This window comes from Gymnoscopelus microlampas (assembly GCF_963454915.1).
Source record: "Gymnoscopelus microlampas genome assembly, chromosome: 16".
NCBI lineage: Eukaryota > Metazoa > Chordata > Actinopteri > Myctophiformes > Myctophidae > Gymnoscopelus > Gymnoscopelus microlampas.
The window spans coordinates 11450981-11595159 of record NC_139953.1 but is presented as its reverse complement, the minus strand read 5'-3'; the positions used below and the strand labels follow the sequence as shown (position 1 = coordinate 11595159).

Here is a 144179-nt window from a genome sequence, read left to right as displayed (position 1 = left end):
GTTGGGCCAAAACCTTTTGTGTTTGAGGCCAACATATGTGTGTAGAATCGTATTGATCGCCAGGCCCGGATTAATGCATGAGCTCACAGGGCTTCGGGCCTAGGGCCCAACACTCCGGGGGGTTCGGGGCCACCTTGGGCACAAAACCTCTGGCAGCGCTGTGAGGTCCATGCCCGGGGTTAGAGAACCACTGTTCTAAAACACTGATCTAAATCCGAAGAGTTTTCTGAAAAACGTATGTTGCTATATAATATGTATATATTATTTTGTGTTATTATGCTATATAATATGTATATACTACATAGGATAGCTAAAATCTAAAATGACACAGACACCTTCCCGGTTTTAATGGGTTAATCCGGCCCCGTTGACAGCTTTAAAAAAAAAAAACCTTTGTAAATGGTGCATTTATATAGCACCGTTCGCCAAAGCGCTTTACGATGTGAATATTACATTCACCCGTTCACACACACACATTCACAAACGGCGGAGGAAGCCATGCAAGGCACCAAACTGCTCACCATGGGTGCAGTTAGGGGTCAAGTAATCCTCTCAAGACAGATTTTCAATTTGCAATGAAAATGTGTCAGCATGATCGCTGGATAGAAGCTGTCCTATTCCAAGATGGCTTCTTTACCTCCTGAGCCACTCCTGCCCAGAAGGTATAACCATTTCTTGCTTTTGCTTAACAATTAAGCCTCGTTAGTGTTCATACACTATCATATGCAGCAAAAATTGCCAATCTACAAGCAGGTGTATAGAAGAAATGGCTATTTCCCTAAATTTAAATATTTTAGCTAAAAAGCATTATTTTAAACTTTGGCTATTCAAAAATAGCAGATCTACAAGCTCATAGCGCGGCACCGAGTGCCGCACTATGAGCTTGTAGATCTGCTATTTTTGATTTTTTTTTGAAAATGTGTGCAAATCTTTGAATATATATTGTTTTAAAGCAAACATTTTTAACTTGAATCTTTACTTCTGGGGGTCCCTGGAACAAAATATTTTGAGATGGGGTCCGCGGCCAAATACATATAATGTTGAGGGTCCTTCACATGAAAAAGTTTGAGAACCACTGATATAGAAACATACGTTTTTTCAGAATACTGTTGGGATTTAGAAGACATTTCTAGAATCGGCTTCAGGTCTTAATGGTTAATGTCGAACAGTGACTTCACGTTCAATGCACATCGTAGAGGTGTTTGTATTTATTCATAATGTATGTTATTTTGCATAGTAATGCCTGTTCAGATACACCGATAGATCGTCAGACAGACAGGTATACATATAGCTAGAGAGAACTTCACTGATCTTGAAAGAAATGCAGGTGTTCCCAGCAGCGCTGCGGTAAGAATAAAAACACAGATGCAGTAGAAAGGGGCATCGTGTCAGCCAGGTGGTAGCACACGTTGGAGGGGAACACACGGGTTGATTCAAACGATGGCCGGTGTCGTCTAAGGGATGTGTGGAAAGTTCACCACAACCAATACATTACCCATTCAAAGGTTCAAGGTTTGGGTTTCAATTATTCATTCATTTAAAAGGAGTCTGACAGTACATTATGAAGATATAGTCAAGATAAATGTGTGTGAATGTGTGTGTGTGTGTGTGTGTGTGTGTGTGTGTGTGTGTGTGTGTGTGTGTGTGTGTGTGTGTGTGTGTGTGTGTGTGTGTGTGTGTGTGTGTGTGTGTGTGTGTGCGCGCGCACATGCTCATTTACAGTAGCACCCATGGGTTTGAGCTTGTGTGCACATGTGTGTGTGTATGTGTACGTGTATGTGCGTGTGCTCATGTACAGCAGCCATGAGTTTGAGCTTGTGTGCGTGCGTGCGTGCGTGTGTGCGTGCGTGCGTGTGTGTGCGTGCGTGCGCGCGCGTGCGTGACGTGTGTGCATGCACCAACATTCCTGTGTGCAGCTATATGTGTCAAAGGGAAGCCCAGCCAAAGAGCGACTAGAACTAAAGGGGGTAAAACTGTTTCTCATTAAGCAACTGCAATCCAGTCTAAATTGAAAGAAAAACAGATAAGTCATCCTGATAAATGGATAGAGGGAACGAGAACACAATGATTAATGGCAAAGATAAAGGACGCGTACAGAGCAGAGCGCCTCTCATTGCTCATCCACTGATCCAAGTTAGAAGAATGTATTGACAGGTACAGCCAATAGCCTTGGACTATGTGCCAGAATGTTTGTGATACTTACAGAAGACGTGTGTGTCCCCTGAGTAAACAACAGTGACATAATGCCTGATTTATACGCATTTGCGCGCCGGTGTTGCACGCCAAAAATAGCCGATATACAAACTCACAACGCGTTGTGAGCTTGTAGATCGGGCTATTATTTTTTTTAACTAACTCAGGCTTTCCTCGACCCGATGGGCAAAGTGCCAGGAGTCTACAAGAGAAATGAAGTAGCTGTTGAAGATAATTACATCAATTAACTTTACATTCTGACTTTATCTAGCTCCCTCTGGGACCAAATTAGAAAGCTTCAATTAATCTTGTCCGTTTTTTTCCAGTCATAATATTAGGTTGACTTTCAAAAACTTTGCTGTATTCTGTATTTCGTCCAAGATACACTGCTTTATTATTTAGACACACTTTTACACAAAGTTTCAAATGTCAAAGAATATACCACAGCGTCCCAGACAGTGAAAATTACTGTGAGGGGGGGGGGGGGGTTGTCCGTGGAAAAAAAGTCTTTAATGACCTACACAGCTGAAGCCTATAAGCATTCATTTAACTCAAGAGGGCAAACATGTACCCTAAATGTCATTGATTCAACATACATCCTTCTTACATATTATATATACAAGTATATGTGTGTGTGTGTGTGTGTGTGTGTGTGTGTGTGTGTGTGTGTGTGTGTGTGTGTGTGTGTGTGTGTGTGTGTGTGTGTGTGTGTGTGTGTGTGTGTGTGTGTGTGTGTGTGTGTGTCTGTGTGTATATTTATTCAAACGTTTATTTCAGATGCGTTAAAACCTGACCAATACAAATGGAATCAGACTCTGTGTGCAAGGGCCTTCAGTGACCATGAAATCACTGGAAAGAATACTGTTGCAACATCTTGTGAGTATAACTAAAGACAAATTTGACCCACGGCTGTCAGTTTGCTTATAAGAAAGGTTGCGGTACAGAGGATGCGGTTGTCACACTGGTCCACTTCATTACAAAACACCTAGATACTGTAAGTCTAATAAGAATCATGCAAGGGTGCTGTTCTTAGACTTCTCTTCAGCCTTCAATACAATACAGTCTGATATTCTGGTGTCAAAGATGGTACAGTTGGAACTGAATCCATACTTAATTCACTGGTATGCTTCCTTCCTTACCAACAGAGTACAGAGGGTGAAAGTGAACAAAACCCTCTCCTCAGCATTAACCACTAATGCTGGTGCTCCCCAGGGTTGTGTAAGCTCAGCTGTACTGTTCACCCTTTATACTGACAGCTGTAGTACTGAGGAATGTCTGTCTGAATGTCGCACTGACAAACCAGACCAATACATTCTAAAGTTCTCTGATGATACAGTTTCTCTTCTGGATAGTTCCAGTGATCCTGGACTGCACCAACACAGAGTAAATAAGGTGGTGGAGTGGAGTGATAACAACGCTCTTATCATTAACACAAAAAAAGACAGAAGAGATTGTTTTTGGTGCCCCACTAGAGATACACAGATCCCCCATTACTATTCATAGTGAACAGATCAACCAGGTATGTTCGTATACATACCAGAGTAGTAATAGACCACCTTTGTCATGGAAAGACTAGATTGAATCAGTGGGTAAGAAGACAAAACAAAGAGTCTATTTCCTTCGCCGTCTGAGATCTTTTGGTGCTAGTAGACAGATTCTTCTTTTGTTTTTCACTTCTGTTATTATGAGTGTCCTGCAGTACTGTAGTACCACCTGGTATGGATGTCCGTCTGTAGCTTTAAAGTCACAACTGCTGCAGCAAGTGAACATTTGTTCAAAGATTGTTGGACAACCACTTCAGAGGCTCTATACATCTACGTATGATAACAGTATGATAAGGCTGGCAAGGAATATCACTTCAATACACTAGCCATGCTTTGTATGGAGAATATACAGTAGGTTGCTGCCTTCAGGAAGGAGATACAGTGTTCCTACATACAATAAGGTCAAACTGAAGAGGTCCTTTGTCCATCAGACGACATTGAGGCTTAATCAGGAGTTATAGGCCAGAGGTAGGCTGAGTGGTGGACATTGCTCTTGTTTTTGCATGTCTTTATGTATGTATTTTGTATTTTGTTGTTTTCTTGTGTCATGTCAAATGTGTGTACTGTTATATGTTGCATACATGGCTGTTTGGGTCGCAAGACAAATTTCAGTGCAAACTGACAATAAAGTATTATCGTATCGTAGTGTCCTGGTACCTGCTGTACAGGATTCATATATCCTTTGATAATGGAAGTGATTGCACTATATATGAAATTATGTACTGTGTGTATTTCTGTATATATATATATATATATATTTTTTTTTTTTTTTTTTTTTTTTTTTTTTGAGGAATTAGCATCACCACCACATAATACTGTACTGTGTTCTCCATTGCTGCTGTATTTGCTGTATTTTTTATTCCAATGAAGACAAAGCAGACAAAGTCTCTATTTTATATAGTAAAATGATTGTGTGTGCTGTTTACAAAACGAATACTGTGTGTATTATTATGTGTACTGTATACGGAATGAATACTGTATGTACCGTATACATACAGTATGAATCTAGTTCACAACCTTCGCAATTCTTTCATGAGCTTGTATTTTTTGCCATACTATTTGTCGTACAAAAAAGTAGTGGTTAACGGGTCGGGTACCACAATGCCTCAAGCCCAAATTTGTTTCTGTATTACCAGTGCGCTCTGACTAACAATAAATAACAACAAATGAAATATTAGCTCACGTTTTACAATATTTTTGAGTGCGACCGTCGTTGTATTTATTTGTTTAACAGGCGCTTGACGAACAACAGAAGCTACGGTCGCTTGCGGCGTCCATGCACACTTCAACAGTAAAGTCATGACAGATGATGACGCGCTGTGCTGCAGTGTTGTTTAACCATTACGACTGCTAGAAAACAAGGCTCACATTAAGCTGCTTTATAGATTTTTCTCACCCAAACTGAGATGCTATTATTGTTGTTATTGGGAGAAAGTGATATCATTTGCAAACCCAATTTATGCTCAAATGTCCAGCCTTTAAAAAGACGGCGCGGCTTTTTTAAGTGACTGTTTACAGTTTACTTAATTTTACGAGGCTGTTTGAGCCTCTATTATCTTGTATGAATAAGAGGCAAATTAAAACCCTAACAGTTCACATAAAAGGATTAAACTTGACTTGTCGGTTCCAATGGCAATACATGCGTATTTGTACAAGAAAGAGAAGGTCACCGAGTTGAGTAGTTCTGACAAATATAGGCCTACCTCTAAATAAATTACAGGCTAATGTTACAAGCTAAAGACCAGACATGGGAATTATGTTCAATGACATTACCAGAGCATTCTAGATGCTGAGACAGTGTCCAGGGTACCAAATCAGAGAATAGGCCAAATATTTGTACCATTTAAAAGGATATGAATGAACTTTATATTAATAGCCTTAACCACATGAACCCTAAGCATCTCCTATTCTGGGGGCTAACCATTCGGCAAAAACAGCTTATCTGCAAGCTCCCAACGCCTTGTGGGGCAATGTGCTGTGAGCTTGTAGATCGGCTATTTATATATAATAAAACAGGAGCAGCCCTCGTACAGAGACCTGGGGGACTCTGGTCAACTAAGTAGAGGGTTTAAATGGTTAAAAATGACATCACTAAGTTAACCCATTGATACCTGGAACGCATCTGTGTCACATTAGATTTCTTTGGCTATTCAAAAATAGCAGATATACAAGCTCATAGCGCGGCACCGAGTGCCGCGCTATGAGCTTGTAGATCTGCTATTTTTGAAAAATCGTGAAAATATTTTTTTATATATTTTTTTCCGATTTTTTTTTTTAGGATTTCGATTTTTTTAGACGTGGCCTCAGGTCTCAATGGGTTAAGGTCGAATGTCGTTTCAAGAGACTGTCTCACAGATGACCTTAGCAGGGAACAAACTGGCTCCCACTGAGGCACACACAGGACCGCATGCTAACGTGTTCCAACTGTATTCAAATTTGTTTCTACACTTTTCTGACACAAACTGTTCCTCCGATGACATTTAAGAGAACAGCAGATGAGAAACAGGAAAAGACTGGAAGGGAAGTTGTGGAAATGTTTGGAACAAACAGCGGACAGAGCGAAAGAGAAAAACAGCCCCCTGGAGTAAAAAGAGAAAAAAAAAGACTTAGGAGCTAACATGACAACGATAATGCGTCAGCTGTTTCAGAAAACACAACTCCTGTAGTGAGTTCACTGGGTTGGTCTCTTCTTTAACACAGAGGCTCTCAAACATTTTCAGGCCTATATAGGACCCCCAAGTTGGGCTGCCAGCAGACCCCCATTTGAAAAGAGTTTGTGTTCCCCATATGAGAAGATTTTAACATCATTTTTAAATTGAACATCTAGAAGCTAACATCGCACCACTATGCGAAGTGTTGCAAGCTTGCATCGGCCAATTGTGAATAGCCGGAAAATAAAATGGGGCTTAAAGGAGTATTCACCCTAAAATGACTTATTGTCTATCAATTACACACCCCATGAAGCCTTGAATTCATGGAGATGTTTTTGTCGCATTCCTAGGCCAATAATTCGGTCAGTAGGAGACTCAATGGTGGAGACTCCACCGGTCATAAAATTATTGGCTTAGGAATGCAACAAAAACAAAAAAATCTCCATGAATTCATGGCTTCATGGGGAGTGCAATTGATAGAAAATAAGTAGTGTTTTGGGTGAAATGCTCCTTTAAACGGTTCCTCATTTTGCTGGGGATCCCCATGGAACCACCCCAAAGTGCACCAGTGCGGTACATTTCTGGCCCGCATGGGGAGGGGAAATTGCTTTTACGTCTTCACCCAGCACATGGCTGCTCAGATGGCACTGATGAGCGCACAGGAGGGAGCCGTCTTCGTCAGGGACACTTCTCACATGTAGACTGAGAGAGCAGGTGGGGTCGGACCCAAACTAAATATTCACCTATTAAAGTTTGTAAACTGCCATGTGAGTATGAGTAAACAAACCTTAACCTACATGGACTGATACACTGTAATGTCCCAGGTGTTCATTTAAGTCAAAGTGTTCATTTAACCAAATGGACCTTAAAGGACAACTTTGTTTTTTTTTACAACCAAGGTTTATATTTTAGCTTGTAATTAAAGTAAATAAAAGATGAGTGTCATTTTTTTTTCATTTACTGCTTTCTATAGTTTTGGCAATTTTCGTGATATTTTTTTTACAGTGGGCGGGGGCATTCTGTCCAGTGGCTAAATATGCCTTTTTTACACAATAAAAAAGGTCCTGTGGTCTTTGATGGCCAGTTGTGAGTTATTGGGGGCTAGAAGAGCTACTGTAAATAATAATAAAGAAAACACCGGGTTATTGTGTAAAAAAAATACATATTTAGCCACCGGACAGAATGCCCCCGCCCACTGTAAAGAATATCGCGAAAATTGCTAAAACTATAGAAAGCAGTAAATTTAAAAAAAATGTACACTCATATTTTATTTACTTTAATTACAATCTAAAACATAAACCTTGGTTGTAAAAAACTAAAGTTCTCCTTTAAGGGCCTTATTGGTTACATTTGTACAGTGGTCACCTATTCACATACGCACCGGAGTCTCTGAAAGGTACCCACCATAACCCACCATAACCTTAGGTTGTGAAAGGTTGGGGGTGTGGCTATGCCTTGGGGGTGTGTTTTAAGTTTTTCATTTTAGGTGGACAGTAGGTGGCAGAAGAGAGCAGAGGAAAGCAATTACTCTACTTGCAGTTTATTTCTTAAAAGCAGAAGTCATTAGAGAACTTATGAATGCAGACAATTTATCATTTAATTAATAAAACAAACTTATGTACTAGAGTATTTCCAATTTCCAGTACTTTTACTTTATTTTATACATAGGCTATTTGAAAATAGCTGATCTACAAGCTCACAATTTTCACAATGCTATTTTGAAACATTTTACACAACAGTGTATTTTCAAACATTTTACAGTGGTGTAAAGTAACAAATTACATTTACTCAAGTACTGTACATAAGTAAAGATTTTAGGTATTTTTACTTTACTAGATTATTTCCAATTTTCAGTACATTTACTTCTACTCCACTATACATCTCAGAGGCAAATATTGTTCTTTTACTCCACTACAATTATTTGAAAACTCAGTTGTTACTTTGTAGATTTTGATTATTACAAAACATACATTAACCACTTCAGCCTTATATAAACGTTGGCTATTTAAAAATAGCCATGTGATGCGTTGTGAGCTTATAGATCTGGATATATTTTGATAACCTGTGAAACGGGACATTCTACATGTATTTTAAGTGGTATATGTGGTGGCTTTTACTTTAAGTAAAATATCTGAGTACTTCTTCCACCACTGAAGAACAACAATTAAAGAACAGAGGATAAGCCAGTGTTTTTCTCATTCTTTTTTTTTTCTCTCTCAGTCATAGGAGACAGCTGTTGCGACCAGTGTTGCCAGAGTTTGCGAGAGAAATAAGCAAACAGGCCTATGAAAACAAGCCCAAAAGAGATTGATTATTATAGGCAACATGAGCACATTAAACCTATATGCACCTCAAGTTCTCAAATAAAAAGCAGCCAGCTTCTACAGATATTTACAAGCAACTTTACAGAAAAACAGGTTGCTTATAATAAGCAAACATGGCAACGCTGGTCGCGACCCCTTCCTTTCATTCAGTGAGAGAGGATCATGGTTAACATATGCTAATAGACAGTCAGTGGCTTCAAGCTTGGCCATTGTTGTCACAAAACAAGTTTGGCCACCTTCACACACAGTTAGGTAGGCTACAGTCAGCAGGGAGAGGGGGTTGGGGGAGAATTTATCTTTTTTGAAATCATGTTCTCAGTGGTGGAAAAAATGCTCACATTAGGTCAAGCACCCCTCTCTCTCTGACTTCAGTATTAACTGGGCATGTGGTTAAAGCTGATGTCCAGTGATTTTACGGCCCGGGTTTGAATCCCAGGCTATGAGCTTGCAAATTCCATGCGGAATGTCCAGTTTTTTAAAAGTACTGGCATCAAAATATTTTCAAACATTTTACACAACAGTGTATTTTCAAACATTTTACTGTGGTGTAACAAATTACATTACACAAGTACTGTACATAAGTAAAGATTTTTTTTATTTTTATTTTTTACTTTACTGGAGTATTTCCCTCTCTTTCTCTCTACGTGTTATGCAGAAAGTCCTCTTTCACACGTTATGTCAAAATGTAGAATAGCAGATCTACAAGCTCACAACGTGTAGCTTAGTTCTGCTATTTTTAAATAGACAACGTTTATATAAGGTTAATGGTTAATGTATGTTTTGTAATAATAATCAAAATCTACAAAGTAACTAAAGTTTTCAAACACTTGCATATCGTGTGTGTGTGTGTGTGTGTGTGTGTGTGTGTGTGTGTGTGTGTGTGTGTGTGTGTGTGTGTGTGTGTGTGTGTGTGTGTGTGTGTGTCTGACTGTGCAGCGTGTGGGCACAGACAGACAGACAGTAGGGGGGAGGTAGGTAGCAGGTAGCAAAACCGGTTATGTTAATGATATACTGTGTAGCCTACACTACAGTATTCCAAATAAGCTGAGGAACTCTGCTATCAGGTTCTGCTCCCCCCTACAGTACCTCTGTTCCCACCAGTCTGTGGAACCACACGTTACTGCCGGACCCCCGGCAGTAACTCTGTTGTCTCGGACCTCCTGTCGAAGACCCCTGATTTAAGTCTCTCTCTCTCTCTCTCTCTCTCTCTCTCTCTCTCTCTCTCTCTCTCTCTCTCTCTCTCTCTCTCTCTCTCTCTCTCTCTCTCTCTCTCTCTCTCTCTCTCTCTCTCTCTCTCTCTCTCTCTCTCTCTCTCTCTCTCTCTCTCTCTCTCTCTCTCTCTCTCTCTCTCTCTCTCTCTCTCTCTCTCTCTCTAGCCAATGACAACAGCAGTTGTAGCAATGCAACGTGCTGTGAGCTTGTAGATCTGCCATTTTCACTATTCTGAGTTTGTTGAATATTGCCCCTGAATACACTTACAAAAATACAAGTAAAATTAACACTGAAACTAATTTTAAAAACTCAACTAAAACTAGGCCTTTTCACAAACTAAAAACGAAACTAGCAAATCCACTTAAAAATCTAACAAAAACAAACTGCAAAATAAAAGTGTGCTTGTGTGTGGGGGGGAGAGCACAACTCCTGAGTCCATTGTGATGACGTGAAGCCAAGATGGCCAAGATGTTAAACCAGTTAATTTGCATGTCATTGCATGTCGTTGACAGACAGTCTGATAGAAACAAACTGCTGCTGAGGAGAAGAACAGTGTTCCTCTCCTCTCCTCTCCTCTCCTCTCAAAGTGGGGTCCGGGGACCCCCAGGGGTCCTTGAGGGAGTTCCAGGGGGTCACCAGCTAAATGATAGATTAGGCACCAAATGGACCCTTATGGGTCTGTAACTCTGAGAGTGTACAAATGGAACCAAATGGACCCGTTTGATTTTACATTATAAATTGCGGTCCAAGTGATAGAAATGCCATTAAATGGGGGTCTGTAGCCCTAATGCATGTCAAACTGGGGGTCCTTGAAATTAAAATGGTTTAGAATCACTGCTAGAGACGTAAAGAATCTTCTCTTATGGGGGTCCCTGGCATATCTTTTGAAATGGGGGTCCGCGGGCTAATAAGTGTCAATTTGGGGGTCCTTGACATGAAAAAGTTTGAGAACCACTGCTCTATATCTCCTCTCCTCTCTCCCCCCCTTGCACTTTGGCTAATTAATATTGACTGTTGTAAGTGAAAAGGTTAAGAAATGTTCAAAAAGTTTACTTTATTGTTTCAGTTTTTGAGAGGCTGCAGCCAGTGTGTCCAGTTCAGATTTATGTTGTTCCTGTAAGGACAATTATTGTTCCAATTCCAAATATGGAATCTGTAGCAGCAAAATACTTAAAAAGATAAAAACTGTTTTCTATTGTTCCATTAAATTGGATTCAGTTCTAAAAGGCTAAAAACTGTACACGTCTTTTTTTTTTTAGGGGGGGGGGGGGCACGGGGAAAGTAATATAAAGTAATATGTAATATATTACTCTTGATTCCAAGTAATAAGTAACATAATAGTATTACTTTTCAAAGGAGTAATAAGTAATACGTAACATATTACTCTCCTAAGTAATAGCCCAACACTGATTATAAAACTATAAAATATACATTAACCACTTTAGCCCTATATCATACCACGGCCATTAGAAAATAGACGATCTACAAGCTCGTAGATCGGCTACTTTCAAACATTTTAGTACTTTTACTTTTGGTACTTTAAGTATATTTTGATGCCAATACTTTTGTACTTTTACTCAATTAACATTTTGAACACAGACCTTACTTACTTTTTAAAAATACATTTTGATACCAAGCGCCACCTCGTGGCTGAATGGCCACACTACACTTTCTAATCATTTCAATGGGAGGCGCTAAGAATCTGTGGGCGTCAACTTTGAAAGGTACCTAAAGAAACCTTTGAAAACCTCTGATGTCCAATAGGTGGCCGTTTGAAGATCGTGCATGAATGAACAGGTGACCACTGTATATTCTCTCTGCCTAGCCTACTGTAGAGAGTATACAAATGCAAAAGAGTTACAAAGAAGTTGGAAGGAGTAACACATTGTTACATTTAGATACTCCTCAGTTACAAATGTGTAAATTAGCACTTATATACAGTCCATCTGCTTTTGCCATCGTTGTACTTTACATACGTCATACGGTACTGCTTCTGTTTTTTTCCTTTTGTACATGACTATTTTGACAATGACTGATTATGGAAATCAGAAACAAAACTTCCCCGTATACCCTCTAAAAAGGTCAAGTGCCTCGCAGCAGACATTCCAGGGGTGAGGCCTTGCAGCCCGTGTTGCCAGATTCTGTGAGAGAAAGAAGCAACCAGGTCTAGGAAAACCAGCCCAAAAGAAGCAACTATGGGCCACATGAGCACTTTAAAGACGGGGTGCCGTGAATTTCAGTGACCCCCCCCCCCCTAAAACATAATCATCAGGTATTATGGTTATACTAGGAGGAAGATTTCTTTAAAAAAAAAGTGTACAGAAAGTGTTAAAATTATGTTTTTATGTGGACACGCCTCCAGTTCATTAAGTATACCTGGTTCTCACCTTAGCACCTCCTCCACCACCTTAGCACCACCCACCTGTCCTAGTCCCTCCTCCTCCTCGTGCCCACACCTGTTGTGTTATGATAATGAGGGGGAGGGTATATTTTTTACTGTGTCACTAAAGGGCTGTTTCTCTATTGGCACGTTAGGTTTCAGCCTCCAGGAAGAAACTCAAAATAGTCAGAGAAGACATAAAACACCATAAAAACACCACCAGGGGGCTTAATGAAGTTCTATCAACCTCATGGACACATGAAAAACAGAAAAAGCGCAAAACCATGGCACCACCTCTTTAACATATACATCAGCTATTTGAAAATAGATCTACAAGATCTACAAGCTCAAGATCTACAAGATCTACAAGATCTACAAGCTCAAGATCTACAAGATCTACAAGATCTACAAGCTCAAGATCTACAAGCTCAAGATCTACAAGCTCAAGATCTACAAGATCTACAAGCTCAAGATCTACAAGATCTACAAGATCTACAAGCTCAAGATCTACAAGATCTACAAGCTCACAACGCGTCGCATCGTGATTTTCAAATACAATCTTGCGGGGAAATTATAATAAGTAGATCTGGCAACCCCTGCTTGCGGCCCATCCACGTGATGATGATGAGTCACGTAACAGAGTTATACGTCTGAGGAGGTGATCCAGCGTGTGTGTGACGAGGCGGCAAAAATGGCTTTTCATTTGTCAGCCGCGCGCGCGGGCGTCGCTCCAACGTCCGCCCACGAGAAGATCTCAGATCGTACGAAGATGATCCACGTGCGGTGCAAAAATACCTATCATCTAATTCCATCGCGCTCGTCTCGTCTGCGTGTCTCCCATGCCCCACAGCTGTGGAAAATAAAGATAAAGGGGCTCTCATTTCTCAGCGCCGCCCGGTGCAAGTTTAACCCTTCAAGACCGGGAGAAGCATATGTGTCATTTTTTAGATTTGACCTAAAAAAAAGCATTATTTTACACTTCGGCTATTCAAAAATAGCAGATATACAAGCTCATAGCGCGGCACCGAGTGCCGCGCTACGAGCTTGTATATCTGCTATTTTTTGCGAAATCGTGAAAATGGGTGCAAATCTTTGAATATATACTTTTTTAAAGGCAACATTTGAAACTCAAATCTTTGCTTCTGGGGGGGGGTCCCCGGAACTAAATATTTTGAGATGGGGGGTCCACGGCCAAATACATTTTGGGGGTCCTTGACATGAAAAAGATTGAAAACCACTGACATAGCAAAAAAAAACGTTTAGGATTTTGAAGACATTTTGTAGAATCGGAACCTCAGGCCTTAATGGGTTAAACAGCGGTTACAGTAGGCATGCCGACACTGATGGAGTGGTTGGAGGCAGCAGCAGCACACGCTAAGCATGGTCTGGGGGTCAGCATGAGAAGCAAAGTGCAAAACAATAGGAGCCACTGTACACACACACACACACACACACACAGGCCCCCCTGGCCACTGCATTTATCTTGCTACTATCCTTCATCAGTACCAGACAGACAGACAGACAGACAGACGGATCTTTGTTGACCCCCTGTGGTGTTTGATACTCCACAAACTTAAACACATAAACACACAGAGACCGGACTGCCTTTCGCTGTCTTTTTACTTGTATGCCGTCTTCATAATCACATAACACCTGTGTCCTTTTAATCACATACACTTGTCTTGATCGCATGCACCTGGTACATGTTCTACAAATACCATGGGTGGCACTGGACACTACGCCCCCCGTCCGTGGGGAAATTCCGGTGTCAACTGTCAGCAGCAACATAAAGCGTGAGACACAGGATAATCGTCGTTGTCGGGGGCAGAACCCGTCCTATATCTCCATTATTCTAACGTTTTGTGTTTTTTTACGTAAATTAACCCATTAAGACCTGAAGCCGATTCTACATGTCTCCTAAATCCCAACAGTACTCTGAAAAACGTATGTTTCTATATCAGCGGTGCTCAATCTTTTTCATGTCAAGGACCCCCAAAATTATTATATGTATTTGGCCGCGGACCCCCCCATCTCAAAACATTTTGTGCCAGGGACCCCCCAGAAGCAAAGATTTGAGTTAAAAAAGTTCGCTTTAAAAGAATATAAATCTATATATTCAAAGATTTGCACACATTTTCAAGATAAAAAAAATAAATAGCAGATCTACAAGCTCGTAGCACGGCACTCGGTGCCGCGCTACGAGCTTGTATATCTGCTATTTTTGAATAGCCAATGTGTAAAATTATGCTTTTTTAGCTCAAATCAAAAAATGATGATGCTACAGACAAAAGCAGCAGATCTGCAAGCTCGAAACGCGGCGCAAAGCAACGCGTTTTAAGCTTGTAGATCTGCTACTTTTGAATAAAAAAAAAAATCTTCGGTTTCCACCCGAAAGAGAGATAAGAATAAAAAATAAAAATAAAAAATTATAGAAAAAAAAAAATAGCCATCTGCTCTGTGTTAACATAATGTATGTTTGAACATACATTATCCATCTACATCTACTGCCTATGAATGGATATCAACACACCATAAACAGTGGGATAGGAGACGGAGTGTCAGCCTACAACAGTGAGTATCTGGATAATATACATATACAGTCCATCAACAGTGAATATAATGAGGATATAATATATACAGTCTATCAACAGTGAATATAATGAGAATATAACGTATACAGTCTGTCAACAGCAAAACGGAAAACGTCTCTCCCTTAGCGGTCATCTGTCATGGCTCTGTGGTGTAACATCCCAGTCCATGATGTGTGAATGTGCCAGAGTTAAGCCATTAAGACCAGGAAGGCATCTGTGTCATTTTAAGATGTCTTTGGCTAATCAAAAATGGCAGATCTACAAGCTCATAGCGCGATTTTGAAAAATCGTCAACATTTTTGCAAATCTTTGAATATATATATTTTTAAAGGGAACATTTTTTTTACTCAAATCTTTGCTGCTACAAATGTCTTCTAAATCCTAACAGTTTTTCTTTTAAAAAAACGTATGTTGCTATAATCAGGTTCTCAAACTTTTTTCTTGTCAAGGACCACCCAAAATTATGTGTATTTGCCCCTCCCCCATCTCAAAATATTTTGTTCCAGGGACCACCAGAAGCAAAGATTTTAGTTAAAAAAAATATATATACAGGAGTATACTGTATATTCAAAGATTTGCACACATTTTCAAGATTTTTTTCCCCCAAAAATATGAGCTTGTAGATCTACTATTTTTGAATAGCCCAAAAATTACACGCAGATGCATTCCCGGTCTGAATGGGTTAAGCAGTTCTCTGATGACACCATCATCATCAGCTGCGTAAAAGGTGACGACACAAGGGAGCGCGACGACACGGTGAGGGACTTTGTGAGTTGGAGTTGAGGTGAACTGTCTTTTTATCTAATCTTCAACTGCCGTGTTGCCTTTTGCCACTGAATTTCCCCCCTCAGGTATCAATAAAAAGGCCTTATCTTATCCCGCTATAGGCTTGGTTTGTGTGGAGTCTGATGGCTACTTACACGAAGGACTGTCCAAGTTCTAAGTTCCCTTTGTTCTATATGTTCCCCGTTTAACCCTAAGGCAGGGGTCTTCAACAGGGTGTCCGGGACCCCTAGGGGGTCCTCAGAGTTACTACAGGGGGTCCGCCCTATCTTTGTGTGATATGATTTTTTTTTTACCTTAACCACTTGAACCCTAGCATCCCTTTTCTGAGGAGAACTTTAGCCAAAAATAGCAGATCTACAAGCTCACAAGTGGAAAAAAGAGCAGACCAAGTAAACAAAAAAGGTTTAATCTGAAACACAATTTTAGTCCTTGGCCTGAAAACGTTGAAGACCCCTCCCTTAAGGTAAGTGGCGAACATAGAACCTGGGGAACATAGAACTTGGGGAATATAGGGATGACCCCCCTTTTTTTTGCGCTGCTGCTGTGAGTCTGTGGCTGAATGTGCTCCTCATCCCCACTAGCACGTCATAGAGTGGACGAGAGGCGTTCATCAGGATAACCAGCTACCCCCTCATCCTCCCCTCTGTATCCACCTCCAGATTGCCCAGTTTAACAGCAACTACAAGGCTAGCCCGAACACGAACACACACCACGGTAAAGAAGATGACACTGGAACATCTGCAGCAGCCTGTTGCAGATGCTTTTAAGGACCTGAATCTCCTCAACAAGAACAGCTTAATCTGTCCCTTCCTGTAGAGGGCCTCAGAGCACATATTTGTATATTTGTCTTTGAAAAGTAGTGGTGTTAAAGTAATACGTTTCCAAAAAAACAAATACTAAAAGTATATATACTCAAAAAATGTACGTAAGCACAGTACTGAAGTAGATTCGTTGCTGTCTACCACTGGAATTATGATATGAACATTTTTGTTATCTGCTGACTGCTAGTAACAATTTATTTTTTATTACAACTTACAATTTAGGCATTTAGCAGACACGTAATGTGGAATGCCCTACCAACAGTCATAAAAAAGTGTGACTCCTTACTCTCCTTCAAAACCGCTCTAAAAGAGCACCCACAGGTGGCTGCAATTTGAAACTGGCCCCCGTAAAAAGTCTAAGCTTATCACCGGAAATGACCCCCCAACCCCCAACTGTTGAGCGTACATATCTTTCTTTTTCATTACTACTCGTATGATGTTTTGCATATTATTGTATATTATTCTTTGTCTTTAAATGTCTCGATGAATTGACTACACAGGACCTCAACGCAAACAAGCCCTGGGCTTATTGGGTTATCCTTTCAGCATTCTTTTGTATAAATCTGTGCCTGCTTTGCAAACTGTTAATAAAGTATTCAATCAATCAGAAAAATACAGAGTGACTTACAGTACGCAAGGTAGACGCGATGTAATACATCAAATGTATAGAAATAGTAATCTAGGATCATAGGTAAACCAAGAACCAATAATCAGTCGACTCTAAACAGTATAATAGCAAAAACAATCTATAACCACTGATATGCTATAAACATTTTAATTTCAGCTGGTTTTTAAATGAAACTCAAGAGTTTTGCAATGTAGGCTACAACAGACAAACCACTGTTTTGAGACATTGCTAATATTTCACAACCGACAACTTTGTCAGAATCACAATCCATTTTTGGCCAAGTGTGTGACTGTGTGCACACACACACATGAATTTGATGCCGTCATATTCGGGGAGCAGCACAAAAGGGCAGCAGTAGTTAAGTTCAGACAGTAAACAACACATCATTAATTTAACTCTGAGAGTGTAAAACAAGCATGCCGAAAAAACAAGGAGACTTTTACAATGGTTAAATCCAGGGTTCGATAAAAAAACAAAAACAGGGGGAGGTTGGGGTTTCTTAATAACCACTACAGCCCTACAGTATATACATATAGCCTACTGTACTTGAAATGTGTCGCATCACGACATGTGAGCTTATAGAGGAGCTACAGCATTCACACAATTTCATTTATTTAAAAAGAAATTGAGATTTTTTTTTCCCAAAATAGGGGCGCCAGGGTCAGTGTGGTCAACATACTTTATTTATAGTTAAATTGTGATATCATCAAACAGAAATATCGAGACAAATATATAATACTGTACATGTTTTAAATCAGAAATATCAGACCGATATATAATACTGTTGTACATGTTTTAAATCAGTCTGACCAGAAGCAGGGATAAAACTGGCAATACATTTTTTGTATCATCAGATGGTTCCTCTGCCATGTGGCTCATAGGTCAGGGGCCTGCCTCCTGTTTCTGTAGCATGAGGCGGCTTGATGTACCAGTACACCCCCTGGACATGATGTTCTGCTGATCAAAATGAAGATGGGGAATCACCAGAGGGGGGGATCCCCCCCAGTACATTATATTGAACACATCTGTAACTGGCAAAGAAACAGTAGAATTGGAGCTTCTACAAAGTGACCAGGCTGGCACACATGCTGGGTAAACTGTATTAAAAGTACAAAGGTATTGGCATCAAAATATGCTTGTAGATCTGCTATTTTTTGCTAACATTGATGTATAAAACAGGTCTTAATTGGTTGATGTATGTTTTGTACGAATAATCTTAATCTGAAAAGTAACTATTAAACAAAAACGTTTTTAAAATAATTGTAGTGGAGTAAAAAGTACAATATTTGCCTCTGAGATAAGTAGTAAAAATGATATATAAAAAATGTAAATACTCAAGTACCGTATCATTGTACTTAAGTACAATACTTGAATAAACGTACTTAGTTATTTTACAGCACTTGGAGAGAGACCTGTGTGCCAAACACACCTCCCAGTTTACGAGTGTGACAGCAGTGACGCACTTTAAATCCCATCCTGACGACTAGCAGAAACATTTATACATTACGTTTAAGGAAAAGAAACACTTATGATGTCTCTCCCTTAAAAGTATTTGGACGTCGCAGAGAATTCGCCATCGATCGGCGACTCGTGGTTACGTAACAGCCGGCGGGCGGGGCAGCAGAGATGTTTTATCGTGATGTCTACAGCGTGCACGTGGTGGAGAGCGCAAGGGGACGATTTATGGACTTGAGTATTTGATCGCAACGGCCCTTCCTTTCCAGTGACGTTTAAATGTCTGGCTACGTCACTCCCCCCAACACACACAGGCACATGGACGGAGTAGACAGACCAGACAGACAGACAGACAGACAGACAGACAGACAGGGATATGCACGTTACACAGACACGCATGGCAGAACATCCTCTGGACCACTTAAGCCCTATTATGGCGCAAGCAGTCAATCTTACGATACATGTTGATGCATGCGAGCTTGTAGATGTGTTTTTGAAAATTGCTTTTGAATTGTTTGAGGGTTTTTTCTCTCTTTTATTTTACATTTTCATCTACATGTATAACGCAATCTCACGATGTGTTGCTCTGTGAGGCTGGACTGTATACTACGTGCTGCTATTCTGGTCTAGCCTGGATCCAGACCATAGACCCCGCCCACTGGACTGCCTTCTCTTGAAGCTTAATGCAGCTTCAGTCTGATAATCAGGCTAATTTTAGTCATTGTTTAACCCATTGAGACCTGGAACGCATCGGTGTCACTTTTTGATTTGAGCTAAAAAGCATTATTTTACTCAAAAATCGAGAACATTTTTTTCAAATCATTGAATATATATTTTTTAACTCAACATTTTTTACTCAAATCTTTGCTGCTGGGGGTCCCTGGAACAACATATTTTGAGATGGGGGTCCGTGGCCAAATACATATCACTTTGGGGGTCCTTGACATGAAAACGTTTGAGAACCACTGATATAGAAACACACGTTTTTCAAAAAACTGTTAGGATTTTGTAGAATTGGAAAAAATGACCCCCCCCCCCAAATAAAATATTTTCTTTCCTGTGAAAATGTATTAATTTATTGTTATTGTTTTACATTTTTCTTTTTTTAGTTGCCTAGAACGCCAGGTTGACAGTGGTCCAGTCCACAGACAGACACGCAAGCAGACGTTCCTCACAGTCCCATCTCTCCCTGACCCGTGTGTGTGTGTGTGTGTGTGTGTGTGTGTGTGTGTGTGTGTGTGTGTGTGTGTGTGTGTGTGTGTGTGTGTGTGTGTGTGTGTGTGTGTGTGTGTGTGTGTGTTTGTATTGCTATACTTGCGAGGACCAAGTATAGTAGAATTTGAAGAAATGTACATTGTGAGGACAGTTTTCCTGGTCCTCACAAGACAAATGGTTGTTTTATAGTTAAAAAAAAACATTTTTAGAGATACGTTTACAATTAGAAAAACATTCAGGTCAGGATTAGACATTTAGAGGTTAGGTTTAGGGATTGGAATTATAGTTAAACATGATTTATATACTTAGTTGCATGCCAGTGTCATGCACCGAAAAACAGCCGATCTATAAGCTCACAACGCGTCGCAGCGCGACGCGTTGTGAGCTTATAGATCTGCTGTTTTTCGGCTTTAGGCTTACGGTTAAAAATGGCAAAATAATATATATGTTTTTAAATGACATTCATAAAATGGCTGTCCTAAAGCGTTGATGTCCTCACAAGTATAGTAATACAAACGTGTGTGTGTGTGTGTGTGTGTGTGTGTGTGTGTGTGTGCGTGCGTGCGTGCGTGTGTGTGTGCGTGTGTGTGTGTGTGTGGGCGTGCACGGCGTGTATAGGTTGCAGTGCACTGCATTATGCGCTCCAGACAGGAATCACTGGCACTCCAGCACTAGTGGCTGTTTGGATCGTGACGCGCTGTTTCTCCTGAATGATCACCTCCCTGGGAGACACTGCCTTTATTCCAGACGCGGTCGCCCCGAGGTGAAATGCGGTAGTGGAAAAATAGACCCCCGCTTCCACCTCCCCCTCCTCCTCCTCCTCCTCCTCCTCTATCTGCTACGCCTGCCAGTGGTGGAAGAAGTTCTTTTACTCTGAGTAAAAGTGTCAATACCACAATGTAGAATTTGTTGCCGTCGTAAAGAATCCTCTCATCTCCAAAGGTAGCAGATACGCACTTGAGCGCGTAGATCTGCTACTTTTGGTGTTTTGTAATCCTGAAAAATAACACGTTTTGGACATAATGAGGTTTCCAGAGATGAATTACCCTTTTACCTGGGTTAAAGTACAAAACTATTGGCTGCAAAATGTACTTTAAAGTGACAAAAGTAGAAGTTATTTTGTATTAATAATAAAAAGTAACCAGTAACTACCGTTTTCAAATAATTGTAGTGGAGTAAAAAAGTGCAGTAATTGCCTCTGAGATGTAGTAGAAGTATATTGACAAATGGAAATACTCGAGTAAAGTAAAACATGCTCTGAAAGACAAGTTGTACTGAACTACACAGTACAGTAGAGACACTTTCCACCACTGACCGGCTGCCTGCCTGTCCCAATGTATTCTGGTCAAAGAGCACAGAGGAGAGAGAAAGAGAGACAGACAGAGACAGAGAGAGAGAGACATATAGAGAGAGAGAAAGAGAGAGAGAGAGAGAGGGGGGAGGGGGGTCTGGGCGAAGGTGGGAAGTGATGGCGGAAATAATGACGATGTTTAACACACTACTCTCTCACCCTGAAACACACACCCTCTCCACACACACACACACACACACACACACACACACACACACACACACACACACACACACACACACACACACACACACACACACACACACACACACACACACACACACACACACACACACACACACACACACACACACACACACACACACACACACACACAGAGTGGTGGACAAAACACTCTAGTAGTAGATACTCCTGGTCAAACATTACTAAGTGAAAGTTGCTCTGTCAAATTCGTATTTGAGTTAAAGTACACAAACACAATGCAATAGCAGCACGCGCACACACACACACACACACACACACACACACACACACACACACACACACACACACACACACACACACACACACACACACACACACACACACACACACACACACACACACACACACACACACACACACACAGTACAACCCCATCCACCCACGCCCCTCCCCTACTTTCCCTACACTGCGAGATGCTTTGAAGAGCTATGACGACCCCTGATGGTTCCTTGAAAAATCATGGGACTGATAGCAAGATGCAGACTAGTCATACATCTGCTGTCGGGCAGAAACGTCTTATCTTCATATTTGAACTTTGTGTTTTTTTTGTAAAATTAACGTCCTACTTGATCAAACTACTCACACAGTCACACAAAAGCAACAAAAGTAGCAGATCTACAAGCTCGAAACGCGGCGCGAAGCGACGCGTTTCGAGCTTGTAGATCTGCTACTTGTGGCATATTTTTTACCTTCATCTGTGATACCACCAGACACCTTTTAGACTCCATAAAGATAACAATCTACTCTGCAAAGTATAATCTGTTAAAACCAACATTAAAGGAGCATTTCGCCCCTGGAAGAACTTACAGTCACTCAATGTTAATAATATTTGTAGTATAGATAACAGTAGCCAAATTTGAAATGTGCGCACCCTATGGCCAGAACAATATAGAAGTCTGTGTGTTTGACTGGGGTTTGACGGGACCGCTGCATTACTACAATGACCATAAGGCTTTGGGGCACTGCCCTTCCTTGTGGGGAGGGGAGGCTGCGTGGGGGTGGGGTCTACAATGTAGTCAGGAAATAAGGCGAGATAAGGAGACTACGAGTCAAATGACTCGTAGTCTTTGAGGATATGGATAAAAATCCCAAAATACAGATAAAACACAAAAAACACACCAGGATCATGTTTATGGGTCCTAGACCTAGATAAAAATAGGGGTTTGATGCAAAATCGGCGAAATGTCCCTTTAAGAACAATTAGTGCTCTTTTATAGAAGGTCCTTGAGGGAGTTCAAGGGGTCCCCCACTGCAGCATGAGGAACAGTTTAAAAACACTTTAGCCCCATTTTATTGTTCGGCTATTCAAAAAAAGAATTGCTGATCTAAAAGTTGACCAGGCTCACATGATCATCATGACACGTTGGGAGCTTATAAGTACTGTAGATCTGCTATTTTTGAAAAGAAAAAAAGTTGACAAATCTTGGCAAATCCATTTCTTATGGGGGTCCCTGGCACAAAACATTTTCAAATGGGGATCCGTGGGCCCAATACAATTTGGGGGTCCTTGACATGGAAATGTTTGAGAACCACTAACATAAAGGAAGCCATAGCTTCATTTGGTCGGCAGTTTAGAGCTGTGTTCACAATGCTCAAAGTGGGGTCCGGGGACCACCAGGGGTCCTTGAGGCGTTAAGCGTCTGTATCGCCGAGAGTGTCCAAATGGAGCCAAATGGACACTCTCGGACTTAGGATTTTATAGTGTTAGACTGGGGGTCCCAAAGATACGGTAGAAAACGGTATGGGTCCGAACCGTGGTCTAAAAATGCATAGCAAACTGGGGGGTCCATGAAATTAAAGGACGACTTCACCCATTTTCAACCTCACGGTAATATGGCACCATTTTTGTCTACTTGGTCTGTCTCTCAGAGGAGGGCTGTGGACAGTTCAGAAACCCACCTACCAGTGACATCATTGGTAGGCAGGTTTGGTCATTTCAAATAAGATTTTGTTTTATCGTATTAACGCAACAACAAGGGCTTCTATCATGGCACGCTAACTGCCTAGGAATAGAAAGCCTGCCGTTTCTATTAGCTTAGGATTCCCCATCGGTGATGTCACTGGTAGGCAGGTTTCTGAATTGTCCACAGCCCTCCTCTGAGACACAGACAGTGAACAGTAGACCAACACGGGTTGAAAATGGGTTCAGTGGTCCTTTAACCCATTAAATCCTGGGACGCGTCGTTGTCATTTTAGATTTCTTTGGCTATTAAAAAACAGCAGATCTACAAGCTTATCTGCTATTTTTGAAAAATCGTGAAAATGCGTGCAAATCATTGAATACATATACATTTATTAACGCGAACATTAACTAAAATCTTTATTTCTGGGTAGTCCCTGGAATGACATATTTTGATATGGGGGTCCGCGGCCAAATATAATTTTGGGGGTCCTTGACATGAAAAAAGTGTTTAAAACTGTTAGGATTTAGAAGACATGTTTTAGAATCCCCAGTATATTTGAGTAAAAAAAAAAAAAAAAACACAAAAATAGCAGATCTACAAGCTCATGGCGCGGCACTCGGTGCCGCGCCATGAGCTTGTAGATCTGCTATTTTTGAATAGCCCCAAAGAAATCTAAAATGATATAGGTCCCCGGATTGAATGGGCTAAAAAGACGTTTGAGAACCACTGGTTCACAAGATAAGTGTCTCTCTCCACCACAGCAAAGCAGCCTCTCCACATGTTCCTTCGACGATTGTGATGACTTCATGTTGCAACATCAGACAGAGCCGCTTTTCCTCAGATGTTTGTGACTCCAGGGCCCGAAACGGAGAACAAGCATCTGTGCACGTCAATGACATCACCGCCTGCGCCAAAGCCCCGCTTTCATTGGTAGCAGATTACTCTTTTTTTTAAAAATATATTTCTGCCATTTAAAAAACGGAGGATCTTTTTTTTTTATCATAAACTTTACAGCGAGCTGAAGCCAAAGCGGCCTCAGATGCTTATCGGGTGTCTGATGATGAATAGCTGACCAGACTGGCTGTTGCAGGGATCAAACCTGTGACATTTTGGGGTACGGGACACACTGCTGTATCCACCCAGTGGTGGAAAAAGCACTCACATGTTTTACTTAAGTAAAAGTATCAATACTACAAAGCACTCCGTTACAAGTAAAAGTCCGGAATTCAAAATTTACCTGAGTAAAAGTACAAAGCTATTGGTATCAAAATGTACTTAAAGTACCAAAAGTAAAAGTACTAAAATATTTGAAAATAGCAGATCAACAAGCTCACATGCGACGCGTTGTGAGCTTGTAGATCGGCTATTTTCAAATAGCCTAGGTATAAAATAGGGCTAAAGTGGTTAATGTATGTTTTAATAATGTAATCATTTATATCTGCAAAGTAACTAGTAACTAAAGTTTTCAAATAATTGTAGTGGAGTAAAAGTACAATATTTGCCTCTGAGATGTAGTGGAGTAGAAGTAAAAGTATAGACAATTGGAAATACTCCAGTAAAGTAAAAGTAACTCAAAATTGTACTTAAGTACAGTACTTGAGTAAATGTACTTAGTTACTTTACACCACTGGTATCCACTGCCTAGTTAACTTTTTTCATCCGCGTTAGTGAAATGATTGTAGAATAAAATATGGTGCACCCTTTACAGAACAGAAACGAGCCACATTCCTCCTCGACTCTTCTATAGTAGTGTTCACTTCACTCCGGCGATCCCCCGGGGTCCTTGAGGGGGTTCCAGGGGCTCCCCAGCTAAACGAGGAATGTTATTAAAACACTCAAGCCCTATTCGAAAAAATAGCTGATCTACAAGCTCACCACGCGTCACACGGTGACCTGTTGTGAGCTTGTAAAATCAGCTAATAGGCTCTATGCACAGCAGCCATATTGGAAAGAAATTGGGCCTCTTCTTACTCCCCTCAACAGGTGTTACCAATGATACTAATGAAGGCTCTGTTCCATTCTGGTCAGGGTGCTGATATTGTGCATTTTTGCTCACTGGAAACACTCCATTTTGGTTCCCAAATGGCCCCTTATGGTGGATGTGTAACTCTTACGGGTCCATTTGGTTCCATGTGTACACTCTCAGAGTTATGGGGTCCGGGTCCTTGAAAATAAGACAACCACTATGCCACACTAAATGGAACAGAGCCTTAATTAGTATCATTGGTAACACCTATGAAGGAAGTATTCATTCCCAATATGGCTGCTGTGCATAGAGCCTATTTTGAAAAATTAGCTGATTAGATAGCTGTTGACAAAGCTTTGTTTATGCCCTGGCGCAAACTGTTTTCAAATGGGGGTCTGTGGGAAAAAAAATGCATCGAAATGTGGGGGTCCTCGATATGAGCAACTGACTCAGACCCCCAGACATCTGCGATCAGGAGACATCATGACAGATACAGGGGAGACAGTTCTTCCAAGGAGCCCGTCACCCATTTTCAACCGTGTATCTTCATAATGTTCCTCACTGATGCTCATTGTAAAAGATGGCGCCATTTCTGTCTACACACTCTCGCGTCTCATTGGAGGGCTGTGGACGGTTCAGAAACCTGCCTGCCAATGCTGGGGATTCCAAGCCAATCGAAACTACAGCCTCTCTCTTCCTGGAAAGTTAGCATGTTGAAATAGAAGCCATTGTCCTTGCCTTAATCCATTAAAGGAGAATTTCACCCCGGGAAGAACTTGCAGTCACTCAATGTTAATAATATTTGTAGTAGATAACAGTAGCAGCATTTGAAAGTTTCACCCTATGGCCAGAAAGATATAGAAGTCTATGTGTTTGACTGGGGTTTGACTAGACTGCTGCATAAAACACAGATAAAACACAAAAAACACACCAGGATCATGTTTATGGGTCCTAGACCTAGATAAAAATAGGGGTTTGATGCAAAATCGGCGAAATGTCCCTTTAAGACCGGGAAAGAATCTGTCATTTTTCAGATTTTTTTGGCTATTGAAAAATAGCAGATATACAAGCTCATAGCGTGGCACCGAGTGCCGTGCTATGAGCTTGTAGATCTGCTATTTTTGCAAAATGCTATAGGGTTCACGTAGTTAAGAGACTTTTTTGGGAGGGAAATACGTGTGTGCGCTGATTGCGCTTCCCTCCGTGCATATGAATTAAAGTGCTCTGGGGTCGAGATCGTTCAGTTCACTAGCTTTCCCTGTTAGATTGGGGTTTAAAAGACTCAGGTACAGAACAAAAAGATTCATAAGACCTAACATCTCATCCACAACAGACATCGAGTATCGAGTCGTATTCTCACCACAATCCAAATATACTTAACCCATTAAGACCTGGAACGCATCTGTGTCGCGTCTTTTTTTGATTCTAGCTAAAAAGCATTATTTTACACTTTGGCTATTCAAAAATAGCAGATATACAAGCTCGTAGCGCGGCACCGAGTGCCGCGCTACGAGCTTGTAGATCTGCTATTTTTGAGAAATCGTTAAAAAAAAAAAGTGCAAATCTTTGATTTTTTTTTTTAAGCAAACATTTGTAACGCAAATCTTTGCTTCTGGGGGGTCCCTGGAACACAATATTTTGAGATGGGGGGACTTGGCCAAATACATATTTTGGGGTTCCTTGACATGAACATTTTTGAGAACCCCATAGTAACAAGTTTTTTCAAAAAACATCAACTTTGGCTTTTTTTTTGCAATAAAACTCTTGATAATAACGGCACGCATGGCCGGGTCCAAAGCAGTAGCAGAAGCATTTATTTTGGATGGGTGGACCTCACAGTCCTTGGAGTCCACTCGCAGTAACACACCCGCCAGACATGACTCATTAAGTGCTCCCTGTGTGCTTTGCCACGTTGCCGTGGTTTCAGGGGAAACCAGTACGCGGAGAATAGCTTTACTATCAATTAAAACAGTTAAAACGTCTGGCCTTCTATGCAGTCTTTACGGGCCAGATGAAATCCTTATCAAGAGTGATTGAACCAGGAAGGTCAGTGTATTGCTTAAGAAGGCCACATGAAACGAAAAATATGTTTATTCACACTCCTAGAGCATAGCCGTGGTCACCGTTATAATTAACCATAGACTACAAAGAATGTGAAGAAAAAAATGGATCTAATTGTCTATTTATTTTGTCCAAAGTCCCTAAAAGTCCCAATCCCAATCACCTCCTTGGAGACAATGTTGAGCTGCTACTCTGATTCAAGAGGACAGCCAGACGGCGCTTCACAAACGTTCTTTTTAAAACTTAAACAGTACACTATGTATCTGAAAACCTTTGAGGTGAGATTTCGACAATGCAGTGAGAAATAGGCAGTGCAGTAAGCCATTAAGACCGGGAAAGAGTCTGTGCCTTTTTTAGATTTCTTTGGGCTACTCAAAAATAGCAGATAATAGCTTGTAGATAGCTTGTAGATCTTCTATTTTTGAAAAATCGTGAAAATTTGTGCAAATCTTTGAATATATATATTTTTAAAGTGAACATTTTTAACTGAGATCTTTGCTTTTGGGGGATTCTACAAATGTCTTCTAAATCCTAACAGTTTTTTGGAAAAAAAAAAATGTGCTCAAACTTTTTCATGTCAAGGGCCACCCAAAATGATATGAATTTTGGCATCTCAAAAATATATTGTTCCAGAGTTAAAAATGTTCGCTTTAGAAAAATATATATTCAAAGATTTGCACACATTTTCACGATTCAAAAAAATATTTAAAAAATAGCAGGTCTACAAGCTCATAGCGCGGCACTCGGTGCCGCGCTATGAGCTTGTAGATCTGCTATAGCCCAAAGAAATCTTAAAATGACACAGATGCGTTAATTCCGGTCTTAGAGGGTGTTAAACATGCTTCAGTATACTGCCTCGCTCTCTGCCTCGCGATGCGCGGGACACAAGGCAGTAACTGCATTTAGAGCACCATCGATCCCACGGCCTGAGTTGATGGGACGGTTGGCTGAGACTATGGTTGGCTGAGACACAATTAGCATCCTTTCCACAGCAAACCTCAGCTTGACTGCTGATGTGTCATGCATTGAAAATAGACAATCTACAAGGTCACACTAAACGTGTTGTGGTGCCGACGCGTTGTGCTTGAAGATCTATTTTCAGAGCGTGAAACCGCACGCAATCTTTTTTTCCCCCCCACACACTATATATTAGTTCAGGATTTGCCTTAAGTTAGGTAATACAAGAAAACGTAATGAAATATTAAAATAATTGATTTTCGATACATTCAAAAAACTGCAGGGTTTCTGCAGACAGACAGACAGTGATGGGCATTAGGCCTGTCAAAAAAAATCGATTCATGAATAAATCGAATTGAAGTGTATGATTCAACTTTTCATGGTTTATATTATATTAAAATGTTCTAGTATATTTAAAGCAAAGTGATTTGGGGTAGAAAATCGCAATAAATCGCAGAATCGAGTATCAATTAATCGCAGAATCGAAATTTTAATCGAATCGGCACCCTAGAAAATCGCAATAAATCGCAGAATCGAATCGAATATCAATTAATCGCAGAATCGCAATTTTAATCGAATCGGCACCCTAGGAATCGATTTTGAATCGAATCGTGAGGTAAGTGAATCGTGACACCCCTAATGGGCATTATAAATGAATGAAAAAAATCTATGTTCTGTAAAACACTTTACAGAATATTGAATTAAGCGCTCACTCGGTCATGACAAATGGTATCGGTGCACACCTCATTTTCTATGTGTCAGTTTGAACTGTTATTTGGGGCCCATGGGTGTCAGGGGATCCAGGATCTCTAGCCGTTCCCCCGTCCCGACCTCTGTGACACAGAGCGAGGAATCAGACATGTTATATCAGAATGCTCTCCATCTTAAAGTGAGCATTACCGAGCACCGATTAAGGAGATATGGTTATTCCCGTATCTTTTCCACACACATACCTATCACCATAAGGTTTTGGACAGCTGTTAGTTCATTGAGATAAGGACAATCTCTGAATGCTTTGATCAAGACATACCGAGTCTCTTTTCTTAGCATTCTCTACATTCCTCGAGCTCCACTCCCTCTCTCAAACATACACACACAGACACTCCCGCGCACGCACGCACGCGCACACACACACACACACACACACACACACACACACACACACACACACACACACACACACACACACACACACACACACACACACACACACACACACACACACACACACACACACACACACACACACACACACACACACACACACACACACACAGTGGTGGACAAAGTACTCACATTTTCTACTTAAGTAAAAGTATCAGTACTGCAACGTAGAAATACTCTGTTACAAGTAAAAGTCCGGAATTCAAAATGTGCTTGAGTAAAAAGTACAAAAGTATTGGAATCAAAATGTACTTAAAAGTACCAAAAGCATAAGTACTCATTATGCAGAATGTCCTATTTCAAGTTTTCAAATGTAAACACATCTTTTGAAAACAGCAGATCTACAAGCTCACAATGCGTCGCATAGCGACGCATTGTGAGCTTGTAGATCGGCTATTTTCAAATGGCCGAAATGTATATAGGGCTGTAATCAGAATCAGAATCTACAAAGTAACTAGTAACTAAGTTTTCAAATAATTGTAGCGGAGTAAAAGTACAATATTTGACTCTGAGATGTAGTGGAGTAGAAGTAAAAGTACTGAAAATTGGAAATACTCCAATAAAGTTCCAATAAAATTCCTCAAAAATGTACTTACAGTAAGTACAGTACAGTACAGTAAGTAAATGTACTTAGTTACTTTACACCACTGCACACACACACACACACACACACACACACACACACACACACACACACACACACACACACACACACACACACACACACACACACACACACACACAGACACACACACGCGCGCGCGCACGCACACAGTCCTCTGCCACGTGGCCGTATCAAACCGTATCCACCGCCAGGTGCCAGTTGAGGTGGGCCGCCTTTGCGAGGCCTGTCAGCCCCCTTGGCTGAGGAATTGCTGCTGAAATAATATTTAATTGTTTTCATACATTTCATTTGGACCAAGCTGTCACCTTCAGTTCAAAGCTGGATACATACACTATAGATTATCACCCAGGCATACATTTCTTTGCCCACGGTTGGATACCAGTGACAGCGTCAAATACGCAAGGAGAACGGTGAGCAGGTAATTAGTGAGAATTAAACCCGGATAGGGTTGATTAGACCCCGACACAACGCAGAGGGGTCTTTATCACCCTGAACGATGCAATGGGCCTGGTCTATAAAGCGAACATTTTTAACCCCCAGAATCTTTGCTTCTATGGGGGTCCCTGAAACAACATATTTTGATGGGGGTCCGCGGCTATAAACACATCATTTTGGGGGTCCTTGACATGAAAAAGTTTGAGAACCACCGATATAGAAACATTACGCTTTTCAGAAAACTGTTGGGATTTAGAACTCATTTTGTAGAATCGGCCTCAGGTCTTAACCCATTGATACCTGGAACGCATCTGTGTCACTTTAGATGTCTTTGGCTATTCAAAAATAGCAAATCTACAAGCTCATAGCGCGGCACCGAGTGCCGCGCTATGAGCTTGTAGATCTGCTATTTTTGGAAAATCTTGAAAAAAAAATGTTTAGATTTTTTTTCCAAAAACTGTTTTTTTTTTTTTATTAAGAATCGCCTCATGTCTTAAAGGGTTAATGGGTTAAGATCCTCAAAGGAACAGTGCCCATGTACCTGTCTAAGTACTGAGTGATGGCCATGGCCAGAACACCAGAGGGGGCTCGATCGACTCCCTATACCAAAACTCAAAACTAACCTAAAAGAATGGCTGACCTCAAAATACAACTGGGCTTAGAAGAAAACTTTAGAACACCTTGGTAGACGTAGCATTCTCTGCCTCCGCCCCCCCCCCATCCCCTTTTTTCTGTCAATATAGCTTTTGCTGTTACTGGAGCTTTTAGTGATAAGTATTCATAATAATAATAGCTTGAATTTATATAGCGCCTTTCATAAACCCAAGGACGCTTTACATCAAAAACAATGAACAACCAACAAACAAACAAACCACCAAACAAAACTACAAACAACTATTTGCCATACGTCTGAGAGAAGTGGTGTCTTTTCAAGGCAGCCGTAACTCTTTGAGACCGGGAACGCATCTGTGTCTCATTTTTAGACGTATTTGGGCTATTCAAAAATAGCAGATATACAAGCTCATAGCGCTGCACTCGGTCTCGTAAGAGCCGAGATCTGCTATTTTTGAAAAATCATGAAAAGTTGTGCAAATATTGAATTTTTTCTCTTTTTTTTTCACATTTGTAACTCAAATCTTTCCTTCTGGGGAACTAAATATTTTACAAATGTTCGCTTTAAAAAATATATAATCCAAGATTTTGCCACAAATGTTCACGATTTTTCAAAAAATAGCTATGAGCTTGTATATCTGCTATTTTTTTGAATAGCCGAGAGAAATCTAAAAATGACCCACAGATGCGTTCCCGGTCTTAATGGGTTGAAAGAGTCCAGCGTTGGGAGCACGGCGAATCTCCATTGGGAACGAGTTCCACAGGGTGGGGGCGGGGCTGCCACACTGAAGGCTCGGTCCCCCAAGGTTCGCTTGCTTGTTTGGGGGATACTAGAGAGGAGGTCCAAGTCTGTGGGGCCGCAGGTTCCGTGACAGAGTATATGTTTATGGAGGAGGCCTGAGAGGTACTGTGGAGCCTGGGCGTTTGGACATTCGTAATAGGTGAGAAGGAGAACAGGAGGCGCAGTGCAGTCGTCTACGGGTGGGGGTGATGTGCTGTCAAGGCTTGGGGTGCGTGTGAGCTGAATCTTGTGTGGCATTGCATGTAATTGTATGTCTTACTGATGAATAGGCCCTATGCACAGCAGCCATATTGTAAGACATTCACAGGTGTTATCAATGATACTAATGAAGGCTCTGTGCCATTCTGGTCAGACGGAGTCAGGGTGCTGATATTGTGCATGTTGGCTCACTGGAAACACTCCCAAATGGCCCTTTACGGGTGTGTAACTCTGAGAGTGTACAAATGGAACCAAATGGACCCTTACGGGTCCATTTGGTTCCATTTGTACACTCTCAGAGTTATGGGGGTCGTGGAAATCTGAAATTCAAAAATCTGAGAACTACTGTGCTACACTAAATGGAACAGAGCCTTCATTAGTATCACTGGTAACACCTGTGAAGGAAGTGATAATATGGCTGCTGTGCATAGAGCCTATTGAGTACAAAGGACCACAATGGTTGATTGAAAAAAGTATTTAATCAATCAATATTAAGAAGGGGCTTATTTCTGACCTTCTCACCATTCATTATCCCACTTATTAGATGGCTTATAGAGTACCGAAGTCCTGACGTCACTCGTTCATCCCCTGGTTCGTAAAGTAATTTCTCTATGGAGAATAACATTGGGTCATCTTAGAATCGTCTCATATAAGAATTGTGGTCCAAAAATAAACAAACTGTCTCGGCGATATTGTCAGGGAGGAGGCTCTGTATCGTTTATGATAGTCAGTCACTTATATTTGATACAGTCCGTTTCTGGCGAAAATGTAACTAATTCGGCGGAAGTAACATCATCGTTTTCTCACCGTCAGTTGCTGCTTCATATTCATAAGAGTCAAATTGGCGGGGTCATTTGTTTATTTGGAACACAGTTCTTATTTGACGCGATATAAAAGACATCTATGGGGATTCAGAACGGGGGTGGAAAATATCAATGTAATTTGAATTATATTTGAATTGTATATATACACGTGGTCCAAAACACAGCCTACTTTTAAAATCAGGACCTCCTTGTGACTGTTGTCAGCAAAAACATCATCAGGTGTATGGGGATACTAGCAATAATTAAATTGGTTCATTCTGGTTTACACACACACACACACACACACACAATTGAACTACATTTTGTGCTTACAGTAATAGGCTTATAGGTTTGTTTTTTGTCTTCAAGCTGAGGCCTAGTTGTTGTCCTTTCTCGCAGAGAAATGTGATCATTGAGTCATATGCACTTGACTCGAAGGATGCAACACATTGTTGGGATGGAGGCCAAATGTTCGTTTTCTATTTTCTTGTTCTTTTTTTGCTGCACTGAGTCTGTACTGAGGCTTTGATGTGCTGTACAAAATATTTGTATCGCACACAACGTCTCGCATCCCGTCGCTGCATGACGTTTGAATTGTAGATCTCTATCCCCCTTTATATTTAAAAGCGAACAGTGTTTTTTTCCCCAGCGTGTAGCAGATACTCTGCCAAGCCAGAGGCCGTGGAGCCATGTTTGGTCTGGGAAGGCAGGAAATTATTACTCAGAGCGTGCTCAATAGTATACACACATGTATGATTAGTCAGACAGTCTACATGTGTTGGGAGGCTCTTGTTTTGATACGAGCAGAGCTGACATTCAGGGGCCAATGTGTGTGTGTAACTTACATGCAGTTACTAAGTGAAGTATGGAAGCATATAGGTGCCATATATAATTCAAATGAAATAGCACATTCTAAAATCACATTGAAATAAGAGAAATGCTTTTAACTCGTTAAAGCCTGAGGTCTTCTAAATCCTGACAGTTTTTCTAAAAACGTATGTTTCTATATCAGTGGTTCTCAAACTTTTTCATGTCAAGGACCCCCAAAATGATATGCATTTGGACCCCCATCTGAAAATATTTAGTTCCAGGGACCCCCAGAAGCAAAGATTTGAGTCAAAAATGTTCCCTTTAAAAATATATATTTTCATAGATTTGCTAAACTTTTCAAGAATAGAATAGCCAAAGAAATCTAAAATGACACAGATGCGTTCTAGGTCTTAATGGGATAAATCTTGCTTCCATAGTGTAGCGGGTACGTTGTTGCAAGTTGCCGTTCAACGTTCCCCGGGGGCAAATAAAAGTCAAAACGGTGGCAGATGCACAGGATTTCTCAATTCGTATCGACGATGAAGACGGATCGAAGCTGGCAAAGTGAGCGGTCGTATTCCCAGTCACGAAACAGAATGGCGAGCGTATCAATAAAACATGTATAAATCTTTCATAGAAGTTCAAATTCATACGGCCCCCGCTGTCATTGTATGTTCCGACATTATGAGGACACGCGAGGTTGGCAAGAACGTGGACCTGAACAGTGATGAGCTCATGGAACGGGCCGCGTTTGAAAGAAATGTGTAAAGCGTTACTACTGGAGCCGCGTCAGAGACGAAGAAATTAGTCGTGGAATGTCTGATGCAGCAGGTGGTCTGCGACAACAACTGCAACGCGCTTCCTCCCCCTCCAGAATCCCTTTTTGCCCGTCCAGCCACGGCTCTATAATCCACGGAAAACCGACCATAAATTTGTGGCGGGCTGAAGCTTTTTTCCTCCCCGAACGTCACCGGTGGATTTATCTCTTGCTCCGAATTCCCAATGAGTGTGCGCCCCGAGCGGTAGTAACGAATTCCCAGACAATGAAAAACACATGCACGGCAGTGTGCACGGACACAGATAAAGAGAGAGAGAGACAAACACACACACACACACACACACACGTACACGTGCGAGCATAAGTCAGGTGTCTACAGCAGTGAGGGCCCCCATTTCATACAATATCTAAAGGTATTTTTTGGTCAAAACAAAAAGTGTTTTGTTAAAAAGGTTAAAGCACTATATTCTGATACTTGCTATAGGGTGTTTGTTCAGTATAACAGGGGTCTCCCTGTCCAGGGAGGACAGCTCTATAGATAACAAACAGAAAATACATTTTCAAGTAGGTGACAAAACTTCAGCCAATCAGGAGAGAGTACCATTTATCAGCTTCATTTTTATAGTGTTCCAGTTCCAATTTTGCTCATTTCTTTGTGTCACCACTTCCATTTTAACTTTTTTAATCTGTATCCTCCTGACTGAGTTCTCTATCCTAATTGGATAAAATAGGTATCCCGACCTGAAAATGCATTTTCTGTTTAATAAAGAGCTGGAGAGACATGGAGATTCCTGTTACTGAACAAACACTCTATAGCAATGACTACTATCAGAATATAGAGCTATTTAACACTTACTTTAACCCCAAAAAAATCACTTACCCTACCTTTAATCTCGACTACCAAAATCTACACCGCTAAATCCTCAGTGTTAATTTGGTTCCATTTGTACACTCTCAGTTACAGACACATAATAATCCATTTGGTTCCTACTGTAACTATCAATCTCATACTTAAGCTATTGATTCCGTGGGGGAAATTCAGTCACCAGAGGCAGCACAGAACCAAAGTTACAGATACAGAGTAAGTAGAATCCCTATTCTGATGGGAACAGCTGATAGATCAGCTATTTTCAGCAAAGAGGTTTGGTGTAAAGGGGAAAAAAAGAGCAGACCAAGTACAAGCTTACCAAGTATTGAGGGTTTAAGTGGTTAAATGTCTGAAATAAACAAAAAAAACGTTTATTCACACAACACTGATAGTCTATGAAGCTAGCTGTGAAATCTATGAAAAAGTTTAATCTGCAACACAATTTATACAATATGTGGTGGGGCTCCCTGCTTCATCTCTCTCTCTCAGCTGAGGGCTCCTTGGCCTGAAAAACGTTGAAGACCCCTGCTCTAGAGTTTTTCTTTGGTCTGATGTGGTTGTTTAGATGGCGAGGAGGATATTATGTTGTGTCAGCACCTGGGCAATTCCTGCCCTGCGGCGCTGCTGCTGATTACGGTATATAAACTCTGAGCGGTGAGCGGAGGAGAACACAGGTCCTGGAGGAACGTATACTGTCATTTACGAGCAACCGTTTTTCATGTTGAAATATGTGTGGTCTGCGATGAGTGACACGCGGACCGCGGAAGTATTAAACTTGACTAGCAGCGTGATGATGAAGATGAGCGAGAGTCTGATGATATCACTTTGCCGCTTAGAAAAATTGCACACAGCATACGGCACACACACACACACACACACACACACACACACACACACACACACACACACACACACACACACACACACACACACACACACACACACACACACACACACACACACACACACACACACACACACACACACACACACACACACACACACACACACTCTTTTTCTTTTTTACAATGAACCTAGCATAACATGCTCTCTAATTACATTCTTAGCATTTGTGATGAAGAAAAACAAACCTAAGAAACAAAACTTGAGAACGAGTGACCAAGACAAACGTCTGAATAGTAGCCATGTCTTGGTCAGACAGTCGCTAGCATCAATCGAAAGAGAAGTAGGCAAGCAGTCATACAAGGAGAGTGAAAGTGGTAGAGGGTGAGTCTTGGGAGTGAGTCTGCAGTTCTGATTGCAATGGGGAGATTATTCCACAGTTTGGGAGCGCGTTAGCTGATCTGAGTTAGCAGGAGGGGTCGTGGGGTTGGACCAGGCCTAGAAAAGGTATGGGGGTGCCATACCTTTAGTTGCCTTGAAGGCCAACAGTAGTGTTTAGCGCTCGGTGCGGGCGGCAACCGGGAGCCAATGGAGGTAAAGGAAAAGGGGGGAGAGGTGAACGTTTTGGCTGGTTGCAGACCAGCGTGCTGCGGCATTCTGGATCATTTGGAGGGGGTTAACTCATTAAGACCGGGAACGCATCTGTGTCATTTTTAGATTTCTTTAGGCTATTCAAAAATAGCAGATCTACAAGCTCGTAGCGTGGCACCCAGTGTCGCGCTACGAGCTTGTAGATCTTTTTTTTAATCGTGAAAATGTGTGCAAATCTTTCGTTTGAATATATATATACTTTTTTAAAGCGAAAGTTTTAAACTCAAATCTTTGCTTCTGGCGATTTTACTAATATCTTCTAAATCTTTTTTTTTTTTTACCTATGATGCTATATTATCAATGGTTTTCAAACTTTTTTCATGTCAAGGACCCCCAAAATAATATGTATTTGTCCGCGGACCCCCTCCCATCTAAAAATATCCAACGTTCCAGGGACCCCCAGAAGCAAAGATTTGAGTTAAAAATGTATATAAAAAGATTTGCACACATTTTCACGATCTTTCAAAAAAAAATAGCAGATCTACAAGCTCATAGCGCGGCACTCGGTGCCGCGCTATGAGCTTGTATATCTGCTATTTTTGAATAGCCCAAATGAATCTAAAAATGAGGAGGGGAGTATACAGTAGTAAAGCGTTGAGATGACTGAGGTCTGGATGAGGAGCTGGGCTGACTGACTCCTAGGAGAGGAAGGGTCTGATCCTTCAAATGTTACAAAGTTTAAATGTGCGCAATGTGTGCCTTGAAGCACAGCTGACTGTCCAGTACATTACAACACCCAGGCTCTTGGCAGTTGGAACAGAAGCCACACAGGGAGTTAGTTCTCTATGGAAATAGTGACCTCCTGCATGGGGACAGGACTTACCTGGGAGAGAAGAGAGGCTCAGTGGTCTTTGCGTTCAGCTTGAGGTGGTGGGGAGACTGTATCCACTGTGAGATGTCAGCCAGGGATGCAGCGATGCACTCTTCAACCTGAGTGGCCGAGGAGGGGAAGGAGAAAACCTGTTGAGTGTGCAAACAGGTGTTACCAATGACACTAATGAAGGCTCTGTTCAATTTAGTGTAGCACAGTGGTTCTCTAACTTTTTTAATTTCAAGGACCCCCATAACTCTGAGAGTGTACAAATGGAACCAAATGGACCCGGGAGGGTCCATTTGGTTCCATTTGTACGCTCTCAGAGTTACACCCTCTCAAGGAACCATGAGGGTCCCTGGACCACACTTTGAGACCCATTAGTATTTCTAGTGAGCCAACATGCACGATATCAGCACCCTGACTCTGTTTGACCAGAATGGAACAGAGCCTTCATTAGTATCATTGGTAACACCTGTGAAGGAAGTAAGAAGGGGCCCAATTTTTCTCCAAAATGGCTGCTGTGCATAGAGCCTATAGAGCAGCAAGTACAGAGCAGAATAAGGACTGTGTTTCCTGTCTCTCCCACTGTACCCCACGGTTCAAGGTTGTTCTTTATTGGTATATAAGAGTAAAACTTAATTTTGTCCGGCTTATCCTTCAGACAATGTAGCAGCATAGATAATAATAATAGTAAAGAAAAAATAAAGAGATAAAAACAAGGGCAAAAAAAAAGTCAGTCTTATACAAATAAGATGAAATATTTCAAGGCATGTATCATTTATACGCGTGGCATATTATATACACACCATCAGCATATTATCGCCAGGATAAAGGCTCAGAAAAGCGCATCCAAAGCACATTTTGTGCCAGGGCTACCTGAAGCCCCTTGGTCCTTCCGGTAAATCGTATATTATACTTCATTGTACTGGTACAGGTGCGTTGGACAGTATCAAATTACCATTAAGGAAGAAAAACCATGCACACTGCTCTTGCTCAGCAGCATCAAGTTTATTCAAACACTGACGTTTCAGTACCTTCATGAAGAGTGTCTTACAGAAAATGTACAATCATGATCTTATCATATAGATACTCCACCCCTTCTGTGTTCACAGGTGTGAGACAATCACACTCTCCTGTGGGAGTGTCTCTCAATGAGTGTGTGTGTGTGTGTGTGTGTGTGTGTGTGTGTGTGTGTGTGTGTGTGTGTGTGTGTGTGTGTGTGTGTGTGTGTGTGTGTGTGTGTGTGTGTGTGTGTGTGTGTGTGTGTGTGTGTGTCATCGCCCTAACCAGATAATTCCAGACATGATCATGTGACATCATGACCTATAGACACACCACAATGTCAACTCAACACATCATTTATATTTACATGTACAGAAAATGCACAACTAATATAAACCTCGGCTTTGCAGCCTTCATAAAACATTCCAAAATGTGCATAATGTACAAAGTGTATCAACTGAAATACAACTGAAGAAATGTACAAATTCAAAGTCTAAAAGCACAACCAAGATGGTGAAAGGTACAGCAACAATAGCTAAAGAAACATCCACTTTACAACAAGCACTTTGTCGCCATGGCCAGTTATTTGTTTTACCACTTAGTAAGCAATATGCTACACAGCAAAAGGAAGAATAGACTACCTTTTATTCCTAGAGGTTGTATGTTCCATTCAGGTCAAACCGCCAGGATGCTGCTGTGGCTCTGCTACATTATGGAACACAGCCTTAATTATCATCATTGGTAACACCTGTGAAGGATGTAATAAAACCCTACTAGTTAATATCAAATAGGCTGCTGTGAAAAAGGTCTATTGTGCTTGTATGGATGCCGGGCCAAAGCTAGAGGCACTGTGAAGGATTCAAACCTCCCAACTATGCAATGGTGGACAGGAACTTCACCCCTGCACCACCCGAGCGCATATAGACTTCAGCTAGTCCAACAGTCAAAAGCTCAAGAGACGGTGCTGTGTCCGCCAATGAGTCCTTACAATACACAGAAAGTTACAAAGCACCTGAAAGTTTTATTCTGTAGGCCAGTGGTTCTCAAACATTTTCATGTCCAGGACCCCCAAATATCGTATTTGGCCTTGGACCCCCATCTGAAATAAATGTGAACCAAATAACATTTACAAAATTGTTCAAAAACTTTTTAAAATGGTAAAATAAGGTTAAAGTGGTTAAACTTTTGATGCTATATTGACTAGTTACTCAAGGACCCCTGGGGGTCCTCGGAGCACACCCACTGCTCTAAACCAACAACTTACTAGACCAAGAGCAAAACTTGATTGTCCCAAACAATTCCTCTTGAACGAGGCTTAAAGTGGACAAACAGTTGTGCAGGCATGCAGTAAAGAATTATTACATGACTACATTATGCAAGTAAGTGTCTTTTGGGTCTATTTTGGTCCATGACCGCTCTGTCTTCAGGTACATACAACGACAGTGATATCACACAAACTCTGCAGGCCAAGAAAGCACTTTTATTTGCCTCCGAATTTCCATCACACATCTGGGAAGCATTGTTAAACAATCTACCAAGAGAAGAAAAAAAAAAACGTCTGAAATTGTTATTCCAAGGCTAGTCATAACCTGGCCAGGGCACTTAATCATCATCCAATAATGACAGCTGAAATTATATATATGAATATCTAATCTTCAATGGAAATATATTAAGTTATTAACTGGGGTAGAGTAACAAGTAGCTTTTGTTGAGGGAAGTTTTCTCTGATGTTATAATTGCTATTTATTACTGAAATTATTGTAATCACTATAACATTGGCCTCATGGTCTACTGTGATGTAATGACCCTGTGAAATTGCACCATTGCAAAGGTATGGCTTATGCTAACTACTGAGTGGTTGTTACTGAAAAAAAGAATCATCAAAATGATTTGGTGAAATCAGTGACAAATCATTCCTCAACATCAGGTTACTTTAACCATGTCTCTTGAAAGCAATGGTGGAAAGTACATTTACTCAAGTACTGTACTTAAGTACAATGTTGAGGTATTTGTACTTTACTTGAGTATTTCCAATTTCTAATACTTTTACTTCTACTCCACTACATCTCAGAGGCAAATATTGTACTTTTACTCCACTATTTGAAAACTTTAGTTACTAGTTACTCTGCAGATATAAATTATTACGTTATAAAACATACATTAATCACTTCAGCCCTATTTTATACCTAGGCTATTTGAAAATAGCAGATCTACAAGCTCACAACGCGTCGCTCCGTGAATTCTGGACTTTGTTACTTGTAACAGAGTCTTTCTATATTGCAGTATTGATACTTTTACTTAAGTAAAATATCTGAGTACTTTTTCCACCACTGCTTGAAAGGACTAGGAAACTTCTTGTCCTCACAATATTCTCAAATTCTACTGTACTTATGGACACGCACGGACACGCACGCGCACACACACACACACACACACTCATAGGTACACGGCATTGAGCTGTGGGCGTTAGGTGGTATGGAACAAACCCGCAGATAAATCGTGCAGGGATGAAATATGGCCGTGCCCTTCACAGATAGGATCACATCCCAAGGGGAACAGCCAAGCATATTTTCCAGCAAAACATACGTTTCAGAGCTTCTCTAGCTGATGTTTGTTCCATCTAGGCAGGGACGTGCACAGATAGACTCTAGGTGGTGCTAGAGCACCTGCCCTTTGCCCTCTTGACCAGAAGTGCCCTTTTGAAAAAAAGAAGATTTTTTTTTTTTTTTTTCAGTTTACAGCAGGGGTCTTCAACAGGGGGTCCGGGACCCCTAGGGGGTCCTCAGAGTTACTACAGGGGGTCCGCCAAATCTTTATGTGACATGATTTTTCTTTTTACCATAACCACTCGAAACCTAGCATCCCTTTTCTGAGGAGAACCTTAGCCAAAAATAGCAGATCTACAAGCCCACAACGCCTCGCGCTGCGAGGCGTTGTGGGCTTGTAGATCGGCTATTTTTGGCAAAGAGGTATAGGTGTAGAGGGAAAAAAGAGCAGACCAAGTAAACCAAAAAAAGTATAATTTACTTGAGCACCTGCCCCTCAAAATGTCTGTGCATGCCACTGCATCTAGGAATGTTCATGATTTTCTATAGACCATTGCATCACACAGTGAGCCTCCCCTGGCTGTCACTGCAGTACACTGCTGCTTATCAAAGTGGGGTCCGGGTGGTCCTTGAGGAGGTTCCAGGGGGTCCTCAGTTAAATGATAGACGGATATAGGTACCAAATGGACCCCTACGGGTCTGTAACTCCCGAGAGTGTACAAATGGAACTAAACGGACCCATTATAGATTAACCCAGAACAGGGAGTTGGGTGGGCAATGCAAACACACTGCTCGAGTTGTAAGGCATTGGTTCTCAAAGTGGGGTCCGGGGACCCCCAGGGGTACTTGAGGGGGTTCCAGGGGGTCCCCAGCTAAATGATGGATAGGAACCAAATGGACATTTATGGGTCTGTAACTCTGAGTGTCCAAATGGAACCAAATGGACCCTAACGGGTCCATTTGGTTCCATTTGGACACTCTCAGAGTTAAATAAACATTGATTTTACAATATAAATTGGGGTCCCAGATATATAAATGCCATTAAATGGGGGTCCATAGCCTAATGCATGTCAAACTGGGGGTCCTTGAAATTAAAATGGTTGAGAATCACTGCTAGAGACGTAAAAAATCGTCTCTTATGGGGGTCCCTGGCATATCTTTTGAAATGGGGGTCCGCGAGTGTCAATTTGGGGGTCCTTGACATGAAAAAGTTTGAGAACCACTGTTGTAAGGCATGTGTTGGTCAGGAAAGCAGCTGTAGACATTTTATCGTAAAGGATTTACCTATGCATTTGCATGTAAAACATTTAAATACATAAGAAATCTTGAAAACCATCACTGGTAGTCAAGGGCCCCCTGGGCAAATAAAACAGTGGTTCTCAAAGTGCGGCCCGGGGACCCCCAGCGGTCCTTGAGGGGGTTCCAGGGGGCCCCCAGCTAAAAGATTGATAGTTAGGAACCAAATGGAGACCTGGAACTCAGAGAGTGCACAAATGGAATAAAATGGAATGACGTAGACCCGTAAGGGTCCATTTGGTTCCATTTGTGCGCTCTGAGTGAGTTATGGGGGTCCTTGGACTCATGTATACCAAACTGGGGGTCCCACCTACCCAATTCAACACAATCAAAGCAACTCCATGTAAGGAGGGATTTATACTTTGTCGCATGACAGTGTGGTGCGATGCGTCACATATAACTGTTCAACACAGATTGTGAGCTTGGGCTACTGGGCTATAAAGTTGATTTTGACACCAAATTTTGATTCAGTTTTAGTCATAGTCTTTTGAATCAAATTCCATTTAGTTTTAGTCATATTTCTGTCATCTGAAATGTTTTACTGTTAGTCCAGTCTTCGGTGCCTTGATGGCGTCGTAATGGCTGACTTTACACTTGGTTGCATGCTGAAAATAGCCGATCTACAAGCTCACAACGCGTCGCAGCGCGACGCGTTGTGAGCTTGTAGATCTGCTATTTTCAGAGCGCAACACCCGAGCTCAACCAAACATAAAATTACTTGTCATTTAGTTCTACTGGATCTCTTCTCCTCCAGTTCCCTCCCTAACATTTCAGTCTAGTTTTTATTTGTTGACAAAATTGACAATACATTTAGTCTTAGTTTAAGTCATCAGAGCATAGTTTTATTTACTGTAGTTTTTAATGTAGTTTTCGTCAGTTAAAGGTAGGGTAAGTGATTTGCAATTATTCAAATAATTGCAAAATGGGTCTATGTTCTGATAGTGCTCGTTACTATAGAGTGTCCTGTCCATATTAGGAGTCTCCTTGTCTCTCCAGCTCTTTATAAAACAGAAAATTCATTTTCGTTTCAGTTTCAGTTTCATTTCCAATTTTATCCAATCAGGATAGAGAACTCAATCAGGATATAGATTAAACAAGTGCAATTGGAAGTGATGACACTAAGAAATGAGCAGACAAAATTAGAACTGGAACACTATAAAAATGAAGCTTAAAAATGGGTACTTTCTCCTGATTGGCTGAGATTTTGACACCTACCAGAAAATGTATTTTCTGTTTATTAAAGAGCTGGAGAGACGGGGAGACTCCTGTTACTGAACAAACACTCTATAGCAATGATTACTATCACAATATAGTATTTTAACCTTTAAAAAAAATACTTTTTGTTTTAACCCAAAAATATCACTTACCCTACCTTTAAAAAAGGTAGTCGACGAACATTTTTTGTCATAGTTTTAGTCGACGAAATCAACACTGCCTGGGATATGGGATATCTTCGATGCACCACTATGTCTAATACAACCAAGTATAAATCAGGCTTATGATACCAGGAGTTCTAGTATCAAGAGATTCAAACGGCACTAAAGGTTAACGGGTGCACGTGTGTGTGTGTGTGTGTGTGTTATTTAATGAGTGGAAAACAGAATGGAGCAATGTTTATGTTCTTGGATTGGAAAGTATTCCAGCACCTAGGGCCATTGGAAAACTCCAGCGTGCATGCAGCCATTAATACAAAAGAAATACAAATAAATAAATACCCCCAAAAAAACTGTCGCATCAAAGTGAACTGGAGCTGTGAAGTGAGGACTGAGGACTGTCTCAGCTCTCAGTGTGTGTGTGTGTGTGTGTGTGTGTGTGTGTGTGTGTGTGTGTGTGTGTGTGTGTGTGCGTGTGCGTGTGCGTGTGCGTGTGCGTGTGTGTGTGTGTGAATGCCAGGTAGTGTGAGGATGCATGGCTCACATGTTAGCAGAAAGGCACTAATGGATTCGTTAACAACGGCTCTGATTGTGTTGAATGATCGGTGGTAGGTGTTTTATAGGTGATTTGTGGTTTGGGGAAGTGGGGCGGAGAAGAACATGTTTTTCCCAGCCCGCGAGTGTCTCTGACATAGTGAGAATAGCGCATACTTTCACACTGACTTCCCATAAAAAGGTGGGAATTTATGGCTAGTCATTTGAAGTATTTCCAGACAATGGCTTTTTATAATGACCTCTGTGGACGATCGTTCATTCATGAAAAAAAAAAAACGTACTTCAGGGCTGCTTCGTTTCTATGAGCTTTTCACAGGCGAGTGCTGGTATCAGTGGTGGAAAAAGTACTCAAATGTTTTACTTAAGTAAAAGTACCAATACTGCAATGTAGAAGTACTCTGTTACAAGTAAACGTCCGGAATTAAACATTTACTTGAGTAAAAGTACAAAAGTATTGGTATCAAAATGTACTTAAAGTACCAAAAGTAAACATACAATTTCTTTTGAAAATAGCAGATCTACAAGCTCACGACGCGATGTGACGCGTTGTGAGCTTGTAGATCTGCTATTTTCAAATAGCCCAGGTATAAAATAGGGCTAAAGTGGTTAATGTATGTTTTATAATGTAATAATTTATATCTAACTAGTAAATAAAGTTTTCAAATAATTGTAGTGGAGTAAAAGTACAATATTTGCCTCTGAGATGAGTAAAAGTACTGACAATTGGAATTACTCCAGTAAAGTAAAAGCACCTCAAAATTGTAGTTAAGTACAGTACTTGAGGTAATGTACTTAGTTACTTTACACCACTGGCTGGTATTGATTATGATGTGTTGCATGGAGATATGTAAACTCCTCGATCCGAAAGGGACGACCCAGACAGAAGTTTATGTTCCGAGTCAGACGATAGATTTGTTTTACATCAGCAAGCAGCTTGTAAGCTGTTTAAACGATAATGACATAAGCACATTCGATATCTTTACAAGGCCCAATGCATGAGGTCACCCTTATGTTTCTTTGTTGTTGGGAATTGATCACTATTCCATATCTGGTTCTCTCCCCTTTTTTTTTGGTTTAACCCTTTAAGACCGGGAACACATCTGTGTAACCACTTAAACCATTATTTTATACTTTGGGCTATTCAAAAATAGCAGATCTACAAGCTCAAAGCGCGGCACCGAGTGCCGCGCTTTGAGCTTGTAGATCTGCTACTTTAAAAAAATAATGTTTTGCAAATCTTTGAATATATATATATTTTTAAGGCGAACATTTTTTTACTCAAATCTTTGCTTCTGGGGGTCCCTGGAACAACGTATGTTGAGATGGGGGTCCGAGGCGAAATACATATAACTGTGGGGGGTCCTTTGACATGAAAAGGTTTTTTTCAAAAAACCGTCAGGATTTGAAAGACATTTGTAGAATCCACAGAATCAAAGATTTGAGTTACAAATGATGCTTTCAAAAATATGCATATTCAAAAATAGGCACACATTTTCACGAGTTTTCGAAAAATAGCAGATCTACAAGCTCATAGCGCGGCACTCGGTGCCGCGCTATGAGCTTGTAGATCTGCTATTTTTGAACAGCCCAACGAAATCTAAAAAAAAATGACAACACACAGATGCGTTCCCGGTCTGAAAGGTTTAACAGGACCCTTGGGGGCCCGGCGTATATAGTCGATGTCCTCTACTGACTGGCTTGGCTGACTGACTGACTCCCTCTACACAGTTCAAAACAACATGCATGACATTCTCTCTCTCTCTCTCTCTCTCTCTCTCTCTCTCTCTCTCTCTCTCTCTCTCTCTCTCTCTCTCTCTCTCATGGCGTGTACAAATGCCACTGTAGATGCGCAGTTACCCCATAAAAAACAACCGCATGTCTTTGCTAATTGCATTTCAATAGGGAAAGGAAAGTATGTCCTGGAACCTTGAGTGAACAGAGGGGTCCAACAAAGTTATGGGTTTTCAGTTACCGACAGACAATATTCCCCGCTGGCTATATAACACACACAGGGGTCCGGCTGCACTAAGAGGGCTTGCCGAGTCTTGTTTTGAACATTATCTAAATGGGAGAGATTTACCGAGCACACATTTTTTCCGCAACAGAATCATTTATAATCATAACGTTTACACACGGTACTGTGCTGGCCACTGGGCAGTACCGTGGAGCAGGGTTTCAAATGAATTACCGAACCGACTGGTCAACTGGCCGTCCACTACCGCCAAAAACAGGCCCTACTTAGAACTTTACGAAATGCGTTTGCACCCGGAAATGGACACAAATTAGGCCCTACTGTCCAGTACATATAGGCCTGCCTGACCTACTAACAGCATGTCTGCACTCCACAAACGCATCACTGGCCTCTCGCTACATGGGGTTAGATCAGTGGTTTTCAACCAGTGGTCCGGGGACCACCAGTGGTCCTTGGGGGGGGGTACCAGCGGGTCCCCAGCGAAATGAGTTGACATAGCGTCAGAATCATTTTAACCACTCAGCTTTGGCTATTCAAAAATAGCAGATCTACAAGCTCATAGCGCGGCACCGAGTGCCGCGCTATGAGCTTGTAGATCTGCTATTTTTTTTTAAATCTTGAAAATGTGTGCATATCTTATGAATATATTTATGTTTTAAAGAGAACTTTTTTTAAATCAGATCTTTGCTTCTGGGGGGTCCCTGGCACAAAACATTTTCAGATGGGGGGTCCGCGGCCAATTGTATATCAATGTAGGGGTCCTTGGCATGAAAAAGGTTGAGAACCACTGGGTTAGATCAATCTTCCATTGACTTGGGTAATTGATTACGTGGCTGCTTAAAGGGATATTTCACTTTCAGAAAAACTTTTGGTGATTTTATCATCTACTCAAGCCTTTGTGAGCCCCCCAGACAGTTTTTAAGTTGCTCGATTCAGTATTTAGATATTTGATTTTCATTTTATCAGACACCCCTTCCTATACAAACCCATTGTAACTTCAAACTCCATTCTAACCATGTTAGATTCATCAAAAACACCCGTCCTTGGTTTTGGTGACTCACCCTGCCCTCCTAATGCGTGAGGGGGCCGTGTTTTTCCGAAAATTGTTTTCATTTATTTTATTTTATTTTTTTATTGTATTTAATTTTTTTCATTTTCCAAAAAAAATATTAAAAATAAATGAAAAAAGTTTTTGAAAAAACACGGCCCCCTCGCGTATTAGGGGGGGCGGTAGGAGACGGGTGAACCAAGGACGGGTGTTTTTGATGAATCTAACATGTTAAAAATGGAGTTTGAAGTTATAATGGGTTTGTATAGGAAGGGGGCGTGTCTGATAAAATGAATATCTAATGTCTAAATATTAAATCAAGCAACTTAAAAACTGTCTGGGGGGGGGGTCACAAAAGCCTGAGTAGACGATACAATCACCAAAAGTTTTTTTGAAAGTGAAATATCCCTTTAATTGAGCTTGCAGTACAGTAGCCTCCGTCTGTCCGTCCATACACGCGGGCCATCGGTACTGTGCGTACATTCCAACATTTTGAACGCAATCTCTCGGGAACGCCTCGAGCGACTACATGACATTATGGGTACAAACCTCCACTTAAGACTCAAGGATGAACTGATTAGAAGCTTAAGGGTCAAGGTCACTGTGATCTTGATGTGTGTGAATGAAAAGACTTCTTTCCAAGTCTGATGTAAGTCATTTCTGTTTTTTTTGTAGTGGCAACTTTGTCAGTTAACCCATTAAGACCTGGAACTGTGTCATTTTTAGATTTGAGCTAAAAAGCATTATTTTACACTTTGGGCTATTCAAAAATAGCAGATATACAAGCTCATAGCGCGGCACCGAGTGCCACGCTACGAGCTTCACGATTTTTGAAAAATCGTGAAAATGTGTGCAAATCTTTGAATATATATATTTTTAAAGCGAACATTTTTAACTCAAATCTTTGCTTCTGGGGGTCCCTGGGACAAAATATTTTGATGGGGGTCCGCGGCCAAATACATATAATTTTGGGGGTCCTTGACATGAAAAAGATTGAGCACCACTGATATAGAAACATACGTTTTTCAGAAAACTGTTGGGATTTAGGAGACGGCTCGGGTAGAATCGGCTTCAGGTCTCAATGGGTTAAAACAAAAACAAAAAACAACTCGCCTAATTTCACCAAAACATGCTGGGGAAAACGTGTTCACTCACCCATAGTGTATTGCTCATATAGGGAGTGAAATGCTGTACACGCACATTGTATTTATTATTATGATTATGCGATAACACATTGCATTTTTACAGCTAAGGATGTTGTTTTTATTATGAATGTCTTCACATTTACACCCAAAGCCAGTGCCGTACCAATCCACCCGTTGGAATTTTGAGATACCTTTGTGTGCAACATGTTGGCCTAATGGTGGCGCTAGAGGAAAGGCTGTGGGGTCCGGGGTCACCACAGCAAATTCCATGTCAATACAGCCAATAGTTTTTTGAGATGTTGTTGGGTCACTGCAGGGGCAGACAGTGTCAAATCCGTGATGGAACAATTTGGATGGGATAAGAGCTTAATTATCTGCATGTAAGGAGAAGGGGTAGCTACAAGTTCACAACCATCACTCACCAACCATTACTATATATACTCTAGTCTGTAATTAAGACCTGAAGCCAATTCTAGAAATGTCTTCTAAATCCCAGTATTCCCAGTAACAGTATTCTGAAAAAACGTATGTTTCTATATCAGTGGTGCTCACACTTTTTCATGTCAAGTACCCCCAAAATGATATGGATTTGGATTTGGCCGCGGACCCCCATCTCAAAATATGTTGTTCCAGGGACCCCCAGAAGCAAAGATGTGAGTTAAAAATGTTTAATTTAAAACAATATATATTAAAAGATTTGCACACATTTTCACGATTTAAAAAAAAATAGCCAAAGTGTAAAATAATGCTTTTTTAGCTAAAATCTAAAAATGACACAGATGCGTCCCAGGTCTTAATGGGTTAAAGTACAAAAGTATTGGCATAAAGATTTAAATACCAAAAGTAAAAGTAATTGCTATTATGCAGAATGTCTCATTTCAAAGGTTTTCTAATTTGGCGAAAAATCTTTTGAATTTAGCAGATCTACAAGCTCGGAAATGCTTGTAGATCGGCTAATTTTAAATAGCCGAGAAATAAAATAGGGCTTAATCAGTTAATGTAGATTTTGTAATAATAATCAAAATCTGCAAAGCAACTTGTAACTAAAGCGGTCATATATTAGTAGTGAGGTAAAAACTACAATATCTGTGCTCTGAGATGTACAGTGGTGTAGAAGTATAGCATATTGAAATTGTACTTAAGTACTGTACTTGAGTAAATGTACTAAGTTACTTTCCATCACTGTCAGTAGTTTTTTCTTGGTCGAGGGACAGGAAGATAGATGTACTATAACTATATCTATCCCCTGTACTTATACAGTAAGTACTGCACGTACACCAGCACTCAAGACTGATCTTGTCCAAAGTTATCCCCTAATGACTTACGACAGACAGGGGTCTTCAACAGGGGGTCCGGGACCCCTAGGGGGTCCTCGGAGTTACTACAGGGGGTCCGCCAAATCTTTGCGTGATAGGATTTTTTTCCTACCTTAACCACTTGAACGATATTAGCATCCCTTTTCTGAGGAGAACTTTAGCCAAAAATAGCAGATCGACAAGCTCACAACGCCTCGCAACGCGAGGCGTTGTGAGCTTGTCGATCGGCTATTTTTGTCAAAGAGGCATAAGATGTAGAGGGGAGAAAAAAAGCAGACCAAGTAAACTAAAAAAAGTTTATATACAATATAGAGGGGGGTCCCTGCTTCACCCCTCTCTCAGTTATAGGGGGTCCTTGGCCTGAAAACGTTGAAGGCCCCCTGATTTAAGACATTAATGTGTCCATCCACACTGAATACATACATTAGCTTTACTTCTAACACCCCCTGATGTTTTTGTGTTTATTTATGAGGCCGTTTGGATGAGACATAAAAGGATGTCTGGTATCATTGATAAACACTATTACAGGCCACAGCTGCTCAGGAAGAGAAGTAGCATATTTCAGAGCCGCGGTCAGCGGGGTCGCACACTTACTCGTATTTCTGCTCAGAAGCATGTGTTGCCTACAAGTACCAGAACCTTCAACTTTTAACCCATTAAGACCTGAGGCGATTCTTTAAAAAAAAAAAAAATCCTAACAGTTTTTCGGAAAAAAATATAAAAAAAATGTTTTCACAATTTTTCAAAAATAGCAGATCTACAAGCTCATAGCGCGGCACTCGGTGCCGCGCTATGTGCTTGTATATCTGCTATTTTTGAATAGCCAAAGACATCTAAAGTGACACAGAAGCGTTCCAGGTATCAATGGCTTAAGCAGACGAGACAACATCAAAGTTGCTCGCATTCTGCACATCATCATTTCTGCTAATCTCTAGATAAAATCGGTGATTCCAGTGAGGGGGGGAGATTCATATGTGTGTGTGTGTGTGTGTGTGTGTGTGTGTGTGTGTGTGTGTGTGTGTGTGTGTGTGTGTGTGCGCGCGTGTGCGCGTGTGTGTGTGTGTGTGTGTGTGCGGGATTACGTTTTACTTTTATCATGAGCACTTTAATCTTTTTAGATCAGACAGACAGACAGACAGACAGACAGACAGACAGACAGATATTCTCCGCACATGGCTCCCTTCATGTGCGGCTCAGATGTTAGGAGTGAGCCATCAAACGGAAATTCCACAGAACACATAATTCTGCAGAACCTGGCAACCCCACACCACGTGGCACCTCACGAGTTCCGACGCACCAGCAGCGGTGGAAGAAGTACTCGTTTGCCATGTACTCGTTTTTTTACTTAAGTAAAAGTAGCAATACCACTGTGTAGAAATACTCGCTGAGATGGTCGAAGGCCTGTATTCAAAATCTTAGTACAAAAGTATTGGCATCAAAATATACTGCACCAAAAGTAAAAGTATTCATTATGTAGATTTTTTTTAAATGTTTTCAAAATGTCAAAATATTTCAAAAATAGATGATGTGAGCTTCTAAATTGGCTGTTTTTGAATAGACAAAGTACCCTGTAACTATAGTTTTCAAATAATGAAGTAGAAATACATGGAAATACTAAGTAAAGTACCTCATAATGTTACTCAATGAAATGTACAGTAATAGTTACTATAATAATCATAATACTATATTAATTTACACCACTGCACGCAAGCTTTAGCCTGGTAAACCCTCCCTCCAGAAATCTCATTTCCATTTGATTTCAGGAGTGAGTCTGGCCTGATCCGCCTTTCTGCAATATTGGCTGTGGGCTGGAGTTGGGCGGGAGTAATACCGTTGACTGACAACCCCTTCAACCAATGATCGTTTTTCCCCTTCATTCAATCAGCAGTTCATTTTTACCACCTCCAGACTATGTGACGCAACGGGACTTTTGAGACGGCCATGCCCAAAATAGGTCTGCCGGTTCTCTAAATTTATATTTTTAAATAGGCTCTGTCATGATTAATTGACCACATATATGAAGTTAAACAACTCAATTCTATCCAAACGATATCTTAATAGTAAATTCCGTGCCTCAAAAAAGAAGTTTGAGAACGTTTTAAAAACGAAAGTAAGACGTGAAGGCACTCGGACAACAACAATGGCTGCCGTTCGTCTTTTGTCGGAGGCACCCAGGCTGCACTCGGCTTCATTCGGGCTCACTCGAACTCGCCACCTAATTGGCCAACTGTCGCTGTCAATCACAGAACGATGAGCGACGACGCTGATAGGCTCGTCCCTTTGGCGTACAGAGCCTATATTGCAGAAAGGCGGATCAGGCCAGACTCACTCCAGAAATCAAATGGAAATGAGATTTCTGGAGGGAGGGTTTACCAGGCTACACAAGCTTATCTGAAAAAAATAAATGCTCTTCCAAACAAAGAACACGCACACGCACGCGCACACGCACACACACACACACACACACACACACACACACACACACACACACACACACACACATATATATTAAACACACATGAAGCCATACTGCTCACAGATGTATGCATGTTTTAAGACAGTGATCATTCCCATGGGGTCTCTACTTGGTTGGTCCCAGTGGTGGAAAAAGTACTCAAATTCTTTACTTAAGTAAAAGTAGCAATACTGCAATGTAGAAGTACTCTGTTACATGTAAACGTCTTGGAATTCAAAATTTACTTGAGTAAAATTACAAAAGTATTGGCATCAAAATGTACTTAAAGTACCAAAAGTAAAAGTACTAAAATGTTTGAAAATAGCCGATCTACAAGCTCACAACGCGTCGCGATGCGACGCGTTGTGAGCTTGTAGATCTGCTATTTTCAAATAGCCTATGTGTAAAATAGGGCTAAAGTGGTTAATGTATGTTTCATAATATCATAAATGATATCTGGAAAGTAACTAGTAACAAAAATTGTCTAATAATTGTAGTGGAGTAAAAGTACAATATTTGCCTCTGAGATGTAATGGAGTAGAAGTAAAAGTACTGAAAATGGGATATACTCCAGTAAAGTAAAAAATCCTCAAAAGTGTACTTAAGTACAGTAGTACTTGAGTAAATGTACTTAGTTACTTTACACCACTGGTTGGTCCCCTCCTTTTTTTTCCCCCTCTACACTTAATCTTAGTCTAAAATGGCTTATCTACGAGCTTGTAGATCGGCTATTTTGGCAGAACGTAACGTCATTTTGTCAAATGTTCCCCTATGATGACATGCCCAATTCTGTTGAGCTCTAAATCCAAGTGATAGTACTCCCCAAATATGTTTCATGGCACGGTACGGTTCACTTAGTTCTTGCCGTTGAAAAGAGCCGTCAGTGGTGGGAAAAGTACTCAATCTACAAAAGTCCGGTAATAGGCTCTATGCACAGCAGCCATATTGGGAATGAATTGGGCCCCTTCCGTACTTCCTTCACAGGTTTCACCAATGATACTAATTAAGGCTCTGTTCCATTTAGTGTGGCATAGTGGTTGTCGTATTTTCAAGGACCCCCATAACTCTGAGAGTGTACAAATGGAACCAAATGGACCCTTACGGGTCCATTTGGTTCCATTTGTACACACTCAGAATTACACACCCACCATAAGGGGCCATTTGGGAACCAAAATGGAGTGTTTCTAGTGAGCCAACATGCACGATATCAGCACCCTGACCAGAATGGAACAGAGCCTTCATTAGTATCATTGGTAACACCTGTGAAGGAAGTAAGAAGAGGCCCAATTTCTTTCCAATATGGCTGCTGTGCATAGAGCCAATTCAAATTTACTTGAGTAAAAGAACAAAAGTATTGACATCAAAATATATTTAAAGTACCAAAAGTAGAAAGTACTCATTATGCAGAATGAAGTTTTCAAATGTATACTTTTTTTGGGGTGGGGGGGGGGGAATAGCAGATCTACAAACTCGCATTGTGAGCTTGTACTGTAGATCGGCTATTTTCAAATAGCCGACGATCTGAGGCCGATTCTACAAATGCCTTCTAAATCCTAACAGTTTTCTGAAACACTTACTGTACTGTACTGTATGTTGCTATAATATCAGTCGTTCTCAAACTTTGTCATGTCAAGGACCCCCAAAATGAAATGGATTTGGCCACAGAGCCCCATCTCAAAATATTTAGTTCCAGGGACCCCCCAGAAGCAAAGATTGGAGTTACAAATGTTCGCTTAAAAACATTATATATTCAAAGATTTGCCCAAATGTTCATGATTTTTCAAAAATAGCAGATCTACAAGCTCATAGCGCGGCACTCGGTGCCGCGCTATGAGCTTGTAGATCTGCTATTTTTGAATAGCCAAAGTATAAAATAATGGTTAAAGTGGTTAAAATAAAAAAAATGACCGATGCTTTCCCGGTCTTAATGGGTTAAGGCTGGGCAACAGACAATTTTAAATGCTGGATATTCAAATAATGTTATAATGGGTCATTCTCATAAGCAATAAATATATTCTACAAACGATAGAAAAAGATGTTTGAACAGCTAACATCTCCCCCCCCCCCCCCCCCCAACATTCTGTTGAGTTGTTTTGTGGTGTCAGGAGTGGAAGTGGAACTCACCTAAAGTCCCTATAAAGAGCATGTCTATCTGGTTTTGAATGCTTGAACATTTACAATGTACATTTATAGGCCAATAGTATACCTGAAGTAACTGTCAACACGGTAGAGAGCTTCCATCCACTGCTGATGTCGACATTGTGCAAAAAAAACATTCTGCTACCTGTACGGCCACCTTTTCAAAAAACGTCCTATTTTAAAGTACTTTCCATAATGATATGAAAAAAAGAAAGCTGATATTGTCGTTTAGATATGGATTAGTATGTAAATATCAGAAGTTGGCCCTTATCTGTTGCCATAGCTTTAAGTTATGTCTCTTTTTTTTGTCAAGGACCCCTAAAATGAATATGTGTTTGTACCTCCATCTGAAAACATTGTGCCAGGGACCCCCATACAAGATTTGTGTAATGAAAACGTTAAAAAATGATTCAATATTTTTCTTTTTTTTTAAATAGCCGATCTACAAGCTCACAACGCGAAAAAATATTCCAAATAGCCGATATATATATAGGTTTAAAGTGGTTAAACGGCTGTACTAGCCTGGGGACCCCCTGAAGGCCCCCCCCCAAAGGAACCACTGCAGTAAGCCATGCGTGTTTGAATGCTATCTAAGGACACGTTAAGCCATTAATACCTGGAACGCATCTGTGTCACTTTAGATTTCTTTTGCTAAAATATCAGATATACAAGCTCATAGCGCGGCACCGAGTGCCGCGCTATGAGCTTGTAGATCTGCTATTTTTGAAAAATCGTGAAAAAATATTTTTTTGATTTTTTTTTTTCAAAAAACTGTTAGGATTTAGAAAATTCTTAGAAGCGGCCTCAGGTCTTAAAGGGTTAAGGTTTCTATGGCCCTATACCTGAAAGTGCCAGGTTCTCCACATGCCGCGGCAGAGCACCGGGTTCACCGATCATATAATGTGATGTATTTATGATATGCATGATGCGTGCTCGTGGGCCAGCAGCGGAGTGCTGTCGACGTGGAAGAACCCTTAACCCTTTAAGACCGGGAACGCGCATCTGTGTCATTTTAAAGATTTCTTTGGCTATATAAAAATAGCAGATATACAAGCCCATTTTTTTAGAAATCGTGAAAATGTGAGCAAATCTTTAGTTTGAATATATATATATACTTTTTTAAAGCGGAAGTTTTTAACTCAAATCTTTGCTTCTGGGGATTTTTCACAAATGTCTTCTAAATCCTAACAGTTTTTTTTTTCCCAAAGTTTTTTTTTATTTTATTTTTGACTTATGGTGCTATATTATCAATGGTTTTCAAACTTTGCCGTCAAGCACCCCCAAAATAATATGTATTTGACCGCGGACCCCCTCCCATCTAAAAATATTTTGTTCCAGGGACCCCCAGAAGCAATGATTTGAGTTAAAAATGTATATAAAAGATTTTTCTTTTATATAAATTTTTCTAATAGCAGATCTACAAGCTCATCGTGAGCTTGTATATATGCTATTTTTGAATAGCCAAATAAATCTTAAAATGACACACAAGCGCTCCCTTCCCGCCCGGCCTTGAAGGGTTAAAGTTTAGCGCTTTCTCCAGATATCTTCATGTCATCTATGTGATTTACATGATCCAGTGTTGGAGATAAAGTCGTGGTATTTCCCCTGGAACGGCTAAGCCCTGTTTTCCCACAAAGATCGGTTGTTCAAAAGAAAACCCATGTACAGCACATGTAACAAGGAATCACCATTATTATTATTAGTATTACTGCTATTATTTCTATTCCCCCCCCAAAAAAAACTATCAAAACGGCAAACAAAAAGTTTGGAAATGTGTGTTTTGGTAGATTATGTCTGTTAATAATGCTTCTGTGGCGATACCTTTTATTCCAATGGAATGCCTGTTTATTTCCCTTTTAAATGCGGCCCCATTTGTAAGGAACATGCATTTGTGGGATTAGCAGCGCAGCTGAATATTAACCTATTAAAGGGGAAGACCACTCATTTTCAACACTGAACTATGTCTTGAATATATATATTGTTTAAAGCGAACATTTTTAACTCTATTCTTTGCTTCTGGGGGGTCACTGTAACAAAACATTTTGAGATGGGGGTCGGCGGCCAAATACATATCATTTTTTAGGGTCCTTGACATGAAAAAGGTTTGAGCACCACTGATATAGAAATATACGTTTTTTCAGAAAACTGTTGGGATTTAGAAGACATTTTGTAGAATCGGCTTCAGGTCTTAATGGGTTATAAAGCAGAATATAGCTGTTTGGCGTAATTTGGCAGAGACGATTTGGCAAATTGTTCGTGGGAGCAACCCACGTACTCAGCTCAGCTGCTCATCCCACCAATGCATGTTCCTTACAAATGGGGCACCATTTAAAAGAGAAATAACCAGGCTTTCCAAAGGTATGAACGTTATTGCCAAGAAGCATTGCTACTGTACAACACAGACACAATCTACCAAACACACAGTCGACCTGGGTACTTGGTCCCCTCCTTTTTTCCCTTCTACACCACCGAAAAATAGCCGACCTACAAGCTCCCGTGAGCTGGTACAGTAGGTAGGCTATTTTCACCAAATGTTCACAATTTCACACCAAATGTTCGATGACATGCCCAATATAGGGGAACTAGGGTTCATGCCGTGGTTCTTCTAGCTTTGATAGTCAGTAATACAGTTACATTTAACACTCCAGATGTCACTATGGAAGTGTTAATGCCTTACAACCAGTGGTGGAAAAAGTACTCAAATTCTTTACTTAAGTAAAAGTACCAATACTTCAATATAGAAATACTCTGTTACAAGTAAAAGTCCAGAAATCCAAATTTACTTGAGTAAAAGTTAGGGATGTCCGATATTATCGGCCTCCCGATATTATCGGCCGATATTAGCATAAAAATTGATATCGGGAAAATATCGGTATCGGTTTTTGAAAAAAAATATATATATATATTTTTTTGCTTTATAAATAAGTTATAGGAGTTCTTACTGTATATGGTGTGTGTGATATGAAATTTGAGCTTACCCTAATCACAATAATCCCCGCATATATCGGTATCGGTTGATATCGGTATCGGTAATTAAGAGTTGGACAATATCGGTATATCGGTTATCGGTAAAAAAGCCAATATCGGACAACCCTAGTAAAAGTACAAAAGTATTGGCATCAACATGTACTTAAAGTACCAAAAGTAAAAGTACTAAAATGTTTGAAAATAGCAGATCTACAAGCTCTCTGAACTTGTAGATCTGCTATTTTCAAATAGCCTTTGTATAAAATAGGGCTGAAGTGGTTAATGTATGTTTCATAATATCATTTATATCTGAATAGTAACTTAAGTTTTCAATTAATTGTAGTGGAGTAAAAGTACAATATTTGCCTCTGAGATGTAGTGGAGTAGAAGTAAAAGTATTGGAAATAGGAAATACTCAAGTAAAGTAACAATACCTCAAAGTTGTACTTAAGTACAGTACTTAAGTAAATGTACTTGGTTACTTTCCACCACTGCTTACAACAGGTTTTGATTGCCCTAAGATTCTGACCCCCAATATGTAAACGTTCAGCTTCAGTCAAAACAGACAGAAAACACAGATTTCTGCAGTGGTCCGCATGAAATGGAGGATCGATCAGGTGACTGTGTTGGCTGAGGATTTTACCTGAGGCTGACTCCGAGCCAATCCTGGACAGGTACTGTAGTATGATATGTAGTAGAGTCAGGTGCATATCAAAGGAATACTATTAGCTTGTCTCTCTCGCTCACTGTGTTCCGCTTTGCAAGACGAATCTCCGCCAAAAGTCTTTGAAGCTGCCTCTGAAAAATAAGAAATAAAAGGAAAAATAAAAAAAGGGAGAGAGGGGGTAATCACATGGAGAATTATTGATACCATTTGTGGGAGGTGGAATTTCGTGGTCCATTTGTGGTCAATTGGAACTTTTTTAAACGCTTTTATGGCTTGTTGCTCTCAGCTGAACACTAGTTTGGGAGCTACAGCCTATGTCGATTTCTTGCAGGCCTATTGCAGCCCATCACTCAGCAAGCAGGGCTATTTCTAAACAACAGATGCTCCATGTCTGTTAGGATTTCTCCATACGGTTAATAAAACATCTACTATCCTTCAAAAAGTTGAGGTAACTTGTTCACATTTTGCGGCTGTCGGTCATCTTGGGAGTGGAAGGATGGCCATTTGCAAACGGTACCTCCTGATGTTCAAATGCAATCAAATGTAAATAAGGTAGTGACATTTAACCTGGACCGCATCTTTGTCATTTTTTGATTTGAGCTCAAAAGCATTACTTTACACTTTGGCTATTCAAAAATAGCAGATATCTGCTATTTTATAAAAATCTTGAAAATGTGTGCAAATCTTTGAATATATATGTTTTTAAAAGCGAACATTTGTAACTCAAATCTTTGCTTCTGGGGGTCCCTGGACCACAATATTTTGAAATGGGGGTCCGTGGGCCAAATACATATACATTTCGGGGGTCCTTAACATGAAAATGTCTGAGAACCACTGACTTAGTAACATGTGTTTTTCTCAAAAAAAACGGTTAGAATTCAGAATACATTTTGTAGAAGAGGCCTCAGGTCTTAAAGGGTTAAATCACCACATCAATTAGATGATGGGCTGGGCTCTTTAAAAAAAAAAGAAAACCTTTGTTGTGGTTGTTAAAAAGTCCATCAGCTTTTGTTCTATAATCACACTAAAAACAAACAGTGCTATATAGCACCAAAATCGGTTCTTTGGCTCGTAATCATAGGGGAACCGTTTTTGGTGCTATATAGCAGGGGTTCTCAACCTTTTCAGGCCGCGACCCCCAAAATAATGATATTATTTCCCACGACCCCCCGCGTGCACGCGCGCGGTCCCGTTCGCGCGCGCGAAGGTTATTTAATTATAATAGGTTATTTGATAATTGTTTATTATCAAAACATTTTCGCAAAAAGTGGGTAAATTGAGTAAATTAACTGATAAAACATGAATTAATGATAACATAAAAAAATATTTTGTTTAAAAAAAACAAAAACAAATAGGGCTTAAAAGATTCGGAATCCTGTACTAGAAGCATAGTGAGAAACACAATACATAAGTTGTATTTATTTTAGCAAATACATATTAAAAACATTGATAAAACTATGATACAAATATCCTCTATATCATTACTAAATATACACTCAATGTCGCTAACTTGAACACCAGTGCTGAAATGTCAGGATAAAATCTAGAGAGAATACTGACTCACAGATGGAGTTGTACATTCTTTTTTACTGTGACAGGAAGTTTGCCTGCATCCTTCAATTTCAGAACAACACAACTCCAAAAAGGTCAGTGTCTTGTTCAGTCCTTTAGGGTACTGGATTCTGAACACAAAATATACACACAATCGGAGTCCTAGTGCCATGGAGATGTACTCACTCTCATCTGTGATCAGCTGGCCATCCAATGTGAGCACGATGTGGTCATACTGCATTGGTGTTGACATGCCAGAAGTGCTGGTCTGAGCTTGGCCCTGGGGAAGAGGGAATAGCATTAACAATCTTGTCTCACATTTATTTGAAAGGCAAATTCAACTACTTTCATACTACTACTCAAATTAGTGATGCACAATATTAACATTTTGGCTTATATCTGATTAACGATCAATTGCATACTCAAATCAACTGATAAAAATACCGGTATTGCAATACAAGTGCCCAATAAGGTTTACCTTACACCTCTTACAGTAACTGTAATACTGGGTACAGATCAATAAGGAGGCAATTAACACATTACTGTACTAACTAGGATGAATATTAGCCTATAATAACCATATAATCAGCATGCTAATTTATATTAAAATAAAATAAAATCATCAGTAGCTAAAGAAAACTATTATGGTAATCTCCATCAGCATCTCAAAAAGGCTTAACTCTGTTTTTAGTTGGGAATCACAATGTATGAAATCCACTAATATAGCTTATTCTATTCTGAGAAACCAATGAAAGTAGAACTAAACCTAATATGTGAGCATTTGTAGGTAAGTGGGCTATGCAGGGGGTTTCCTTGCTTAAAATCTAGCCATGGTACCTCGGTTTAAACACAATGGATAAGATAAACTCTAGCCTAAATAATCTTCAATGTGATGCATTAACACTTTCATACCAATACCTACTCAGTTATACATAAATAATGTAAATAGATAAATAAGGCGACTATAAAATAGGGTTATGGTGGTCAAACTAATTTTAAAGGAGCTACACCATGAATTTAAAAAAAAATAATAATATTTGATATCATATTGTTTATGTCCCTCAAACGTTTTTCAAAAGGTTTGAGCCTAAATCAAGCCTCAGATATACTCATTCCAACTAACTTCTCTCTGGCTTATAAAGCACTTTCACCTGCAATACCACATTGTCCTGTTTGGCACGGGGCGCTATTGAGCCAGTTTGTATGCATGTTATGTCCTGGTTCTGTGTGGAAAAAGTTAAAAAAAAAAAAAAAAATGTTTGTTTTTTTTTTGATTTTTTTTTATTTTATTTTTTTGTTAGAACTGAAAAACGGGAGGAATTGTTCCCAGACGTGACGTAGGGTGGGGGAACAAATCTGACGGACTGTTTTCAGACCAATTTACATAAAAACCACAGATAGCCTATGAAAGCCTGCATGCTCGAAGTCGGGTATTTGTTGGAACAGAAGAGAGGTGGGGGAGACCAAAAACACACAAAAATGAAGAAAAAGTTCAAATTCATGGTGTAGACCCTTTAATGCTATTTTAACACATTTTGCTTTGGGCCCACTGACAGCCCTTTAAGCCCCCAGACCTTACTTTGAGAACCACCATAGTAGTATATAGCTAAAAAGATTATCTACAATTTTCACTTATAATGACACGCAGGTTGACAGTGGTTAAACTCTGTTAACAGCCACAACATGGTTCTAATAATACTATCATTTGGGCAACTGTACCTATCAAGATATGTCTAGTTAAAGTCTGTGTTTTTTGCCACATGGGAGGCTCATATTGTTAACATACTTAATATCCATAACAGCCATTATCACAGTCTTCAAAGCCACCAGAATACAAAAACACGGTACAAAATCGCAAATGACCAAAATAAAGTTTCCCCGGTAACGTCAAAAGCCACATTATTTGCCATTAAACACTCACCTCAAAAGGTTCCCTCTTCTTTAAGCTGCTTTCTTCTATCTTCTTGATGAATCAACGATGACGCAGTTATATTATCATCTTCTCAGTCGCGAGCGACGAACTTCAAAGCTCGCGCTGTGGTCCCAGCGTCCCTTCTGCTCTCAACGTCGCTTGTTAAAAAGGACAGATCTACAAGCTCGCAGCGCCCTGTGATGCAACATCTTGTTAGCGTGTAGATCTGTTGTTTTGTAACATGACACCCTGCATGGTGAACTTTGACGTGGAGCCAAGTCAGCCAACCAATAGGAAAGAAGCACTGAGAGTTTACGTCACTTGGCAGCCATTTGTAGTTTTCTTCAGTGTCCTAGAGATTCCAGGAGATACACCTCGGGCTGTAGCCTGGCTATTATTAATAAGCTACTTGATGATGAACTAAAATGGCTCATGTATTTGACTGACATGTGTGCATGCCTGTTTTGTTTGAATTAGACATTTGGGCAGGCCCCATATATTTATTATATTCAACTATATATATATATATATATATATATATATATATATATATATATATATATATATATATATATATATATATATATGTGTGTTCTATAGGACTTCAGTAATTGTGCTGAGGTGCTACAGTATATAGCACCAGAACTATCCCAAAGAACCACTGAAGAACCGCTGAGGCACCACAACCACCCAAAGAACCACTTAAGAACCACTGTGGTGCTACAGTATATAGAACCACAAAAATCTCAAAGAACCGCTGAAGCATTTTTTGTGTGTTGTTTAAACACTTAATCCTTATTTTTTTTAAATGACTGATGATCTACAACAGTACAACACGTCATGATTCAACACGTTGGGAGCTTATATAGTTCTGCTACTGTTCATGATTTTTATGTCGACAAATCTTCTCTCTGAGGTCCCTGGCACAAAATCTTTTCATTTGGGGGTCCTTGACATGAAAAAGTTTAAAGAATCGCTGATCTGGGAAACGACTGACCGCAGCAACCTTTCAATACATATGTTTAACATCACAGGCGACAACTTTTCAAAAGCATAGCCTACGTTCTCTCCAACATCTTAGAAAGTCGTTAAATATAAGAACGAGAGGTGTTAAATTAATTCAGCATAATTTGCAAGAATAAGTTTTTCCGCGGTTACACCATTTTGGGTTTTCACACTCACATGTATAGTGGCAACACGTGACACAAAATAAACACCGCTGTCTGTTTCTCATTACTCTAATTGGTGACTTACTGTGAGCCTATGGCAGATGACTGCATAAACCCATGCTGAGCTAAAGCTAAATATAAACAGTGGTGGAAGAAGTACTCAGTTTTTATATAAGTATAAGTAGCAATACCATAATATAAAATGACTCTGTTACAAGTAAAAGGCCTGTATAAAAAACAAAATATTTCAGTAAAAGTACAAAGCATTGGCATCAAAATATACTTAAAGTACAGTACTTGAGTAAATATACTTAGTTACTTTCCACCGCTGAATGTAAATGCAATTTTAATTCCTCCTCTAATAAGGCCTCGTCTGGGTCTGTGAGTCTCCTGCAGTTTCCATTGCCGGCCCAAAAAGAACTCAATAGAGAGATCATTTCACTCTTAAGTCAGTCTGTGAACGTCATTCTGCCTTTCACAGAGACACTGGGTCTGAAAGGACAGTGGTTCTTAAGCTTTTTCATGTCAAGGACCCCCAAGTTAATATGCATTTGGCTGTGGACCGCCATCTGAAAACATGTTGTACCAGGGACATGATTTGTGTTGTTAAAAATGTTTCAAAAATATTCCAAGATTGTTTTGGAAATAGCTTAAATGTACTATTGGGTTAAACTGATTTGGATGCTACCTACAGTATATTTACTATCGTTGCTGCATGGGGACCCCCCCCTCGAACCCCTTCAAGGACCCCTGGGTTAATGACGAGCCACTGTAAGTACAGTAAGTAAGCAAGATCAGGCTGTCCAATCAGAAGGTCACAGGTTCACCGCCCGGCGGTGCTTGGCTGAGATGTGACGTAACACTCTCCTCAGTATTGTAACATAGAACTCTGTTTCGATAACAAAATATTGTGTGTGTGTGTGTGTGTGTGTGTGTGTGTGTGTGTGTGTGTGTGTGTGTGTGTGTGTGTGTGTGTGTGTGTGTGTGTGTGTGTGTGTGTGTGTGTGCACAGCGAACCTTGGGACCCCTGCTCCCTTTTTTTTTGTTGCTTGCATTTCTCATTTGAATCCAGCATGATGTTTTGGAGTACATTTTGCGTATTGTTAATTTTTCTGGGTGAGTTTCTATTTTGTTTTCTTTTTGTCATTCTGTGGTTTCTCACAAAGACAATAGTCTCTGTAGCTGAATGGAGTTTAGTATTAAGAAGATTTGTTTGTTGTCCAAAAAAAAAGGTGACACAAATTGAACGGTATGTAGGAAAATATTGTTTTTCTGAAGTTTTGTGGGCAATTGTTTTGAACGAGAAACAGGTTAGCGCCAAAGCCAGATCCACCTAACGGCAGTATTCCCGGCAAGTATTACAATGGAGAGCCACGAGGCTTTAGTTTACGGTCTATGTGTAACCACCGAACTGCCACTTCCCTCCTGTGGTCGGCCGCTGTTTGCTGCCAACCCCCACTGTTGTCCTGAGGCCCCCCAGACAAATGATCGATAGCTAATCTTCACCATTCATTATTACGTACTAAGTATTAAAACACAACTAACTCGGACTGCAACGGTTAATCGAACTGATCGATTTAATCAATTATGAAAGATACTCAATTTGAATCAAATATAACATTTTGAAAATATAGGAAAAATAAGGCACCAGCAGTGGTGGAAAAAGTACTCAAATGTTTTACTTAAGTAAAAGTATCAATACTGCAATGTGGAAGTACTCTGTTACAAGTAAAAGTCTGGAATTCAAAATGTATTAAAAGTACAAAAGTATTGGTATCAAAATGTACTTAAAGTACCAAAAGTAAAAGTACTAAAATGTTAGAAAATAGCAGATCTACATGCTCACAACGCGTCGCGATGCGACGCGTTGTGAGCTTGTAGATCTGCTATTTTCAAATAGCCTAGGTATAAAATAGGGCTAAAGTGGTTAATGTATGTTTTAATAATGTAATAATTTATATCTTATATCTAGTAACTAGTAACTCAAGTTTTCAAATAATTGTAGTGGAGTAAAAGTACAACATTTGCCTCCGAGATGTAGTGGAGTAGAAGTAAGAGTATAGGCAATTGGAAATAATAAAGTCAAGTAAAAGTACCTCAAAAAGTACAGTACTTGAGTAAATGTACTTAGTTACTTTACACCACTGGTGGACACAATGCCCTGCCGGCTAACCCTATAACCACCACAGCCAAGTCGGAGGCACGGCTGACAGGTATCGAACCTGCGGTCTCTGCAGTCATGCAGGGGTGTTTTTTACCTCTATAAGGTCAGTGGTCCTCGGGGTTCACTGACCCCAAATGCACCCTCACAGGTCTTTACTGTAACTCTGAGAGTGTACAAACGGATCGGTGTGAAGCCCCCCCCCCCCCCCCCCCCCTTCTCACACTCCCGGAGACCACAAACTGTTCCGCACTGACGTGGGGGAGTATGACCATACTACTGCATGCAGGCTATGTGAGTCATCATTCCATTGGCGTGCGCTCAAGGTGTGTGTGTGTGTGTGTGTGTGTGTGTGTGTGTGTGTGTGTGTGTGTGTGTGTGTGTGTGTGTGTGTGTGTGTGTGTGTGCGTGTGCGTGTGCGTGTGCGTGTGCGTGTGTTACTGCGAACCTTGCGACCCCTGCCCCCTTTGGCCTTTAATTATTTCTTTTGCCTCCAAGTCATTTCCTCCATCCCAGACATATATATAGTCAGGGGGCACGAGGGGATCCAGGGGGATGACCGTGTTATGGATCAGCAGGTTCTCAAACGTTTTAATTTCAAGGACCCCCAGTTTTGACTGTATTAGCTAGGCCACGGACCCCCACAACTCTGTGCACATGGAACCAAATTATGGACCTGATCAGGGTCCATAATTCCATTTGCATTGAGCTACAGACCTGCACGGCTGAATTTAACTCCTAATTATCAATCAATTGAACTGAAAATGTTTTAGTTTTTGTCTAGTTTTAGTCGACTAAATATCAGATAAGATAAAATTATAGTGGACTAAATCTACAGTTGATTTAGTCGACTAACATGTATTTTTTTTGGCGGTGCCTTGATGGCGTTGTGATGGCTGATTTTACACTTGGTTTCATGCTGAAAATAGCCGATCTACAAGCTCACAACGCGTCGCGCTGCAACGCGTTGTGAGCTTGTAGATCTGCTATTTTCAGAGCGCAACACCCGAGCGCAACCAAAGTCTAGTTTGTATTTGTTGTCAACATATTTAGTCTTAGTTTTAGTCATCGTAGCTTAGTATTTATTCAGTTTTTATTTAGTTTTCGTCAGTCGACGCACATTTTTCGTCATTGTTTTAGTCGACGAAATCAACACTGCCTGGAACCCCTTCAAGGACCCCATGGGGATCTCCCGGAGGCCACTTAGAGAACCACTGTTATAAATGGCCCCCGTTTCTGATGCTTTTATATGCTTTCTATTCATGATTCTGTGCTCCGATTCTCTGGCTACTCCATGCTTACATCATGGTTTTACGCCGCAACTGTTATCAATGAGCATTCTTGGTATGGCTGCATTTCCACATTAAAAAACGCTTACTCTTTTCCCCGCGCTGATTGTCTGTGGACAGCTACCAGCAGCTTGTCTGGGATCAATGGTAGCTCTTCCATCACTCCCTGTGACGCGGGCCTCCCGGTTAGCCCGGGGCCAGAGCTATAGCTAGGGCTTTCTCCAAGTCTTAACAATACTGTGCTGTATCGGTAGAGTAATGCTGTGTTACTTTATCCAAATAATGATAACAGTAATAATCATCATCATCAAATTAAATAGCATTTTCCCAACTGGCCAGGGTGGGCGGTGATATATTTAGCGGTCAATTAAGATGTTAAATCGGTCAGCGGCCGGCAATTACCGGCTAACACAAACCCAGATTGGTACTGTATCTGCATTGATATGATACAGTATCATGCGTACGGTACAGTATCAGTAATGGATAGAACTCATGGTCAACCTGATATGGATGTGGTACAGGTTCAATAGGCCCGGTCTTCTCACTGAAATACAGAGCAGACCAGGGACCCCCAGGGGTCCTTGGGGGGGTTCCAGGGGGTCCCCAGCTAAATTAGTTCAGTTTAACCACTTTAACCACATATGGTATAGATACCACCGACACGGTAATACCACAGACACGGTATAGATACCACAGACACGGTATAGATACCACAGACACGGTATAGATACCACAGACACGGTATAGATACCGTCATGGTATAGATGCCGACACGTATAGATACCACAGACACGGTATAGATACCGACACGTGTAGATACCACCGACACAGTATAGTTACCGACACGTATAGCTACCACCGACACGGTATAGATACCACAGACATACCACAGACACGGTATAGATACCACAGACACGGTATAGATACCACCGACACGGTATAGATACCACAGACACGGTATAGATACCACAGACACAGTATAGATACCACCGACACGGTATGGATACCACAGACACGGTATAGATACCGACACGCTATAGATACCGAAACGCTATAGATACCGACACAGTATAGATACCACAGACACGTTATAGATACCACCGACACGGTATAGATACCGACACGTATAGATACCACCAACACGGTATAGATACCACAGACATGGTATAGATACCACAGACACGGTATAGATACCACCGACACGGTATAGATACCACAGACATGGTATAGATACATACCACTGACATGGTATAGATACATACTGTACCACTGACATGGTATAGATACATACCACCGACACGGTATAGATACCGGCACGGTATACACTCAGACATGGGAAAGAATTGAAACCCAAGCATCGTGCTTGGAACCGAGTGCAGGAACCTTTGAAGCCGCCCCAGACAGAGTAAAGCTCATTCATTCATTTGGTTTACGACGCAGGGCTGTTCATGGGGACGAGCAGGAGCAAAAGGAACTTTTCCATGACTCCTCGTGAGATGAGATGAGCAATTCCTGCCAGACGTACGCATCATCAAAAACGAGCCAGGTTAAAGTCATGTTTGGTTAACTGTCAAACACACAAATGAGCTCCCACTGAAACCGACTATTCCACCACGAGCTTGGGGGTGACATCACAATATGGCCCCCGGCCAAACCCAAAGATCTTTCCCCTCGCAGAGGGGTATATGACAGATTTGGTCGTTGTTATCGTTTGCTCAGACAGCAAATGAGACTTTGGTTATTTTAAAGGCGAGGAATTATCGACGTGCCGCGGAACATGTGGACTCACGTCAAATGGATGCTCGATTGTTTAAAGTTCAGTAGAAATCATTGCAATTATTATTAGTAATTATATCTAAATATGCGATAACTAATACGAATGGAATTCTGCGTCGTTTTCTGAGACGTTTCTCTTCATTGGGTTGTTAAAATAGTATCATGCTGAAACACTTTGATGATGGTTATGTGTTTTTAATCTTAGGGGTTATTAATTGGGCTAGATCTAAAGGAACATCTTACATCAACAAGCTAAACTCCCACCAGCTTATTTATGTATAATGGCTCAGTTTTTCTTTTTTTTTCTTAAGTTTTCAGGAACATAAAAGTGTCTGTGAAATATTATAGAACAAAGCACATAGAAGTTTTGTGGGCAATTTTTTAAGAACCCGTCCAAAACCATCGACAAGCCCACAATGTGTTGAGGTGCAATGCGTTGTGATCTTGTAAAAATTGTCTAGTTTTGAAAATTGTTTGGGCTTAACAAAGGTCTCAAAGCTGCAATCCATTTGTGTGTGTGTGTGTGTGTGTGTGTGTGTGTGTGTGTGTGTGTGTGTGTGTGTGTGTGTGTGTGTGTGTGTGTGTGTGTGTGTGTGTGTGTGCGTGTGCTCGCATGTGTGTGTGCGTGTGAATAAAACATTACCAATCGGCATGCTAGAGTTGTTATGTTACTACAACATAACTAACACAACTGTGGCGGTCGAAGGGGGGGTCCGGGTTCTAATCCTGAATAGAAGATCAAAGTTACGAATTGCAGCTTTAAGTGGTTAATGAGAAACGGGTTATATCGCTAAAACTGGACTCACCTAAGGGCAGTAATTCCAGCAAGCATTACAATGGAGAGCCGCAAGGCATCATGGTCTATGCGAAACCATCAAATTCAACTCCTCCTCCCCTGTTGTACCTGTAGCTGCCACCCCCGGACAGCTACAGGTACAACAAACCCGGAAGTTATGCAGGAATGCCTACTGAGTGTCAAAAAAATACTTTCTGGCCTTGACAGCCCATGCATCCAAACAGAAAAGTCATATCTGATTGCATTAAACAACATTAAACAATGTTAAACTCACTTTGCATGTTGCTTTGCCACTCGATGTGCCATTTACTTTAAGCATGCGCATACCCTCTATAGGATGGATACAATATTTCAATTGTATTAATGACAACTATGATGAGCGGTGAGACAGTGTTGAAACAGGACACTTATGGCCTGAGGTTATAGGCCGAGATCTACAGCCTTATGCATGTTCTACAATTAGCATGCATGCCCTGCCTACTGTGCGCTGAAATGCCTTTTGCTCTAGAGTCACTGAGTCCTGCTGACTAAGCACACTCTGTCCGTATTGGGTGGTCAGTGGTCACTGCAATATTGTACACGCCAATGGCATTTCCTTGTATGAATCTCATGCTTGGCAATACATTGTTCGGGATGTTGAGCCCTTCTCTGAGCACAGACCAACTCACTTACTGGGGCAGGTTGGATGTCCACACTTTGCACTGGAATGGTCTGTAAGATGATCCTCATTTCACCAGCCTGGGGGCCCAACAAATGCCACAGAACAATTTGAAATGAACAGTCTCATCATAGTCTGCTTTCTACACTTTTAGTTTAATTCAATTTCAGTACAAATTACAATTAAACTGAGATTTGTTCATGTTCAGCTCAGCTTACCCTTAAAAACTCCAAGGGGTCACAATGAAATCAAAAAAAGAAGAAAAAAAGATATAATAAAACATACAGAAACAAAATGTGAATGTGACCAGCACTGGCACAACTGAACTGGATCACAGAACTTCAATGACACAACACAAAACGATGAAAAATGATCAACGATTCATGTAAACGACAATTGTCGTTATTATCGATGTCAGCACAATGAAGGCTTAAATCTCCCTAGCGTGACCTCCTCTCCATTCCTCGGTTTATGGAGATGAGAGATCTTAAGGAAGGCTGCTAATGTTGAGGAGATGTTTCCATATCATTACCGGTTTCCAGTGTCACTGTCAGACCACGTTCGCATGTCGTCTCTGAATCTTGTGGTGTTTTGTGTATAGCTACGGCGCATTTATTTGATCGCGTCCGTCTTTGGATCTGCCATACGGAATCAAAAGCCACTATTCTATTCTGTTCTACTTCTGCCCTATTTTGGGCATGTCATTTTAGACAACGTTTCCACAAGCTCACAACCAGTCGCGATGTGACGTGTTGTGAGCTTGTAGATCATTCACGGCGCTAGACCGTCATATAAATCAGGGTTATGCGGTTAATATGACCTTGTCTTCATTCATTTTGGGGGGTGGGGTTGACCCTAGTCGATTTGCTTAATGTGCAACATTGTTTTCTCACTTAAACAGTAAACAAACCAACATACAGTAAGTTTATACGGGGTATCTGCACATTTCTAAAGTTACGATCTAAAGGACTTTTAAGACTTCTACCTACAGTATCTTTTTAGATCTTGTAACTAAGCGTTGATGCTATGACTCTTCCCTCACATCCTCCTAGGACACAGGAACTGTGTCTGGGCGCTCTGCTTCTGACACATGTAATTCTTTCAGTTTTCATTTTACCCCCGAGGGGAGACGTGCCCATGTTCCCCCAGCCCCGTTATCTCTCAGTTTAGAGTTAAGCTTGGGGTTAGGTTTAGGGTAAGTGTTAGGTTTGAGGGAACACAGGTACACTCCCAGTCCGAGTATGTATGTATATTAAAAAGTCTAGAAATGTTTGACCAGTGGTGGAAAGTAACTAAGTACATTTACTTAAGTACTGCGCTTACAGTACAATTTTGAGGTGTTTATACTCTACTTGAGTATTTCCAATTTCCAATACTTTTACTTCTACTCCACTACATCTCAGAGGCAAATATTGTACTTTTACTCCGCTACAATTATTTGAAGACTTTAGTTACTAGTTACTTTGCAGATTTGAAAATAGCCGATCTACAAGCTCACAACGCGTGGCATTGCGACACGTTGTGAGCTTGTAGATCTGCTATTTTCAAACATTTTAGTACTTTTACTTTTGGTACTTCCAGTACATTTTGATAACAATACTTTTGTACTCTTACTCAAGTAAAGTTTGAATTCCAGACTTTTACTTGTAACGGAGTACTTTTACATTGCAGTATTGATACTTGTACTTAAGTAAAACATTGGAGTACTTTTTCCACCACTGTATAGGTACACTCCCACGAGCATACATATTTAAAAAAAGCAATTTGCACTTGTAGTCGAGAAATATTTGACCAGGAGTATCTACGTTACTGACTCAAGAACTGGGGGTTGAGTACTTTGTCCACTACTGCTAATAGATATTTATATCCAATCAGTGCAGTCTATGGTTGTGTGAAAGCCACACTGATTCCATTCTCTGCTCATTAGTAGTGCTGCTTATGGTCCATGAGACGCTGGCAGGGGTCCAGCAGCGCCATCTGCCTCTTATTAATGGTGGTGACCGAGGAAGCTGGATTTGCACAGGCTAATAACCGAAGGCAAGGCAATGTGAAAGCATCTATATATAAAAAAAGGGGGGAAAATGTATAAAAAAAAAGTTCCCCCGTTGTTACCTTTGTGTCATGGAAAGTTATCATTTAGTGTATTCTTTAGATTCACCTTTAGTTTTTTCCTTAGGCAAGATTGCCACCTACTGGTCAAAGCTGAGTAGGCCTACAGTTCAAAGAATTCTATTGTGCAGCACAAAATCATTATGTTCATCTACCTATAGGCCAGGGGTCTTCAACAGGGGGTCCGGGACCCCTAGGGGGTCCTCAGAGATACTATAGGGGGTCCGCCAAATCTTTGTGTGATAGGATTTAGTTTTTTTTACATTAACCACTTGAACCCTACAATTCCTTTTCTGAGGGAAACATTAGCCGAAAATAGAAGATCTACAAGCTCTCAACGCCTCGCACTGCGAGGCGTTGAGAGCTTGTAGATCTGCTATTTTTGGCAAAGAGGCTATAGGTGTAGAGGGAAAAAAGAGCAGACTAAGTAAAAAAAAAATTAATCTGAAACACACACAATACAATATAGAGTAGGGGGTCCCTGCTTCATCTCTCTCTCAGCTAGGGGGTGCTTGGCCTGAAAACGTTGAAGACCCCTGGTATAGGCTATATATCATATCCACCTATACCAACCATAACTACTGTTCTTTGCATAACATATCAACCTTATTTGTATGCATCACTACGTAGGTGTCCAAGTGTGCATGTCATTATTAGAATGACCAAGATTATGGTTACTAAATGCAGACATATCTTGGTCACTCATTCTCTTGTTTTGTTTCTTCTGTTTGTCTTGAACTTAAATGTAATTTAGATAGCATGTCATTTAGCTAGGTTCGTTGTCTATCTGGTATCCTATAGTGTCAATGTTCAGATTGTTGTTCAGATAGGATATTGTTTAGACAGATGCATGCTAGGTTCAGGATTGACCTGGGATCCTAGTTTCTTGAGGCTTGATTATTTACCTTGCTTATTGTAAGCCGCTCTGGATAAGAGCGTCTGCTAAATGCCTAAAATGTAATGATAAATTGAAGAATTAAATGCAACATGTTTATGTTCAGCAAAACCCCATCCTAAAAAAAATCTCTAAAAGAAGCAGCAGCAGCAGTCATTTTCCCACTCAACCTTCCCAACAGTTTTCTTCTACCGACAAATGTGTTTTGAGGTTTATGTGCATAGCAGGCCTTGTGCCGATAATTGGAGCCAGCCTGGGACAGTTAGTATCATATCTGTTTCACTGACTCATCCCTGCTTTGTCTATAAATTCTCTCTCATGAAATATAGTAGCTTGTGTGTGCTGTATAATTATGACATTCTTGCATTGTTTGATATCCATGAGAACGGGTGGTGTGTGTGTGTGTGTGTGTGTGTGTGTGTGTGTGCGCTGTGTGGTCTGTGGTGCATGTGTTGATGGACTGTACCCAGTGGTGGAAAAGTACTTCAATTTGTTACAAGAAAAGTAGCAATACCTCAAGGTAGAAATATCCTGTTACAAGTGAAAGTCCTGCAGTCACATTTTTGACTTGAGTAAAAGCACATATGTATTGGCATAAGAATATACTTAATACAGTGTACGTATTATGTCTTATAGTTGAATTGAGTACAATGGACCACAATGGAAACAGGCTATCCGTGTTATCCTTTTAGCATAACCTTTGACTGTACTACGCACAATGCTAACAACCTTGTTAATAAAGTATTCCATCAATCAATCAATCTAAAAGTACAAAAAAAGTGTCCAAATCTTTCAAAAGGATCTAAAAGCACACAACGCTGCGCATTACAACCCATTGTGAGCTTGTAGATCGGCTATTTTAGCAGAGGAAGTATAAAATAAGGCTTTAAGTGGTCATTTGTTTTGTACAAAGTAACTTGTACAAAGGAACTTGTTACTAAAGTTTTAAAATCATTGTAGTGGAGTAAAAAGCACAATATTTGCCACTCAGATGCAGTGGAGTAGTATATGTGTGTATATTATGTATCGAAAATTTAAAATTCTCAAGTGACGTAAAAGCACCACAAAATGGTAAAGTACTCGAGTAAATTCACTTGGTTACTTCCCACCACTGTGCACCATGCATTACGCTGTGCATACAGTACATGTGTTGCAGGCTTTGTCCTGAACCAAATGGGAGACATCAGGGACTGACTGTGCTGGCGTAGCACGAGGAACTGTCTTAGAAGGAAATATTCTGCATCTTGCGGTCTTGTTTATTTTCTCACACAGATCTGGCTACACAGGTTGCGGGGCTGAGCGTGGTTATCCAATGTGGAGCCTTTGATCTCCGTGCGTCTCTGGGGTCTGCAATCTGAATTCTCCCCCAGCGGACCCATCTAGACGGATTAAATCATACATAAAGGGATCAAAAAGACCAGATGTGTCATGGTTATAAAACAACAATAAATACGAGGGATTTTGTAGTGTTTCGGACAACGGGCATAAGTTATGTACAGTGTAACGCAAAGTGACACAAAACTTGCCGTCTCCAAAGGCAACGTTGTTTTGTGAATGCATTTCACACATGGATAGAACTGGCCAAACACAGCATTTGCTTACAAGCGCGGTGGGATAGCATGTGGGTGTTGCCGCAGCAACCAAGACAGCACCACCAGCTTTGCTTTATGGGGAAATTGGGGAGTGGTTTGTGTATGTCCCTGACCAATCGGATTGCTAGGCTTAAAGCTGCTACTGGGCACCTGTAACTGTAAGAGAGAGGACATTAAGGCATATGTAACAAGTTACATATCGTTGCTGTCGGGCAGAAACCTCTTATCTCCATATTTTAACTTTTTGTGTTTTTTTTTTATCATACTACAGCGTCACACAAAAGCATCAAAAACAGCAGATCGACAAGCTCGAGCGTTTTGAGCTTGTACTGTAGATCTGCTACTTTTGCTATGTTTGAATTTGAATGCTGAAAAGTAACAATTTTGGACATATTATGAGGTTTCCACCCGACCCGAGACGATATTAGGCCACATAAATAATAAAGTATGACGTCTAGTCACTGTGTTTCCCTGTGAGGGCAGAAAGGCTGCTCGGTATGTGTGCACCACCTGTGTGAAGAATGGAGGGGAGAAAAAAAAAAAAAGAGATTTTCCTCTCACCTTGAACATGACGAGTCAAACATTTTTTCGGAGATCTCGATGGTCTCGCGAGCCAGCCAGGGCCCTCCTCGGGTTTTCAAAAGAAGCAGTTAAGCGGGAGCCTTGTTTTTTTTCGGAGAAGTCCACGTCATCCATCATCCGAGGGACTTTGAAGTTACTCGCGTAGTAACGTCTCAATCATTTTGATTGTCATTTCGGATTTACGGCGGCTTGCACGCTCTGCTGCCGTTGCCATGATGCGGCATACCTGCTTTAAGTATGTGGATTTATGGGAACTCCTAGAGTGCTAGCGCAGATGAATGCTCGTCACACTGAGATGAAGTACATTAAAGTGATTCATCTGACGAGTTTAGCTTCAGACACCCGTGCCGAGCGAGCTCCCATATTGGTTATTTATGTGCCCGTGTATATCCTGAATGTCATGTACCTTGGCCAGGGGAGCAGTGAATTGGAAAACAAGTGTGCACAAAATGGCACCAAAATGGACATTTTTGGTCCATTTAGTTCCATTTTGTATATTCTCAGAGTTACAAATGGTTCAAAAGATTTATCAAGGGTGCTGTAAGTGATATTTTTTGGTTAAAACTAAAGGTAATTTGTTTAATAAGTTACAGCTCTATAGATATATAGCGATAATAATTGCTATAGAATTGGTTCAGTAACAGGAGTCTCCCTGTCTCTCAAGCTTTTTAGTGAACAGAAAATACATTTTCACGTGGATTGACGATTTCATCCATATACTGTTCCAGTGCCAATTTTGTCTGCTCATTTGTTTTAGTTTTTTGTTTAATACATTCAAATTTCACTTCTGATTGGATGAAATGGTAAAATGCAGTATACTCTACTGTGTGGTACTTGTCTGCTCTCTGGTACATTGTTGCACAGTTACAAAAACAATGTTAAAAGTGTTTTTTTTAATTATCATTTTTTAACAGTGTAAGGTGACAGGCAGAAAATCACAGTTTTACATGGCATTCTAACAATGTGCAAGCCATTCCAACACATCCCCGAGACACAATGCAAGAAAAGCCTGGGCCTACGATAAAAATTCAAATAATTTACAAATATCATCCAGTGCATGATTGCTTGAAAACATTTAAGACAATGGGCTATTCGGCACAACGAATTTACAGAATCACTACTCAAAAAAAATCATTGTCATCGATATCATCTACAGTCAAATGCTTTGTGCCTTCATTGTGGTAAAAATGCATTATCATAATATTAAACTTTAGACAAAATATTACACTTAAAGCTGCAATCCGTAAGATGAATGTCCTACCCTGGATTCGAACCGCAGTTTCCCGTGCGAGGGACAGCATTTGTACTGCTGAGTTAAGACAGCCGCTTGGACAGGGGAGATATTGCATGTTGAACTTCATGCCATACCTCTTGTCAACTAGTAGTGGTCCTAGCTGGTGTTCTACATTTCTCAACGAAAGGGAGACCTCCTCCAACCACAGCAGTTGTGTTAGTTATACTGTGCTAGACATACTCTACCATTACAGATTGGTGAAAAGAATATTTTATCCTCTAAAAATAAGTTTTGGATTGCAGCTTTGACACAACATGCAGCACGTCTAAAAAACGAAACAAAACACCTAGACTTGCCTTCACTGACTTGGGTAATTTACACCAGTAGTTCTCAATATTTTTATTTTTTTTACAAGATCTGTGTTTTTAAATAGTTTCAGGCAAACTCAGAGGAGGGAGCGCACACCTGTGTTGATGAGGTGCTGACCACGGCAGGTTAATAGTATTGAAAAAGGATGAGGCCGCACAGCTCTTAGCCACGATGCAAAAGTTTATTAAAAGAAGCCAACGTTTCGACAATGAAGTCTTCCTCAGGGTTTTAAATATTCAACATGTTTTAAGTTTTCAAGATATTTTTTGAGAATTTGTGATCTATAAGCTCCCAACACGTTGCGATGCATTGTGAGCTTGTAGATCGGCTATTTTCAAACAGCCCAATGTATGTAAGGTTAAAGTTGTTCAACTGATTTTGATGCTAAATTAACTCATTTATATGTCCCCCTGGAACCCCCTCAAGGACCCCCCCCCTGGAGGTCTCCCAGGGGGGACTGGACTTTGAGAACCATTGATTTACAACCTAAATACAAGGAGGAGCAGGGCACTCAGTAGACTGACCACTAGGTGGCGAGAGCTGGAGGGTGCTGCTGAGATGTGGAAGCCAAAATGGTCCTGTTGTGTGGCTCTGCACTGGTCGCAGCCGCTGCCGCAGAACGAACAGGTGGACATGTTCTGTCGCCACTGAGACCCGTATGACCTCACCGTCCTCCGCCCTGAGAGAGATTGAGGAACAGAGAGATGAAGAGCTTATATTTTTAATCGCTGATTGAACCACACTTTGATGGGCGTGATAACAGTCTTAGAGCCCCAACCAGGGAGAACAAAATCTAGAGCGGTGGTTCTCAAACTTTTTCATGCCAAGGACCCCCCCAAATTGATATGCATTTGGCCACGGACCACCCATCTGAAAAGGTTTTGTGCCAGGGACCCCCAGAAGAGAAGATTTATGTTTAAAAAAATGTTTTCAACATTAGTAGTTAACATAGCATCACAATCATTTTAAGCACTCTATCCAGTTATATGTTGGTTATTCAAAAATAGCAGATCTACAAGCTCACAGCTTGTACATCTGCCATTTGTTTTTAAATACTTTGAATAATTAAAGTTCTTCTCTTCTGGGGTTCTCTGGCACAAAAAATGTTCAGGTTTCAAGTGGTTAAAAGCAGGAACACTGTTAGATTTGTTTTTGTTTTTTGTACTGTAATGGTGGTATAACAGCAGTACACATTATGATGATGATGATGGTTATGAGAGCGGTTTCTTACATGTCTCGTAATAATCATAGATGACAACATTGGCATCCTGGACTCTTGCCACCTTGTATTCCAGAACCAGGGGGATTTCTATGCACATCTCCGTTGTTGTCACCTGAAAGCAGAGTGAAAATAATGCATGTGTTGAATGACAGCCAGACTAAAGCATTTGCATAAATGGACTGCATATCGCACCTTTCTCCAAAGCACTCTCTCTCTCCCCAGATAGTCAGAATTCATCTTACATGTATTATTCATATAAAATGAATAACTTGTTCTTTGTTATTTTATTATTGCATTATTGACTTATCCTATAATTGTATCATTCTAATTAGCAGCCTATAATAAGACTTAAAAGCAATGGTGGTTTTCATTGTCTGGCACTGGATGATCACGATCAAGTGAACATGTGTCTGAAAAGGTTGGCCACCCCTGGGGCAGAAGAATCTACCTGGGAACCCGGTCACCGGTTGGACCATTGGCTCTCCCAGTGTAAGTGTCCCTGAGCAACTTAACTCCTAAGAGCTCCACCCCCTGTGTGCTCATCAGAGCCACCTGAGCAGCCATGCTGGGTGAAGCAGTGAAAGCCATTCCCCTCCCCAGGGGACCAGAAAATGCTCCCTTTTCCCATGACCATATCTTTTTTTTTTTTTTTGCCTTTATGGATAGGACAGTTATGCGGACAGGAAATGGGGAAAGAGAGATGGGGAGTGACATGCAGCAAAGACCGTCGGGATCGGGACTCGAACCCACGACGCGCTGTCAGGCTACAACTGAGCCTAGGTGCCTGGACCGCTATGCCAGCAGTCCAGGCCCCCCATGCCCTTATCTTAATAAATAAAAAATCACACCCAGTGTGAAGTGAGCGGTGTTATTTAAGGTCATCACAGTGATGGAAGCTCACTTTTTTTTTTAAAGTTTTTTTTTTTTAAGTGCGTGGTGCTATTTATAGGTTATGAATTTCATCATGCGTCTCGCTAGCCAATCACAGTACTGAGCAAAGGGTCTGAATACTTATCAGCCAATCACAGTACAGCGAAAGACACATTTTCACGACGGAAAGTAAAACTTTCCAACCCCACTTATAGGAGCGGCTACACCGCTCAAAAATAAGAACAGAAAGGGGAGACGGTCAGAGAGAAATGAGCTTGCGTTTGCGACAGTGTTGATTTTGACAGCAGATTTTGCTTTAGTTTTAGTCATAGTCTTTTGAATAAAATTCCATTTAGTTTTGGTCATATTTTAGTCATCTGAAATGTTTTAGTTTTTGTCTAGTCTTAGTCGACTAAATATCATAAGATTATAGTCGACTAAATCTACAGTTTAGTCGACTAAAATGTATTTTGGCGGTGCCTTGATGGCGTCGTAATGGCTGATTTTACACTTGGTTGCATGCTGAAAATAGCCTATCTACAAGCTCACAACGTGTCGCAGCGCGACGCGTTGTGAGCTTGTAGATCTGCTATTTTCAGAGTGCAACACCCACACACAACCAAACATAAAATGACTTGTCTTGTAGTTCTACTGGATCTCTTCTCCACTAGTCCCTGTCCAACATTTTAGTCTAGTTTTTCTTTGTTGACGAAATTGTCAATATAATTAGTCTTAGTTTTAGTCATCGTAGCTTAGTTTTTATTTCGTTTTTATTTCGTTTTTCGTCAGGGAAAAAAAGGTAGTCAACTAACATTTTTCGTCATAGTTTTAGTTGACAAAATCAACACTGGTTTGCGAGTCAAAAGTTGTCAGTTGGAATACCTCTCTGGGAGATGAATGCATGAGACACCACTCAGAAATGCCATGGTGTGTGCAGGCACTCCTTCTATGCCACTGTACAGAGTTCATTCACAGAAAGTAGAGGAGGACTTACAGAGTCTAAATAGAGGATGACTTTTCCCGCGGGCATCTCCACCTTCTTGATGACGTCATTGGTGTGTACTCCATCCTGGGCCACGGTGAAGCCACTGAGCAGTCCCACCTCCATGACCGCCATGCCCGTCTGATTCACGCCCTGGGTCCTCGACAGACTGCACAGTAACATGCTGACTGTTCATTTCACATTTGAGAGTATGTATTTAATGTAATCAAATGGAGCCTACATTTGTTTTACCGTTGTTTTATTTGTTTTAGAAAAACAGTGATTTTTTAAATAACCTTGAAAACATTGAACACCACAAATATTCTCTTATGGGGCTCCCTGGCACCAAATATTTTCAAATGGTGGTCCGCAGGCAAACACATATATCAAACATATCATGATACGATATATACAAAATATCAAATGTGAGCTTGTAGATCGGCAATTTTCAAATAGCTGAAGTATAGATTAGAGTTAAACTAGTCCATACCCGTGGGGGGATATGCACACATGATCTGGCAACCCGGGAGCCAGCGAACACAAAAACGCTAACAAACAGCCAGACAGTTGGGGAAAGCGAAAAACGGGCTTCGCTGTTCCGTGCACATGGTAATGGTCAATGGCTGTGTGCAAATGCAGATCAATTGCTCCAGCCACTGAGGAGAACCGGGCAGAAGAGATTTTGGCCCTCACACCACCCTCACAGAACTTTGTAGAATGCTATATTAACTCATTTTGCAGAGAAACCCCTTCAAGGACCCCTGGAGAACCAGAAGAACACCACTTGGGCCCACCTGGGTCCATTCATTACTGAGTGGAACCTCTCACCTGGTACAGATGTGCAGATAGGCCATAGAGTCATATAGGTCATTTAGGTCCACCTCCAGATGGAACGCCTCGTGCTCGTGGGCGTTTCTTCTTCGTCTCGCCAGCCCTTTATTTTCTATGTTATAAAACACGTTGAGCTGGGAGAGGAGGAGGAGGAGGGTGGAGAGAAAAACAAGAAGAAAGAGTCCGTGAGAGACTGTCCGTGGTCAAGTGTTTAACTACTTGAACCAATATACTTGGTTGTCTAGCAAAAATAGCCAATCTACAGGATCACACATTTGTTGCGTTGCAATGCGTTGTGAGCTTGCCGATCTGCTATTTTCACAGAATGTTCGCCTATTCTCGCTAGGGTGCATGTGGTTAAGTGTTTATCGCTCGAGAGTATAAAAACAGCAGGTGGTCAAAACACGTGAATCGATCATAGCTGAAGGCAGTCGTGCAACCAAAACCTGTGCTTTGATCAAAAGTTTAGATTACAGCATTCCTTGACTAAAATGTTGCAGGAAACATTGATGGGGAGGTGACTACCTAATAAATGATGGATTTGCTTTTTATAGCACAGAGAAGCCCCCCCCCCCCCCCCCTCTTCTCGAGGGGTAGAGAGAGGTGTGGACATGCAAAACACGTGGAATAAAGCAAAATATTAGTCTGACTGAAACATTTTGTCCGGCCAAATTCTGTAGATCAGCTTCTTCTATAAGAGACATGCTGACTTCTATGGAATCCAAATGAATGAAAACAGGCCATGTTACATGTAAGGGTTTTAGTTATTGTCTTCACTGTTGTATTGGTATGCACCCTGACATGCATTTATCCAGCTCAGGTCCTGCTGTGGAGACCTCGCTGCCACTGATTGGCTAGGCACCTTCAATCATCCTGGACCAATCACGGAAGAAGACCTCCTACTGTATTTAAGGGCTGTGAGCAGCTGTGTGAATGGACCCTTTGCTAAACCCCACCCCAAAAGCGATTGTCCAATGCCAGCTTAGCAACCGTTGTTAGCCTGGCATAGGTCTGGCAAGCTTTCGTCACCTGCCATTGCTGTCAATGTTGTTTCGCCCGCACACACACAATCATTTGCAACATAATAGCAAGAATAGGAATACCACGATAACGCAATGGGGACAATGAACCACGTACCCAAACCAGTTGGAGGCTGCTTTTCACAAGCTGAAATCTGCACTTAAACTGCAAGCAAGGCTGCATGGCGGTGTTGTTGAACACATACACAGCTTAACGTCAGGAAAGTTACACGACTCACTCGCCCAGGTGGTGTCAATAATAGGCTACTAATCACCGTAATCGTAACAAAATTCAGAATCACAGCGCTGCCTGTTTCGGATTCTGCACGTTAAAGTATATTCATTCATTTGTTCGTCTATTTATTAACTGCTACTGCAGTCTTACCCTGCGGTACATGAAAACTCCGGTTACAGTCATGGATCAACTTCAACCTGGTGTTTGCACTTTCTCCATTTACGGTCCGTACATCTATATAAACGTTCAGATTTCAAATATAAAGTGCTTACCTCATGGCCACGGATGTTACAATTATGCACGGGACTCTCAAAAGTACCCGTATATTCTGTATTGTTCAATAAAAAGCATTTTAATCCGATCAGTGGCCATTTTCTCATAATGTATCAGAGTGCAATACACCTACACTCAGTTGAAAGCATGTGGAGAAAATGGACACCGATCAGATTAAAATGCTTTTTATTGAACAATACGGATGATACGGGTACTTCTGAGAGCCCGTACATACATGTAACATCCGTGGCCATGGGATAAGCCCTTTATATTTGAAATACGAACGTTTATGTAGATGTACGGGTACTACGGGCCATAAATGGAGAAAGTGCAAACACCAGGTTGAAGTTCATCCATGACGGTCGTGTATCCATGGCTATTACTCCCTCTAACATTGTTTTTAGTTTATTGAAATAATGTCACGCACATTTGTCCAGTGCATAGCCTACTGCAGGCCTTGTTGACTAGATTTAGAAGAGATTTTAAAGCTCTTGCTCCTGAAATGATCGATTATTTTTAAGGGGAAAAGCCATCATTTAACATGCAAGTCAATGGGTGAGAAGCAGAGTTTGCCAGACGCTGCCAGGCCTGGGTGTGACTAACTTCGCACCACCAATCACAGAGTGGAGTGGGTGGGGCTTAGCGAAGGGTCCATTGGCAGTGTGTTACATGCTGTCCTCTGAGTGCTGTGTTGCAGTAGGGGTGCTAAAAGTTTGGTAGCCCTCTGTGCTCTACAGGTGCCCACATTTTGAGATTGTGAACCTGCTATTTTTCTGTTGTCCCATAGTTTCAAACAAAACCCTGTGGTATGTATTACAAACCACCAGCGCCAGCTTTTTGTAAACAAACCTTTTGCCTTATTTAGATTAGAACAGATAGATTAGTTTAGATCCCCATTGTACTTTTTGTTTTGATGTAGGTTAGGATAATTAGAGGGTTAAAAGTAAGGATAAGTAGGTTGTTTTGTTTATTTATTGGTTTGCGTCTGGGGTTTTTCCATTATGTAAAATACATTGTACAATGCTGTATTGAAATTCCTCTTAAACTTAAAAGAAACCAAAATAAGGTCATTCAAAAAACAACAATTCACTTTTCAACCTTATGTCACGGTCCTTTCACTCCCTAGACTAGAGGATCCTAACAGGCCATGAACTGGATTTGACGCCATGACCTCGGGACTAGATCTGTGTCAAGTGACTGCTGCAACGACAAACCGCATCTCCTCTGGAGGTGCGGTTTGTAAGGACTAGCTATCGTATTACCAACCCAGTGCATATCGCATAGCCAGACAATCAGAGATCTCTACCTGCTCTAAAGTCTGAGACACCAGCAGCTGTGCCTTACCTAATCTCTGAAGACAGATTCAGAGCTCCGCAGCTGAATCTATCGGGAGCTCCAGTTAACAACTCCTGCCAAAAACGTTTTTGGTAATAACATATTTTTTACAAAAAAAAAGTCTAAAATGTTTCTTTATTTTTAGGGTTTTTTCGTTTTTCCGCTCGTCACAAAGAACCAGGAGATAACATTTTCCAAAAAGTTGCTGCTCCATTCACTTCAATGTTAAAAAATAAACGGACACAAATATTACATTTTCCCTATGTTTTACCCTTTAAACCCCTGGCAGAGGCTACAGACTGTTCTAGAGAAACTCTGGCAGTTTCAGTTAATGTTAGGAATGTAAACAAAGACACGTGGACCGGAAGTGGAGGGCTGAGGGCGGACCTAACGGCCAACATCCTGTTATCCACATTCTATTGGGAGGTCCCCCCCAGAGTCAAATTCAACGGGGGAAAAAACGGCAGAGGGCGCTGTTTTTTTCCCTTTTTTTGACTATGGGTTCCCAGATTGTGCGTTACCTGAAACAGGGCGAACCCTTGTCCCTCTGCGGTCACCAGGAGATGCAACTCTGATCCATCCGTTTCAATCTGAAAGGTAAAAGCAATCATCAAACTGCTGCGAATGACGTCATTTATAACCCTGTGTGTGTGCTGCTGAATATTTTACAGCGGTTGGAGAAAAAGGTAATTTTGGTCTTGAAAGTCCTTAAATTGGCACTTTATAAATGTGCAGATATACCCTGTATGCACTTCTACTGTGTGTTGGTTTGTTTACTGTTCAGTGAGAAAACAATGTTGCACGTATTAACCCATTAAAACCGTGGGAATCTGTGTCATTTTAACTTTGTGCGTTGGCTATTCAAAAACAGCAGATCTACAAGCTCACAGCGCGTCACTTCGTGCCGCCCTGCAAGCTTGTAGATCTGCTATTTTTGAACATTTTTCGAAAAAGTGCGAGACCTACTGATTTAGAAGGCATTTGTAGAATCGGCCTCAGGTCTTAATGGGTGAAGCAAATCATCAGGGGACCTCCCCAAAATCCTTTGAGCCCCCCCCCCACCCCCCCACCCCCCCAACCTAGTGAACGGTATTTGAGACATTAACAGGGTTTACCTGTTGGCTCTGGTGCAGCAGAGCGTTGGTGCGTTCGATGTGGAAGTTGGCCACGGTCTGTACACGGTCAGGGTTCACGGTCTGTACCCTGACCGTCATGTCCATGTCCTGAGACATGCTGTAGACGGCGAACTGGGACAGCGCCTGCAGAGCCAGCACTGTGTCCTGCATGGGGGGGGGGGGGGGGGGTCAAAGTTTGCGTCAAAGTTCGACCTCTGTTGGCAGTGGTGTAAAGCCCAAGCCTCGTATCAATAGTAAATACGTCCCTTCTCTCAGGACATGTCCCAGCCACCTTCAAACATGCTACTGTCCATCCATTAATCAAAAAAAAAAACCTAGACCCATCTATTCTATCCAACTTCAGACCTATCTCCCAGCTACCTTTTCTATCTAAAGTCCTTGAAAAAACAGTTTATATCCAATTACAATCATTTCTAACCAATAATGGCCTACATGAAAAATTTCAATCAGGTTTTAAACCGGGCCATAGCACCGAAACAGCCCTTTTAAAAGTTTTTAATGACCTAATTTTAACTGTGGATTCTGGTAGCCCCGCCATTTTGGTTCTGCTGGACCTCTCGGCGGCTTTTGATACGGTGGACCACAGAATCCTGCTCTCACGACTGGAAAATCAGGTTGGCATCTCTGGCACGGCCCTAACTTGGTTCAGATCATATTTAACTGACTGGACTTTCTCTGTCCAGCTGGGTGAGTTCTCATCTCCCGCAGCCCCTCTCACCTGTGGGGTTCCCCAGGGCTCTATTCTGGCCCCCCTACTGTTCCTATTATATATGTTGCCCCTCGGATCTATCCTCTCTAAACATAATATTGCCTTCCACTGCTACGCAGACGACGTACAAATATACATGCCACTTGCGTCTAATAACAATAATTCCTTCACACCCTTGACCAACTGCCTAGATGACATTAAATCCTGGATGAATGCAAATTTCCTACACCTTAACAACAATAAAACCAAAATCATCATCTTTGGACACCACCCCACCTCACCTGTCAACTCCCTGGGCCCCCTCACCTCCAATATCCACAATAATGCAAAAAACCTAGGTGTTATTTTTGACAGCAACTTCAAATTTGACAAACAGATTAGCTCAGTCATAAAAAACAGCTTTTTCATTTACGACTCCTGGCCAAAATCAAACCATATCTCCCCCTCAAACAATTTGAATTAGTAATCCATGCCTTCATCACATCTAGGATTGACTACTGTAATGCACTATACTATGGCATCGACCTCTCCCTACTCAGGCGCTTACAACTTGTCCAAAACTCTGCTGCCCGCCTTCTCAGAGGTATCAAAAAATATGACCACATCACTCCAGTGTTGGCCTCTCTCCATTGGCTTCCGGTAAAATACAGAATTGATTTTAAAATGTTATTATTTGCTTTTAAATCCATCAATGGTCTGGCCCCCCCATATATGGCTGAACTCCTAACACCCCATAACCCACCCAGAGCACTAAGGTCTGCTGACCAGTCATTGCTGACCGTGCCATCAAACCTAACCCTCAAAACCAGAGGTGATCGCTCTTTTGCGGTGGCAGCCCCACAGTTGTGGAACAATCTCCCCCTCCACATCAGATCTGTTCAGTCCATCCAGATATTTAAAACCTTACTTAAAACCCATCTTTTCTCTCTGGCCTTTAACCACATCTAATCATAAAATGTCCTTTTTGCTGATTTGTTGTATTGTTTTCTTTTCTCCGTTTTTGTTTTTGCTTTTACCTGTGCAGCACTTTGGTTCAACTGACGTTGTGTAAAAATGTGCTATATAAATAAAGTTTGATTGATTGATTGATTGATTGAAGAAGACATACTCAAGTACTGTACTTAAGTACAATTTTTTGGTTATTTTTACTTTACTGGAGTATTTCCAATTTTCAGCACTTTTACTTTTCAGACATGGATGATATTATGAAACATACATTAACCACTTCAGCCCTATTTTATACTGTACCTAGGCTATTTGAAAATAGCCGATCTACAAGCTCACAACGTGTCGCGGTGCGACGCGTTGTGAGCTTGTAGGTCTGCTATTTGAGCAGTATTGATGCTTTTACTTAAGTCAAAAATTAGAGTACTTTTTTCCCACCACTGTCTGTCGGTTAGAGCTCTGACCTGTGTGGATGAATGACCTCCCAGGTGATTGCGTTGCTGGCTCAGCCACTTGGCCAGAGGGATGCCCCGCTCCGGCCGCTCCAGCTTGTGGAGAGCGAGCAGAACGTACGCAGCCATCTCCAGGCTGGTGGTCCTCGGCTGCCATGACGGCGTCAGCCCTGCGTCCGACGAGCCCCAGAACGGTACGCCGTCTAAAGGTCAGGATCAAATAAGTCAACATAAACACACTGTAACGTATACGATAACAGCATGACATGACCTTTATGAAGTTAGGTCTTGCTCTTTTGGACACACATCCGTTTTCAACTTTATTTCGCAAACAAAACGGAATGAGGCCAAAAACAACTCCACTCCATTTTGTACTTCGTCACACAACAGTGCTCCGCACTTTGAGAACCACTGCTGTAGGTATGGCCCTGAAAGTGGTCAATTCACTATAGCGTGTAAATGAAAAGACATCATGCCTCAATACATGGCAATTACATGATAATCAGGTTGGGGTGTGCCACTAAAGTGCACTTAGTGGAGGATATCAGCAATCAAAATGAAACCTAAAGCCAGAGACCTCGTAGTGTTACCTAACGTGAACATAATATATTCAAACAATAACGAAAATAACCGATCTGCAAGCCCGAGGTTGTAGATATTTTGTATTCTTTCCTTTTACATTTTTTATAGTTTTCATCTATGAAGTGCCCGAAATATGGATTATCATTTTTTTTTAATAATGGCTAAAAACAATTTGTTCGATTAACTGTTGCACTCCTCCTCCGAACATGGCACTGTACCTCTCATCTCTGCTCGTGCCATGAGCTGCTGGAGTGCGTCCTCTGCAGTGGTGCTGTTGGCCAGAGCCAGACTGTAGCTGACCAGACACAGGCTGTAGTTGCTGGAGATCCCCAAGCTCAGCCTGGTCTCCAGGAAGGTGAGAGCCGCAGACACCTGGCTCCCATACTGGCTCTGATTAGGAAACAATGGGAGAGGGTGGTACTGAAGACTTGTGGTCAAAACATTCCTTCATAACGTAACGTATCAGTAATAGGTATCCACACTTGATAATTTGCATTGTATTGTTTCCTGAAGCTGTATTTTTGAGTGGTGCCGAAGGCAACCACTCCTATACATGACTTTGTCCGTGTGTCCGTATGTATGTATGTATGTATGTCTGTCCACAAACATTGATGACAACATCAATATGGGGGTCAATACGGGGCTCATCAAAGGCACCACTCACTTCACACAGGGTGTGATTTTTAGCGGCGCTAGCCGCTCTATACCTTTAGGTATAGAGCGGATATTAGCCCTCTATACCTGGCTTTTGCGTCAACGTTCTGATTGGTCAGGCTCGCCAAGGTTCTGATTGGTCAGGTCCGTCAACGTTCTGATTGGTCAGGCTCGCCAAGGTTCTGATTGGTCAGGTCCGTCAACGTTCTGATTGGTCAGGTCCGTCAACGTTCTGATTGGTCACTATTCATGACATCATAGTGATGTCATGAATAGTAACATAGTGATGTCATGAATAGTGACCAATCAGAACGTTGACGGACCTGACCAATCAGAACGTTGACGGACCTGACCAATCAGAACCTTGGCGAGCCTGACCAATCAGAACGTTGACGCAAAAGCCAGGTATAGAGGGCTAATATCCGCTCTATACCTAAAGGTATAGAGCGCGAAGTTTGTATATCTGCTACAAAAAGCTACGAAGATAGAAGCTGATAGAGTGGGTACCTAAAGTTTATTTTTTAGGTACCCACTCTATCAGCTATGACAGATCAGTTTTTGCCACTTACCTTGGAATGCATTTGGTGATTCGCTTCCAATGGCACTATTTAGTGCCACTGGAAGCCTTTTAATATTGTTTCTCTAGTAGAAACCGCTACCTTCACACAGGTGTGATTTTTTTATATATCGTCATCACATCACTCTTCCAACATCATTGGGACAAAGAGGTTTGTATTCGGGGGCTAGGGGGGCTGAGCAACGCCTTCTGCACAGCTTCTTCCCTGCCGCTAGTGAGCTTTAATAACACTGTGATAAAACAACTGAGGCACAACACAACCCTTTGTGCACGTGAGATAATACAAAGAATAGTGTTGGCCAGTTTGCTCAACGTCCTCCCGGTGGGGGCTCCTCACTGGCAGGTGAGTCAGTAGGATACAACAGCAGCGACAACACAAAATGTGTGTGGGGAGGAATTAATTGGCATAACGACTAAATTGGGGAGAAAAAGGGTTACATTTTTTTGGGCTTCTCTAAAGAAAGAAGAGAAAAAAAGGAACCAAATGGACCATTACGGATCTGCAACTCTGAGAGTGTACAAATGGAACAGGTCCATTTGGTTCCATTTATACACTCTCCGAGTTATGGGTGGTCCAACGCAGTGGTTCTCAACCTGTGTGATTTTAGGGGGTCCCAAGATGACAGTAAAGTGACAATTTAATGCCGTTTTAATACCTCTAAAAAGAAACGAAAAAGACAATACTATAAAAACTGGTCAAACATTGGCCAAATTGTCTTAGTTCTAAGAAAGAGGCACAAATTGTGAAAATGTGCCGATCTACAAGCTTTGCGTTGCGAAGCGTTGAGAGCTTGTAGATCAGCTATTTTCAAAATATGTACTGTATGTGCGGAACGGAGTCAACTAAATGTAATACCTCAACTCCTACAATTCCAAATGCTTGTCAAGGTGGGGGGTCCCCAGTGCAAATATGATTATTTTGGGGGTTCGCGGCCCGAAAAGGTTGAGAACCCTGGGGGTCCTTGTTTTGAAAACCGCCGCCCTACGACGGAACACCTCCACGGGGGGCCATGCACACCTTGAGGGCGTGGTCTTCCAGCAGAGCCATCAGCACGTAGGCGGTGAGGGAGACGGGGCCGTCCAGGCCTCCCTGCAGCTCGGTGTGGATGACCCTGCCCGGCTCCAGGAAGCGTCCGTCGGGACCCTCCCGGTCCGCCAGCCAGGCGGCCGTCCGCTGCACGATCCTCTCGTCCACGTCCATGAAGGGCCTCGCCTGGAGGAAGCACCGCAGCACAAAGGCAGAGAGCCTGCGGAGCACGCACAGAACGGACAGACAGACAGACAGACAGACAGACAGACAGACAGACAGACAGACAGACAGACAGACAGACAGACCAGACCAGACAGAACAGAACAGAACAGAACAGAGATCAGTGGTGACTGGGCAAAGCAATTAACCCCAGTACTTGAGTCAAAGTATGGATACTCCTGGTCAAGTTTCACTCTACTGCAAGTGAAAGTTGTTCCTTCTAATTTTGTACTTGAGTTAAAGTGCTGAAGTAAAAGAAATGCACTTTAGTTCATTGGTTATCAAAGTGGGGTCCGGGGACCCCCAGGGGTACTTGAGGGGGTTCCAGGGGGTACCCAGCAAAATGTGTAAATATAGCATCAGAATAATTATGACCTTTTATACTTTGGCTATTCAAAAATAGCAGATATACAAGCTCATAGCGCGGCACCGAGTGCCGCGCTATGAGCTTGTAGATCTGCTATTTTTGAAAAATCTTGAACATTTTTGCAAATCTTTGAATATATATTTTTGAAAGCGAACATTTGTAACTCAAATCTTTGCTTCTGGGGGGTCCCTGGAATGAAATATTTTTAGATGGGGGTCCGCGGCCAAATACATATCAATTTGGGGGTCCCTGGCATGAAAAAGTTTGAGAACCACTGCTTTAGTTCACCCCCAAAATGACTTTTTTTCCTATCGATCACTCACCCCATGGAGACTTGAGTTCATGGAGATGCTTTTGTCGCATTCCTGAGACAGGTAGGAGACTCAAAGAGTCTCCTTTGTGTCTCCTACCGGAGACTCCACCGGTCAACAAATTATTGGCTCAGGAATGCGACAAAATCGAAACAAATCTCCATGAAATCAAGGCTTCATGGGGTGAGTAATTGATAGAAAGTAAGTCATTTTTTGGATGAAAATGAATGTCCACCACTGAGATAGACGAGGGCCACCCAGCGCCCTGGTGATTGCGGAGCATAAAAAACACATATGGTCACTGTCGGGGCAGAAACATTGTATCTCCATATTTCAATATTTTATGTCCCCCCCTGTAAATTAATGCCCTACTTTGTTTTTGCAAGAATGTTGCGCATAGTGAAAAAAAAATGCAGATCCACAAGCGCATAATGCATTGCAGCACGTTGTGAGCTTGTACACTAGATTGGCTATTTTGGCTGTTTTGGAAACTTTTTTCAAGTGAAAGGGAAAGTGGTTACATCCGTGTGTAATGTGTATATTGTATAAAAAAATAAACCAATGAAAGGTATTAACAATCTGATCCATTGGAACACAGGCTCTTTTTTACGTTTCCTAAAGAAAATACAGTTTTGGACATACAAGGTTTCCAGCCAACAGAGACGATATATAAGCTCCATACCATGTGCTTCCAGATTGGTCATGGTCCCCAAAGGCACTGAAGGAGCCATCTTCTCTCTGGTAGGACAGCTGCCGTTCGTAACCTTGTTTAAAGATACAGACAAAAAAAAATCAATAAAGTTGTCCACATTAATAAGTAATTCATTCAATGTTGTTAACTTCTCTTCTCAGTGCAAGCTCCGTAATTCCTAGTTTTCAGGAAAGGGGGGGGGGGGGGGGGGGCAGAGAGAGGGAGAGCAAGGAGAAAAACATAGGACATAAGGTCAAAAGAAAAATCGGAGATATGTACTATATTTAGACAAGTATAGCATATTGCTAGTGGGTGAAGCACATGAGGTACAGCATTGAAGCGGTATAGACTTGCTAGTAATATAGTTCACAGGAGCTATAAATAAAAAGGTAAAATCCACATGGTAAGGCCTTTTTTATCTTAAAGGGTAGGGTAAGTGATTTATTTTTATTTTTTAAGTACTATATTCTGATAGTAATCATTGCTACAGAGCGTTTGTTTGGTCACAGGGGTCTCTCCAGCTCTTTAGTAAACACAATATAGTAGTACATTTTCAGTAGGTGACACATTTTAAGCCAATTAGGAGAGAGCACTGAAAATGCATTTTCTGTTTAATAAAGAGCTGGAGAGACATGGGAGACTCCTTAGCACGAGCACTATCAGAACATAGACCCTTTTTGCAATTATTTGAATTATTGCAAATCACTTACCCTACCTTTAAGGTCAAAATGCCATCTTCTGTAACACCAAGGCCACCAGCCCATCCAAATCGCGTTCACGATTCATGAGTGAGGTACAGTAGCCTAATCCAAATCGCCCTACTTTTCATCATGAAAAATCACCCCACTTCTCATCATGACTGAGGTAGCTTTAACCAAATCAGCCTACCGTTCATCATGAAGGAGGTAGCTTTAACAGTCATCTCATGGTTAGCTTGTCCCGTAGCAGCGAGGTACTGCAGCACGTAGATGTTTGGTGCAAAGTGGATCATGTTCTGCTCTCCACAGCCGTACGGCATCTGGACGAGCGAGTCCAGTCCGGTGATCGACGGTCCAAGGATGTCACCTGCATCACCAAGGGAAACCAAAGTCAGACCAGTCAACACCAGACCAGAAACACAAGTAGGTATGGCTACCGAAATTAGGCTCCAAATCGCTGGGTACCGGCCGGGTACCCATAAAAATGAAGGAATCGAAATTGGGATTGATCAAATCCTCATTTATTTAAGGGTCCAGTGTATTTCCTATAAATATAAGCGTACGAATAGATTTAACTGCTACTGCTTTCCATTCTGTTGTCATGGAGTAAATGTATGAGAGGCTGCTATTAATTAAAGTCGACAATAATTGATGTAACATTAGTTTACAGGGAAAGGTTTGCTTGTTTAAACGCCTGTATTTGCAGGACAATAGGTACCACGAATATACACAGTTTGTACTAGTAATAGTGAATACCATTTAGTTCAGTTATCGCTTCAAATAATATTAGATATTTTCATTATCTAAACATTTGACTTTTTTACCATTTGGGGAGAGAAACGGGTAATAGATAATCAGAATCAGAATCAACTAGATAAAGTGCTCCTCAGAGCACAGGTCTCCGCCAGGTCAGATACGTTATTGTGGCCTCCTGGTGGCGCTATAATAGGCCAATGTGAAAAGGGTGCCATTTATTCTTAGGTCGTTCACGGCAATGGGACACTGCATTCATGATTTGAAGCATTTTGTTCCAAAAATGTGTTTTGCTAAATTAGACCTGCTGGTGGCGCTATAACAGGCCAATGTGAAAAGGGTGGCATTTCTTCCTCGGCCTAGTGGGAATGTGCGTGTGAATTTTCACGGAAATCGCACGCTGCGTTCATGGTTTGAGGCAGTTTGTTCAAAACGGACCAATCCTGCAAACTTTGGATGGCAACCTTAACCAATAAGGATGGAATATGGGAAATCGGACAGATCAGGGTTGATCACATGACTATAGAGATACTGTGTACCGATTTGCATGACGTTTGGTTAAAAACTGTAGGAATAATGTGAAAAAATGGGTTTTGCACAAATCGGCCTCCTGGTGGCGCTATAACAGGCCCATGTGAAAAATTTGAGGCAGAGGTTCTGAATTGCCATCCAGGGAGTGTGTGTGCACAGTTTCGCAGCGACCGGGCCAACGGTGCCGGAGATTTGGTGGTAACACACGGACACACGGACGGAGGGTAAAACATACTCTCTCGCCATGCCTTACGGCCTGGCGGAGACAATAAAATCTCAATGACACATCCCTAGACACATGTGAGATGAGTAATCTGTGTCCATGACAGACAACCTGTCAGACCACAGACACAAACTCCGCGAGTGAACTTTCCCTCGATATTGTCATAACTAAGTACAGCAAGGAGACGTGGGAGACGTGATTTAGACCTCCTTTTCCAATATTTAGAACAACTGCCACTTAAACAAGAGACATGTTTACCAGGGAGAATAAACACAAGCCACTAGAGTAGCCTGGCTAACGTGACACATGCAGACATTTTACAGCCTGAAACGGTCAGGCGGGGGCACGGAAATAATCACACAGCTGTCCGTCGTAAAAATAGCATTTGTAATCATACCATTATTTATTTTTCCATTTTTTGCACGTGTTTCAATATGAACGCGCTCAAAACTATGAAGGCCTCGCGTCAGTTTAAATCGGCGCCGATGGTTCCCATTATCGTGACCGTGGTCTTGGTGTTTTATAGGGGAAAAAAAGCGAAAACAGAAAACCCCGGGGTGATCAAAGAGCGAGAGACAGTGAAATTGCTTTAATGACGAGAATGTGTGCTATAGGATTTTGAAGGAATGCAGCGTTGCCCGCTGCCAGTCCATGACTCAGCGTCTCAAGGCTTTTGTGTTCTCACTCCACGTGTTTACATACCAGTGGTGGAATATGCACTTAAAGGTATAGTTCACCCCCTTTTTTCCCCCTATATACCAGTCACCCCAATTGATTTGAATTCATGCGTATCTTTTAGTTTGTCGCATTGCGAAGCCAATAATTTGATGACCAGCGGACTCTCTTTGTGTCTCCTACCGGAACCGCTGCCGGTCATCAAATTATTGGCTTAGGAATGCGACAAAAACTGAAAGAATATCCATGAATTCAAGTCTCCATGGGGTGACTAATCGATAGAAAAAAGGCATTTTGGGGGTGAACTATCCCTTTAAGAGTTTTTAAGTAAAAGTAGCAGAAGTAAAAGTAGCAACACCACAATGTAGAAATACTTTACAAGTGAAAAGCCCTGCATTACACTTTTTATTGAGGTAAAAGTACAAAAGTATTGGCATCAAAATATACTTAGAGTACCAAAAGTAAAAGTACTCATTATGTGTGAATTATTTTTCAAAATGATGCCGAAATCTTCAGAAAACCTATATCGCGACGCACTGTGAGCTTGTAGATCGGCTATTTTTTCGAATAGACAAAAGCATAAAATAGGCTTTTAAATGGTTCATGTATGTTTTGTATTGACAATCAAAATCTTCAAAGAAAATTACAACTAAAGTTTTCAAACAATTGCAGTGGAGTAAAAAGCACAATATTTGCCTCTGAGATGTAGTGGAGCAGAAGCAGAAAAGATTGAAAAAAAAGTACCCAAAAAATTAAGTAAAATTAAAATGTACTCAGTTACTTTTCACCACTGTTACATACCAAATGCAGTGACGTGGGCTCTCTCACTGCCTCTGACTACGTCTGCTGGGAAGGTGAATGAGACGTGTTTGGAGAGGAACCTTTGGGAGGCATAAAACTCCAGGAACATGGCGGTGGAGAAGGACTGCTCCAGGCCTTCGGGCTACAAAGTCAACAGCGAGGGGGGAAACGAGCACACAAATAAACAAAGCGTCAACCAGGAATTATTCTGGGAAAGGAAAGGCCATAGAGGCGGTGTTGATTTTGACAGCAAATTTAGATTTAGTTTTAGTCATAGTCTTTTGAATAAAATTCCATTTAGTTTTAGTCATATTTTAGTCACCTGAAATGCTTTAGTTTTTGTCTAGTTTTAGTCGACTAAATATCATAAGATTATAGTCGACTAAATCTACAGTTGATTTAGTCGACTAAAATGTATTCCGGCGGTGCCTTGATGGCGTCGTAACGGCTGATTTTACACTTGGTTGCATGCTGAAAATAGACGATCTACAAGCTCACAACGCGTCGCAGCGCGACGCGTTGTGAGCTTGTAGATCTGCTATTTTCACAGCGCAACACCTGAGCGCAACCAAAAATAAAATGACTTGTCTTTTAGTTCGGCTGGATCTCTTCTCCACTAGTCCCTGTCTAACATTTTTGTCTAGTTGTTATTTATTGACGAAATTGGCAATATATTTAGTCTTAGTCATCATAGCTTAGTTTTTATTTAGTTTCTATTTTGTTTTCGTCAGTGAAAATTGTTTTAGTCGACAAAATCAACACTGCATAGAGGCAAGATGATCCGCTTTGGCAACTGCAGCCGTTTTTGGAATCGTTTCAGTTCAACGTGGCACTATAACCCAGCCGTAAACGTTCAATATTATCTAAAACAGCGATTCCCACCTTCATGGGCTGTGAGGATTATTGCCAGTGGGCCCCCAAATAATTGTCAGGTAAAAGTCAGGTACAGTATTTGTTTCTTTAACCCATGAAGACCCGAGGCCGATTCTACAAATGCCTTCGAGATCAGTAGTTATCAAACCTTTTCGTGGTTCAAAATTATTCAACACTTTTTAAACACTTTGAGTTGTACACCTGCTATTGTTTTATACATCTAAAATTGAAAAATTGAGTTTTCATTGTGATAGCGATAAATAGGAACTTGTACTATGTTCCACTGATCCAAGCTGGAACACAATCGATTGATTGATCATTATAATAAACATGCTCTGACAATGCCCACCCATCTGACCACTTAACATGGCACTGATCTAAAATATACAGGTTCCAGCTGTTCTCACTTTATCGATAAAGGGTGTAACACAATCAACACATGTTAAAAACATTACAAAATTTGATTTGACAGTTTATGTGCTTTCTCCTCACATATTGAGAGTGTTTTGCCTTGATAATACACCGTGCCTTTTTGCAAGCAATTCAATAAAGCATATTTTGTGTCAGACTTTATTTTATCAAAGAACACAAATGCTTTTACAATTTAACCTACCAAATTGGGCGCTAATTCTTTTTGTAAAAGCAACTCTCCCTTTGTCACCTGGTGGATATTAAATATTGAAGTATACTTTATTTCCAGTTGGCAATGATTTACCAGTATATCTTTTTTTTTTAACACTGTACCTTGACGAGAACGGTCTTGCGGACGGCGTCGGACGCCACAGATGACATGGCTTTGACGGAGATGAAGATCTCTCCCAGGACCAAGGGTTTTATGGGAAATAGGACAGACTTCCCCGTCTGACTTCCTACATACAGCTTGCGCACACTGGCCGTGTCGATCTCCTCATTGTCCGGGTACACAAACTCAAAGGACTCGCTCTCAGCGACTATGACCGTGACCTGAACAGCAAAGCGAGAGAAAGACATGAAAAGCAGACCCTGGGGAATCCACCCAGATCACATTATAGAGGCTTTGAAAAGCCCCAAAGAATGCAGGGAGAAATGAGAGGAGGATGTTTTTCTTTTTTTACTTGACTTTAATATGTCAGGCGCCCTTTGTCTTGGCAACGTTAACAGGAACATTGCACACTGAGGAATATTTCTCTGACCCTGCTTTTGTAGTGGGAAGCTGCATTCAGATTTGGATACCTTTGTCGTGGTCTTATGGGTGTGAAGTGACCGTTTTAACAAAAGCCGATGCTAAGACTAGACTCTTGATGCTAAAGTAGATAATCACCACACCAATGGAATACCTAACACTCCATTATCCTGTGCACAACAGAGAACACCACACGTGTAGGTACATGTACATTCCAACTGTAGAATAATTAAGTGGGGGTGGATTGGACAAGGCAAGCACTGGACTGGAATCCACAGGGCCAAAAGAACAGACCTGGAGTGGATCAGTCGAGAGTGAGGCAAAGACAACCGAACCATCGTGGGCCCGCAGCTGAAGAATACTGCCCAAAACAGAGTCCGATGGCGGGGTGTTATTGTGGCCCTACGCTCCATCTTTTGTGTCAAGGACCCCCACATTGACACATATTAGCCCACGGACCCCCATTTGAAAAGATATGCCAGGCACTCAACCATTTTGATTTCTTGGTGGTCCCAATCTACACTGTATCATCATCATTAGTGTTCGTTTAACTCTGAGAGTGTACAAAGGGAACCAAATGGACCCGTTAGGGTCCATTTGGTTCCCTTTGTACACTCTCAGAGTTACAGACACATATGGGTCAATTTGGTTCCTAACTATTAATTTGGCTGGGGACCCCCTGGAACCCCCTCAAGGACCACTGGTGGTCCCCGGACCACTGGTTGAAAACCACTGATCTAGGAGCCTACAGGAATAAGTTGAATAAAGTAAGTCAAGTGTTGTCACTGCTGTATGCGATTCATTCATGATCGATTCGTTCAAAAGAACTAGTTCCTTTGCCGCGAACGTGAACAAGCTCGTTCGCTTTCTGAAACTGTTGCGTTCACGCGCGACGTAAAAAAAAAAAACGCTCCCGCGATGGTGTTTTACACACATTATAAAACATACATTAACCACTTTAGCCCTATTTTATACATAGGCTATTTGAAAATAGCAGATCTACAAGCTCACAACGCGTGGCATCGCGACGCGTTGTGAGCTTGTAGTTCTGCTATTTTCAAATATGTTAGTACTTTTACTTTTGGTACTTTAAGTGTATTTTGATGCCAATACTTTTGTACTTTCACTCGAGTACATTTTGAACGCTAGAAAATAGCGCTACTGAGCGAGAACGTGAGCGAATCATTGCCGTGAACGTGAACGGAATCGTTCGTTCACTGAAATGAACTTTTTTTTCCCACCACTAACCCACCCAAGCGCCTACTTCTCCACACGTTTGCCCTGATCGGAGATGCATGTGATGAAGGGGGGTGTTTTACCTCCTGGCCGTACGGGAGGTAGTTGAACAGAGCGACCTCCAGCACTAGCTCCTCCCCTCTGATGATGAAGGCGGGCACGTTGACGGACAGGAAGAAGTCCTGGAACACCAGGAGCTGAAAACATGCATGTAGAGAGTTAGAACTACGGCTGTCACAATTATGCCAAAGAGATTTGGTGTAGAGAGGTGGGGGGGGGATAGGGGGCCAAGTAAAGAGTTTTGGGGGGACTCCGGTCAACACAGTATACTGCATATAGGGTTTAAAGGAGTAGTGCACCCAAAACATTACTTATTTTCTATCAATTTAGTTTTTGTCGCATTTCTAAGCCAATAATTTGATGACCGGCGGAGTTTCTGGTAGGAGACTCACAAGAGTCTACTATTGAGTCCTATTGACCGATGACCCGGTCATCAAATGATTGGCTCAGGAATGCGACAATGAATTCAAAACCTCCATGAATTCAAGGCTTCATGGGGTGTGTAGGCCTAATTGATAGAAATATACGTATTTTTTGGGGGGGTACCTACTCCTTTAAGTGGTCATTTGTGCTAGCGAAAGAAAGGGAATCTCAGTCATGTCATGCCGTGAGTACCTCTGCTGGCATCTGTATGATCCCCAGACCATGGTCCTTAGACATGACGAAGGCCGTGGCTGTCCAGGTAGTGATGGTATCTGGTACTGTCACTGTCAGCTGTGCATTGCCTGAGCTGCAAGGAGACAGAGAGGGTACACTACAGTGTTGAGTTCGCCGACTAAAACTATGAAGAAAAATGGTCGACTACCTTTTTTCACTGACGAAAACTAAATAAAAACTAAGCTACGACGCCTAAAACTGAGACTAAATATATTGACAATTTCGTCAACAAATAAAAACTAGACTACGGTAAAATGTTAGTGAGGGACGAGTGGAGAAGAGATCCAGTACAATTAAAAGAAGTCATTTTATGTTTAGTTGCGCTCTGGTGTTGCACTCTGAAAATAGCAGATCTACAGTACAAGCTCACAACGCGGCGCGACACATTGTGAGCTTGTAGATCAGCTATTTTCAGCATGCAGCCAAGTGTAAAATCAGCCATTACGACGCCATCAAGGCACCGCCAAAAAAAAACATTATAGTCGAGTAAATCAACTGTAGATTTAGACGACTATAATCTTATGATATATTATAACGACTAAAACTAGACTAACAGTAAAACATTTCAGGTGACTAAAATATGACTAAAACTAAATGGATTTTGATTGAAAAGACTATGACTAAAACTGAATCAAAATTTGCTGTCAAAATCAACACTAGCACACTACTGTCAGGAGACTAGAGCAGGGGTTCACAACCTTTTCTGGATCAGGGCCTATTTGAAAATCTTGAAAGCGTTCGTGGCCCACGCCATCTCACCACTCAAGTTAAGTGGTGAGGTGGGTGCAGGGCCCCATAATGTTCAAGCAATCGATTGTGTTCATTCGAGTTAACACAAGGTAAGTTCCTGGTTCCAAGATTACGTTTGGGTATCACAATGAACGTTTCTTCCAGTTAATGGGGAGTTTTTCGTTGCCACTGTCGCAAAATTGCTTGCTCAGGGTGGGACGATGTCGGGTCTCTGCTCTATTGTGCAAAGTGTCTTGAGACAACTTGTTGTGATTTGACACTTTAGTCAGCGCAGGCATATTTGCCCTCAGACTCAGAAACCCAATCCCAGAGTGTCTGACCCGCTGAAAGGAACAAAATGAAGATGAGAAATGAGATGAGTGTTACGAGCACGATAGGCGTTCTACTCAAGCAGAGCGTTAACTCCAATCTGCACTGTTGAATGGAAACAGAATGGACGTGTTGGATATGAACAGTGCCGGATTATCCATGGATCTTAGCGGTGCTTAATAAAATTGCATTGAAATTGAATTGAATGAAAGCTAATTTTTCAAAGTTTTAAAGAAGGTCGTTGGCATGACAAAGTTTGAGAATGGCTGAATTAGACAATGGGAAAGCCCGATAACAGGAGAGTTTCCATTCCTCCAAACGAGCTTGTAGACCAGCTTTTGTCAAATAGCCAAAGTATGAAATGGGGCTAATATTCGGTGGTTAATATTTGTCAGGTCCAAAATATGCCTGAAGGACGACCACTGACACGTTCTTGGGAGTGGTTAAGTACGTTTCAGATACAGTACATCCAATGACATGGTCTCGGGAGAGGGTCCACTTTCAGAATTAAATAAACAGTGAGGATTGTGTATATTGGGGCCCCAGAGGAAAAACATACAAACAAATGGTATAAAATGGGGGTCTGTGTGGCGTAAAGCATATTAAAATGGGGGTCCTTGACATAAAAAAAAGGATGAGAATCACTGGATTACGCCACAACCGTTTTGGGTGAATAAAACCTTGAACTTGGTCTGGAATACTTGACTTGGATAATTATTATGCCTGAAATATCACAGGCTCCACTAATGACATATTCCGGGGAGTGGTTAAGTATATTTAAGATACATGGAATGACATGTACAGGGGAGTGGTATATTTCAGATGGGTTCAATGACATGTAGGCTACTGGGGAGTGTGTAAGCCACAACCGATTTGGGGGGGAAATGAAACCTTTAAAGACGGGGTGCCGTGATTTTCAGTGATTTTCCCCCCCCCTAAAACATAATCATCAGGTATTATGGTTATACTAACTAGGATACTTTCGAAAAAGTGTACAGAAAGTGTTAAAATTATGTTTTTATGTGGACACGCCTCCAGTTCATTAGTATACCTGGTTCTCACCTTATCTCCTCCACCACCTTAGCACTACCCACCTGTCCTAGTCCCTCCTCCTCCTCATGCCCACACCTGTTGTGTTATGATAATGAGGGGGAGGGTACAATTTTACTGTGTTATTAAAGTGCTGTTTTTCTATTGGCACGTTTGACCCTCAAGGTTTCAGCCTCCAGGAAGAAACTCAAAATAGTCAGAGAAGACATAAAACACCATAAAAACACCACCAGAGGGCTTAATGAAGTTCTATCAATCTCATAGACACATGAAAAACAGAAGAAGTGCAAAACCATGGCACCACCTCTTTAACTTGTTCTGGAACCTCACCTTGTGTTGAAGTCCTGCCATAGCCAAGTCTCGGGGAAGTTCCATCGCTCTCGCGGCTCCTTCGCCGCCTGCTCCAGGTGCTCCGTATTTTGCATTACACCGTTTTGAATAGCGATTCCCTCCCCTGCTATGTGTAGGGTTGGGGTAGATTACTTTCAAAATGTCATCTCTTACAGATGACTTTTTGTCTGCTTTAAAGGGGCCATTTCATCCACCAATGCAGCTCGACTGCGTTTTCTACCCGACCCAATTCAATTTGCAAGAGGGCATTTCACTACAGTAAGCAGGTTATAGCTAAAAATCTAAAATGACACCGTATGCGTTCCCGGATTGAATGGGTTAATAATATAATAGTCCGCTGAGATCAATGATCTCTTTTTCCAAGCTGGCCAAAATGGAAGCATTTAAATAAATGTGGTGTATTGGTGGGAGAAACGCCCCTTTAAGCAGACAAAAAAGTCATCTGTAAGAGATGTATCAAAATGTTCTTAGAGGTATCCCTCACTGAAGCATTCAGGTCTGTTAATGTTTCACTCTTATTTTAATTAATTAAAAAATAGTTTTTCTCATTCTAAAAAAATTCTTCTCATTCCTGAAAACACAAGGCCTTCAACTGAGGGCCTTCAACCTGAGTAGCACTTACGGAGTTCGGGGGTGGGAGGACGAGGTTTCCTCAACTGGTAATTTGCGTCCGTCAGCACCACCATGTCGCAAGTCTGGATAGAGACATAAAAGGAAAATGCTTAAGCTCTTATGTCTTATTCATACTTCACACAACCCTCTCAGTGAGTGAAAATGCAACATTTTCAATTGAACAAAGTGTCGCGCTCCACAGCAGGGTAAGCTCAATTTACATATTGCCAAGTAAAACAGGGTAAGGAGTACAAAGTTCAAAATCACCTAACCGAGACGACATACAACAACTATTCCTATGCAACTACAACAGTGGTCCCTAAATAATGAGTCAGAACCCAATTTTGTGTCACAGACCTATGTTTATGAGTCATCATGAGTAAATATAATGTTGTATGTTTCGTACCAATTGTGTGTGTGTATGTGTATATATACAGCAGGGGTGGGCAACTTTGATGATGGAGAGGGCCACTATATTTCCACACTCACTCCAGAGGGCCACATTGCATTCATCTTATCTCCGTATTTGAGCTTGTAGATCTGCTATCTTTGCTATTTTTGAGAATCATGAATTTCTTTTTGCTATTTTTGAATTGGAATCCTGAAAAGTATCATTTTTATTTAATTTCAAATGCATTTGAACTTAAATACAAATACAAATACATTGGACATAAAACAATTGTTATACTAGTTATTAAGCTAACATAGACTGAAGTAATTAAAGCGGGTCATGTTTGGAATTGCTGAAATCAATAATATGTCAGTAATATGTCCGGTATTAACCTGTGGGCCGTATTAAGTGAAGGTGGGCCGCCAGTTGCCCACGTATGATGTACAGTATACCAGCGCTACTCAACCCACGGCCCCAACGCAGCGTCTCTAAGGCCCGTCATGGTCATACCAATTATTTTCCAATTTTTTTTTATTGTGAAGCACAGGATAAAAATATGCATTTCCGTTCAAATATATGGGTTTCTTCCTTTTTTCTAAAACAAACAGACATAAAAGGAAAAAAATCAATACAAAGCTTTTAAGAAATAGTGAAAATAGCAGACGTACACGCTCACCACGCGTTGCATTGTAACGCGCTCTGAGTTTGTAGATCGCCCATTTTTTCCCCGCTCTTTTTGAAATAAGGTTGTTCGTTTGGGTCCCGGGGAGACACCAAATGCATGTTTTTGCTTTTGTACTAGATCCTGACCCAAGAGAAGAACATGATCAGTGGTGCAATTCAAGGAGGATGATATTCTTACTGGAGGGTGAGTAGGTGTGTGATCAGACAGGTATCGTCCTCTCTTCAGAGGAAATTGATACAGTAAAATCCTGACTGGTAAAGGGGGTGATATATTGTTATGTTGATATATATAGTTTTTTGTTGCAATAAGTTTAATAGCTCTAAATTACGAAAAGCGATCATTGCTTTTACACACTTACCCACCAACTGTGTGAGGCCTATAATGTCATTTGTTACTCGTTAAATACATCAGCACTGAGGATTTTTACTGCTGCATTTGCAATACAATCAATATATCGTCACTGTGTCAGGTTGGAAACCTTGTCTACAAGCTCACAACGCCTCGCAGTAGATCGGCTATTTTTGGCAAAGAGGTATAAGATGTAGAGGGAAAAAAGAGCAAACCAAGTAAACAAAAAAAGGTAAATCTGAAACACAGTTTTATACAATATCGATGGGGGGGGGGTCCCTGCTTCATCTCTCTCTCAGCTAGGGGGTTCTTAGCCTGAAAACGTTGAAGACCCCTGATTTATGGAATAAAAAGAACATTAAAGAGATGAAACACAGAGACACAAGGTTTGTGAAGGCTACCATGAAGATGGAGTGTGGATCTGACATGTCCATCCCGTCTGCACCGAGAGAGCGGTCTGCACTGCTGTACCCTGCTAGCTCCTCCAGAACCTGTGGGGGAAAGGACAGTGGACCAGAGTAACTACAGCAGTGTTTCTCAAACTCGTCAAGGACCCCCCCCAAATGTATATTTATTTTGACCCCTATTTCAAACATAATTTGTGCCAGGGACCCACCAGAAGCAATTGAAAAAGTTTGCTTGAAAACAACCCCCCCCCCCCCTCCCCCAAGGACCCCACTTTGAGAACCAAATCCAATGAACTAACAGTAAGTACAGTACTCAAGTAGTGTACTTTACTTGAGTACAATTTTGTGGTACTGTACATTTACTTTACTTGAGTATTTCCATTTTCTGATAACTTTATACTTCCACACCATTACAGCTCAGACACAAACATTGTACTTTTTACTCCACTGTAATTATTTGAAAAGTTACTTTGCAGATTGAGAGTATTATTGCCCCATATTTTGTCTATTCAAAAAATAGCTAGTCGTGAGCTTGTAGATCAGTTATTAAAAAGTACAATATTTGCCTCTGAGATGTAGTGTAGTGAAGTTAAAGTCTCCAAAAAAATGCAGTAAAGTACAGAACCTCAAACAAATCTAATGTTGAATACAGTACTCAAGTAAATGTACAGTTCACTGTCCACTAACTACCGGTGAAAAGGAACACTGTCATCCTTAAAGCCTGCTACTGTTACAACCTACAAAGCACAGACACAACACTGGGAGACAATACAGAACAGGGTATTGTCAGAAACCAGTTAGCCAAGTTGGGGCAGAGAAGAAACACTTCATGGAGCCTCTTGTTGATTAAGCCGATACTCGGGTGCCAGCAGTGGATTGGATTTCGAGGGCAACGAAATGGGGAATATATTATATCATGGAAAATAGGTGTGAGCGGGTTCAAAAGACGGGAAGAGAATATTTAGACTAATAAGACCTGAAGGCGATTCTACAAAAGGTCCAGTTCTAAATCCCAACAGTATGTTTCTATATCAGTGGTGCTCAAACTTTTTGTCACTTTGTCAACTTTATGTCAAGGACCCCCAAAATGATATGTATTTGGCCGTGGACCCCCATCTCAAAATATTTTGTTCCAGGGACCCCCAGAAGCAAAGATTTGAGTTAAAAATGTTCGCTTTAAAAGAATATAAATATATTAATTTGCACACATTTTCTCGATTTTACAAAAATAGCAGATCTACAAGCTCGTAGCGCGGCACCAAGTGCCGCGCTACGAGCTTGTATATCTGCTATTTTTGAATAGCCAAAGTGTAAAATAATGCTTTTTAGCTCAAATCAAAAAGTTACACAGATGCGTACCAGGTCTTAGACTAGGCCCTGGACATTGTTACTGGGGTTCAGAGATGACTGAAACGGATTATTTACGGATACGCACGATGTTATGTATATAAGAACAAGGCCGTACCATCTGACATTTTATAGCATTTGAACCTTTACTCTTCCTACATTTATCTTGTGATCTTGTGATGTGATATGAATATTAGTATTAGTATTGGTAGTAGCAGCTGTAGTAGTAGCAGTAGTAACCGTAGCTATTTTTGGAGGGCCAAAAATAGCAGAACACGTTCTGAGCTTGTAGATCGGCTATTTTTTGGTAAAGAGATAAGGGCCCTATTTTCGCCGGTGCATTAGCCATTATCCCTAAACTTCTTTGCCATTTTTTAAACTATTTTTAAAAAACATTTTTGAATAGTTCAACTAGTCTACGTCGACACGATGTGAGCTTGCAGATTGGCTATTTGAACTATTTGAAAATGTTTTTTAAAAATAGTAAAAAAATGGCAAAGAAGTTTAGGGATAATGGGTAAGGCACTGGCGAAAATAGGGCCCCTTGCTGTAGACGGGGAAAAAGTGGTCCAAGTACAGAGCCTCTTATACTCAGGTCTAGAGACGTGGAACGCATCTGTGTCACTTTTTGATTTGAGCTAAAAAGCATTATTTTACACTTTGGCTATTCAAAAATAGCAGATATACAAGCTCATAGCGCGGCACCAAGTGCCGCGCTATGAGCTTGTAGATCTGCTATTTTTGAAAAATCGTGAAAATGTATGAAAATCTCTGAATATATATAGTTTTAAAACATTTTTTTTGTACTCAAATCTTTGCTTCTGGGGGTCCCTGGAACAACATATTTTGAGCTGGGGGTCGGCAGCCAAACACACATAATTCTGGGGGTCCTTGACATGAACAAGTTTGAGCACCACTGATATAGAAACCTACGTTTTTTTTTCGAGTACTGTTGGGATTTAGAAGACATTTGTAGAATCGGCCTCAGGTCTTGATGGGTTATGTCAAAACAATGCAGTCTTTCCTCACCTTTTCTTCTGTGATGTCATTCTGTGCGCCGGTCAAGCGTGTAGCCTTGTCCACCACCAAGAGGCTGACCAGAGAGCCCGGCTCAAGCGCATCGAAACTCAAAGTGACCGTGTCAGCGGGCCTGGCCTGCGAGGTACTCCAATGAACAGACACCTGGCAGACACAGCACTCTGTCATACAGTGGTGGAAAAAAGTACTCTGACTTTTACCTAAGTAATCAAAAGTATCAATATTGCAATGGTACAAGTAAAAGTCCGGGGTAATCAAAATTTACTTGAGTAAAAGTACAAAAGCATTGGCTTCAAAATACACTTAAAGTACCAAAAGTTAAAGTGCTCATTATGCAGAATGTCCTGGTTCACAAGTTATCATTACGTCTAAAATTCATAAAGAATCTTTTGAAAATAGCAGATCTACAAGCTCACAACACGTCGCATCGTTAACGTCATTTTGTAATAATAAAATACTAATCAAAACAAAGTTTCAAATAATTGTAGTGGAGTAAAAGTACAATATTTTCCTCTGGGATGTAGTGGAGTAGTAAAAGTACTTAAGTAAAGTAAAAAAAATACCTCAAAATTGCACTTAAGAACAATACTGTACTTGAGTACATGTACTTTGTTACTTTACACCACTGCTGTGACTGCTGTCATATACAGTCGCTATTGAATCATCGCCAAAAAAGAAAAAGATATTTACAGCCTAAATGATTAGGCTCAATTATTAATTTGTCCTGTGGAGTTAGCTAAACCAAAGTTTTTATTCATTGAAATAAAATAGCCACCTGGTTTTTCAGGCTGTGGGCGACGTGGAGCTGTAGCACATCGTTGACGATCTCTCCATCAGGACGTACACAGTAGACTATGATGCAAGCCAGTGGTGCCCACGACCTCTCTGGGGTGACAGCCAAACTGGAAACAGAACTTGTGCCAGCTGACACAATCTGGCCTCTGGATTCCACCTGCACACACACGCACGCACACACACACACACACACACACACACACACACACACACACACCCATCCCAATAAGTGTATAGGACTGTACTATTAAACCACTTAAAACACATACGTCCCTATTCTGGGGCGAGCATAGCCGATCTTACAGACATAGTCTATTTCCGGGCTGAGCGATTTTGGTGTTGAGGGAAATAAATGAGCTGACCAAGTACAGCGCCCTGGGAGACTACGGTCAGTGAAGTATAAAAGGGTTTAAGTGGTTAGGCCCTATTGAAAAATGTTCAAAAATAGCTGCTCTACAAGCTCACAACGTATCACATCACGAACCTTTCAAATAATTGTAGTGGAGTAAAAGTATAAAATTTGCTTCTGAGATGTAGTGGAGTAGAAGTAAAAGTACTGAAATTTGGAAATACTCCAGTAAAGTGGTTGAGTGCATGTACTTAATTACTTTACACCACTGGTTTACAACCTCTGGCTACTACCGCGACCTACTGTACCGTCAAATAGAAATGCAGTCCAAGGCGATGCACGCACATCCAACGCGGACAAAAATGAATGATTATGCAGGCTAAAACTCTTGATTATGCGATGAAATATGCATTTCTTTTTGCAATTTTATGCGGTGAAATTGCGGGAAGTTGCGAAATATGCGGAAAGTTGTGAAATATGCAGCAACATGCAAAGTTGTGAAAAATGCGAAATATGTGAAAAGTTGCGAAATATGCGATGCGAAGCACATAGTATGCGATGTGACGCGCTTATTATACGATGCGATGCAGCCTTTTTGAATAAACGTTACCCCCGCATAATTATGCGCCATTTTGCTGATTATGCGGTAAATTCTGCGATCGCATAATCGCATTTTTCTGGAGGGTCCAACTACAGGTCCTCATCAGGTCTGATCCAGAAAGGGGTCGGGAACCACTGCATCTACAGCAGTGGTGGAAAAAGTACTCAAATTCTTTACTTAAGTAAAAGTACCAATACTGCAATATAAAACTACTCTGTTACAAGTAAAAGTCCCGAATTAAAAATGTACTTGAGTAAAAGTACAAAAGTATTGGCATCAAAATGTACTTAAAGTACCAAAAGTAAAAGTACTAAATATTTGAAAATAGCCGATCTACAAGCTCACAACGCGTCGCGATGCGACGCGTTGTGAGCTTGTAGATCTGCTATTTTCAAATAGCCTATAGGTATAAAATAGGTTTGAACTGGTTAATGTATGTTTCATAATATCATAATTTACATCTGAAAAGTAACTAGTAACTAAAGTTTTCAAATAAATGTAGAGGAGTAAAAGTACAATACTTGCCTCTGAGATGTAGTGGAGTAGAAGTAAAAGTATTGGAAATTGGAAATACTCAAGTAAAGTACAAATACCTAAAAATTGTACTTAAGTACAGTACTTGAGTAAATGTACTTAGTTACTTTCCACCACTGATCTACAGTATGAATGAGCCGTGGAAAGATGAACAGTGTTTCTCACCGAGCAGGTAGGCTATACTTACCATATAGTGAACCTCAGAAACCGGGAAGTTTCTCTGAATGATCAACGGGAGGGGAACGTCAACCTTAAGACAAAAGGAATTTGTCAATTAATGCCGTTGTATATCAAACTAAGAACATGAGAACCCCACATCATCAGCTGTGGCGGTATGGTGTGGTTTTCTGTCGGGTGTGGACCCCAATAGTAAAGCAAACCACACTGTGTGGGTTGCCATACTATTCCCTAGTGATTGAAGTAAATGATTTCATTGATAAAAGGTAAATATGAATGTCACAACTCGCTCTAAGCTGCAAAAGGAGAACCATCTGACTGTGCAGCAGTTAAAGGGTGATGAAAACCCCAGTCCACCCACCCCACTATTTCAGTATGAGTTGAACCAAGACAGCTTCATGTTTTATTTAAAGGACTGTATAATCTGAGAACTATTTGTTAGCATACAGTACAGTGAATTACATTACATTACAGTCATTTAGCAGACGCTTTTATCCAAAGCGACTTACAATAAGTGTATTCAACATAGGTAGGTAAGAAAACTACTAATCACCAGAAGTCTTAAGTGCATTTCCTGCAAAAAACAAGCAACCAAAAGTATACCTAGCGCTAAGGTAAAAGTGCAATATATCAGCTACCTACTTTCTTAAACAGATGAGACAAAATAGCAAAATCAAATGAGCACGAGCTCAGACAAATAAGTGTATCGACTAAACAAGATCCAATAAAACAATACAAAACTAAAACAAGAGTTCGTACAACTAGTTAACACATTGGGTGCCAAAACCGTATATATACGTTTTTTGCATTACAACCACGGAGTGCCAAAACCGTATATATACGTTTAAAAAAAAAAAAAAAAAAAAAATCAAATTTTTTTTTTTTCAAAACATTTTTTTTTTTTACCTTCTAAGCACCAGGAGATATCATTTTCCGAAGATTTTGACTCCAATCCACTTTCTGGTTAACTTATGACTTCAAAAGCCTGTATCTCGGCTCCTAAAAAATGGTTAAAAATCCTGGCACTCAGTGTACTCTGTTTTAAAAAAAACCTGGCACCCAATGTGTTAACAACAAGTAGGCCAGGCAAAGAGGATAAGGGTAGTGTTTCCTGAAGAGGTGGGTTTTCAGCCTGCGGCGAAAGATGGGCAGTGACTCTGCTGTCCTGACTTCAGTGGGAAGTTCATTCCACCACTGTGGGGCCAGAACAGAAAAAAGTCGTGACCGTGTCGATCGACCAGAAGGACCCCTGAGTGACGAGGCAATCAGTCGCCCCGAGGTGGCAGACCGAAGTGGTCGGGCAGGGGTGTAGGCATCAAACATAGCCCGGAATTAGATATACATATGACGTGGGTTGTTTATGTACTGTTTTGTGAACATATTATCTTTCTTGTGTGTCCTTGTTTTGCTACATTTGACAAGGACATCCATGTCTACCATGCACATGGTACCTGGTATTTGCCTGCATTACCTGTGGAGACTGCAGGGGCTTCTGGACCTGCAGGTAGGACTGACTGGGTGATGAGTAACTGCGGAGCAGCTCAAGACTCGCCTGAGTGTCCTCAAATGAAGCCTGAATGAGCCCCAATAAATGACACAGAAACACACACATGAGAGACAAATATCATTCACATGGTGGTACCCTGATGGAGGCAAGAAGAAGCTAAATAATGTTGGTGAGGACATAAGTCATTTGAGCATAAAGCAAACATACATGGAAGCATTGTTTTAAATAATAATTTAAAAATATATATATATTGGCCCATTAAGACCTGGAACGCATCTGTGTCACTTTAGATTTCTTTGACTATTCAAAAATAGCAGATATACAAGCTCATAGCGCCGCACCGAGTGCCGCGCTATGAGCTTGTAGATCTGCTATTTTTTTTTTTTTTTTTTTCAAAAAACATTTTTTTAAGAATTGTCTCAGGTCTTAAATGGGTTAAATCGGATGAATCTTGATTTCATTCAAATCTAGCAGCTATGGCGTGTATGCAATATAACGGATGAGTGTGTTGAAGGGTTTTACATCGATCGAGACCCTCTCGACGTCATCTGCGAGCTGAAGGAAAAGGGGAATGACTCCGTCTGTGGTTAAGGGAAACTCCATTTCCACTACGGACTTCTTGTCGGGGATGTGGGGGACGGGCCTGCCCCCCCCAGCGGGCGGGATCAGCAGGTTAGGACCCCCCATGTCCAAAGTGTCGTCAGACCACCAGCTCCAGGGACCACGGCCATGCTGCGTGACTCTTACTGTCACCGTCTTGCCCTGGTCTTCCATAGGCGGGGGTAGCCCATCGTATGTGGATACTTTCAACTGAAAAAAATTAGACACTTTGTTTTCACATGCAGCACCTTTTAGAAATATGACAGAGTTTAGTGACGATGTGGCCTCCCTGTTCTAGTCGTTTTAGCTACTGATAATTAACATGAACCCTCAGGGTCCCTATTCTGGGAATGTCATAAAAGGCAAACATTCTGTGAAAATAAGCAAACATTTGGTATAGGCCAGTGGTTCTCAACCAGTGGTCCGGGGACCACCAGTGGTCCTTGAGGGGGTTCTAGGGTCCCCAGACAAAATAATTATTATGAACCAAATTGACCCGTGTGTGTCTGTAACTCTGAGTGTACAAATGGAACCAAATGGACCCCAACGGGTCCATTTGGTTCCATTTGTACACTCTCAGAGTTAAATGAACACTGATGATGATACTACAGTCTAGATGGGACCCCCAAGAAATCAAAATTGTTGAGTCCCTGGCATATCTTTTCAAATGGGGGTCCCTGGGCTAATATGTGTCAATTTGGGGGTCCTTGATGCAAAAAAGGTTGAAAACTACTACTATAGGCAAACGTTTGTGAGCTTGTAGTTATACTAGAAGCGGCCTCCAAATGTTACATTTTTGTGATGCCAACATGGCAGTTCCAATATACTAGAGGTTCATCTGAACTGAATGTGTGTCATTTTCTTTAAAGCATTCAGCTTAAAGAATTAAATTAAATTAGTTGGATGTAATGTACAGTATGTAGCTTGATGTTCCCCTAAGAAGTTAAGAAGACTCATTTTGGGTGAATAGAGTACAGAAGTCCTGACGTCACTCGTTCATCCCCAGGTTCGTAAAGTAATCTCTCTATGGAGAATAACATTGGGTCATCATAGAATCGTCTCATATAAGAATTGTGGTCCAAAAATAAACAAACTGTCTTGGCGATATTGTCAGGGAGGAGGTTCTGTATCGTTTATGATAGTCAGTGACTTATATTTGATACAGTCTGTTTCTGGCGAAAATTGAACTAATTCGGAACTAATTTGGCGGAAGTAACGTCAGTTGATGCTTCATATCCATAAGAGTAAAACCGCCGGGGTCATTTGTTTATTTTTGGAACACAGTTCTTATTTGACACAATATTAAATACGTCTATGGGGATTCAGAATGGGGTGGAAAACCGCAAACCAGGTAGACAAACCTAGGATGTGTAAATTACGTCAGACTTTGGTGCTCTATAGTGACGCATGAAAATGTGACTTGACGTCGCTATACATACCTGACCAGTTATGTTCAAAGATGGTCGAATAAATGTGGGACATCCCTGAAAGGTTATTTTGTATCTTTCCTTTGCCAGAGACACCTCCGTTGTACTGCTAAATGTCAACCCTGAAATAGAAGCAGGAGAAAATAAAATAAATAGTGATGTGACTGTACTGTGTCGATGACATTTGTTTTAGGAGTGATATTTGATCAACTTTAAAACCCCTATACGATTTTGAAAAATCTATAAACATTTTGAACAATCTTGAAAAAGTTTGATAACACAAATCGTCTGTTATTGGGGTCCCTGGCACACAATCTGTTCAGATGGGTGTCCGCACCCAAATACATACACAATATATTTTGGGGTCCTTGACATGAAAATGTTTGAGAACCACTGAGTTAAATCATTTAGATTTACCTGGTCATTTGTTTGAAAAACATAGCATTTTGGGTACTTGGGTAGTGAAAGTGTCTCAAAAAGCAAAAGCAATGCTGATAATGAGCATTGAATGGTGATTTACCTGTTAGGGATTCTGTGACATTAACCAGAACAGTCACAAACTCATCAGCTCTAAAATCACCAAAGTAGTTGAACTCTACGTCCCGTTTGTAAAATTGGTCGGACACGTAGTCAGGCACCTCAAATGTGAAGGATGTGGTCCCATCAATCTGTTTGAAAGCAATATAATTATTATATATAGTACACGTAAGAAGACATAACAACAAACTTGTATATCAGCAATGTTTTAACATTTCTGAACAAACAAAAAATTATATTTTTGAAAATAGGGATTCCAAGCTGAAAGTGGTTAATATTACAAATAATAATTATAGATTTTTGCCCCGTCATTTGTTGTTCCCGAGTTTGGAAACCGAGAACTGCCAGGCAAATAAAATGGTAGTCCCACAGGGATTTTCCAACAGTGTGGGGAGGGAGTCGGCTGAGAACAGGTCTGGCTTTGCTATTACAGGGCCATTCTGTATGAACCATTACAAGACACTGTTCTCCGCTGTGTATTTTGGTTCCTTTGTGCCCGGATTAAAACGCCAGTGTCTGCCCAGCCATGAATTTGACAAAACATGTTTGACGGCCGGGTTTCATCCATGTCTGACACGGTGAGTTCCTTCAGAGGTGAGGTCACTCGTGGTGACAGTTCAGGGTGCGGTCGCACTTTAGCTTGGGCTGATTTTGTTCAGCTGCCATATCATCCCTGGGGCTGATATACGAACATCACATCACCTGGCTTTCCACTGTGGTTTTCATTCCAAATTAACCTGTGTGATCCGGTCTAGAGCCTGCCTACCTGCCTACAAATAAAATTCATGTCCAGTTGGGCGCCGCAATGCTATTGTACCCCCACATAAATGCAGAATCGAGACGACTAACCTAGTCTCACGTCTCAAGTACAGCTGAATAAACTAACACTGTGACACCCCTGGTTTGCAGATGGTAATTATTTTTGGAAGCACAGACCATGTACGCATCTGCTGATTCTCTCTAGACCAGATCTGCAAAAGCAGTTGATCGCAGGCTGGCTTATATACGGCTGCAGCTTGCGCACTGACTGCTCAGCTGCCATATTATCCCTCGGGCTGATAGCGCAGCTGACCAATTAGAGCAAACGTATCACCCGGTTGGTCCTTTAATCACCCTCTCACCCAGGACAAATAAAGGCTGGGTATGTGATAAAAAATATTTACTATACAATGATATATCTGCCGTATTGCACAGTGATTTGACCTTCAGCTGATTCACATACAAATGTAATAAATTCCAATAAGGCATAGTAATTAAGGTAAGATACGATAAGATATCATGAGATGCATTGCAGTGTACATGCTACTCATAGTGGCTCTAAACAGGGATGGCTTACCTCTTGGCTTTCATAATAAGACTCTTCAGTGCCATGAAAATGATGCAGGTATGTTATGTTCATGCGTCCGCGGACAGGCTTGCCGTAAAGGTACCTGAGGAATCAGAACATGTTATATTGAAATCTTACATCCTTGGCATCCCTCATAGACAGTGCATTACTGTGATAGTCAGAATAGAAGCAAGGTGTTTGCTGAAAGACAACACTCCCTGGATAGATAAAGTGTAAAGACTGATTTAAACTTTGTTGTACGACAGCGTATAAATTAAGCGCAATGCTTTTAACTACAACTTCTACTACTCCTCCTGACAATACTACAGCACTAGTGCTTCTATAGTGATATTAATGTATGTTATATATCTCTGCTGTCGAGAGGGGAGGTTTTGTTCATCATTGATAAGAAGAACAGCTAAATGGACCCCCAAGCTCACAATGAGGTTGGAGGTCAAAAGGGGGTGGAGCCTGACGTCAGCAAAACCAGCTAACTCCACCCCCTCCACCCCCCCTTTGGTGGAGTTAGCTGGAGTTAATAATAAATAAGTAATAGTAGAATCTATAAAAATATGGAAAGTCAGAAACCAGGAAGCAAGTTCAATTGCTCAAGACAATTGAGCAGCAATACATAAAATAAACAGACACATAAGAAACATCAGTAGACTTAACCCATTTAGACCTGCAACGGATCTGTGTCACTTTAGATTTCTTTGGCTATTCAAAAATAGCAGATATACAAGCTCATAGCACAGCACCGAGTGCCACGCTATGAGCTTGTAGATCTGCTATTTTTGAAAAATCGAGATTTTTTTTTTTAATATTTATTTCCAAAAAACTGTTCGAATTTCGATTTTTTTTTTAGAAGCGGTCTCAGGTCTTAATGGGTAAAAGTGCCCAGAACAATACTGTGGACTCACTTGGCAGTGTAGTTTATATTACTATTGCTACTACAGCACTACTATGATGGACTCACTTGGCAGTGACGGAGCCCCGCAGGTTGTCGTCGTGAAATATTTTAGGAGGTGCCGAAATCACAACCTCAAACTTGGGAAGTACTGGAAACAAAATGAAACAGCAGTTTTGAAGACAGTGCTGCATCACTTACTGATGAAGAAAGTCGTGGGACAATGTGGGAATTGATTTAATTGCCAATACGTACATAATACATTGGCAGATTTAAATAAACACTAGAATGATGCTTACCATAATGATCCACTTTAAAATGCTTTTCACTGACAATATTCTGCAAGACAGGGAAATCTTTGAAATGAACTAAAACACAAATTAATGAACTTCATATTTTAGCCATGTATGCAATTCAAAACTTCCTTCTCAAATATAGACTTATCTAGAGCATTTCAAGGCTGTATTAGCATATGATGCAGCAAACTACAAAACAATACAATGCATACTCAGAACAATTCAAGTTGGAAACATACATACAGTACAGGGTTCGATTTGTAAACAAAAAAAAACACACCGGGGGCGATTTTTTCATGCGAATAATATTTTTTTTTTTTAACCTTATAGTCAACGCAAGCTTCCACGGAGCGAAAAAGCGCCTTTTAATTATTATTAAGATTATTAACTATCAAGAGTCTGAATTTTGCGTATATTCGCATAATCGCCGGTGTGTAATGACCTTCAGGAGTGATGATCAAAATTAAGTTGTAAATTGTTTAGACTCTTTAGAACCATATTTCTAGAGTGTCATAATACGAGAACATGCTGTAGCCTCTTATATGAGACTGGTTTATTATTCAATACATTACAAGTATTCGATGATACCAGTGTTTTTAGAGGTATAGAACATGATGCATGGAGTGTTTTTTTTTTTAGAGGTTTATACAAGTATGCATGCATGTCAAAGCAGACCTACATTGACTGATGTGTGAATGGTCCACTTGCCGAGCGGGGGGTTATCAGACAACTGGTACTGCAGGGACACCACCCCAAGAACACTGTCCAAAGACAACCATTGTCGAATCCGGTTTCCCCGGGGATCCTGCCTCACGTGGAGAGGGGTGATACAGAAAGGACACAACAATCAAAACACTGTCCCAGGGCCAACTCCCTGCAACCCTGGAGGAAGGTGTAACGTGTAACACACTCAGTGCAGGCACACAGTGTAAACCTGTGACTTGACAACGTGTGCACCGGCTACAGTACTTGGTGTAATATGTGTACGCAATTACAATTTAATAACATGCAACATATTGTACTAGTAGTACTAGTAGGCTATGTAACCTCACCAGGTGCTTTATACAAAATGACAAAGACAAACCAGGTACGACAGACAGACAAAACAATACTATTTTTTCACTCGCACAGTTAACCCTCAGGATATTGATGTGTAGACAGAAACCTTGACTTATATTATATATAAATATTTATATAAGGTGTCATAAGCAGCATGTAAGACCAAGATGAATGAGAAACGAACATGAAAAACTATAAACTATAAACAACAATCCAAATATAGGAAATGTCAAACATATGGGCAACACGCTCACCTTAACGATAATATCCACAGGACTATCGTAGGGCTTGCCATCTGGGTGAATGGACACAGCCCTGATTTTCACTACCTGGCCAGGCCGATAGAGAGGCTTGTCTGTCTGAATGAAGGTCGATGCACTTTTGGAGTCGAAGTGCAGAGCGGATGAGTTGCTGAAGACCAGAACTCCCCCCGCGTAGCCTCTGACTGTCAGCTCATAGCGGCTGTTCTCAGTTTGCGTTATCTGCAGACGTAGGAAATGAGACGGAACAATGAGGGAAGTAGGAGCCCGAACGGTGCCAGATATCTGGGCCTGATGCCGATCCCTATTCTGGCACATCCCAGACCAGTGGCTCTCAAACTTGTTCATGTCAAGGACCCCCAAATTGATATTTATTTGGCCGCGGACCCCCTCTCTGAAAATGTTTTGTGCCAGGGACCCCCAGGAGAGAAGATTTGTGTTAAAAAAAAATGTAAGATCATTCAAAATTCTCCAAACATTTTCAAGATTAAAAAAAATGTAAATGCTGTGAGCTTGTAGATCGGCTATATTTTGAATAGCCAATGCATAAATGGATAAAGTGGTTAAAATGATTCTGATGCTGTATTAACACATTTTGCTGGGGACCCCCAAGGACCCCTGGCGGGCGCCGGACCCCACTCTGACTAATGTCCTAGACCACTGATTACCGATGTTCTGACCCATTCTTTTTGAAAAGATTTTTATAGAAAATTCTAATATAGCTCATCTACAAGCTCACGTGTCACAACACGCTGTAAGCTTGTAGGTCTGCTATTTTTGAAGAAAACTTTTAAAGATTGTCACCTATGATGCCATGCCCAAAATAGGGACGCCAGATTGAAAGAGGTCAAAAAATATGTGCACATCCGCTACATCAGTGGTTTTCAACCTTTTTCATGCCAAGGACCCCTAAATTGATAAACATTTGGCCGCGGACCCCCCATCTGAAAATGTTTTGTGCCAGGGACCCCCAGCAGCAAAGATACCAGCTAAATCTCGCTTTAAAAAATATAAATATTCAAAGATATGCATACATTTTTCAAGATTTTTCAAAAAAAGCAGATCTACAAGCTCATAGCACGGCACTCAGTGCCGCGCTACGAGCTTGTACATCTGATATTTTTGAACAGCCAAAGCGAAGTGGTTAAAATTTAGCTGGGGACCCCCTGTATACTCCCCCAAGGATAGGATCACTGGTGGTGGTCCCCGGACCACTGGTTGAAAAACCCCTGCCTCTAGAGGAAAATGTTTGCATTCAATCTTGTGCTCATTATAAAAAGCCGCCTCCAAAGAGATGTGGGCCTTTGGGTGCAGTTTGCACTAGACCAGAGGATCTCTGAGCATTTTCCCACACGAAAAAGGCAAAAGAAGTGATTGTTCTCGGGGACAATGGTTGGCTGCAATACCTAGGTCACGAGTGACCTAGTCAGCATACAGTATTTGCTGGTGCTATACAGAGAGGTCCAACAGGACCATATAGGCTTCTCACGTGTCCATAAACAACATGGGGCGCGGTGGCATTATAAATCAGAAAGGCAGCGGGTTGGTGATGAGTGAGTGACCTGTTGCAAATATGAGACCCACATACATCAGCTAGAAAGATCCGGGTCAATGAAAAGACTCTGTTCCCTCCCTCGGTAAACTCGGGTGAGAAAAACTATGTCAACTGCAGTCGCCGTTGAAGCTGCTAAATTGTGGCTGTGTAATTTTTTGATTTGAGCAAAAAAAAGCATTAATTTGCACTTTGGCTATTCAAAAATAGCAGATATACAAGCTCGATCTGCTATTTTTGAAAAATCGTGAAAATGTGTGCAAATTGAATATATATATTGTTTTAAAGCAAACATTTTTAACTCAAATCTTTGCTTCTGGGTGGTCCCTGGAACAAAACATTTTGAGATGGGGGTCGGCGGCCAAATACATATCATTTTGGGGGTCCTTGAACTGAAAAAGTTCGAGCACCACGGATATAGAAACACACGTTTTTCAGAAAACCGTTGGGATTTAGAAGACATTTTGTAGAATCGGGACCTCAGGTCTTAATCGGTTAAGACAAATATCAATGGGATAGGTATTTAAGATACTCAGAGGGTCAGTGTGCCCACATAGTGTACCTGTCTAACTATGTCTCCAGAGTGAGCGACAGCCACATCAGTCACAACACGAGAGAGAGCGCCTACGATCTCCAAATTTAGCACAAACAAAGATTCTACTACTGCCACCAAAATAGAAAAAAGTGGAACACCCTGACACCAGCCATTAAAGGATACGAAACACTGGCCTCATATGTCCATAAACATATGTCCAAAAATTACGAGTGGAGATAGATATTTGGACCCATTTTGGTTTAACAGTACCTCTGTACTTTTTGCAAACTGTTAATAAAGTATTCAATCAATTAAGTATTCAATCAGTCAATCAATTAAATCCCCTTGATATGAGGGGAAATACACTCCCGCCCCGTTTTTCCTTTTTTCTCCTCTGTATCTTTTGATGACATGTATTAATGTGTTCATATTTTATGCTCTGTTGATGAATTGAATTACATAGAACCACAATGGAAACTCGTCCCCGGGACTTTTTTGTGTTCTGCTATTAGCCCAAGTGTTACTGCACTTTTGTGCTGTTTACATCTTTGACAATAAAGTATTCAATCAAATCAATCAATCAAACTAGGCTTAAAACTGTATTATCATGTAGTATGTACTTACCGGTGGCAACACCAACAGCTCTGTTGAACCTTGTAAAGAAAATGTCAAATAAATTCAGTTAATTTTACATTTCAGCCAGCTGGCTTTTTTTTTTTGGGGGGGGGGGGGGTCTTTTTAAGTTTCTTACAGCTAGTGTAGCCGTAGAGAGAACTTTCATTGTAGATCACAAACATTACATTGTTAAAAACAAACAATGACACAGTTTGAAAACTAAAAGTTCAAGATTCAAGAGGGTCTACATGTCACTCTCTGCAGGTACAAGCAGAGCAGTAAAAGTAGTGTTGATTTTGACAACAAATTTTGATTTAGTTTTAGTCATAGTCTTTGGAATAAAATTCCATTTAGTTTTAGTCATATTTTAGTCACCTGAAATGTTTTAGTTTTTGTCTAGTTTTAGTCGACTAAATATACAGAAAACTAAAATGTATTCCGGCGGTGCCTTGATGGCGTCGTAGTGGCTGATTTTACACTTGGTTGCATGCTGAAAATAGCAGATCTACAAGCTCACAACGCGTCGCAGCGCGACGCGTTGTGAGCTTGTAGATCTGCTATTTTCAGAGCGCAACACCCGAGCGCAACCAAACAAAAAATGACTTGTCTTTAAGTTCTACTGGATCTCTTCTCCACTAGTCCCTCACAAACATTTTAGTCTAGTTTTTATCTGTTGACGAAATGATCAATATATTTAGTCTTAGTTTTAGTCATCATAGCTTAGTTTTTATTTCGTTTTTATTTACTGTGTGAAAAAAGGTAGTCGACAAACATTTTTCGCCATAGTTTTAGTCAACAAAATCAACACTGTAAAAGTAACAAAAAAATTCACCTCCATTAACAGTCGCGTTTGAAGTGACGATGTTGTCGCCGTTTACAATCTCTGCAACCACAGAGACGGGTGAAGCAGTGAGGATGGTGACAGAGACCGTAGTTGGAAGACCAGGCCTCAAGGACTTTGGAGCCAGGAGCATATAGGAGGGCTGGGGGACCTCTGGACTGACGGACGGCATATAGGAGGGCAGTAGGGGGACCTCTGGACTGACAGACAGCATATAGGAGGTCAGGGGGACCTCTGGACTGACAGACGGCACTGGAGCACTGGAGCAATGGAAAGAGAATCAGAGGTGAATAGCCGAACCGAACATCTAAACTGAGATGGAGAACATGATTTAAATCAGTCGGTCGATCTCAAACAGACCCCCAAATTGTTGTGCCAGGGATCCGCATACTAGAAGATGTGTTAAGATTTTACGATTTTCTTTTACAAACATTATTACATTTTCATCTTTGTCAAGGTTTTTTTTGTTTATGTTTAAAACAATTGCAGCTAAAAATGCGTCGCAACACGCTGTGAGCTTGTAGATCGGTTATTTTTGAATAGCCAAAGTATACAATATGGTTAAAGTGGATCATCTGTATCCTCAATTTGACGGGAATCCCCTGGAACCCCCAAGGACCCCTGAGGGTCTCGGGATCCCATTTTGAGAACCACTGATTTAAAAAGGACAGACAGACAGACAAAGATGGAAGTAAAGAAAATAAGGTGAAATAAAGAAATGATCAGAAACTCTCTGCCTATAATCACAATCTCTGTTCCGTACCTTGTCGTGTTATTCTGGGCTCCAGTGTGAAGTAACAGTCCAAAGACTCCCAACACCCGAAACCACTCCATTTGTCTGCACCGCACTCCAGAACGGAGCACTTGTCGTTTACAATCAGCTCGTTTCAGGAGCCGGTCTTCATACCTGGTGAGACGTAACCCCACCCTACACACGGAGCCCCCCGAGGACTCGGTTTGCACCTCTCTCCAACCACTTCGACAGCGATTCAGAACGGCTATTGTGTGAGAAATACTGGGTTGGAAATATCATTTTACATCAGGTACTCACCCCGGGGAGGCCACTTATGGTATGTCCACGAGTGCCGTTTCAGTTGAGATAGGTCAGTAAGAACCAGATATTCCTAAAGCCTATTGTGCATTGGCACAAAACACATAGCGATACATGATACATGCATACAGGCCCATGACATTAGAGAGAATACAAAGTCTCGCCCAAGCAGGACCCAAGGACAGGCTGTTGCAAACATGTCAAATCTTTAACCATTTAAGCCCAACCGTATACTTTAAAATAGCTACAAGCTCACAACGTGTCACTTGGCAAAGCATTGTAGATATCGGCTCTTACTGTTATTTATTTTAAATAATTGAAAATGTGTTTTTTCTTAAAAGATTGTTTAAGTCATTTTTGAAACATGCCCAAAATAGGGATGCCAGGATGAAAGTGATTAATGCCTTTTGGAATCTTGGTGGCAATATTCAAAGTTATTTGCATGAGGTAATGGATAATTATATACCTATGTTCCAACTTTATTTATTTATTTTAAACAATGTTCTATTAACTTGTGGTTCAAAGTTTTGAGGGTAGGACTGGAGTTAAGCCTAATTTATACTTTGTCATATGATTATAAATAATAGAAAATATACAGTATAGTAACTGAATGAAGATATGTTATTCTTGGCAAGCGATGCAGTCATACAACCATAAGTTAGCCATTAGAGATGGTGATGAGAAACTGAAACTGAAAAATGTTACAGATGTACTGTAGTCGTTTCCTCTTTGTTCCACTGAATGGAGTGGGTTATCATGGCCGCATGTCAGAATCATGCAGTGATTGACTGAGTGTTTTTAGCAGACAGTCTAATCCAGAGCTACTTATATATAGAATGAAGAAAGACAGTGTAGTGCCGCAAAGAAACAAGGATCCCGGTTAAACCAAGAATCTCTACCAAAATAAATTATCTGTAACTATAGGCAGTGGTGGACAAAGTACTCAAATTCTTTACTTAAGTAAAAGTACCAATACTTAAACATAAAAATACTCTGTTACAAGTAAAAAAAAGTCCAGAATTCAAATTTTACTTGAGTAAAAGTACAGAAGTATTGGCATCAAAATGTACTTTAAGTACCAAAAGTAAAAGTACTAAAATATTTGAAAATAGCAGATCTACAAGCTCACAACGTGTCGCGATGTGACACGTTGTGAGCTTGTAGATCGGCTATTTAAAAAAAAAAATATATATATATACCATAAAGTGCTTAATGTATGTTTTATAATGTAATAATTTATATCTGTGTGGAGTAGAAGTAAAAGTACTGAAAATTGGAAATACTCCAGTAAAGTAAAAAATACCTCAAAATTGTACTTAAGTACAGTACTTGAGTAAATGCACTTAGTTACCTTACACCACTGTCTATTGCATAGAATAGATAAGGCCCATCCGGTAGGTACAACAATTTGCCTCACAGGGAATATCAATGAGGACCTCTGCTCCCTCGATGGCCATTCCAGCTTGCTTGTCGAGACCGTCTCCGTCTTTGCTGACCATGAAGCTGTTGAGGACGAGCGTAGTAAATGGCCTCTTGGATGGCTGCAGCACCGTTGTCATCGGATACATGTGAAATACACAAGAGAGAATACTGTATATTAATATGAAGGGTGCATATACAGCTGTCTTAGCGCTCGCTCCCTCTGTATTTTTTATTTAACCTTTATTTAACCAGTAAAATCACATTGAGACCATAGTCTAGAGGGATCAAAGAAGCCTTTTAAGAAGTTTTAATCTGGTCTGTAGGTCATTCCACGACCAGGGCCCAAAAAACGCAAGGCTTTTTTTCCCTGCCTCAGATTTGGTATTGGGTACGATGTAGCGCATCCAATCATTTGATTTGAGATTTTGCAAATTTTGGACTAGTTCAAATTTTTGAACAAAAATAAGAAGGGAGTTTGCCAAGAATGGCTTTGTAGATACAAATGTACCACCCCACTAAGGAGTATAGAATACTTATATTTATTTTTTTGTCGGAAATGAAGGAATCGCCAACCCGAATCTTGGGTGGGGGACCTGCTGCTCCTTTCTGTTGAAGGGTTTTGACTACTCTCCAGAAACTACAGTGATTACTGGAGGTATCAGTAGTGAGAGATAAATAATGTTCCGATCTCAACTTCCTAGTGAGGACTGTACATTTATTTATCAAGACACGAAACACAAGCCAATCATGTGCCGATTTTGACTTTCTTGCAAGTGACCCTTGCCTATTTCTTACATGTATCAAATCAGCCAGGTCCCTAGAGAATCAGGGATTTGCTCGGTTCTTAATTCTGATTTTTTTTGAGAGGTGCATGTTTATTCATCAGATAGAGAAACTGTTCGTGAAAGAAAATCAATGGATGAACCGGCCTCATCCATTGATGGGATTAAGGTTTAAGGACATGCGAAACCAATCAACTGCAGCCAAATCATGAAGGAAGGCTTGTTCCTAGAAATGTTTAAAGCAGCGCCTGATAACAGTCAGGCCGTTGGTTTTGGGCAGCTTTGTATTCCTGACACATGCAATAGCACAATGGTCACTGAAATCAATTGCAAACACACCGACTGAGACATATTTGTGCGCTGCATTTGTTAGAATGATGTCAATCAAAGTGTCACCTTCCGGTCTAGCAGGGTTAAGTCTAGTAGAGCTATGGATGGTCTGTGTTAAAGGAGGAGTTCACCCAAAAAATTACTTATTTTCTATCAATTACACACCCCATGAAGCCTTGATTTCATGGATTTATTTTTGGTTTTGTGGCATTCCTAAGACAATAATTTGATGACCGTGTGTATTTCCGGTAGGAGACACAAATAATCTACTTTGTGTCTCCTACCGGATACATTTGCCGGTAGGACACGGGAATCAAATTATTAGCTTAGGAATGCGACAAAAACAAAAAATAATCCATGGATTCAAGGCTTCATATGGTGTGCAATTGATAGAATTGCGGCAGTGGCTCAGGGGTAGAGTGGCCGGGTAGAGTGAACTGGAAAAACCTGAACCCCTAATTGCTCCCGATGAGCAGGTTGGTGCCTTGCATGGTTTCCTCCGCCATCGGTGTATGAATGTGTGTGTGAATGGGTTATGGCACAATCAATGTAAAGCGCTTCGGATAGAAGCGCTATCATTACCATAGAAAATAAGTAATTTTTTGGGTGAACTCCTTTAAGTTTAGGGAGTCACATTGCTGTTTAAAGCTAGCAGATTTATCAGTCAACCTCATACCTAGCGAAACGATCAGCACGGCCAACATATTGCAAGGCAACATGGTAAACATTTCACCGCGGGGCATACACAATGCAATGAAAACAAAAAACAGCCACAGAATGTTATGCACTGCACAACGATCAATGAAGCATGCAGCAGACACGATGCAATGAACACAAAACAACCACAGAATGTTATGAGTAGTGTTTTGTGCGACCAACCGTACGCCGTACTAGAGCAGGAGGAAACTGTAACCCAACGGCATCAGCCAAGTTGACAGACGTGGGAACTGTGGGATAGCCGGTAACAAGCCAGCATGTGGCCGAGCAACCAAGACGCTTCCACCGCAGGCAGGCGGCTCGTTGCGGAGACAAGGCGAGCAGGAGACGAAGAGACGAAATCGAGGACAGGGGGTGGTAGCCCCAGGCAATTGAAGACCAACGGTGCCGGGAACGGGAACGATCCGATTCAGGGGAAACCCTCTTTGAAGAGCTGGCTCCGTCCGATCAGTGGATCCAGGCGCAGAGACGAAAAACTACTGTATTACTACAGCAGCCCCAGCTGCATGAAAACAGCCAGGTAGCCTCCAGGGCTGGTTGTGAGGAGTCGACGAGCCTCAGGGGATCCAGGCGCCGATACGAGGGCAAATGTACAGCTATCTAGCAGCCTCAGCTGTTTATCAACAGCCAGGTACAAAAACAACCAAAGCGAAACAACTGTACTGATAGCTACAGTATGTGCTAACAGCAGCCCCAGCTGTTTATCAACAGCCAGGTACAAAAACAACCGAAGCGAAACAACTGTACGTTCTTTACGTCAGTGCATTCAGTGCATTCATAGTTTGACACGTTTCTTATGCGTGATTAGGGCCACAAGAGGCTATTCATCCTCCAGAGGGAAGCAGTGAACGTACAGAGCTCAACCTGACGGATGACATACAGTAATCGACGGACAAACCCCCCAATCCCCCCTCCCCTTTTTGGTCTCCCCCTCCGTTCCTTATGCTTACTTAAGGGTCTTACGTCGAGTATGAATAGGGGATGGCGGTTCCCGGCCAAAAACGGGCCAACCGCACCGGGACAGAAGAACCAATCTATCCGGGGGACATCCCAATAGTATATTAGCAATAGTATATAGTATAGTATATAGTATAGTATGTAAGATCAGATTGGCACTATGTGGATGCTTTGGCAGTTTTGAGTGTTGTTGTTGCTTAGCACCTGTGTCTACAATACAATTACAATTTAGGCATTTAGCAGACGCTCTTAATCCAGAGCGACTTATAATAAGCAAGAACCGAGCATACGTTAAGTCTAAACAATATGAAATCCAAACATAATTCATGCATTTAAACTATAGGATGCCAGGTAAACAATGAACCTAGTGTAACAGGGCGGTATTGAGGACTAGTAGCCAACTACGCCACCTAGGGAGTTGCGCCCTAGGAAATATTTGTAATAGACCTAATTCAACTAAGACACCTGAGTACATTAGAGACACTCACACAGTTTGTGTACAATATAGGAAGCAAGGCAGAAACCACTGGGCGACCGTCACCTGTTCCCAACGTGGATCCCCAGCACCAGGCCTGTAATGGAAACAGTAATTAATATAATATTATTAAACTTTCAATTACTAGGGTTAGAGCATGCCGTCTGTTGTGGGCCTATGTGCACGGTAGTCTCACAAAATAAACAAAATAACTAAATAAACCCAAAACAATAATCACAAATAATAAAGAAATGAATAAACAATGGTTCTGGCTGTTAAATTAAACCATACCAGGGCATTAGGCAATATTAAGCTGCACGGTTGCCGTGTGGCTACCCTTGTTCCATGGCACGGCAGGCCGTTTTATGAATGGGAGGACTCAAAGTGGTGTGTAGAATTAAGACCTTCTCATTTCTCAATGAACGGTGAAGCCACACCCAGCAAAGCAGCAGTTGTGTCACCGGCCCTGAAATAACAAGCGGTCGTGTTAACCTACTATTTAATAATACTGAAATTCAAAGAGACAGGAGCAGAGAGACAGACAGTGAACCTACCACGTTTGCAAGGGCGGTGTGCACAGTTTGCAGTGCCCGCAGCGGCGGAGGCCGTGCAGTAGAAAGCGACTGAAATAACAAAGCCCAAGCTTTACATTCACAATATAATGCCAACGAGACACGAAATGAACGTGTTATACTGCGGAGCAGGAGGACCACCAACGTACCTTCTGTGCGTGAAGTGGCACCACACACCAGGAGCAAACACCAGGAGCAAACACTCCAGAAGGATTGTTTGCAGCACACACAGGGGATATAATGACAACAAACGGTCATGGTCAAGTTCAAGACCACAATATAGTATATGCAGGCGAGTGCTTAAACAGCAAGATGGAGAGACACACCTGTGCTGATGCGCAAACAACAACAAGACAAACTGAAGCCTGACAGGCCAGCCTGGTTCAGAGGACACACGTTTAGTGTGGACACACACACCCGCCGAGGAAGAGCGTGGCGTGGCACCCACAAACGAGCGGAGACACACAGCTAACTCTGGCAGGAGGTGTCTTAAGGCATTGGTTCTCAAAGTGGGGTCCGGGGACCCCCAGGGGTCCTTGGGGGGGTTCCAGGGGGTCCCCAGCTAAATGTGTTAACACAGCGTCACAATAATTTCAACCACTTAAAGTGGTTGAAATTATTGTGATAAAAGGTATAAAAGGTTAAAGTGACTTTAACCTTTTATACTTTGGCTATTCAAAAATAGCAGATCTACAAGCTCATAGTGCGGCACCGAGTGCTGCGCAATGAGCTTGTAGATCTGCTATATGTTTGAAAAATCGTGAACATTTGTGCAAACCTTTGAATATGTATATTTTTAAGTGAACACTTGTAACTCTAATCTTTGCTTCTGGGGGACCCTGGAACAAAATATTTTGAGATGGGGGTCCGCGGCCAAATACATGTAATTTTGGGGGTCCTTGACATGAAAAAGTTTGAGAACCACTGTCTTAAAGGGATAGTTCACCCCCAAAATCACTTTTTTTGTATCGATTAGTCAGCCCATGGAGACTTGAATTCATGGATATTCTTTTGCTTTTGTCGCATTCCTAAGCCAATAATTTGATGACCAGTGGACCGTTAGGTAGGAGACACAAAGGAGACACTTGGTGTCTCCTACCGGAACCGCTGCCGGTCATCAAATGATTGGCTTAGGAATGCGACATAAACTAAAAAGTATCCATGAGGCAGACGCTCTTAATCCAGAGTGATTTATAATAAGCAAGGTAAACACATCAAATCTAGGATCATAGGTAAACCAAGAACCGAGCAGACGTAAGTCTAGACAATATGAAATCCAAACATAATTCATACATTGAAACTATAGAAACTATAGGATACCAGGTAAACAATGAACCTAGCGTAACAGGGCGGTTGAGGACTATAGTAGCCAACTACGCCACTTAGGGAGTTGGGAGTAGGGTTGGATCAGGCTTTGAAGGTATGGGGGTGCCATACCTTTAGTTGCTTTGGAGGCCAACATCTGTGTTTTGTAATCTGTGCCGGCAGCAACTGGGAGCCACTGGAGGGAGCAGAGAAGGGGGGAGACATGTGAACATTTTGGCTGGTTGAAGACCAAGCGTGCTGCGGCATTCTAGATCATTTGGAGGGGCTTAAGTGCACTTGCCGGGAGGCCAGTAAGGAGGAAGTTACAATGGTCACGTTTTGATATGACTGAGGTCTGGATAAGGAGCTGGGCTGACTCCTGGGTGAGGAAGGGTCTGATCCTTCGAATGTTATAGAGTGTGAACCTACAGGATTTAGTGACCTCTGCAAATGTGTGCCTTGAATGAGAATGAGTCCAGTACCACACCAATGCTCTTGGCCGTTGGAACTGAAGTCACCGTGGCGTTGTCTATGGAAATGGTTAGATCCTGCATGGGGCAGGACTTGTCTGGGAAGAAGGGAAGCTCGGTCTTGACTTGTCTAGCTTCAGCTTGAGATGGTGACAAGACATCCACTGTGAAATGTCAGCCAGACATCTAGCGATGCACTCCTCCACCTGAGAAGCAGAGGGGGGACGGAGACATAACAGTGATAAGACAGATTGTGAGCAGAGATGACCAAGAGATTTAGTGTACAGAAAGAAAAGGAGGGGGCCAAGAACAGATCCCTGGCGGACCCCAGTGAGTAAACTTGCCCTGATGTATCTCCAAATATTTGTTAAGTTGTCGTCTTCTTCTTCTTCGTTGATAAAACATTTATTATCCAATATATATTCTCCCCAATGACTTATGGTTAAACACATCTCAAAGTCACACTTTTAGCACACAAGCGAACGTGGATCGTGGATGTGTGTGTGTGTGTGTGTGTGTGTGTGTGTGTGTGTGTGTGTGTGTGTGTGTGTGTGTGTGTGTACCTGTTACATATCCGGCTTGTGCAGTAGAGGAGGGGCTTGGTGACTAGTGACACTGTCAGCCCAGCAGTGCATGTGGTGGAGGACCCTTATTCTAAAGCTGGTTGGGTTGGAAGCACAACAGTGAGAGAGTAAAATCAATTCAAAATAGTTACATATTATGTACTGTGTACATGAACATCACCCCAAACTAGTGAATAATACCACAAGAATGTGTTCTCTTCATCGTCAGACCTGAAGTAGTGCAAAATTGCTGAATTGACCCCAGATTCACCTGGTGATACAATGTAATAATTAATACTGACTGACCAATGCTAGAAAACATAACCATAGCACATACTCATTTCTTTTTTTAAATAACACTTGCCGCAGTTTCCCTATTTAACCTCATGTTAATTTATCCTTTGCAGATCATTAGCCCATATTTAAACTACCCAGTCCATTTGGTTCTGGGACTATTTGTGCACCCTTTGAGTTAAATTAACTCCAATTGGATTTTACTCAAATCTAACTCATTTGAACTTGTTCTACCCTGAATTCTGGGCAATGCCCAAATCGGTTATTAGATTAAAGTTTGGCTATTTCTGTCAGTTTATGTTAGCCTAAAACCACACCATAATCGTTTTTGTATTGTATTTTTAATCATGGATAAGACGTGTGTTCTCCTTGATCAATTGATTGAGTCTGCTGCTCCCTGGTGGTTGAATGGTCGTAACACATGTATAAATGAAAGTGTCTGTCGCCTGAGTGTCAATAAAACAACGTGTTGCATCATTCTACATACAAACTTAATATATTATAATATAAAGTCCCCCGCCCCACATAGCCTGCCTGGCACAAAGGAGTGGGACTGTCCACATTCATTATAGGCTATATTACCCAGATATTCAAGTTGACACTGTACATAATTGGCCAGTCATTACATTATATTCATTGATCCTAATTGTGCTTTGGACTTTAATCCATAGAAAAGATGATCAACAACATACAAACGCATTTAGCTAGCAGCCTGTAATGTCACAAGAACGTTTGACCACTTAGTTACTAGCAAACGTTAATTTGACCTCTGTTAAAAAACCTGTATGGGACAATTATTCAATATTAACTGAACTTACATTAGGCTAATAACTTTGGATGACTTACATTGGAAGGAGAAGAGATGAACGACTGTGGGTTTGTGACAGTGAAAGTTAGCAAGACAAGCCATTCCTGCACAATATTGAGACAGGTCATTTTGGAAATGCGTATAAATAAACTCCAGCCATTTTCGTTTTAACCAATGAAAGGGTTAGAATAAAGATCGTGGAATCATGGCCAAAAACTAGCTCTGGTCCATAGCATTAGGAGAAGCCGTAGATTTGTTGTTTACAAACATTAAAACTGCAAGCGTGCAGTAGCAGGTGCCGGTTTCATGTAATCAATTCCCCAGCTGTTTTGGGGAGCTTTGTAACTTGGTTTCTGTTCATTCAACCTCCCCTTGTGTGTTGGCTGGTGAGAGTGAGACTGGAAATTTCACCAGTAAAGCCCGTATTTCTACGGACATGTACAAATGCAAGATGTAAGGTGCTTACCCGCTTGCATCAAATGTTAACTAGGTGTCCGGTGTGTTTGTGAATTGTATTTGTCCATATTTTTCAATAAATAAGTGTTTCAATCCCGTCTGTGGCCGAACGCCATTTCCCCCCTTGTTTACTTCCTGCTTACATTGAGTGTAATTCCGGCATTCACCGGATGCTCCCCGTCACTACTGCCCATTGGGAACTTCCGACAGAATCGGCACAAAAAAGTCAATAGTGCTGTTTGCAACCTCTAGGATAAGTTAACAAAGTTGTTTATGTGAGGTTAATGAATATAGACCCCTTAACAGACGACGTCACACTGGCTGCACGCAGCCAGTATGCGCGCAACGAAACCCATTATATCAGGTCTCGTTAGGACGCGTCTCACTAGCCAACACACACAAGAGGGGGTTGGGGTGTGCTGAAACCAGTGCACCCCGAAACAGGTTGGGAATTGATTGCGTGAAACAATCACCTGTGCGTCCAGGCTCAATGTTAGTAAACAAATAATTGGTCTATAGGTTAATAGAGGTTAATTAATAACCTCTTAGAGTATTCTGTATAGAAACAGCGTGGCCTGTAAGTCAAATTGCACCTACTGACGTGCTCGCCCCCTAATAATCTGAGTTCCCAGAAGTTTTCGCCAGCTCTGGCGAGGAACTTCTGGGCCACAGCCCTGGTATTTGTGGGCGGGATGTACGTCACGCTCTGAATCTGAGCGGACACGCCTCTTACCGGTCTGAGAGCTGTGCAACTCGTCTAAAAAGTCCGACGAGAGGCAAACAGCAGTACACAACAATGGCGGCCGAAATTTCTCAAGGGGAAATTGCTTCCCGTCGATCCTATTTAGATGCATCACCCACTGCATGTGGATCCCGCCCCCTTTTCTTCATTGGCTGTTGATTTGAATCACAACGCAGTGGCCGCGCCCCTGCTGTCCAAGCTCCGACGCTAACCCTCCCAGACTAGCCCCCTAATAATAATAATAAATATAGCTGCAAGCAGCGATAATACGGGGCCAGGAGAGAGAAAGAGAAATGATAATTCCTTTAACAGGTCAGTTCATGAAAGTCCTTGCAGTCTTGTTTCCAATGAGGGCCTGTGAGCAATTAGGGGTTAAGAGTCTTGCTCAGGGACAAATTTCGTTTCATCGACACATTTGCTGACCTGGCCTGGAATCTTACCTGGGTCAACCAGAGCCTCTGGCTCCCTAACCACTCAGCTATTGCCGACCCTGAGAGAGAGAGAGAGAGAGAGAGAGAGAGAGAGAGAGAGAGAGAGAGAGAGAGAGAGAGAGAGAGAGAGAGAGAGAGAGAGAGAGAGAGAGACGGAATAGATTGAAGAGACAGAGAGACATGGAAACGGAATAGATTGAAGATAGAAACGGAATAGATTGAAGAGACAGAGAGAGAGACATGGAAACGGAATAGATTGAAGATAGAAACGGAATAGATTGAAGAGAGAGAGAGAGCCATGGAAACGGAATAGATTGAGTCATGTTTTTTGCAATTCAACTTAAATGAGTCTGCATCAAGTGAGGCTTGAACCGGCAACCTTGCGATCGTGAGGCACTCTTAGGTAGCTGCAACACTACCTATAGTGCTATAGCTTTGTCCAGGCTGATATTGTCTGTTGAGGATCACAAACTCTTGCCTTCTGTCATGACCCAAGCCCCTGTTTCACTAACACAAAGATCACTCGTTCACAAACCATTTACCAATGAAGAAATTGTACATCTCCTCAGAAGCAAAACTAGTGAAAGTAGCCGATCTACAAGCTCACAAACCATTAAAAGTTGTCAGATTGTACATCGGCTATTTTCACAATGAAGTATGTTATACATTGAAAAAACATACTCTCATTGCTATCTGAAAAGTTAGCCTCTGGCTCCCTAACCACTCAGCTATTGCCGACCCTGAGAGAGAGAGAGAGAGAGAGAGAGAGAGAGAGAGAGAGAGAGAGAGAGAGAGAGAGAGAGAGAGAGAGAGAGAGAGAGAGAGAGAGAGAGAGAGAGAGAGACGGAATAGATTGAAGAGACAGAGAGACATGGAAACGGAATAGATTGAAGATAGAAACGGAATAGATTGAAGAGACAGAGAGAGAGACATGGAAACGGAATAGATTGAAGATAGAAACGGAATAGATTGAAGAGAGAGAGAGAGCCATGGAAACGGAATAGATTGAGTCATGTTTTTTGCAATTCAACTTAAATGAGTCTGCATCAAGTGAGGCTTGAACCGGCAACCTTGCGATCGTGAGGCACTCTTAGGTAGCTGCAACACTACCTATAGTGCTATAGCTTTGTCCAGGCTGATATTGTCTGTTGAGGATCACAAACTCTTGCCTTCTGTCATGACCCAAGCCCCTGTTTCACTAACACAAAGATCACTCGTTCACAAACCATTTACCAATGAAGAAATTGTACATCTCCTCAGAAGCAAAACTAGTGAAAGTAGCCGATCTACAAGCTCACAAACCATTAAAAGTTGTCAGATTGTACATCGGCTATTTTCACAATGAAGTATGTTATACATTGAAAAAACATACTCTCATTGCTATCTGAAAAGTTAGCCTCTGGCTCCCTAACCACTCAGCTATTGCCGACCCTGAGAGAGAGAGAGAGAGAGAGAGAGAGAGAGAGAGAGAGAGAGAGAGAGAGAGAGAGAGAGAGAGAGAGAGAGAGAGAGAGAGAGAGAGAGAGAGAGAGAGAGACGGAATAGATTGAAGAGACAGAGAGACATGGAAACGGAATAGATTGAAGATAGAAACGGAATAGATTGAAGAGACAGAGAGAGAGACATGGAAACGGAATAGATTGAAGATAGAAACGGAATAGATTGAAGAGAGAGAGAGAGCCATGGAAACGGAATAGATTGAGTCATGTTTTTTGCAATTCAACTTAAATGAGTCTGCATCAAGTGAGGCTTGAACCGGCAACCTTGCGATCGTGAGGCACTCTTAGGTAGCTGCAACACTACCTATAGTGCTATAGCTTTGTCCAGGCTGATATTGTCTGTTGAGGATCACAAACTCTTGCCTTCTGTCATGACCCAAGCCCCTGTTTCACTAACACAAAGATCACTCGTTCACAAACCATTTACCAATGAAGAAATTGTACATCTCCTCAGAAGCAAAACTAGTGAAAGTAGCCGATCTACAAGCTCACAAACCATTAAAAGTTGTCAGATTGTACATCGGCTATTTTCACAATGAAGTATGTTATACATTGAAAAAACATACTCTCATTGCTATCTGAAAAGTTGTGAGATTGTAGATCAGCTGTATGTAAAAAACACTCAATTAAGTATTTCATGTTATCTTTAACAATTGCAGATGTATTCATTGATAGTCATGTTGTGTGAAATGCAACTTAGATGAAGTCTGCACCAGTGGCGTCGTTAGGGGTGGGCTTCGGTGGCTATAGCCACCAATGTTTTATCCAAAGCCACCAATAAAAAAAATAAAAAAATAAAAAAAATAAAAGTTTTTTTTTGCCTGCGGGGCTAAGCCCCCGACCTAGTAGAGACCTAGCGACACGTCTGGTCTGCACCAAGTGAGGCTTGAACTGGTGACCTTCAGGTTGTGGGGCATGCATTTAAGCAAGGGGCCACCAACAGACAAGAACCTCTGAAAAAGGAGTTCACACTGATCATACAGTTTCACGCAAATAGCTGAAAAATCCTGGGTTTAAGTGTTTTTCAAACTGCTCAAGATTGCGGACAATCTAAGGGCGGTGCTTACTGGTCAACGTGATAGATGTGTTCCTCATTAGTCAAGGCACATGTGTAAGCAGGTCTAATGGCTGTCGGCCAAACGAGGCATGACTTTTGCCTGTTTAAAGTTTCAATTTTCAAAAAATTGCTATAGCGCCCCCGTTTGACCAATTGGAGTAAGATTGGTTTCAGTGATATTTGGAATGGCCCTTTACATTTCTGCAAAGTTTCAAAGAATGGTAAGTCTGCATGTATGTGTTAGGGGCAGATGAATAATTGCCATAAAACTGCAATATTCATTGGCTCATTAAAGCTTCATTTTTTCACTTATGGAAAATATTTTGCAAACGTTTTTTGGCATAGGTCCAAAGTTCATGTGTAAAAAGTTTCGTGCAGATTACTCAAAAATCCCAGGAGGAGATAGGTTTGAACTGTTTTTCATATAATTCAAAATGGTGGGAGATCTAAAGGTCAGAGGTCAAAAGTCAGAGTGTGAAAGTTGTTCAGCATGAGGAGACGCATGTGTGCATTGAAGTTTCATGGCTGTAGGTCAAATAGGGCATGAGTTGTACCTGTTCAAAGTTGGCATTTTCAACTGAGTGCTATAGCGCCACCTTTTGACGAAAGATTGTGAGATTTATTTTTTGATCGTTTTTCATGACCATCTATCATATGGCCGAGTTTCATAAAAAGCGCCTGCACGGTTCAGCCAGAACTGCCAAAAGTGGCAGAAGAAACGGAATCCATGAATAACAAAACAGAGACAGAGCTGAAAGCTCCCTGTAATAATGCCAATAACAATATGGGTCCATGCTGGAAGCCTGGCCCCATAATAATAAACTAGAAAATGTGCTCCTCGGAGCACAAGTCTCCACCAGCAGAACCGTGCTATTTTAACCAAAGGAAATCACTTACCCTATCTTTAACCATAGTTCTCTGGGAATGTTCTAATTCTTACCAAAATAGAAAATGTTACTATATCATAACAATAATATTATTATGGTAATAACTAATGAGATACAGAGGTGGGAAGCCTTTCCTGTCTTACCTCACTTTGAAAGAGACAACGTGCTCTTTCCATCCTGTCTGTGTAAGTGTCCTGTCTGTGTCCTGTCTGTGTAAGTGTCCTATCCGTCCTGTCTGTTTAAGTGTCCTATCCGTCCTGTCTGTGTAAGTGTCCTATCCGTCCTGTCTGTGTAAGTGTCCTATCCGTCCTGTCTGTGTAAGTGTCCTGTCTGTGTCCTGTCTGTGTAAGTGTCCTATCCGTCCTGTCTGTGTAAGTGTCCTATCCGTCCTGTCTGTGTAAGAGTCCTATCCGTCCTGTCTGCGCAAGTGTCCTATCCGTCCTGTCTGTGTAAGTGTCCTATCCGTCCTGTCTGTGTAAGTGTCCTATCCGTCTGTCGGAAAGGCGACATGTAACCACTAAATGTTAGCTCGGCTGATGGCACTGATGTCACTTCGGAACGCGCACCGCAGCGCTCCGAAGTGACACATCTATTTATAGGCCGCTATACGTCATGCGTCTCACTAGCCAATCAGAGCACACTCTTTCAACGTATTATCACGTGTCACGTGAGGCTTGACCAATGTTAGCTTGGCCGAGGGGGGGGGGGACGGAAAGTGAAAAGAATAGTCTCCTGGCGGAGACTAATAACGTGAACAGACTGTCTGCTGTGTGGCACCAGGGATGCACACAGTCTGCCTTCTGGATCCCTGGGGTGGGACTTGTTGGCTCTCTCCCCTATATGTAACGTGTATATGAGAAAACTTGGCACCAATTTGGCAATACATTTGTATCTAATTGAATTTAATTGCCTTAGCTGGCATTGCTATGGCAATCAAGTTGCCATATTAGGGCATAAGTGGGTTGGCCTATCAGGAAAGCCGAAGCTACAGTCATTGGCTTCCCTGATTGGCCAATCCAACCCACCGGATTCAGGGATTGGCCAAGCTTTGTGCCACACGTGTGCTGCTGTACCTATATAAGTATTGGCGAGCACAATAGAATAACATTGTTTGGATCATCCAAGGCGTGATTTCTCAAGGCTATATTTGTGATCAACCTACAAGTTCCTTGACCAGCTCTCACCAGGGGTGACTCCAGCAACTTCCATACAACTCAGAATATTTGGCCTTACAACCCAAATACTGTATCTTTGCATTGTACAGGGACCTTCAGATTGACTAGACACCACTGCGGCAGGTCCAGGTCCGAGACTCGGACAACCAGTTCCGTTTGACTAGTATTGCATTGTTACAAGTGTTACAACACTATTTATTCCAAGTGTTACAAGTGTGAAATATGTTACAGTGGACAGTGCATCTAAAAGATGATGCACCCAAGGGATATGGGAATACTGCTGTGTCAGTGGGTCACAAGGTGTACTTCTTTGAACTGCACAACAAACACAACAAACACGACAAACACGACGTTGATCAAATGGATGTGCACGTCTTTGACACCATGTCTTTACGCTGGAAGAAGTTTCCCTCATTGACACCTGGAAGAGGAGAACGTAATCATGACATGTTTTACATGTTCTCCGGCCACAGCCACACAGCTGTGTGGATAGAAGATATCTTTATCTTCGGGGGGGATTGCAGAGGGGGGTACTACAGCATGCTTTATGCATTTGATGTAGACACCCACAGATGGTTTAAGCCTGAGACTTCTGGGACCGTTCCAGAGGGGAGGAGGAACCACTCAGCCTGTGTCTTGAGGAAGGATATGTTTATACATGGAGGACATACGCGGACTAGATGCACTAATGACATCTACAAGTTGGACACCATCATTATGGTCTGGTCTTTAATTAACACCAGAGGCACTCCACCGTGTTTTTCAGAATGTCACTCTGCCACCATCATCGGGACAAAGATGTTTGTATTTGGGGGCTTTGGAGCGCAGAACGAGTACAACAACATCAGAGTGTTTGAAACAGAGACCAACCGCTGGCTGAGCACACCTTATGCACAGCATACATACGCACGCTTCGGTCATTCAGCCTTCACCTACAATGGAGAGCTGTATATATGTGGTGGTCAAAACAACCGCATTACCTTCACTGATCTGTGGAAATTCAATCCAGAGACCTCCTGGACGAGGGTTGAGCCCAAGGGGAAAGGCTCGTTGTTTGGCTGGGCTTTTATGTGCTGTTGCATGGTGGGAGATCGTATCATCGTCTTTGGACGATACAGGACTCAACGGACTCAACCAATCCACTGATGGCCTGTACATCTTAGACTTAAGTCCAAGTCTTAAGACATTATGCAAGCTAGCAGTGATTCAGTACGGTCTGAAGCAGTTGGAACTCCCACATGATATCAGGTGGGAACTGGCAGTCATGACTACCAGCAAGTACTGAGCGTGTTCACTGCCAGCATGTTCCAATGGACCTTGTAGATCTTGATGAAAAGATGAAAGATGAATAAAGCCAGCCGAAGAATAATAAGTACCTGTTCTACCTGTCCGTCTGTCTGTCTGTCTGTCTGTCTGTCTGTCTGCCTGTGTCCCTTTTTTTTTTTTTAGCACTTTAGCACCCTTTATTTCCATTTTCATACATTCTGTAATTGCCTGTGTCCCTTTTATGCCCATATATGGAGATCTCTGTCTGTCTGCCTGTGTCCCTTTTATGCCCATATATGGAGATCTCTGTCTGTCTGCCTGTGTCCCTTTTATGCCCATATATGGAGATCCATGGGCACTTAAAGTGAAATATTTCAAAAATAAATTATTAGGGGCACGGTGGCGCAGTCGGTAGCGCTGTCGCCTCACAGCTAGAAGGTCCTGGGGACGCTGTGGGCGCTGGGTGCGTCTCTTCTCCTCCGCGTCATCAGCGCCCATATCCTAGGTGGGGTTGGCGAAAGGGCCTACTCTGTGTGGAGTTTGCATGTTCTCCCTGTGTCTCATAGGGTAGTTAATACCCTCACAAAAACATGTAGTAATCCTGGTCGCTATACCGCCTCCCCCATGACAGCCAGGGCGCCTGATGGGGGGGAAGGGAACTGGTGGGAATAACGTGTTCCTTCCACGCGCTACGTCCTACCCGGGAACATCCCCCCTGTCAGGTGACAAGAAGGTCAGTTGGCTCTCATGCATTGAAGGAGTTATGAGCTCGGCATTGGGCTCCCTAGGCTGGTGGGGGCAGTGTAGCGCCCAGGATCACTTAGGAAATTGGCACCGGGCAAACAAAAAAGGGTTACAAAAATCGTGGGATAAGAAAAACAAGAACAAAATAATAATCTTGAAATTATTCCGCACGCACGCTCCTTGGAGCACAGGTCTCCACCAGGTCAGGTACGTTATTGTGGGCCAGCAAATGTTCGGAATTCGCCAATCAGGATTGAATATGAAAAAGATAAGGTTTCACCGCAATCATACGCTGCTTTCATGATTTGCGGCATTTCATTCAAAACACTCCTGCAAACTTTAGATGTCAATCTTAGCCAATCAGGATGGAATATGAAGAATCAAACAGATCCGTCTGGATCAAATGACTAATATTATGTGTACCGATTTGCGTGAAATTTGGATAAAATCTGAAGGAGTAATATAAAACAAATGTGTTTTACATAAGTCCTGGTGGCGCTATAAAAGGCAGATGTGAAAAATGCAGGGCAAAGGTTTTTCCATGGCCTTTAGGGAGTGCACATATAAAGTTTTACACAGATTTGTGCAGATATAGGTAAAAACACAAATTGTTATAGCGCCACCATGAGGCTGATTGGAAAAAATTCAAGTGGCATTTCTTCCTCTGCCTAGTAGGAATGTGCGTGCATGGAAATCGCATGCTGTGTTCATGATTTGAGGCATTTTGTTCAAAATAGAGCATTCCTTTAAAATTTGGAAGCCAATCTTAGCCAATCAGGATGGAATAAGTAAAATCTGAAAGACAAGTTTTGTTTAATGACTAAGAGATATTGTGTACCGGTGTATGTGATGTTTGGACAAAATCTGTAGGAGTACTGTCAAAAAAATGTGACCACAGGGTGCAAAACATAGTCTCGGCCATCAGGTATTATTATTATTATTAATCGCTGTATAGAACCTTTCATGCAAAAATAATTCAGCTGTAGGTGCTTCTCATATCGGCAAGTAATTAAAACGGCAAATAACACAAACGGTGATTCACACAGATGATGTGGTGAATGATACATGTTTGCTAGTTGGAATTCAGTCTCTCTCACAGACAGAAACCTGCATGACGAGAGAGAGACCCTCACACCGACAATTTGAGAACTTTTCATAGTTATTTTCTGTTCTTCAGGAGGAGGAGTTGAGCATGACTCAAGTGAGGAAGAAGGTTTGTGGAAAACTAGGCTTAAGTCAGCGAGAGCAAAGGATGCAAAATCCTAGCGACACTGAATTATGTCAACATTGCATTCAGTTTGTGTTCCTCTTTCTTTCCCAGATCCATTGATCGAACCTGAACGTGACCATAACAGTGATTCTCCTGGTGAATCTGAATCTGTAAATGAAGGTACTATCATTATTAATATGGACACATTGATGCACACGTGTGTAATGTGGTATTGTGCATGCTGCATGTTTGCTATTTAACTTTTCGTTCAACTACACATCCATACACACGTACCCACGGACACAGACACAGGTGTGCACGCGAGGGGGCTCTACACACAAGCACACACATACAGGGAAGGAGAGAGACTCACTCACACACTAAGAGTCTGAATGACAATAATTATTTTCTATCTTTTTTTTGGTAACCAGATTTAGGAGTTGAGGTGGAAGAGGACTCCTCACGTGGTGATGCTAGTCTGGGTAGGCCGGGGAAGAGGAGAAATCCAGAGACCTGGAAGAACAACATACAGAAGAGGCAGAGAATGAGTGGCAAGTCATATCTCTGGAGGAAGAATCGAGAGTCTGTGTTTAAAGGAGGAATCGAAAATGGGTGTGTCATGCCAGTCTGCAGCCTGCCACAAGTCCACTAAACTGCACTGCAGAGAAGCAGAAGAGTCAAAGCGAAAAGAGATCTTAAAAGTACTTCTGGGAGAAATTAGACTGGTGTGACAGGAAGATCTATGTGAAGTCGTTGGTAGAGGTGAGCAGTGTAAAGCGACGGCGGACAGGAGCAGAGAAATCCAGGAGGTCGGCATCCATTCACCTTGTCGTAGATGGTAGAAGACTCAAAGTGTGCCAACGCATGTTCCTGTCAACCCTAGGCTTGAAGCAGTGGTCTTTTTTTAAGTGGATAGGAAGAAGAGGGAAAAGCCCTTCAGAGGAAAATAAGAAGAAGAGGGTAAGGAGAGAAGAGGTGGACTTCTTGCAGACCTTTCTTCTGGACCTTCCAAAAGTTCCTTCACACTACTGTAGGTCCTCATCCTCTAAGATGTACCTGGAGCCTGTGTTCAAGTCCATCAATCACCTCCATGCAGAGTACTCTCGTTCCAGTGCAGAAGATGGCATTCAGGCTCTGTCAAGGCAAGTGTTCATCAGAATGTTTAAGGACTTAAATCTGTCCCTTTTTCACCCGAAGAAAGACCAGTGCGATACATGCTGTGTGTTCAAGGCCGGGAACATTGATGCTGCCACATGGAAGGAGCATTGCATCAGAAAAGACACTGCACGAGCCATGAAGCAGAAGGACAAAGAGGCAGGTGAGAAGACCTTGGTGACATGCATGGATATACAGGGGCTCCTGCTCTGCCCCAAGCTACAAGCCTCATCCCTCCATTCAAGACCAAGCTCTGTGTCCATAACTTCACCATTTATGACATGACTTCACATGATGCATGAAATTACTTATGGCACAAGGGTGAAGCTAGTATCTCTGCCAACGAGTTTGCTTCATGCATCGTGCACTTTCTCAAAGAACATCCCTCGTATGAAGAGCACATCCTGTGGAGTGATGGATGCGGCTACCAGAATCGAAACCTGCTCCTGAGCAATGCCCTCCTCAAGTCTGTGACTGAGACACAGAAGACGGGGACACAGAAGTACCTAGAAAGAGGTCACACACAAATTGAGTGCGACTCTGTGCATAGTGTGATTGAGAGAAGACTGAGGAACCGAGACATCTGCGTTCCAGCTGAGTATGTTGCTGCCATCCGGGGAGCTCGCTCCAATCCCAGGCCATACCATGTGAAGTATGTGGACCACACTTTCTTCACAAACTTCAGCCATGTGAACCTCTGCAAATCCATCCGCCCAGGAAAGGTCTCTGGGAATCCCACCGTGCATGACCTCCGAGCAATCAGGTATTTGAATACATAATGACATACCTACATAGCTGTGGAAACCATAACGATACACATTATTCATTATTCTATGTTCAAAGATACAGTACTGTGTAATCAGTTAAAACTTGACTTTTCTCCCCTGTCATTGTCCCTCTCTTCGTGACTTCTATTCATCCTAGGTACAACGTGGATGGCAGTATGTAGTACAAGCTCAACCACTCAGACACCTGGAAGCCCTACGAATCCCCATCTCTGAGGAAGAAGAGCAACATCACCAAAGTGGCCCCACTGTACACTTCCAAGCACACCATTAAGGCGCTGAAGTTCAAAAACCTGCAAGAAATTAAGCTGGTGTTGCCCAAAGATTTCCACGGCTTCTACGACGCCCTCCGCCATGAGGAGTGATGACTACCACCTGGAATCACAAACTTGAATTAATGATGTTCTTGCTCTGAGGTGGGATCGTTACCACCTTTCCACTGGGTTCCTCCCTGCCTCGACATAGAGGGGTTTATGTTGAAAAGTGTTGGTATTAATCTCAAAGTGCGTCTGTCTGTCCCTCTCCCTCGTTCTGTCTTATGCCATCAACTGGAATCCAGCACACACACTTAAATTAACATGATGGTTTACAGTACACTGGTTAATATTTTTCATGCGTTTAGTGTTTTTGCATGCGTTTAGTGTTACTGTTTGTATGTACTATAGAAGAGTTTGACCATTTAGGGCAGTGCAGTGTTTACTTATTTGCCTATTTATTTGCCCATTTCAAATATGATTACAAGCAGTGTGATGGCTAATGTTTAATCTTGCAGAACAATCAGTTGTTGGATTTCTACCTGGTGTTGCCCAAAGATTTCCACGGCTTTTACGATGCCCTCTGCCATCAGGATTCAGGAGTGATGACCACCACCTGGAATCGCCACTGTTCTCTCTCTCTCTCCCTCTCTATGACATCACCTGGATGTCTTACAGAGGGTCATCAAAGGTCATGTCTCACCTAGTCTCGCGTGGCCAGACTGTTGCTTCCCACAATTTTCAAATGTTTCCGGTCATCTGGAGATTAGAATTAGAATAGTTGTCTGGCTACGCGAGACTATGTCTCACCTAGACACAGCTTCTGACACAAATTCGGACCTGATGGTCAAGATTCAATTTATTCCCCGAGCAAGTAGGCCGTCTCTATTGGCTCAAAGGTAGGACATTTCAGCACTTTCGCAGGAAACAGGGTTCAAATCCAGGGTAGAAGAGGAAAGTTATGTAGTGTTGCTTTAATTAACTCTAAACGGGGTTATTATATGAGTCAGGTGATTGTAGCTGATGTGCGATGTGTTAAACTTAAGGTTTGAACTATGATTCAATCATAGACATTTTCAACTGCAAGCCCCATGGTCTCATGCTGTAGAGCAGGGGTATTCAACAGGGGGTCCAGGACCCCTTGGGGGTTCTCAGAGTTACTCCAGGGGGTCCTAAATGTCTGTAATGAACCAAAAATATTAATTTACACAGCACTGATGATAGTCAATGAAGCCATCTATGAAAAAGTTTAATCTGCAACAAAATGTTATGCAATGTATGGGGGTCCCTGCTTCGTCTCTCTCAGCTAGGGGGTCCTTGGGCTGAAAACGTTGAAGACCCCTGCTGTAAACATTATTTGATTTGCTGTAGTAATCTCAATTTTGAAATGACTCAATGATTTGTGCAGGACGTCATGTTTACATTTATCTGCCTGTAATGCTGCCTAATGTTAGCCTGATTATCAAACTGAAGCTTTGTGAAGCAGGAAGCAGTCCACTCAGTGGAGTGGGCGGGGTCACAAAAATCATACTTATGATTTCGTTTTGGTACATAAACATGCAGGCAGTGGTGGAAAAAGTACTCAAATGTTTTACTTAAGTACAAGTATCAATACTGCAATGTAGAAGTACTCTGTTACAAGTAAAAGTCCGGAAAGTAAAATGACTTCATAAGCAGAATGTCACATTTCAAGTTTTCAAATGTATAAAAATCTTTTGAAAATGGCAGATCTACAAGCTCACAATGCGTCGCACTGTGAGCTTGTAGATCGGCTATTTTCAAATGGCCTTAATGTATACAGGGCTGAAGTAGTTAATGTATATGTTTTGTAATAATCAAAATCTACAGTTTTCAAATAATTTTGTAGTGGAGTAAAAGTACTAAATAAGTAGTATTGCCTCAGAGATGTAGTGTAGTAGTAGTAAAAGTATTTGAAATAGGAAATACTCAAATAAAGTACAAATACCTCAAAATTGTACTTAAGTACAGTAGTTGAGTACATGTACTTACCTTCAAACACTGCATGCAGGTCAGGAACATTGTTCAGTTGGTCAGTAAACATCAGTCCATAATTTCATGTTGGTCTGGATTCTGTAAATAAATGACCTCCAGGTGGAAAAAAAAAATCCCCTTCAGTGTGAAACTAATTATTTCCAGTTACACAAAATCCTGGAGAAATATCTTTCCACTGCAACAGTATTATGTTCCCTTGCAAGTAAAGTTGCAAAGGCCAGGATATATTGTTTTCTGATGGTGTCACACCAAATAGAGCCACAAGAGGGCATACTTGTACATTAGTTTCAAATTATTTCAGACATGATTTCAAAGATATTTGTCCAGTATAAGTTAATTTTAGAACAGGACCAAAACATGAAAAAGTGTTGCAGGGGAATCTTTCTTATTAATTAATTTCTTATTATATCAAGACATCTATGTGAAAATATTCCAATAGATTTTAATAAGCTGAATTGATTGGTCTTAGGCTCTGTATTATACTTTGGATGTACAGTACAATGGTGGAATGCAAAAATGATCGAGGACAAAGTCTGAAATAATCGTAATATTGATTAGAATCTATATCGCCTGATTTTCTGTCATGTAACATGACACAGGAAAGTATGGACCAGAACTATCCAATCAGGCCAAGCTGTTCGGTAAGGCTTATGGCAGTGCTTCCCAAGCATAGGGTCGTGACCTCCTTGGGGTCACAGACAGTTTCTTTGGGTCCCAACTAGTAAATATAGTAAATATATCAATTTCATGTTTTGCTTCTTGTCAAAGACAAGCAAAAACACTTGGTTTGTATGCATATTGCTCAGCCTCTGATTGGACAACAGACCAAGGTGGAACAGCCACGTAGATTTATGTCCTTTGATTAGACTTTGATTCCATGACATCACACCACACAATGTCCTGTGTTAGTGTGCTGTGCCCTGACATCAAAGCAATGATGACAATACTAATGCTTTAGAGGTGTGCAGAGTGCAAGACACCGGCAGGGTTTTGTAGTTAAGCTTAAAAAACACATTAATTCACACATCATTTTGGTGGAGTGGGCCTTTAACTCTTAAAATCCAGACTTCTCTGAAAATAGCAGATGTACAAGCTCTGCTATTTTTGGTGGGCTACGTGACACGATGTGCAGTGATACTAATTTATGTCAAGGTAGAACCCAAACACAGGAACTCAAAACACCAAACTCAGAAAACAGATGA

The 144179-nt window shown here is 41.4% G+C and overlaps 1 protein-coding gene across 1 annotated transcript; it reads right to left on the bottom strand.

Moving 5' to 3' along the window:
- Nucleotides 1–76651: 76651 nt before the first annotated feature.
- Nucleotides 76652–122064, bottom strand: cd109 (CD109 molecule). Its single transcript, XM_084082056.1, has 33 exons — nt 122026–122064; nt 119549–119752; nt 118726–118754; nt 116009–116236; nt 115375–115500; nt 114699–114738; nt 114469–114550; nt 113502–113595; nt 112149–112296; nt 111641–111750; nt 110124–110411; nt 109566–109667; nt 108105–108167; nt 106414–106590; nt 105630–105782; nt 103248–103337; nt 101433–101505; nt 100790–100913; nt 98309–98423; nt 97717–97830; nt 95980–96198; nt 94363–94504; nt 91570–91746; nt 90673–90754; nt 89082–89310; nt 87051–87222; nt 86263–86453; nt 84124–84288; nt 83530–83598; nt 80144–80280; nt 79328–79484; nt 77473–77575; nt 76652–76920 (listed from the first exon to the last, which is right to left on the bottom strand). Exons 2-33 carry the CDS (start codon nt 119727–119729, stop codon nt 76721–76723), a joined length of 4380 nt encoding a protein of 1459 aa, XP_083938182.1. The 5' UTR covers nt 119730–119752; nt 122026–122064; the 3' UTR covers nt 76652–76720.
- Between the last annotated feature and the right edge of the window lie 22115 nt (nt 122065–144179).

Coding starts and splice junctions, on each gene's coding strand:
- cd109 (XM_084082056.1), bottom strand. CDS start 119,729: ATGCCGTCCGTCAGTCCAGAGGTCCCCCAGCCCTCCTATATGCTCCTG. Junction 109,668..110,123: donor TCGAGAGGGTCTCGATCGAT/GTAAAACCCTTC, acceptor GGGCTCATTCAG/GCTTCATTTGAGGACACTCA. Junction 87,223..89,081: donor TGGAAGACCACGCCCTCAAG/GTGTGCATGGCC, acceptor TTTCCTAATCAG/AGCCAGTATGGGAGCCAGGT.